Source organism: Alligator mississippiensis, chromosome 9 (genome assembly GCF_030867095.1).
Source record: "Alligator mississippiensis isolate rAllMis1 chromosome 9, rAllMis1, whole genome shotgun sequence".
In the NCBI taxonomy this organism is placed as follows: Eukaryota; Metazoa; Chordata; order Crocodylia; family Alligatoridae; genus Alligator; species Alligator mississippiensis.
The window spans coordinates 10,014,504-10,158,682 of NC_081832.1; the positions used below are offsets into that span (position 1 = coordinate 10,014,504).

At 42.6% G+C, this 144,179-nt stretch overlaps 3 protein-coding genes and 1 long non-coding RNA gene across 5 annotated transcripts in view; 2 read left to right on the forward strand and 2 right to left on the reverse strand.

Annotated features, from left to right (window-relative positions):
- Positions 1-452, reverse strand: part of MC3R (melanocortin 3 receptor) — a 2,103-nt gene extending 1,651 nt beyond the window's left edge. Inside the window, exon 1 of the mRNA XM_019484422.2 lies at positions 1-452. This exon is cut by the window's left edge and continues 1,651 nt beyond it. Coding sequence (XP_019339967.1) covers positions 1-452 — 452 coding nt within the window.
- A 30,791-nt stretch (positions 453-31,243) lies between these two features.
- Positions 31,244-88,512, forward strand: LOC102563473 (formin-H). The gene is made up of 17 exons (XM_019484510.2): positions 31,244-31,593; positions 45,078-45,209; positions 49,788-49,874; positions 52,275-52,448; positions 55,060-55,208; positions 62,913-63,089; positions 64,348-64,747; positions 65,694-65,856; positions 70,782-70,893; positions 75,542-75,632; positions 76,140-76,226; positions 78,709-78,861; positions 80,643-80,772; positions 80,890-80,922; positions 82,317-82,420; positions 83,448-83,531; positions 87,760-88,512. Exons 1-17 carry the CDS (start codon positions 31,558-31,560, stop codon positions 87,862-87,864), a joined length of 2,217 nt encoding a protein of 738 aa, XP_019340055.2. The 5' UTR covers positions 31,244-31,557; the 3' UTR covers positions 87,865-88,512.
- Positions 86,573-94,369, reverse strand: LOC109282456 (uncharacterized). The gene is made up of 3 exons (XR_002089440.2): positions 94,257-94,369; positions 93,261-93,374; positions 86,573-87,222 (listed from the first exon to the last, which is right to left on the reverse strand). It is a non-coding gene; the product is annotated as an uncharacterized LOC109282456 (long non-coding RNA).
- Positions 94,370-112,639: 18,270 nt separating this feature from the next.
- CBLN4 (cerebellin 4 precursor) lies at positions 112,640-119,913 on the forward strand. 2 transcript variants are annotated; one of them, XM_006260229.4, is made up of 4 exons: positions 112,640-113,327; positions 115,302-115,418; positions 118,601-118,736; positions 118,828-119,913. In XM_006260229.4, exons 1-4 carry the CDS (start codon positions 112,986-112,988, stop codon positions 119,082-119,084), a joined length of 852 nt encoding a protein of 283 aa, XP_006260291.4. In that variant the 5' UTR covers positions 112,640-112,985; the 3' UTR covers positions 119,085-119,913. The 2 variants fall into 2 exon arrangements, with proteins under 2 accessions (XP_006260291.4, XP_059569229.1); XM_059713246.1 differs by having other exon boundaries at positions 118,601-119,913.
- The last annotated feature ends 24,266 nt before the right edge of the window (positions 119,914-144,179 follow it).

Genomic DNA, 144,179 nt, shown 5'->3' on the forward strand with positions numbered 1-144,179 from the left:
AGAGCATAGAAAATAGTAATGTACCTGTCAATAGCTATAACCAACAAGTTGCAAATGGAGGCTACCAAGGAGATACAGATCATTGAGTCAAACACGTTGTCCATATGCTGGATAAAGTGGTCATCAATAACCAAATAGCCATTGCTTAGGATTGCAATCATGATAGTTTCCAGGGCATTTGACATGCTCACTAGCATGTCTGCCACTGCCAAGCTGCAGAGGAAAAAGTACATGGGAGAATGTAGATTTCCATTCTTCAGCACTGCGAGGATGACAAGGATGTTTTCCAGCAGGCTGATGATCCCTAAAGTCAAGAAGACTTCTGCTTTAATGAAGACTTGCTCACAGAATCCATTGCTGCTTCGGTTGTTGAGGAGGATTGAGTCATTGAAGTCCTCAGTGATATTAAGCAGCACAGGCTGAAATGTAAGCGAACAGTGTGTAGTATTCATTATCAACAAGGGGCTTGATTTCACAGGCAGCTCTAGAACTGGTAGAGTTCAAGGTTTGGGTTTGTTGTTGGTTGTTTTTTTTTTGAAGTCCTTTAAAAATATATCTGTGCTTATTAGAATGAGACGAGACTTCGCCTTAGTTGCTTAAAAATATAAATATTTATAAGTCTTCATTAAAAATGACTTTTGGGTCAGACATGCAGCTTCTGCTTTTCTTTTTTCTTTCGAGTAAAAATGAGCTGCACATTTTTCAGTCATCCTTCTGCGCTTTACTGTTTCTAGTTCTCCTATAAATTAAAAGCAAATAGTTTTCTGATCTGTTACCGAGAGCTGGGACCATCGCAGGCTTCCTGGTCAGAAAGCATGTTGCAGCTCAGTGAAATCTCTCTTGCTAGTTCAACCGCATGAAGGGGGGGAAAAAAAGAATTGAGAGATTTATACATTCATGACAGCAAAACAACTCCTACTTATCTTTTGTGCAGTACAACGGCCATTAGAGAGCAAGCACCTTTTTGACTGACAGCTGCAAACATCAGGTACAGCAGCCCCTGGTTGAGTGCCTTTTTGTCTTGTACAAAACTGTCTGGTGCCCTCTGCAGATCAGAGAGAGAATCTGTTTGCACTGAAAATTAGAACTGGCCAGAAAACAGAGTTTCTGCCCTGTCGGGGGAAAGGGGGGAAAAAGATCACTATTTTAGGGAGGGAAGTTCTGGGGAAAAAACAGTTCGATTTTGATCACTTTGACTTATTCTAAATGCAAATATTGGAATATAATGTGTTCTGACTTCTTTCCTTCTGGAACGGGAACCTGACCCATGGTCATTTTGCACATTTCTATGCTATCAAAGGACTGGGCTGGGAGCTCTGCAATGAAGCACAGCATGCCTGTTCTCTGTTATTCCTTGAAAGCGTGCAAAGTAGCGACGCTTAGTGTGGTGTTAGGCGTGTGCCAAATGAACATGCCTGAGAGGGTCAGGTCACTGGGGCATTCCCAGCGCTGCTCTCAGGGTGTAGCATGTGTGCAAAGCAGGTGCACTCTGCTTTACTACAGCTCACTCTAGTGCGGTTTTTATTTGACTGTGTAGACATGCCTTTTGAGCTGAATTTTCCTCAAGTCAGTAAGTCAGAGTAGGGAATGAGAGGAAGGTTACAGCATCAGCAGCATGACTAAAGATACTCCTTTTGGGAAGGGGCAGCTCGGGCCAGAATGAAGGTGCCACTCTGTGATTGTGGAATACTTTGCAGCAGTGGCAGGGCGTCCAGATACCACCCCCTGAAGGGACTCCTGACAACTTTAGGGGGGTCAGGAGAATAGAGGGATTGAGATAATACTGCCAGTACCTAATGCTCCTGGAGGAAGGGCAGCACTTCCTCCAGATCTATCAGACTGCGGCTACTGCACCTACAGCACTCTGGTGGGAGAGCAGACTTTGTAAGGGAAAATAAGTCAAAGGTGAGATGGATGATATTTGGTAGTTGGTTGGTAGCGGTCTTCTGACAGCTCTCAGCCCATTGTTTTTCACCTTAATCTGCAGCTTCAAGCAAATGCGTGGACACAGTCACGGTGACAGGGGCAGACTACAAGCTGCAGCAGATCATGCTGCGACTTCACGTGGCTCAGCTGAAGCAGCGTGTAGTCCTGTAGTGATCCAAGGTGAGCAGGCATAGCACTACTCTGCACCCTGGTCAGCTATGGACTTTTTTATGTTTGAGTTGAATTGCACTGGGGAAACTCTGAATGAACTGCAAAAGCCAGAACAAGAGGAAATGCTAGTGTCAACCCCCCCCCCCCCCAATATTTGATTTTAGTACTGAGAGATTCTGAATTTTTTTACCCATCGAATTTTGTTAAATTGGCATGGAACCATGAAAGACTAATTGCCTTTCTAAAATGTTTTGTAAGGTGTTCAAAACATTTATATGTATGTATGCACCTGTGCATGTGTACATGTGCACACACAAAATCATATATAATCTTTTAAAGGCATGTGACAATGTGGTATGTAGTAAAAGCCTAAGAGTTTGGAGTAATATGCTTGCCTTAAAGGAGGGGAAAAAACCCTTTAAAAATGATGGGCAAGATTTAGAGAAACTGGCAAAGGGAGGCATAAATGCCACCTTTCTGCATCAACATAGCAGTCAGCTGCTGTGGGATGCCCCCCAGGGAGTCAGGGCTATGACTCAATAGATCTCCACTGTGTTGTGCTGAATTTTTGCTAGGGCCGGGGGCAGCTTTAATTTGCTGTTGCATCTGAGTTAGCATCCTTTTTGCAGAGGTGGCTGAAAGGATACGTTTAATGAGCAAATCCTGTGTCAGTATTGATTTCCCAGTGATCACTGCACATTGTAGTTCCCTCGGCAGAGAAAAGATTCTGGACATTTTCAATGCTTGAATATTGTCTCATGCCAAAAGCCTGTGCCTGAATTATCATTTAGGAGGGATAGCATTATTTTAAACAAAGTTTGCTGGGTAAAACCAAGAGAGGACTCCATACATCTAAAATGAAGCTGGGCCTTTATTAAGAAAGTTATTTACAGAGGTGCTTCACCTGCAGGTAGCATTAAAGACATTGCAAATAGATCTCACAATGCAATGCCTTCTCTAAACATTCCCTGCTGCAACCTGTTCTTTTTCCTTCAAGTTCTGTGCAGATTGTGCAGCTGGCTGCAGCGTGGAGCTGGGGTGGGCAGCATGTGGGTGTGAAGAAGGGTGGGGAGTGAGGGGATCGCCTTAGGACCCCCATGGTTTGCAGCCCCTGCAGGCTGTGGCGCTCAGGCTGCTCATAGCTGGCACAGGCTCCTGGTGGGGTGCAGCTCCAGCCAGCACTGCACATTGTGGCAAGGGCCGCAGCCTCTGCCAAGCAGTCTGTATTGGCACTCCCTGCTACATACGTGCAGCCCCTGCACTGGCCGGGCACGGGAGGGAGGCCCTGCATGCTGGAGCTGGCTGCTTGCCTAGCTGGGGCTGCATGGCACAGGAGGGAAGCCCTAGGTGTTTTTCTCTGGTGGGGGGGAAGCAGCTGGCTCCAGCACTGGGGGCTTCCCTCCCATGCCTGGCGAGTGGCTGCATGTGAGTGGCAGGGAGCACCAGTGATACAGGCTGCACCCCTTGTTGTGATATGCTGGTTGGAGGTGTGCCCCGTTGGGTGCCTGTGCCCTGAGTGCCCAGCCTGCTGCTGCTGCACCATGGGAAGAGTACAGGAAGTCCCTAGACCCGCCCCCCCATCCTCTCACACCCCACAAACCCCCCACACCCACACTCTGCCTCCACAACCCTCCATATATACACAACCCTCCAACATACCCTATGCCCCCAATCCAAACCCTGCCATACACACATACACCCTCTCATTTAAAAAAATTATTTATCTTTGATTCTATCTCCTACTTCCTTGCATCTGCTTACAAAGACTTTGTAGTTTTATTGAGTTTTAAAGTTTCTCCAGTCATGTTCCTATTCACTGGTGATCTCATATGGACATAAGCAATTAGGAAGGCTGTCCTTTCACATCATTCTCACTAACTGTGTCCTAATGACTGATTTTGTGGACAGTATTCTAAAATCCCTGAGCACATAATTGTGTATTGTTTTGTAGTTGGTGGTCTTACATATAGGTTTTTACATAATTGTGGGACATCTGCTTAGCGTTCCATTTACAAAAACTATTAATCCAAAATGATAGAATTCCTATTCAATTGGATGACCAGTTTCACCCAGGACAACAAGTATTTACTGCCATAGGTCTGTAATTTTAGAAAACCAAGACAGTAAGTCCTGAATTTAACTTCCAGAAGGGGGGATTCTTCAGGGCCCAAGTCTGGTGGCTAGCAACTCTTAATCAGCCAATTAAGTTCTGGACTTTCAGCAGCTCTCTAATTAATATATTAGAGATTTTAAACCAGCTTCTCTCAGTCACTTCTCTAAACCAATACTGATTTATTTCAAAGTAGCTGGATTGCAAAACCAAACCAAACCAAACCTGTTTTATTTCCTTTCTGTAAACTCACAGTGGGTGTATCCCCATTTGTGCTTTAATGCACCTTAGCTTATTTTAATGTGAATTAAAGTGTCACAAAGAAGTGTTCTTTAGCTAAAGCGCGTTAAAATAGGCTAACGCACCTTTTTCTAGCACCTCACAGTGGAGATACTAAATTTAATGCACATTACCTGAAGTGCATTAATGAACATGTAGGCACACCCAGTGCACTATAAGAATGGGATTTTGGCCCTTTTTGGGAGGGACCACAGTTCTTGGCTGTGTGCCCAGAAACAAACAATCATTTTTCTTTTATGTACTTTTTGTTTTCCATATTTTGTCTTAGCTCATTTCTGAGTTGCCATGAAGGGAAGATCCCTGATGGATAATTAACAGTAAAGTTCATATGAAGGCAAATTAGAACTGGAGATGACTTTCTTAACAGAGCTTCTTTTTTTTTTGAAATGCTGATGAGAACTGAAATGTTCATCAGGATGTGCTGATTCTATCAAGTTTTGAGGGCAGCCAGGGAGCCAAGCTTTCCTGTGAGTCCAGGTTCTCTTCCTCTCCAGGCAGCTGGCTGCTGGACTTCAAGGGGGCACATGTCCCTGGACTTCCCCCATCCAGTGGTGAAATTGGTATGGGATTTTAAGAGCCACCTAACAGCCTTGGTATAAGTCTTGCTGGGACTTGTGCTCAGGTGTCCAAGGCAGGTTTGACAGTCTTACCGTCATATTTCATAATATTTCATAACTTCTTCATGGTGAGCAGATTTGGTGCTGCAAATTTGATTAATGCACATCCAGTATCCAGCTCGGTATCCAGTACACTGGGCAGTATCCAGCTCAGCTGACAATGATTTATGCCACTCTGAATTTACCTTCTGCTGAGATAAGTAATTTATTTCCTCATTTTGTGCTGTAAATTACTGAACTCACAAATGCTGAATCAGAAAGCCGAAGCAATCTGAGTACTAGGCCTGTGTGAGTAGGCAGCTATTTGATCCGGCTTTGGATCCGGCTGCTTTGGATGCCAGGGATCCAATCCAGAGCTCCAGACCGGGTTCCCACTTTGATCCAGCCAAAGCGGCTCTGAAGCTTCAGAGCTGCCTCGGAGATCCGGCCATCGGGTATAATGGGGAATCAATGAAATATCTATAACTTTGTTGTTTTTTGTCTCATTTGGATGAAAGTTGCAGGGGTGGTAGTTTCAAGAAGACTGGTACAGGGGTTTGGGTGGAACTGTACCCCAAATTCTTGAAAACAAAACTCCTGTCACGTGTATATGTTATACCACAGTTGGGTGAAAACTGCAGGGGTGGTAGCCTCTGGTGAGGCCACAAAGCCTGCCAAGTTTCAAGAAGATCGGTGCAGAGGTTTGGGGGGAACTGCACCTCAAGCTGGTGACAGGCAAAATTCATGACATAGATGACCCTGTGTGTGTTAAGGTGCAGCGGGCTGAAAACTGCAGGGGTGGTGGCCCCTGCTGAGGCCAGAAAGCCTGCCAAGTTTCAAGGAGATAAGTGCAGGGGTTTTGGGGAAACTGCACCTCTAGCTGCGGACAAGCAAAACTCATGACATGGGTGACAGCGTGTGTGTTAAGGTGCAGAGAGGGTGAAAGCTGCAGCGATGGTGGCCCTTGCTGTGGCCTCTAAGCCTGTAGGCTGTCAAGGAGATCGGTGCAGGGGGGCTCTGGGTTCTGGGGCCCTGCACCTCTAGTTGCTGACGGGCAAAACTCATGCCATGGGTGCTTGTGGGACTGACTGTGTCTGTCTTGGGGCAGTTGATTGTCTGTATTGATTATTTCCTCTCCTTGGTGGTTTTGTAGGTGTTAATCCGTGCTCGTTAATTCGTTATGTAGTGGCTAGGTACTGTGTATTGAGCTGGTCCCTGAGTGAATAATGATGGATTGGTAACTAGTAACACAGTAGTTTAGCAGTCAGGCCTGCAGTAGTGTATCTCCCACATGCCGCCTTGCCCCAAGGCAGATACAGTTGCACAAGCACCCATGTCATGAGTTTTGCCTGTTAGTAGCCAGAGGTGCAGGGTCCCAGAGCCCCCCTGCACTGATCTCCTTGGCAGCTGGCAGGCATTGTGGCCACAGCAGGGGCCATCATCCCTGCAGCTGTCACCCTGCTGCGCCTTAACACACACACTGTCACCCAGGTCACGAGTTTTGCTTGTCCGCAGCTTGAGGTGCATTTTTCCCCAAACCCCTGCACTTATCTCCTTGAAACTTGGCAGGCTTTCTGGCCTCAGCAAGGGCCACCGCCCCTGCAGTTTTCAGCCTGCTGCGCCTTAACACACACAGGGTCATCTATGTCATGAGTTTTGCCTGTCAGCAGCTTGAGGTGCAGTTCCCCTCAAACCCCTGCGCCAATCTTCTTGAAACTTAGCAGACTTCATGCTCTCAGCAGAGGCTACCACCTCTGCAAATTTCATCCAAATCAGACACCAAACAAACAGTTATAGATATTTCATTGATTCCCCATTATACCCTATGCTGGATCTCCTAAGTGGCTCTGAAGCTTTTCCGAAGCACTTCGGAAGCTCTGAACCACTTCAGAAAGCCTAATGAAGCCAACGCTTTGAGCTGGACATGCCGCTTTGGACGCCGAATCGTCTGAAGCTTCTCCGGATCTGAAACACGGTCCGAAGCCTCACACAGCCCTTCCGAGCACAGGTTCCAAAGCTGAGCTTCCAAAACTGAGCAGGAAAACTGACTCCCAGCTTCCTCCTCTGTTTTCTGATGCCACACTATTTCAATCAACAAAAGCTGCAGATTTGACTAGCTGTGACCTCAGTTTGAGAACATGGTGCCATTAAGTTAGTTCACATTAAGTTAGTAGCTGAGTTAACTTCCTAATGTGTCAGACAGTAATAATCAAGCTGCCATTTTCAATGAGGGCAGTAAGTGCAAATTGAATTTGTTATACTCCGAAGTGGATTAATGGTGCTATTAACCATGCAATTTAAGCGCTAAAAAGGGTACCCAGCTTCTCTGATGTCTCTAATACTTGCAAGCCCTGTCTGAAGCAAAGGTGAATAGAAAAATTGATTTGGGGGGAAAAAAAGCTGTCTCCATATAAAAGGCACTTAGGCTTCATTTTCTAAAGGTATTTAGGTGTTGTGTCACCCAGCGGGGCAAGGCATGAGTGAGTGAGATAGCTAAATTCCATTCTTAATAGTGACAGAGGTATCTAGCAACTCAATGAAAGTGAATGGGACTTGTCTTCTAATGATTTCTGGAAATAGGACTTAGGTCTGTTAAGGGCTGCCTACATAGGGAGTGATTCCTGATTTAGCTGTTACTGGCATGAATGCCTTGTTTTGAACTAGCTAATCCACCGGGATGAAACCGAGGCATTCTTACTTTGGAGTAACAACATCTGTGCACAGAGCTGATCAGGAAGAGCTATTCCATATTAAATCCATGCCCAGGCTTGATGCAAATTATCTTTCCTGTTTAGCCTAGTCAGGTAGGTCTTGAAAGGCTAAGTGGCACAGCACCTTAAAATCTTGACTTTAGGACTTTTCTCTGCTTCCTGTGGGCTCATCAGGACTGAGCTCAGGCCTTTGAGTTCATTCTAATATTGGTGCGTCTTGTTTCTCTCTATACATGTTAAAAGTGGTCAGGGTTCAGGGTGAGTCTCGCATTGCAGCATTTCCAAATATTCTTGGAATGGAGTTGCATTGCTGAAAGGAGAAATGCTTTCTGTTACTATATGGACAATGCCAGGAGCAGGGAAAATGTGCAAGACAGCATAGTGGGGACTTAATGCAGTGTGACTATTTCTACCTAAAGGCATTAAAAGATGTTAGGTCTGTCGCACTGTGTGTAGGACCACCTTCAGACTTGAGAACAGCCTTGATACTCTAGATCTCACTGTGTTGACAAGAGCTAGTAAAGTGCCACAAAACACGAGTTCTGCATTTGTGGATCCCAAAGAGCTCCCTTGTCATTTCCATGTTTCTGAATGGGAGTTGGAAACTGGCTTCATGATAGAAGGCTTTTGAAGGCAGTTCACATATGGGGAACAATGGAGAAACTCCCATGCTGGAACATATACCACTTGCTTTTGAAATAACATGTCTTTTTGGAGAACAGTCCATGGTAGTGGTTAAAAAATCTAGGGCTAAAGAGACCTCCATCTGTACTGCACTTGTTCAGAGGGCTCTGGAGCCTTACCCTCCTAGACAGTACAACTGTTGCATGGTGACTGAAGTTGCTATAACCCTTGACACTCAAAGTAGGAAAATGATTTGCATTGGTGTAGGGACTGTCTTTTCCATCTCCCTTCTCTAAACCCTGCTGTGGAGGACACTATATGGCCTCAGTGAGAGGCTAAAGAAACAGGCCGCCCATGCAGAATCTCTGAATCTTACCTTCTGTGTAGGAGTTGGTGGTGCCCGGCGTGATACTTTCTTTGCCTTGTCATCGATAGTCACTTTAAATAATTTTTGCCTTTAAATGAGTGAGTAAAATCTTCCTTCTCTTGTCCCTGTCACTATGTCTCCCTCATGATTAACTTCAAGTCATAGTCTCCACACTCATCCTTAGAAGGAGCATGTGTGTTTGACATTCAAAGAGTAATGACAGCTCTCTTCTCCATTCTGGATGCCACCTGAGCTTACACACCAGAGCCAACCGTCTAGTTTAGCAGGGTTGTTTTTTAATCCCCTGGTGCGTTGAATTGGGGCTGTTTTAGCATTGGCCCTTTTAGTTGCTATGCAACTACCTTTATTTCTTTTTGGATTCCCGTACTAATTTTAACTGAGAGAGCAGTAGGATGCAGATTCTGCAGTGTGGTCTGCTGGGATAGGAGCAAAGTATTGCAATGTAAATGAAGCAGTTCATGAACCTTGCATGAAGCACATTAAAGCAGATCTTTTGTTTGAACGTTTCCCACAGCTGTGCACCCTGCCTTGTAAATGGGAGTGAATTGCCTCCTTCCCCCGCATGGTATTTGCATAAGCTCCACATCTCAAAAGACTGAGTTTAACTGATTTGTCTCAAGTTTGTTTCAGGTTCATTGCAAAAGTTTCTTGGGTTTATACACAGAATGAGTTGCCTGGATCCTTGGTTGGTTAAGCCTGTTCCAACCAACCAGGGACAGCCAGTTGTGACTGAATATTGGGAATTCTTTGATTCCAGTTTTTTTTTAAAAGCACGCTCCTGCACACAGGCCTTTCCCAGTAGGATGTTTTTTACAGGAAGTCTTCACACTTGGAGACACCATGGTGCACACAGGCAAGGAGGCAGAGAGCATAATTTAGATTTGTTTTCCTTTGTATGTCATCTCTGAGACTTTAACCCTCTTTCCAAAAGGCAGCTCGAAGGAACAGGTGCATGGGGGTAGCTTTCAATGGGGCTTACCTTTCTTTGGTCTTCCGTCTTAGGTTCTGGACTCTCAGAACTGCTTAACTTTCCTTACTGACCAGGTGCCATCTACATATTCATTAATATGCCATAGTTACTGTGCATTTAGTTTAGTACTTCCTTAATGAAGTACTAATTGAATGTGCAGTGACTACATTTACTGTGCAGTAGCACTGGCATGTTTTTTTTTGTGATGGTTACTGCACAGTAGCCTAATAACATGGTGCAGTAACTTATTAGCACGGTTTTTGTGCAGTGTTATTAGGCTACTTAGTAGTATGCGTCTGGTGTAGATGAACCCACTGTGTAGTGTGCCTAGGCACCTAATCCTGTTTCTTCAAATAAGCCTTCTGGGTATGTCCAGACAAGTCATCATGTGCCTCTTACTATGTCTCAAAGCAGCTTGAGATGGGGCAAGAGGCACACTGGGAACAAAAAAAGGCTTCCTGTGCTGCATATTTGCAGGTTGGGCTCAAAATTTGATACCTGGATATCTAGGTATCAATCCTCCCTCCTACCCCCCAGATAAAGTGGGTCAGTGTTCAACCAGAGGCTTGAGTCCTCCGAAGAGATTTTCTGGTAGCCGACCAGAGTATCTCTATGCCTGCCCCTTGCCCTGATGCTGCAGCACGCTGCCTGCCCATGCAGGGCAAAAAGCGATGCAGGCTGCAGCAACCTGGACCTGGGCTCTGTTCCAGGTAAGTAGGGGGTGGGCAGGAGTGGGGGAGGGCTGTGAGGGTGCAGAGGAGCATGAGGGGGGGCAGCTCATATGGCCCACATGCCCCCCTGGACATCCCACACCTCACCCGCAGCAGCAGCTGCTATCAGGGTGCTCAGGGCCTTCCTGACACAGCCCCCCCCATGCAGAGGGGGCAGCGGGGCTCTGCCCTGGTGACCTGGCACATGGCACTGCCTGTGCCAAATTGCACAGGTCCAGCTTGGCTTGGCATGGGGCTGTGTGCCTTTAGGCAGGTCTGGGCTGTTCAGGCTGTCACCCAGAGCTCCGTGGTCCATGTGCAGGGACAGCATGTTGCATTGCGCTGGGTCCTGCATGCATGGGCCCTGTGCGTGGTTGGGCCAGGCCAGGTACATGCATGCAAGACCTGGCCTGGCACAACAGGCGGACCCCACGAGCAGTGTGGGGCCCCGGGTGACAGCCCAAGTGGCCCAGAGCTGCCCGCAGGCACATGGCCCTGCGCCGAGCCAGGCCGGGCTGGTGTGATGTGGCACGGGCAGTGCCGAGTGCCAGTCGGCCAGGGCTGAGCTGCTCTGCCCTGCGCTGTGTTAGGGGGCTGTACCAGGAGGGCCCCAAGTGCCACAATGGTGGCTCCTGCCGCGGGTGAGCTGTAGGCCCTGTGGGGTGGGTAGGGCATGTGGGCTGTGTGGGGGGAGGGCATGAGGACCCTGCAGGAGAGAGCTGTGGGCCTGTGGGGGGGCAGTCCATGTGCTGTGGGGGGGGCTGCATGTTGTGGGGGGGCAGGGGACACACCCCTCCTGACCAGTCCCCCCACACCTACCCAAACACCCCATGCTGCCCCCGCAACCCTCCATACCCACCCACACACATCCCCCCACACCCATTCCCACCCCCTCCTGCAAACCCCACATCTCCCCATCACGCACCCAGCTTGCCCAGCTGCCAGACAGGATTTCATAGACATTAGGGCTGGAAGGGACCTCGGAAGATCAAGTCCAGCCCCCTGTCCCAGGGGCAGGAAGTCAGCTGGGGGCATAGGATCCCAGCAAGATAAACATCCAAATTTCTCTTGAAGGTGTTCAAAGTAGGTGCTTGAACCACCTCCAGTGGCAGTCTATTCCAGACCTTGGGGGTTCGGACAGTAAAGAAGTTCTTCCTCATGTCCAGCCTGAAAATGGTCCTGAAGGAGTTTTTGACCGTTCGACCTTATCATCCCTTGGGGCGCTCTGGTGAACAAATGTTCCCCCAGATCCTGGTGAGCACCCCTGATAAATTTATAGGCAGCCACCAGATCACCCCTGAGCCTATGCTTTTCCAGACTGAAGAGTCCCATAGCTCTCAGCCTCTCATCATACGGTCTGTTTTCCTGACCTCTGATCATGCGCGTGGCTCTCCTCTGGACTCTCTCAAGCTTCTCCACATCCTTTTTGAATTGTAGAGCCCAAAACTGGACACAGTGCACCAGCTGCAGCCTCAACAAGGCTGAGTACAATGGGAGAATATCATCTTGGGATTTGCTTGAGAAGCATCCATGGATGGAAGCCAGCATTTTGGTCGCTTTACTAGCCACTGCATCACATTGAAAGGTCATGTTCATCTTGTGAATCCTGACCCCCAAGTCCTTTTTGTTCGTAGTGCTAGCCAGCGTAGCACTGCCAAACCTATAAGCATGCTGTGGGTATTTCTTCCCAAGGTGGAGAACCTTGCATTTTTTGCTGTTAAACACCATCAGGTTCTCATCTGCCCATTTCCTGAGCCTGTCCAGGTCAGCCTGGATCACCCTCCTGTCCTCAGGTGTGGACGCTTTACACCAAAGTTTGGTGTCGTCAGTGAACTTGGACAGTCCGCTTCTGATACCAATGTCTACATCATTAATGAAGATGTTGAATAGTGTTGGGCCAAGGACAGAGCCTTGAGGGATCTCACTGGTCACAGGGCACCACGACGATTGACTTCCGTCAACCACCACCCTCTGGGTCTGACTACGGAGCCTATTCCCCAGCCAGTGGATCGTGGTGAAGCCAAGGCCATAGTTGGCCAGTTTTGCTAAGAGGTGATCATGGGATACCAGAGCGCAGGCTTTTTTAAAGTCAAGATATATGACATCAATCTCTTCTCCCTTGTCCAGGTGATAGGTCACCTGGTCGTAAAAGGAAATAAGATTGGTCAAGCAAGACCTACCCACAACAAACCCATGCTGGCTTTCCCTCAGGATGTTGCCATCGGCCAGTCTGTTAAGAATGGCCTCTTTGATAATCTTTTCTAAGACCTTCCCCGGGATAGAGGTCAGGTTGATGGGCCTGTAGTTAGCTGGATCCACTTTCCTCCCTTTCCTGAAGATCGGCACCACATTGGCCTCCTTCCAGTCTTCAGGCACTTCACCAGAGCGCCAGGATCTCTCGAAGATCCGTGCCAGGGGCTGGGCTATAAGGATGAGACCTGCTGACAGGAGCTGTGACTGCAGGGGCAGCTGTCCCCATAGCTTGAGTAGTGAAGAGGTCAGGGGGAACTCTAACTGTTCTATGATAAGAAAACCAAAAGCAAACATCAAAACATATAGATATTTAGAATTAATTTTATTATTATGATAGAGACACTGGTAGGCTTCCAAATTACTTTGAAGTTGTAAATATATCAATAAAACATTGCCCAACTGATCTCTCACTCTATATCTATATCTAGTGGTCTTTTGTTTTACTTGTGGAAGAAAATGGATTTTGGGATATTTTAAAGAGTGAATTTGGGCTTTTGTATCAGAGATTTTGCAGTTTTTAAATAGGGAACACCAAAATTCCTGCTAGTGAGGTAAGTGGCAGGACCCAGGAAGAGGAGCTTGCTCAGGGCTGGCACCCAGGATCCAGCTGGAGGTGGCTGACCAGGAGGGGCCAGAAGGATATGCTTTGATAATTCAAAGCAGGCCACCACACTGCAAACGTCTTCCAGGTGATAGCTGCACAAAGGGCAGGGCAGTGGCACACATGGCAGTAGTGCCACACAAAGGCCAGCTGTGCAGCCACAGCCCACTGGCAGCTGGCCCAGAGGTGCAGTCCCCATCTGGGTCTAGCAGGTGCGCAGCCTTGGGGCCACATGCTGTCACAGGTGGCAGCAGGCCATAGCCAGGCATCAGCCCCCACTGCCAGACTGCTGCAGTGGGTAACGAGTGCACTCAGTTAGGGATGCATCAGCAGTCCAGCTGGCACAAGGGGTAATGTCCCCAGATACCAATTGGCCAGGCCCTGGAAGTTCCTGAGAGCGACTAGCCCTGAGCTGCTTCCCAGGGCAGGCTTTTATACTGCTGGGGCCAGCATAGATGCTGGCCCCAGCCTCTAGCTGCCCCTGGCTGCAGATCTGGGAGGAGCTGGGCAGGGTTATTTTGCCCCAAGTGGCACAATTTGCCCCACACCGAAGTGCATATCCAGGCATGTGTGCTGAGGCAAAAATCTCTGGTTTAAATTTGTGCCACTCCTATTTGAGCTGCAGCAAGCACATGTGCCTGCACCTGTGGACATGACCTCTGATGCTAAACACCTAAGTTTTGAGTGCAATAAGCACCCAAAGGACCTCAAACTCTCTGCCTTTCAGGTTTAAAATAAATTGTGAACAAAATAAATATTGCTTCCAAACTCCCCTTGACTTCAGCGAGAACCAGATTTCATCTTATATACTTACCATGTAGCCACCTGTCTCTTACAAGCTAAAAGACAGAGTTTTCTGCTTAGCTGTTTGTTGGCTTTATGAGGAAGAGCTTTATTTTATCACTGGTGCATCTACATTATTATTGCAGCTACAGAGTACTTGGAATCAAATTGTTTTCCTGGGCAATAACCTCAACCCATTTTTAAAAAGCACTTCCCTATTTTTAAGGTTTCTATTTTGTATTTTATTGTTGTTATTTTGTTTAGTTCTCTAGGAAAAAAAAGAGGAAAAGGTCTCATTTAATGCTAAGTGGATGTTACGGCATATTCTGAACATGTTTCCCCTGTGAGTATACTGAATGGAAAAACCTTTTATTAAACATTTGCCATGAGTTTTGCACCATCTATTAATGACTAATACATGCTTTTATTTTCTTTCTTTTTCTTACTAATATTTCAGCAATAAGGTTGTTTATAGAAGACAGAATTGGAGAATTGAAAGGAGTTTAGGGGATATTAAAGAGATAATTACTTTTATGTAGCCTTGCTTCCTCACAAACAGTTAAAAAGATAGAGGAACCCTCAACTGACCTTTCCTTACCTCATGCTCCATAAAAAAGGTCATATCTTATAAGAATAAATTTACTGCTAGCAAAGCAAAGAAAAATTATGTTAGACAGGCTTTACATTCTTGTGATGACTACTGCAGCCATTGCTCTGAGCAAGGACCCTAAGCACATGTTTGGCTTCAACTCTCACTGACTTCATGATGACAATTTTGCTAAATTTGCAGATGCATAGGTTTGTCTTGAACATTGTCTAGCCCCCCAGAGCAGGTAACAGAATATTTCAATGGTACTGCAAAATTCAGGCTGTGTTCATCAAAGGATTCATTCTGGTTCATGAACCTCAGATGTGTCAAGTTTGAAGCAAAAATCATTTAGTGTTTTGCATTGAAATCCTACCAATGTCATGGTTTGGATATGAAACTATGGAAATTTGATTTGTGCCAAATTTTGCTTTGAGAGTTTAAGGCAAACTCATCAAAACTGGGAGCAGAAGTCCCAGAAGGGTCAAAACCAATGACAATGTTCGGATGCAATCCTGTGAAGTACCATGAAAAACAGACTCCTGACCCACTCAGTCAATTGTCATTCTAGCAGAAATAGAAAGCTGGTTTTGCATGGCTCTAATAGAAATGGAGATTCCCTTACTTGAACAGTTTTAGAGTATTCTTCTCATTTACTGACATCTACCAGCATTACTGTATCCATGGAATGCAGAAATACTTACAATACTGGACATCAAATACTCATTATAAATATTGGAATGATTTTCCTTGTGCTTTTCCAGATAAACCTGGTTTATAACTTGTATAATCCACACCTAGAGCTACTAAAGTATTCCATATTTGGTAATAAATTCAATCAAAGGCAAAAGTGGGTTCAACTTCCCTTGAAGTCAATGTGAGTTTGCATTTCATAGTTTCATAGTTGGTAGGGTCGGAAGGGACCTGAGTCCCTGCCATGGCAGGAAAGACCATCAAATGACCCCCTCAAGGTGTTCATCCAGCCTCCTCTTAAAGACCCCCAGGGTAGGAGCCAGTACTACTTCTCTTGGAAGTTGGTTCCAGATCCCAGCCACCCTGACAGTGAAGTAGCGCCTCCTGACGTCTAGTCTGAATCTACCCTCTGCCAGCTTGTGCCCGTTATTTCTAGTCACTCCTGGTAGTGCTCGGGGGAACAGGGACTCCCCCCAATGCCTGCTGGTCCCCTCTGACTAGTCTGCACCAAGAATGTTTGGAAACTAGTTATACAATCTGGGTGCATCTACATGTGCAATTATTGTGACTGAATATATTCTGGCTCAATTTGAGCCAGAGTAAACTAATCCTGATGTCATTGTCTATACATGCATTTAAGCATAGCCATTTCCTATGCTGCTGGATACCACTTGTATCTGACAGGACTATCTGGAAGTACAGTAAATTACTCTACTGTGCCTTAACTGCCACACACATGTAGTAGTGACACTTTACTGCACAGCAAATTAGTCTGCTGTGCAGTAAAGTGTCTTGTGTAGATGCACCCTCTGACTACTAGTTTTTCACCTAATACAGGGGTCGGCAACCCCTGGCATGCATGCTGAGCATGGCACGCGAGGCCACTTTGCTCAGCACGCCATGGCCAGCCCTAGCTCTGGGTAGCTGCAGCCAGTGATGGAGCCCGGGCTGCTCCCAGCAGGCTTGCAGTATCCCAGCTGCCTGCTGTGAGCAGCCTGGGCTCCTGGCTGGCAGCAGCTACCCAGAGATGGGGGTAGCTGGTGGCAGCCACGGAGCTTGGACTGGGGGGCAGGGGAATTGGGTGGGGTACAAGGGGCAGCAGGGCTGGTGGGCAGGGGCTTCGGATGGGGGGCAAGGGGCACAAGCAGGGCATCCTGCCATGTACCCTCTGCCCTCATTTTGTTTTTCTGGCATGCCGGCACTCTGGCACCTTCCTAGGTAGGCACTGTGGTGTTTTTCGGCAGTCCATCCAAAAAACGTTACCTACCCCGACCTAATATAATCACTGACAGTCCTTTGAAGTAGGGCTATGCCAGTATATACTTGCTCTGGATTTGGTCTATTAGCTTTAGATTAAAAGAGGTAGTATCGGAAGTAGGAGAACTAGCTACATCTATAAATGCCCAGTACCTGCATAGTAGTTGTTAACAGGCCATGTTTTCCTATGAATGGTCCTGTGATTTTGACTGATGAATATGTAAAAAAAAAATACCCAACCTTTAGACATCCAAACGCAATTTCCCTCTCATCCACTTTCAAAAGGAGACAAAGCAGACATGATTGAAAAATACTTTTCCCAGCACCTGCAGGCTGTGTCACATTTAGTGAATTTTAATACCTGCAGAGTAATAAATATAGATGAATACCAGTCAAGTCTCTTTTGGAGTGGGAGACAAAGCAGATATGATTGATGTAGCTGTATTCTCATGTTTGGTTTCACTGGTGACAAGAACCACCAGCAGACTCGATCTCCACCTCTCAGTGAAAGATCTATGCAGCGGTATTCTCCTTGATCATTCCTGTCAGCCTATGGAACTGAGGCTTTATAGCGGTACCTTCTGAATTAAAAATACAATGGGCCAGATCCTGAGGGTTGTTTGACGTTCCCTGGCATTCGGTGGTTTTTCTGTGTGGTCAGCTATGTGACATAGGGAGCATGGAAACTCCAAAGGCTTTTACCAGATGACACAGTCCTTGGTTGACTCAGCTGGCCTTGTTGTTTGAACTAATTTACTTTTCCTCTCTTAGTGACTTTTGTAAACAGTTTTATACAACTTTGACCTTGGACAGCTTTGAGATGAGTTGCCTATGACCATTAGAACATGCTTCTTTCATGGCCAATGTTGCCACTAACTCTGGTTCGGCGTTGATGTTGGCTACAAAGGACCAACTCATGGGATCATAATAAATTCTAGTTTATTGGACGGGATGTGAAGTTACCAATAAAATCATAAATGCAAACTTTGAGTTATGGGTGGTACTGGTCACCTTAGCACATACACACACTCATTCAAACCCATGTAGTATAGCGTATACCTACCTATCCGAGGCCCTGGAGTCTGCTGTTGATGGTCAGCTTCCTTCAAGGTGATGTCTTCTCCAGAAGGGGGTCGCCTGTTTGTCCTTCTGCCTTGGTAGGTCAGGTGCTGGGTGAGAGGGTGCCACTGAGGGTCATGCTTCATTGCCTTTTATCCCTTTCTGGCAGACTTGTGTAATCCCCCAGCATCATCTTGGCTACCCGATCTGGAGGTCGCTGTCCCACGTGGGTCTTGAGCAGTACCTGACAGCTGTTAGTCACAAGGGTCTCTGCCTGCTGGTACCTGAAGTTTTAGGAGTCCACCCTTGACTTATTGATTTAATGGCTGTATTGTCCTGGGTTACAGGAGTAGTCCATAGGGTAAGTACTCAGTTCCAGGAATCAGTTTTTTAGCTTGATTAGTTTAAAATGGAGTTCCTTTGTCTAGGCTATTGTCTACTGATGACCATCATTCACTCGCATTCACTCAACCGATTTTATCACTTTACAATTACAGTTTCAATTCACTTTTAACAATGGTCCAGGGTTTAACTTCATTCTACAGGGAGTGCATTTCTTAAGAGTTTAAAAGTATAAAATCTAAAATACAAAATACCATGGTAAAGATGAGACAGATGAAACATGAAAATGCACTGTGAGAAATATATAGAAGTGCAATGTGAGGGAGTGAGGATCAAAGGCTACTGGGGACAGTGAGTGAGTTAGGTTAGCACGGGATATATTTACAGACTTTGCAGTGGATATTTTAGCTCTTTTGCTTTCTTTAGAGACACTGAGCTTGATTGATATGTAGATGTAGTTTCTAGGTTTCTTTTACAGAAAGCCACTTCAGCTTTCTGGCTTGTTCTGACTTGCCACACCCATGCAATGAGTGTGCTAGGTCTCTGCCAATACTGAGAAGGAAAAGAAATGCATAAAATCAGGGGGGTAGGGGGTTTCAGGTAAGAAGGGGCTTCTGTTATATCCATGTCCAGAAGGGAAAGGTACAAAGGGGGCTTTCTGCTACGTTGCTATCAAGACACAATACCCTTTCCTCACTCATGTTTCACTTTTCTGCATTCCTAATTTATGCCATTCATTTCTAGCAATATTAATTTGTCAGACTGTAAGTCTTGTATTTACCTTAGAAATGCATATTTGCTTGTATGAATAGCAGAGGAGGACAAAAAAGATAGCAATCTGTCTGAGTAGGAGGGCAAGATACATCCAAGTAAGTAAATGCTATCATGGAACCTTGCACCTGGTATCTGTGAATAGAAAACAGAAACAACAAGTACCAGGTTATCTTTACAATTAAACCATTTCTCATTTATTTACAGATTTCTCTTTTCAGTACAAGTACATGAAGTCAGTGGTACAACTCTCTTCATGTATTCTACCTCTATAATTCACAGCTTCAGTGGGCTACATTTTTTTTCTGTTCCATACTTGGAAAATAGGCTGACCTTTAGATTTCTGTTCAGAATGAATATTGTTTTGACAGGAGAAACCGTTGTCATGCAGAGCTTACATCATTCAATTTGCATGGCGTTTGATGGCAAGGACCATTAGATTTCTTTTGAATTCACCAAGGTTGCTTCTATTGACAACCTTCGGTCTGAAGCTTTGAATATGTTATATAACCTTGGTATTTTAAACCAGGTTCTGGTACAGAGTGATGCAACTTCCTTGAAGTCAATCAAGCTGTACTGTTTTACATACTTTGAAATCCTGGCTTTTCATTTGTTTTCATCCATTTTAGTTATGTTGTTGAATATTTAATATAAATAATACAACTGTGCCTTAGAGGTTGTATCCCTACATCTTTCTCCAGGTTTTACTCTAAATATGGTGGGGTGAGTCTGAGCTTTACACCAGAACGTTAGTTTTTGGCTGCTTCTAGGGATAATGTGCAGGATGAAATCCTGCAGCATCAAAGTTGATGGATGTATTCCCACCTCTTTTTTTTCTTCCCAGTATACCCAGCAGCCACAGTCACCCAGAGAACTTATAAGACAGTAGTTTTAATGGGACAGGGTGGAAGACCCTATAAGGCTTTCTCTCCATATCTGACTTCTGTCTCTGTAGATGGATACATCTTTTCTCTTTTAGCCTGCACTGATGATTCTGATAGTGTCCACTTGTAACATTGCCAGGCACGTGTGTGCATGTGTATGAGAGAGAGAGAGATATCAAGGCCAAATTCTGCATCCACTTCTCCATACTAAATTGGATTAGGTAAACCTTGTGGACGATCATATGGCAGGGCAGTAGCAGAACTGCTCAACTCCCACTACTGTGATCTACAGCATGCCCCTATAATCTGTAACAACTGCTGTTAATATATTCGTGTAGAGTCAGAGACAGTCTGTGCCCTGAAGAGCTTTTACAGTGCAAGTACATAAGACAAAAGGATGAGAGAAAAAAATGATTGCCTGCTCCATTTTACATAAAAGGCATGATGAAATTAAGCACTGTGATCAAAATAACGAAGAATGAGTCTGGAGGGACTTAAAATTTAAGCAAAGATCTAGTAATTCTTGGTTTACTGCCTTAATCACAAGATCTTCTGAAATGATCCTAGCCTTTACGGTCAATCTTTAAGTCTGAGCTTCACATCTTCGTTAGTGCATGAATCCATGCGAAGTTGGTGCGAGATGCTTATTCCTTCACAAATACTACATGGCTTTCTCAGATTGAGAGAGAGGTGTGACTGATTCTGAATTTGGATGGCTTTCCCACCCTGTCCTTTTTTCCCCCCAGTGAAATGATATAATGGACCAATGATAAGTAATTCCAGTGACATTTAAGGCTGGATTAAAAAAAAAAAGCTTTTAGTGAAAACCAGCCATTGGACAAACAGTTGGTGGTTACAATTTTAAAGAAAACGCATGACTGAAAATACATGTGAGAGTGCAGCTAAGTGCTTTCTTCATTGTAAAATATAGGATAATGATAAATGGTTCCTGGAGGGCAAATCAGCTACAATACAACAGGGTGGTTGGTCTCATTCCAACTTTTGTTCTTAGAGACTGTCCTCCCATTTTAGTGTAGATCTGTTCTCAGTCATCTACAGCCGGTAAAAGGCTTGTTTCATGTAAGTCTCAGCAGAGTAATCCATCAAACAGTGACATTGGTATAGTTGATTTAAAAAAGTCAGGGCAAAGTGCATTTGCCATTTTGTGCTTCCTTTCCATGCATGCTTACTTTGGTTGCATGCATGAATAAGGTAAAACGGTAGAGTTGACCAGTCAAATCTAGAGAGCCCAATCTTTGGAAAAGTGATACTATTCTATACTTGCAAACTATATTTCCAAAAAAATGCATATAACTGTGTGCTGAAGATGTAGTGGGATCCAGCTAGGTGCACCTTTGGTCTTTTGCTGACACACCTACTTGTGCGTAGTCAACAGAAGCAATAATTTCATGTAAAACTGAGATACACAATTGTATGTCTAAACTTTTGAAAATTAAGTCAGAAGTGTCTGACTGAAGCTTACAAAAGACACAGGAATCATCATGTTGAATTCCAGTGCTTGATGACCAACTTTTAAACAAAAACTGTGACAGAACTAAAGCCTTCTGAAAAATTGATTTTTTTTAATGGTTCACTGTGTTAATTAAAAAATAATAATTTTGCATCAATACGATAGATAGGCATACTGGAATATTTGGCAAAACAAAGCACTTTGTTTTGCTTCCAGGCTTTTATTGATAAAAGCTCATTCTTTTTTCATAAAAAAGTCACAGAATAGGATAGGCAGGGCAGTGGTGGTGGTGCCTCTTCTTCCCTACACTTCCATTAGAGCTTGTAGCTCAGCAATGAGAATGCTGACCTAGAGCATGGTAGACTCCTGCTCAAAACCTGTTTCTAACTGATTCAGAGGGCAGATTTTTTAATCTAGATTTCCCAACCCTTAGGGCTAGGTACAGAGAGTCAAAAAGCCTGAGACTGAATCGATTCAGTCTTTGCAGGTTAGTCTAAACTGCACAGATTAAACTGAAACAGAAGTGAACAGACATTTACCTTTGAGTGAGGAAATGCAACCACATGCCTGCAGTGGTTCAGGCCAGAAGCCAGAGGACACTAGAGCATGGCTCTGGCTGTGTGTGCACTTCCTCTTCCTGCTACCCCCAGGTCTCTGGGATTTACAGTCCAGAATTACAGCAGCAGGACTCTGCAGGGTTGCTCAGCACTTCCTCTTCTTGATTCCAGGTGCCTGTGGGATTTGTAGTCCACAGATGCAGCCAGCAGTAAGTTTGAGTGGGGGAAGGGGTGTTTAACTCCCCTCCCTGGCCCCCGACAGGGTTTGCTTGGCAGTCCTCCCCCTGCAGACTGGGTGGCATCCCCAGCCAGGCTGGCCCCCACCCCCTTGTTTCTTCACTACTCCAGCTAGGGAGTAGAGGGGCGGGGCCAACCATGCTCTCTGGAGCAGACAGCACAGCCCAGTCCAGGGCTGGAAAGCATGCTGGGATGCTGGAGGACTGTTGAACCAGGAAGGGGTCTGGGACAGAAGTTTCATAAACCAGTTTGACCCAAGTCAGTTAAGTTTGATACTACATTCAACCAAGTTTATCTTAAAGCAGTTCCAACCATTTTGACACTGGTTTATGTGCACTGGACTTCTGTTTTGTTACAGGTTTAAACCAGTTTGTGATCACTTGAACTGGTTTACGTGTAACTTCTGTCCCTATCCTAGGAGTTTGCCCTAAGCAGCAGTCTGTATTCTGGGGTGGGTTTCAGTTTCTTCTGCTGAATCTGTTTCTGTTTGTACAAAAGACTTACAAATTCATCTGCTCAGGAACTAGAGTGGATATCCCAGAAGAGTGCTACCGTAGGTATCAGGACTTAGAGACGGTGTCATGATCTGAACATGATTGAAATCTGGAGGGCCTAAAAACTCCAGTTTGCATTGGGGCTGCCGGAGGCTTCCAGGTTCCAGGCAAGGAGGATGTGGTTAAGATCATATATTTATGTGGTGTATTCTTTTTATATATTAGTTTACCCTATTTTGCTAGTTGGATGTTTTAAGGGCTTTAATTAAGGTAAAGTAGTCTCTGGTGCCACCTTGTGACGTGGGTGTGTATTTCCAGAGAAATCCCTAATGGATTTTTTTTTCTAGCATCTGTGTCCATCAGCAATAAAAGATTTTGTTTCAGGTGCCTGACTCTGGCATTGATTTTGGTTCTCAGCATTCAGCTTGGCCAGACCATCAATGACACATTTTCAAGGCACAAAAGTGCAGGTTTATGAATAAAACATGCATTAGGCAACGGAAAAAAATAGTCTAGATCAGATTTTTCAACTAATCTCATTCAATGTAGCTTAATTACTTTTAAAGATTAACGTACAGTAAAACTGCACAGATTTATGCCAGCTGAAGATGTGGTATGGGTTTGTGTTTCTCTAGGTGATGCTGGCCCCTGTGTGCTGGGCTTTAGGCTCCAACAGATGAATTCTAGAGGTTAATTTCTAGTAGCAAAGTCTTTTTGTTTTTAAGAACTTTGTGGAAAAAATGTTTGTCTTTTTGGATCATTTCATAGGTCTTCAAACTTTATTTTGTAGTGAATGACTCTTTCCTCAGATTAGCACAGCAAATTCATTTGTGGTTGAAAATGAGCCTGTCTGCTCAAAGACCTGATTTTTTTTCATACTTCAATTTTCATATCAGCTATGAAATATAAAAGGCTCTATTTTAGAGGTGATAATTGAGTATGGAGACCTTAAAAACTGAAACTTATTTGCATGATTTTTGACATGTTTAACTACCCTAAAATACACATGCATGCACACGTACACATACATGCACCATATGCACACTGTATAGCTAAAGCTATATCTCGGAATAAAACCTGGGGATGAGTGTGAGGGGAGCTGCCTTCTATTCCTGACTTGGTCACTAGATTGATAGATGGCGGGATGGGCCCTACATGCCTCATACACTGACCTCAGGCTTGCAGAAGGAGTGAGTTTGGACTCACGTTTTGTGCATGTCCTGTAGGTGTTCAAAAATGTGTAAGTCTGTATTGCTTTCTCCAATTTTCGCTCTAGCCCACCTCAGCCCCCACACTGGGAAGAGGCTGGCACCACCATGGTGCCCTTCTACCTTTAGAAGGGGTTGGATCAGCTGTGATTCAGCTGTGCAGGATTGAGACTTTCATCAACACTGTAAAATAGTGAGCTGCTTGAATGGCAATTACTTGAGATGCCCAGATGATTATTATTATTATTAAAACCGCGTAGGTGGATTTCTTTCTCTACTTGGCTGAGACAATGAGCCATCAGCAAAAGCAGAAGACTGGGAAACATTTTTTGTTTCTTAAATGTCAATGGCTAAATAGGCATTACCATTTCAAACAAAGGATAACTGATACCTATAGAGCTAATTACTAATTTGCTTTATTTATGCCAAACTGTCACTACATTTAACAGAATGTAGAAATGTGCAGAAGAAATGGCAAGATGGATAAGGATATTTGACATTTACTTAAAAACCCCTCCATACCAAAACTTCAATACGGTACAGGGACTTGGTGGGAGAGCTTGTATGCCAGGAGCACCATCATGGATTGACACTGGCCTGGTTCCCTGCTCGTTGCCTGGCAAGATGCTAGTGACCCTGGCTTCCAGCAAAATGCAAGTTTCTCAGGTATCTTTTTTTTTTCCAGGTGGACATCCCCAGGGTTGGGGATCTCAGGATTTCCAGGCTTTCTGCTGCATAGCCAGCATCCCTGGCTGGATCTTGGTCCCAGTTTTGCAGCAGGGAATCTAGAGGCCCTAAAAACTCCAGCTCGTTTTGGAGGCTTCCAGGTTCCCCATAACAGAGCCAGGAGGCTGGGACCCTCCGAGTCTGCCAAGGGTCTGTCAAGACTTCTAGGCTTTTCGATTTTCTTCAGTGATTTAATTTTCAGGACAAACATGTTATTTCAAGGCAGATTTTTTTTTTTAATTTGAAAAAAATTCAAAATGTTTAATTTTTTTTCTGTTCTGAAATGGGATGAGAGAAATTTGAGTTTGGGGTTTTTCTGTGGAATGAGAATTGCAAATATCAGTCAGCTCTAGCTAGCAGCCAGTGAGGTCCGCTTCCCTTATTCGTAGCCTGTACCTAGCGATGGGCTAGCCAGCTTGCATTAAAAGCATCACAATGCTTTAAGGTTTTTGTTTTGTGGAAGGGAGTGGAGTTGGGAGCAACATTCAAGTTATAGCATAGGAAGAAAAGCTTATAAAGTGCATTATTAGTGAAATACTCTGCCATATAATCATATAACTGTAACCATCACACTTACCCTCTTTTTCCTTCTGGCATATCTAAAATCCTAGCTGCCATTAAAAAAAGTCCTCATTGCCTGCATTTAAAGCCTAGTAATGGAAGAGCCTGCATGGCTAAAGGGAGGAAACTGGTACCACAAGTGAGGGGAAGTTTGAAGGTTTGCTTAGACTCCAGGAGATTTTGAATTGATCTTTAAAGGAATTCTAATTGGACTAGGGGGGCATAAAACAATTATGGGTTTTTATTATTTAACTATAACATTTACTGTTTAAAAACACAGGCATAAGTACCAAATGCTCTGTTTAGTTATTTCTTTCTGTTACTTTGCTGTATATACTCCTAGGGGTTTTACTGTGGCATACACATTTTTATATGGAAAAGTACTGTTCTGAATATAAATGTCCACTAGATGCCACTGTTGACCTGCCATGGCTCCTGGTGGAAACAGTAGCATGGAGTTTGCCTTTTAAATGATTGATCTCACCTGCTTTTTTTCTCTTCCTTTTTTTTTTGCATGCGATGCACAAGGGATTCCTCAGTTTCGCAGAGTGTAATCCATTGAGCATAAATATTGTTCTTGGCTTAAAACTAGGATCAGAATCAGGTCGTCTGAAATAACTGTATCTTTTTAGAGACATGACTTCCTGTGCCAGATTTGCTCGGAAACAAAAAAGAAACAGGTGTCAAGTTAAACGGGTTTCTATCTTGCAAATCTGATTTCATTTCCGTATCTCAAATGCTAATTGACACTGTACCAATATGCAGGTGGAAGAGAGCAGAAATATGTATATTTGTGAAATAAAAGGGCAAAATGCCTCTCCAAATGCATTCCTGCAAAGGTAAAGGATTTCTAATTGTGTTTATGATTGTCAGAGTTGTAACATAATAAAGAACTTGATTTAATTGTGTTCTCCCTTTTGAATGCAGGGCATTTCAGTATTGATAGCCTTTGACTTTGTGCTGAGCCAAAAGTTTTGATCCCAACTGAAGTCTTTGGACGAATTCAGAATCCCACCTCGCTTTGTTCACTCGTGACTTAAATGTCTTGACTGCGTGCAGAGGTGCTTGAAGATAAGTAACAAAAATAACCTCCCACTCTCATAGAGACAGAGGTGACAGAGGACAGGCTGGAATTACCTTGTTTATAACATTCCCGTTTATTCGAGCCTGTCCTTTGCAAATGCAGTGTTTGAATTCACCTTTCGAAGTGGACCAGATGCTGCTCCCAGGTCACGTTCTAGTCCACTGAATGCTTTATTGGCTCAGAGATACATTTCATAGGCTGGTGAATACCTCTGGGCAAGCACTGCGTACCTCCGCTCCCAGTTCGGTGAGATCTTGGAAACAGGAGAGTCGCTAGCCTGGCTAAAATGAGAAGTTGCCATAAGTGAGGTCCAGGTGTGAGTCAATGTATTTCGGTGACTACAGGTTGGAGTGGGAGGGAGAAGCCCATGTGTTACCAGCTGGTTGTATTAAGGCAAGTGAAATCCAACATGGGTGCAGTGCTCTAAGTTTCACATTTTTTCCCTTTTAACTGTCCTCCTCCTTTTTTTCCAATAAATGTTTCCCTACCTGCATTCCCATCTCACCCTGGAGACCGATAACTGCACTAAACGTATTATTTTTCTCTTTGTGCATTGCAGTTCAGTGACAGATCTATACTTTGGTACCTATCGGTCCTTCATTGTCGCACTGCTCTCTCTAACCCATAATATGGTGCTTCTTATCTGCTCTCAGTTAGTTCCTTGATGTACCTATTAGCTAAGGCTGAGGCTTAGTATTTTCAATAGCAATTTATTTCTTTTGTAATGTATCCGCTACCTCTTCCCAGCCTTTCGATCTTCTGCCTACTTTTTCTCATTGCCTCAGAAATGTGACCTCTCCACCCTCTTATTATCCGTCTGTTGCTTTCCAGCTCTTCTTTCTTGGTTTACCATCATATTATCTCCCAAAGTCTTTTTCTGCTCATGATGTTTTTGGTACAGTTGCCATCTTACTAGGTTAAAAAAATGCCCAATAGGAGTTAGGAGTTCCTATATTTTCCAATATTGTTAGGAGTTTTGGCTTCTGTTGTCTTCAGGTGCTGCTCTAAAGAGAAAGGCTCCTTGTTGTAAATAATAATGTGACAAATATTTTCAGGAAAAGGGTTTTTTTTTTTTTTTTTTTTTTTTTCCAAAGCAGGTTTGGCCAAAATGCTCATATTTGGAAAAAGTTTTTTTTTTTTTAAAGTTTCAATTTTTTTCAGTATGAAACATTATTTCAACTTTTTCAGAACATTTTTTTTCCATGTGAAATGACTTGTCTTTCAAAGTTCCCTTCAATTTTATTATCTAAAAAATCTTGATGATCCAGTATTACAGTGAAGCTTTTTTGTTTGCCAAGAATTTCACAATGAAATGATTTCAGGTGGACCGGAAGCAAGTTTTGTTTTTCCAAATTTTGGGGACTTCCAGTGGAGGGTTGGGGAAAAATCAGTTATTTTCTGGTGACTTCTGTTGGTGAAGAACTGGGGCAGCATGCAGTTATTAAAGAGCTGATGGGGACTGAAATTTAAAATAAACAGCTATTAAGAAAGCTGTGATTATTGGATGACTTTTTAAAAAATTTGGACAAGTACCTAACACGACAAGGCCTCTAGGTGCTATTATAATACAAATAATAAGACAATGCAAAAGAAATATTTGATAAATATCCTGCATACCTTGTCAGACTTTCCAAGTCCTCCAGGAGAAGCTGCTCATTCTTTTGATTGAAGCTCTGCTAAATAGTAGGTGGCTTTATTAAAACTCTTTGCTACACAATGCTGAGTGCTCCCAGCTTGGCTTGTATTTGAAGATTTTACCCTTCCTGTCCTCTCTATCTAGCGTATGATCTCAGGACCTCATCCTGCACAATTGAAGTTAATGGGAGCTTTGTCGTGGTTCTCAAAGGCACAGGATTGAGCCCTTAGCACCCTGTGCTAACCTGAAAAACAAAACATTCAAGTAGCTCAAAGCTGATGCAGTGCCAACAGCTGGGACTGAAGTGGGGCTGCCCGAGCAAAAAGCCATGGGTATTTACAGACCGAATTGAATCAACAGACTCTTCAGCCTAGAGCTCAAACAGATCCATGTCCTCCATGGATCAAACCCAGAGCACAACAGGTGCTGACATGCTGACATGTGGGTCACGCAAGCAAGCAGCACTCCATACAGGATGAAACCAGACCAGGTTGACTCCACAGCCAGTGGGTTGTGCTGTTTTCATCCAAGGAAACCTGAGTTTGATAGCAAATACAGAATGGGAAAAGAAAGTGAAGATTCACAGTCAATAACTGCTCCTGTCACATAACCCCACGATAACTGGGGATGGATACAAACCCCTAAAGTGTTAGGAGAATTTTTCTCCACAGAATACCCATCCCTCCAGTGCCTTTGTTTTCCTTTTTCAATAAAAGCTGCTATGTTGTGGTCTATAAAGCACTACTGGCACTTAGCTGTTGTATGTATTAACTGAAGCCCTGTGAATAAGGTGCTTTTAAAACCTGTTAGGAGGTCAGTCCTGACTTTGCAGACCTTGCATCTAAATGCATATAGAGAAAGGGAACAATAGGCCATTTATATGTAAGCTTGGGTTATTATGAGCAAAATGTCAGAGGTTGGTTTTGAAAGGGGCTTATTTAGGGACTTGCAGCTAAGGTGGGCATAGGGGACTTTTCCTCAGTTATTAAAGAACCATCTACAAATTTGGGGGGGAGTGGAAAATGAAGTGGTGTATTTTGGGTGAAAGGCACCCCTGTGCAAACTGAGAGTCTAAGTTGTAACCATGATTTCAGTCCAAATTGAACTGCCTGCATGGTGTTTAAATAGAACCAAAAAAGGTACCTAACCTTTGGGTTGGCTCTCTAAAGATCATTCCTGGTGAACTCTGGAGAAGTATGGCCAGCTTTACAACTGGTTGATACTGTCCAACTCCATTCCTTTGGTCAGCCGATTCATTCCCAATTCCAATAATGCTTTCACCCTCCTGGGTAGGTTCAACTTTCACTCTGTGTGATTCTTTTGCACTTGGAAGGGCAGAGTATAGGGATGCTGCGTGTCCCCATGTGTTTGCTATATAACCCTGGATTCTGGTATGTGTTTGCATCAGTCAATACAGGGGCCAGGAAAAGGTATCACACAAGCAGTTATTAAAGGAAATTGTAATTAGCAACTTCACAATAGTTGAAAATGTTTGCTCTAAAAGTAGTAATTGAGCTCTGTTCTGATTAACTGCTTTCTCACATATTTTGCCACCTTACAAAGTGTGTTGTTCTGCAGAAAGTAGAGGAAGAACATCTAATATGTCTTCAAAACCTTCATAAAATAGACCTGTCATTTCTCTATTCTGAAACGTTCTGCAATGCTATAATCATGTTAGAGAAAAAGATCCATAGGATTCTTTCATTTAAAGAGAAAACCCTAGAAATTCTTCAGGGCCTGGGGAATCCAAAGACATATTGCCCAGTTTGGGGATTTAATTAATGGATAAATTAGACTTTTTTTTTTTAATGAAATATTTTTTTCATAACAATTTAAGGGATCCCATAAAAATGGTTAAAAGTATGTCATCCCTGTTTATCACTTTTCAGTATAATGGGCAGCTTCCACACTATCACCCTGGGCATAAAAGAAGCAGGAGTGAAAAATGTTTGCAGAAGTAAATAAACTTTTAATAAATATTTTCTTTGAAAGATATGTCTGCTAAGCTATCAGATCCTATTCTATGGAGCAGGCCTATGAAGGGAAGGTCCTATTTATTTATAGGTTCTAATAATTAGAATATTGTTTTAGGAGCATGTATTAGCACTTTTGTAATACCTTTAATTCTGGTATCTCAAAGCACAGGCTTTAAGTCATGGAGAGCTGAGCTAAGTGGTATTATATATGTTTTACGGTTGGGAAGAAGGATGCTTTAGGAGTTGGGACATCTAGATTAAACTCCTCATCCTCCTACAGAGTTCCCATGTGTTTCCAAGTCATTTAAGGCCAGATCCTAATCAACATTTAAGATGCTTCCATTTGGGCTTTATAGCCCAAAATTTAAGCATCTCATTAAGGAGAGTGATCCAAACCTACAAGTTAGGTGTTGAGGGATCCTATATAGCAAGTAGGGACACCTCAGTGCCTCCCGGGTTTGATCCAAATCAATCAGACTCAGAAGAAAGGCGCATACAGGAATGCCAGGACCAGCAGTGTGTCTGAACTCCCACCTCCTCTCAGGTTGCAAGGGAAGCACTTCCATCATGCTGGACTCCAGATCTCTCAGAAGGGAGATGCACACCTGAACTGGAACAGCTAAGTGGCAGCAGCAGAGATGAGCCCAGTATCAAGTGCAGCGCCCCCACCTCCCATTTATTCTGAACACAGGGGCTGAGATAGTGGTACCCAACTTTTGTCTAATAGCCTAGTGGTCAGACCATTTGCCCGGGAGTCAGAAGACCTGCATTTTACACCAGCCTCACCCTGAGCAGTCTCTCCCCCCTCTCACTTCCCAAGTGGTATCTTGTTCACCACTTGGCCTCATGCCTCTGAAGTTGGCCCATGGGGCAGCCAAGGATACACCATTCTCCAGGCTAGAAGGGCAGTGACCAAGAGGGAGTGTGGTTCTGTAGCCCAGTGGTTAGAGCTCTTCCTAGGAGGTTGGGGGAGACCTGGGTTCTGGACCCTGCTGCTGAGCTATTTCAGCTTCTTACACCATGACAGCCCAATCTAACATGAACAAATAATCCAGTAAGCAACAGAGAGGGCAGGGCTCTGCTTTGGGAAGGTGAGCCCTGGGCTCCACCCCTGTTGCTAGTACTGTATGCATCTTACATTAGACAAACCTTGATGTGAGATAGGGAAACTGAGGCAGGGAGATAAATGTCCATGCTTGAATTAGAGAGTAGACATCCTTGACTCTTAACCCATTTTTTCTTTTACAAACACTAGACTGCTCTTCTCCTAGACAAAGAGCCAAGGTCTATTTTAAAACCTGCTGGCCTATTCAGAGATTTCCTTCAGTGCTATCCTCAGGGGACATGAAGGTGCATTTACACCTGTCTCCTATCAACTTGCTCACAGCAGAGTTTGAACACACACGTTAGAGGTATGGAAGTGTGCACAGAAACTTATAGCCATGAAAGTCTAGTCTGGGTGGGAAGAATCTTTGTAACTTCTCTGAGAGACTGTGTAATGCTTGCTGGTGCATATTATTTTAGCAGCTGGACTGGTTCGTGTTCAGATAGAATCAGTTTTAGTAATAGATCATAATTTAGCATTCATGACTCACAGGTTTCAGGAAGTAACTGAAAGATACATAGGTCAAGAGAAAGCAAACAAAAAACTTCTACTTCTTCTTTTTCCACAGAGCTGGTCTGCCAAAAAGCAGCACAGCATCGTTGTTTCTTTGAGTTCTCAGCATACAAGGAAATAACACTTAATAAAAGCCAAAGCGAGTGGCTGTGAGATTTCAAGAGAAGGAGAATAGTGCACAGGTGTGATTTGTGAATAAACTATTGGGTGTAACCTTATGGGTTACTGAGGAAACAAACAGAAGTTTCACAGCCATGGACAAGAAGAAGACACAAGACACTTTTCCCCAGGTAAAGACAGAAATGGTTATTGGTGCTGTTAAAGCTGCATGTGTTTTGCCTAAGTGAAGAGACAGCATTTCAGAAACTGAAAACAGCTTTGTGTTTTCCTAGTAGGGAATTGGCAGTAGGAGTGATTAGCCATGTTTGTTGTTATGTGATACCAGCCCTCACTGCTTAATATGTGATACGTGATAAAGTTAGGTCTGAAACAGGCTAAAGGGACTCTGCTTCTTTAACCGTAAGAGCCACAATATGTGACTCTACTGATATAAAAATAGTTTTTGTATAGGGTAATAATGAACATTGGTATGAAGCTTGAAAATCTTGTCTCCGGAGGCTTCTTTGTATTACCATGTGACACCGAAGAGCTTTATTAATACAGAGACTCTTTGTTATTTGCACAAAAGCAGATGGGTCCTTTCACTAAAGGGAACAGGATTATGCTAGGTTACACCGGATCAGAATAAGTCCCACAGCCTCTGCTAGGTATATATTCCTTTTAGCATTATACCTGTGTCAGAAGGTGATTTATAGTTATGAACACTTGCATGCTTGGGTGGATCTAGAGCTGGGCCCAGTGAGTGCTGCCAGTCTTCATTGGTGGAGGTGCCCAGAGCCATTCTTCCTTGAATATGAAGGGGGAAAGAGCAGCTGTGCAGGAGAAAGGGTGGGGTGGGTGACATTTGAAAGATGTTAGATACTGTGGTAATTACTAATGCTTGAACTCGACTTAAATTGCATGTTACATCTGGCACTATTCAGCACAAGCTGGCACTCCAGGCTTCCTTTGGAAAAGCTTTTGATGATAACGGTAGTGAGAAGGCAGAAGTCAAATTTAAAGAAAGTTTCCATTTCTGCTGCTTGCATGGGGTCTCTCCATACCGTCTTGGAGGCCAGCCGCAGTGTTTGAATCATTGCTACTACTTCTTGCAGCATGTAATGGAGGAGCCTCAGGGGTATGCAACTACCCTGATGTTTTATACAAGGCAGAGCTTGCATATGCACACAGTTCAGCATGTGAACAAAACCCAATTTGTGCATGCTCTGGGGATTTCCACACCTGGGACAAGCTTGAAAAAAGCCTGCATGCCTTTTTGTATGTACTTGGTTGAAAATCTGGCCCTCAGCCTTCCTGAGACCTGTCTTCTAAATATTTGCTCCTCCTGATTCCAGCGGGAGCTGATAGCATTACAGTAGTGCACAGAATCGCTGTGGGCCTCTCTGCCTTTCCACTCTACTTTGCATTAATCAACCACTTTAAAGTACTATATCCCCAAGGCTTCCCTGTACAATTTTTGTTAGACTTTTAGTTAAAGGCCACCTCTTTTAAATGATTGATCTTTTTATTTTTTGCTGGTCTTTTCTAAGGTTGCTTAAGGAAGGTTTTCATTATGTATTTATCAAGGGATCACTTCCTTTTAAATAAGGCCAAATGAATCCATATATTCTGATGTGCACATTCATGTGCTTCTGGTATAGTCCTTGCCACCAGAAAGAGGCATGTTTTTCATGTTGATGTCCTCTTGTCCTCTTGAGATCTCTAATGATCCACTCTGTGGTCAGAGAGGGGGAGTGCAAAACATCTAACCCCTTTTTGTTCATGGTTACTAATTGTCATGCAGAACAGAGGGGTTCAGGGTTAACAGATTATCTGCTCCCACTGGTGCTGTAAATGTTTTTAGGGTGCTTTGAAGCTGTTGGATGAAAGCTGCTGTGCAAGTGTGAAGTACTTTGGGTTCAGGCAGGATAACAAATCTACATGGGAATGGGAAGCACTGTGGCTATCCCTGACCTTCCCTGTTTCTTGTCCAACAAACGGAGAATGTCAACTTTCTTGTGCAGCACCGAATCAAACATAGGAGGGCCGACTTTGTTGCATTTCCATGCCCCTGCTACGTGAACTGAAGCAGCTCATCAGGTACTGAAGAAAGCCACAGGGTGTTCAGAGGGTCAACAGCAGACTTCTTCAGTGAAGCCTCCTAGAATTGAGCCAATTGGAGACTTTTCAAGAGATTCATAGCATTGATGAGCTGTGTTTTGTCCACAGATTAGGACAATGTCTTGAAATTAGGAACCCGGCAAATACAGCCAAGCTTCTCAAAGGGAAAGGCAACACTGACTGAGTTAGTCTAGGCTTCATCCAATCACCTGAACATATGTTAAAGCCCACATTGCCTTATCTACACTCCATTTTTGGCATGTGTTAGTCAGTACATGTCACTTAATGTGTTCTGATAACTCATCTTGAAATCCCAGTTAGACCAACTCATGGAGCTGACCAGCGTCTAAGAGGTCTGGTCCTTGGCAACCGCGTTCTCTCCCATTCTGCATCTTTCCTTTTAACAAGATCTGATGGAGCAAGTTGAGATTTGTAAACAAACCTCTGAACGGAAATCCTCATAAATTTCTCCAAAATAATGAGATGTCACTTTTTAATAGCTTGGTAATCACTGTTTCATCACAGGACTAATTGGACTATCATGTTAATAAGCAAATATGATAATCCTCTACAGTTCTTACCACTGTGGATTATTTTAATTACTGTAATTAAAAGGCACAGGGCATTATTACTTTAGTAATGAACTGATGCAGCAATGTATCAACCAGTTTCCCTATTATTTTATTTTCAGTCCATTAAGTAGTAAAAATGTAAAGTTACACCTGGGAGCTTCTCAGCTACACACAGATAATAAACAGTAGGTTTGTTCATACTTCTTAGGCACTGCCTTGAAACCATACAGCAGCCACTAAAGTACACAGGACACTTCTTGTTTCTGCTGTGGTAATTCTTAAGGACTGCAAATGGATACTAGAGGCCCACTGAACAAGGCAACACAGAGATAGAAATGAAGGGTACGTATCATTTCCTTTCAAAAGTGTTTGGCCTTGATTTTAACTCTGTTCCCATCAATTTCAATGGGAGTTTTGTCTTTGAATTCAGTGTGAGTCGAGTAGGCTTAACTACTGAGCACTTCTGAAAAATCTCACATCAGTATCTGATTTAAAGGCAAACTGAATCCACTTGTTAATCCAGACTGGACTCAATTAGTCCACTTTTATAAACTCAGCCATATGGAAGAAAAATATTCACTGAACTATGTATATTCTTTCAAGACTTCGTGTTTCTGAGTCTACAGAGGAGGCCATCACAAGAAGAGAAAAATGAATCGGGAGGATGCATGCAGTATGCAAAACTGTAAATTGGTTTCTAATCTGCTTTAATAATAGCTCAAATGTAACTGCAAAGCAAAAGTGAAAACTGAGTGAGCTCAGATTTTTCTGCTGATTGGTCAAGGCATTCATCATAGAAAATGTTGGTAAAGCTGGTTGGGAAGTGGTTTACTCTGAGACGTTACCCTGACATCCATGCCCTCCATTTTAGCAAAAGGTTGATTTCCAGCACCCAGCTCAGCAAATGCCACTTGTCCACGTGCGAGTGCCCTTCTGTCATCCCCCAGACTATCAGCCTGAGTTAGGGGCTTGGAGGTATTTTTTAAATCACCAAGATTTGGTGGCTGAGCCTTTTACAAGGTATTGTCATTGGTGTTTGGGTACACCAATTTGTTTCTCTCTCCTAGGGTCTTTTCCTTAACATGGGGTGACTGCTTGAGGCTTAGGATGATGGAAATGGCTGAAGAGAGGAGTTATGACAATGCCCTTCAAAGAAGAGAGTACATTTTCATTTGAGGAAATAAAAGCACAAACATTTCTCCTCGGTGCTCTGCTGATATGCTTGTTAACCTAAACTTTCCACATCCAGTCACCTCACTAGATAACTGCCACTAAATAGATGCGGTCGTCAAACTAGAATGACCATTAATGTGTTGATAGTATTTACTCTCTAGGGGATAGTTCCCTCAACCTCTTCCCTATCCTTTCTCTTCGTCATCCTCCCTGCTCTCTAAGGTGGGAAGATTTTAAAAGGGTGTTGATTTAATTGCAGAGGGCCGAGCTGCATGCTTTTGGGGCTCTGTGCATCAAGATATGATTTTTCAAAAGCTTTGGGAGCATCCTCCCCCTTGCCTCATATTGTCCATGCCATTTTTCATGCCTTCTTCAGATGGGATCTGGAGCACTTGGTGTCTAGGTCAGGAAAATCCTCATCAGATGTCTTATGATGAGCACCTTTTACTATGGAGGGTTTCTTCATGGGTCTTGCACTTTGGTACTTTGTCATAACAGTAATGCTGAGGCTTCACGATAACCAGCCCAGCACGGTGATGAAATAGCAGGTGCTGCCTTGGAGCTGGGAATTTTCAAAGAACATCTCTCTTTTCTGGCACCAAAATATTCTTCACTCTGGGCTCTGTTTGTTTAATATCTGGCTATATTATTAGTATTTGTTTAGTATCTGCCAGTCATTTTCTCTTAAAATCTGTTCTTGCAAAAAATAGTAATGAAGCCATCCATGCATTACATTCAGATCTTGGACTTCGTTAAAATGCAAAACAAATACGGAAAGACTCTAATGAGACAAAGAGAAGCCCCCTTTGCCCCCCAGTGCAAATAACAGTGCAAGCAAATATAAAACTAAATACAAGCACAGATCTACATTAGTAGAGATCTACATATTATAACAACACTGTCGAGCTTCCACAGGGGTTTTGCAGCACAGGTCTGAGGCAGTGTTTATATAGCCAACAACTGAGTCACTGATGTCAAAAAGAATAAAAGTGTTTCATGTCCTGGACCCTGAGGATTCACCCCTTCAGCATGTTTCTGCAATGGGAGGCAGACATGGGCTTGCCCTGCCTGTGTAGGTAGCTAAATCATAATCCACTCCAGCTGATATCAGGGTAAAGGTGTTTTCCTAGTGCAGGGACCAGTAAAGGGCTGATCTAACAAATGCCTGAGCAATAACTTTGCACATGCAGACTGCCAGTTTCTCAGAGCAGATGGGCCACATTTGCATGTAGATATTTAAAAAAAAATGCCTGCGCTGGTTTGGTGCTGACTATCATGGGACTTAGAGGGTCTAACTGTGTTAGGTAGCTATAAATCCCACTAAGCATCTTTAGGTACCTAAATACCTTTGCAAATCTTGCCCTGTCTCTTTTGTGAATGTGTTAAGGGCACTGCACCTTTCTATCTCTAATGGAATGAATTACAATAACATATCCTTGGGCCAGTTCTAGCTTCTATTGAAGCCAATGGCAAAGCTTCAGGGATTTCAATGGAAACAGAATATATTTTGATGACTATCAGCCTTCTATGAATAAATGTTGACAGATATTATTCAACCAGTTTTAGAGCTGGACAAATAATGCAAAATATTATTACAGACAAATAATTTATTTGATGAATAGCAGCATTATTTGACAAATAATATTTGACCATGTCTATAAACGGCTACAGAAGACGGTATTGCCAGCTAGGAATATCACATCAGTCATCGGTACTGATATTTCATGTAAATTAATGTAGCTCAGAAATGAATGTATTTCAAATATCCCTTAGCCATGAAAGTAAAAAATTAATCTCTGGGAGCATCTGCTGCAAAGGGATAGGTACGTCAGGCCAGGTTTAGACATAACATAAAAGAGTGCAACTTAGCTGATAACAGTGGATTTGAACCCCTGTACAGCAGCTTCTGAATTTAGTGCTATAAATGGAGAGGTTGTTTCAAAGCAAAGCAAAACAAAGAAACAGCCCCCCAGTTCTCTTGTTCAAGGCATGGCTTGAAACATACAGGTAACGATGTGCATTTCATCACCAATCACTAACTGCATTGCATCCTGGCATTTATTTTAAGTTTGCCCTATGTACTTGTTTTGTAGATGGCCCTGTGACCTGTTGTTGGAAGGCATTAAGTCAAAAGATGACCCCCCCCAAGGCTTTACCTCAAAGCCACTTGGGCCTTCTTTGCCAGAAAAAAACAGACCCTTTTATTGTTCCTTTAAGATTCATTTTAAACACAAAAAAAAAAAAATCGCATTTTGAAGTGAATGAAATTGTGACAAGCTGTTGGATATAAAGAATCAGGCTGATATGCTGCAGTGAGTACTTCTTGCCCATATTTCTCTTGTAAGGTTGGGAAACTTGTGTATAAACATCCCATTTCACTTGTAATGGCGAGATGTGATAATCCAGGATACGCTGTAGCTCTGAGGTTGGGTTTTCAGTTGTCATTAGTAGATCTAGAATTGTTATGCATTTTGCCCTTCTGTTTCCCTTTCCCTTTGGCAGAATGATGGCATCATCCCCTGCAGCGAAGGAAGTCAGGCATCGGTATTAATGCTGCCTCAGGCAGTACTAATACCTGCTCAGACTTCCCATGTATGTAGGATGGTATAGAAAACAGCTGTTACGTGCTTCTTTCCTATTTCATTCTGGCCAATGCCTCTCTTCCCTTGAAACACTGATTCCAAAAACATCAGGAAGAAGACCATTCTGCTAGATGCTAGGAATAAAAAGCAATCTGAAAATAAGCACTTCCCTCTTCTAGAGTCCTACAGCATATAGAAACCTTTGTCCTTTTTTTAGTGTCTCTTCTGGGCATGTGTAGACGAAACGGAGGCCCTAAATTGAAATGAAGGGGAGGGTGAGCTGCTGGTGGGCAAAGTGGTCCCTGGGTTGCAGGGGGGGCTGGTGTTTCCCTCCGCAGCAGTGGTGGCCTTGCCTCCCCAGGTGGCACCCACCCACAGACACCCGGCATGGGCAGTCCCGGGGAGCAGTGCAGCCACGGAGGGAAACACCGGGCCCCCATGCAGCTCATGCATGCAGGCAGGCTCCAGGGGGAAAAAAAAAAAAGATCAGGCTTGCTGCTTTTCTTGGGCAGAGCTGCTTTCCCGGGCTGTCGCCAGACTGCCTGCAAGGCTTCCTGCAGAGCCCCTGAGCTGCACGGAGCCCGGTGGTTCGCTCCACAGCAGTAGAGCAGCAAACTAACACTCCTCAAAGGAGTGTTAGTTTGCTGCGCCCCAAGTCATGTAAGGCGCATTACATGAATTTCCTACAATGGCTGGAATTAATGCGCAACATGCTGCCGCTGTGTGCAAACACTGAGACTATTAAAGCAGTGCAAAAGCATTTAGTCCACTTTAAAGTGTCATGCACACATACCCCTTGTCTACACATCACTTACTTTGTTTGTGTGACGGGGAGAATGCTCCTCTCAGTCAATGATTGGACAAAATTTCCCATTGATAAAAATTAACATGCTTGGGATTTAAAATAGGCTGTTTGCATGTGCAGTAGGATTTCTGCAAGATTGGTTCGCTGTCACTGAAATTCTCACTCAGGACACTGAAGGATAATGTTTTCAGCTATGTAAACCTGACAAAATTCTTCACTGGGTATCTTCCTTTTTGTAGTACCTGGTGCCAAACCCCACTGCCATAGACTCATAGAAAATTAGGGTTAGAAGGGACCTCAGGAAGTCATCTAGTCCAACCCCCTGCTCAAGTTAGGACCATCTCCAACTAGATCATCCCAGCCAAAGCTTTGTCTAGCTGGGTCTTAAAAACCTCCAAATTCCTCCACCACCTTTCTGTGTAACCTGTTCCAGTGTTTTACTACCCTCCTAGTGAGAAAATTCTTCCTAACATCTAACCTAAACTTCCCTTGCTGCATCTTGAGACCGTTGTTTCTTGTTCTTTCATCTGCCACCACTGAGAACAGTTCAGCTCCATCTTTCGAAACCCCCTTCAGGTAGTTGAAGGCTGCAATTAAATTCCCCCAGTATCTTCTTCTCTAAACTAAATAAGCCCAGTTCCCTCATTCTTTCTTCATAAGTCATGTCCCTCAGCCCCCTCACCATTTTTGTTGCCCTCTACTGGACTCTCTCCAATTTGTCCACATCCTTTCTGTAGTGGGGGGCCCAAAACTGAACATAGCACTACAGATGTGGCCCCACCAGTGCTGAATAGAAGAGAATAATCAGTTCCCTTGATCTGCTAGCAACACACCTACCAATGCAGCCCCATATGCCGATAGCCTTCTTGGCAACAAGGGCACACTGCAGGCTCATATTCAGCTTATTGTCCACTGTAAGCCCCAGGCCCTTTTCTGCAGAGCTGCTGCCCAGCCAGCCAGCCCCCAGCCTGTACCGGTGCATGGGGTTGTTCTGTCCTAAGTGCAGGACTTTGCATTTGTCCTTGTTGAACCTCAAGAGACTTCTTTTGGCCCAATCCTCCAATTTGTCTAGGTCACTCTAAATCCTAGCCTTACCCTTGAGCACATTTACTACTCCCCCCAGCTTGGTGTCAGCTGCAAACTTGCCATCTTCCAGGTTATTGATGAAGACATTGAACAAAACCAGCCCCAGGACCACCCCCTGGGGCACCCCACTTGATACTGGCTACCAACTAGGCAGTGAGTCATTGATTACTACCCTCTGAGCCTGATGCTCCAGCCAATTTTTTTATCCACCTTACAGTCCATTCATTTAACCTTTATTTCTTTAGCTTGCCTGTGAGAATGTTGTGGGAGACCATATCAAAAGCCTTGCTAAAATCAAGGTACACCACATCCACTGGTCTCCCCACATCCACAGAGCCGGTCACCTCATCGTAGAAAGCAATCAGGTTGGTCAGGCATGACTTGCCCTTGGTGAATCCATGCTGACTGTTCCTAATCACCTTCTTCTCTCCCAAGTGCTTCAAGATGGATTTCTTGAGGATCTGCTCCAGGGAATGAGGTGAGGCTGACTGGTCTGTAGTTCCCTGGTTCATCCTTTATCCCTTTCTTAAATATGGGCACTATATTTTCCAGTTATCCAGGACCTCTCCTGATCATCATGAGTTTTTAATGATGATGGCCAGTGGCTCTGACGTCTCATCAGCCAACTCCCTTAGTGCCCTTGGGTGCATCCCATCCATCCCCATGGACTTGCACATGTCCAGCTTTTCTAAATAGTCCCCAACCTATTCTTTTGCCACCGTTGGCTGCTCACCTCTTCCCCAAACTGTGCTGCCTGGTGCAGTAGTCTGGGAGCTGACCTTGCCTGTGAAGACTGAGGCAAAAAAGGCATTGAGTACTTCAGCTTTTTCTGCATCCTCTGTCACAAGGTTGCCTCCCCCATTCAGTAAGGGAGCCACACTTTCCCTGATCCTCCTTTTGCTACCAACATACTTGTAGAAACCCTTCTTGTTACCACTCATGTCCCTTGCTAGCTGCAACTCCAATTGTATTTTGGCTTTCCTGACTTCATCCCTGCAAGTCCGAGCAATGCTGCTATACTCCTTCCAATTTATTTGTCCAAATTTCCACGTCTTACAAGCTTCCTTTTTGTGAGTTAGTTTATTGAAGAACTCGCTGCTAAACCAAGCTGGTCTTCTACCATACTTGCTAGTCTTCCTGCACGTTGGGATGGTTTGTTCCTTCACTCTCAGTAAGGCTTCCTTAATGAATAGCCAGCTGTCCTTGACTCTTCTCTCCCTCTGCCCATGAGATCTGAGCTATAGACCATCATAGTGTAGTCTGTTTCTGCTGTGTCAAACTACCTGCAATTTTGGATGCTTTTTGAATTGCTGTCCCAATTTTGTTATGATCCAAATATTGGGCAGAGAAGAGAGGATTGTACATACAATGCATAGACAGGTCTTGCACATCCACTTGTTTTCATTGCTTTCCTCAATTGAGAGAATAGGGGTTTATTTTCAAATCAGATTTGTACCCATCTAAATCCAAAGCTTTAGTGGATGACATGAATTTCATGTTTATAGCAAATAAGCAGCTTTAACCTGGTAGCAAATGGCATATGTTATTAATGGAATTGTTACACATTTCCATAATGTGTATCTTCTACTATAGAGACACTTTAATTTTTCTTTTCAAAGCAGTTTTGAACCTCATATTAGAATGTTACGTCTGATTGCACTGGTCACATCCCGTTAGAGAATGTATCATGGCCTGACAGTGACATTTCAGCAGATAATTTGACAAAGCTGTTTTGCTTTTAGGAAAACCAAAGCCAAACAAACAAAAACTGAGCATTACAGTCACCGTGATGTGCTGAGAAAAAAGCCCCACAGATACAGAACTATAAAGGTCAGGATATGCTACTCGAATCCTGTTTGCAAGTGAAATACCATGCTAATGTGACTGTCAAAAACAGCAACAAGCCAGACAGACTGGTGACAAATAATTTTAATACATCTCATCAGCTGAAAACCTCTTTTTTTTCCTCCTATGTGTGTTTAAAGCATTTTATATATGTGTAATGAGAAGCAAAGCAGTGGCATTCAAAGCACAATCATGCTATTAAAAATAACAGGATCAAGCATTGGGGTTTTGTGCTCTCTCTGGGGAATGCATTAAGTGGAAGCAGCTTAATTTAGTAACTAATCTCCTGAAATTTATGTCTTGCTAAATTGCTCGCTTCTCCATTGCAAACATTTGTCTTCATACATTATTAAGAAAATTAAGAGATGTTTCATGTTGTTCTAATGTCTTTGGCAAAGTCGGCACCCGGTTTTAACAGAGACTTCTACCAGTCCATAATGGAGCAGGTGAGAAAAAATATGGAGAAGGGGTTTTGGCTGCACAAAAGATCATGCACTTTTCTGCCCATGTAACTGAAGTGAGACAATATTAGAACTTTAAAAAATGTTTCCAATTCTCACATGAAGGAGTTTTTTTTTGACCAAGTCCTCCCCAAAATTCCCAAACTGCAAAATACTCCAAACTTTCCCCAATACTACATCTCTCCCCAGATTTCATGCAAATGTAACTGGTTTTAATGAAAATCCTTTCGGGAATTTTTTTTAGTCCAGGACAGATTAGTTAGGACCCTTTAGCTAGGTACAGGCATTCGAAAAGCCCGAGGCAGAATCAATCCACAGTATGCGGTTTTCTGTAAGCGGCATAGTTTAGATTGGTAGTGAACAGAAGACACATTTGCCCCTTGGTTCGGGGTGCAAATCTTAGACTGGGTTCTGCCATTTTTAAACCAGCTTATGCATGCCAGACTTCTGTTTTCTTATGGGTATAGACTGGTGTTGTGTGCCAAACTTCTGTTCTGTTATGGGTATAGACCGATTTCCAGTCATGTATACTGGTAAAGTGTAGTGTCTGTACCTGGCCATCCTGATTCAGGAATCTGCCCACTTCACAGCCAGAACTTGAACCCAAGTGTTTCACATCATGGGAAACAAATTTAAAAGTGTCTGTTTTTCCACCCCCCAAATGAAATTATTGTGTTCTTTTCAACTCTAGAAAATGCTACAGTTTGGGTAGAAACTGGGATTTATGTACATCTATTGTACAGGCACGTAATGTAGTAATATGCACAAAACCAGGCATCTGTAAATATATCCAGATACTTGTGTGCTTGTGTTAGGATTTGACCAATTGAGGTGAAATCTTTTTCCTACTGTGCTGAATGAGCATAGTGCCACTGGGGCCAGGATTTTACCTTTGGACTATATACCCATGCAAAATTTTTTGCCTCAACAGTTTTGATAACATTAACCAACTCCCTACAGGGAAAGGCTTTCCTGTGCCAATGTGATATCACATTTAAGTGACAGAATTTAGCCTTAAGGAAACTATGCATATTTATTTATTTATTTATTTATTTATATACATATATATATTTAATGTACACATACCTAAAGTCCTGTTTGTTTACATGCAAGCTGCTCAGTGGGGAATTATCTTGTTAAGATATAATTATATACAGTATCTGTGTGTGATAAATATATCACCATTTAAAATTCAAATCTAGGATGTGGAGCTCATGGTAAGAAACTTATGTGCCTCAGCAAATGTGAATGCATTATCCGACTGCTTTTATTCTTTCCTCAGAGCTCTCTTTATAATTTGGAGGTGGGAGTTGTACCATAAGTTGCTTTGTATTAGCATGGAAAGTCCCAATTCTTAGAAGCAAAATACTTGTTTATTTGTTTATTATTTCTGTGTTTTTGCTGGAGATAAGAAATGCAGTGTTTATGCGGATACAGTAGCTGATGTACAAGGTCTGATATAGTCATGTTAAGTGTGGTTAATATAGTGCAGCTCACTAGTCAGTAGATGCTGACCTCTGCATTGACATATTATAACCCAGGCCCGTCGCAGCAGACTGGCGCTAGGAAATAAAAATTAAAATGCATCGTACCTAGAAACCAGAGGGAGGGATTCTTATTGTCTGCTACATGCTGCTGAAGGGGTTTACAGGAAAAATCGGTGGATGTTGACCTGGTTCTCACAAGCCCAAGAGCGTAACTGCCATTGTGGCTTTTGCTGTAGGCTATAGGTAGCCCTGGAGAAATGCACATGGGCTCGAATAGCCCCTGACTGGATGCTGCTCTGGTTCCTGGAGCAATGCCAATTTGGGAGGGTGGAAACGTGCTGCCCCCAGTGGCCCTGGCTTTTGTGCAGGACTTGCTCATATAACAAATGTCAAGGGCTAGGTACAGACATTCAGAAAGCCCAAGGTGGAATCGATCTGAGTTGTATGGTTTTCTGTGAGCTTTTCTGTGAGTTTAGATGGGTAGTGAACAGACTCACTGCTCTGTAGGCCTTTGCACAGCCCTACAGAGCAGGCAAGGAGCACAGGGCAGACAGCAGAGCAGCAGATCAGGTAAAGGACAAAGATTGGATTGGCACGTAGGGAGGGTGTGGGACTACGTGCCTGCCAAACAAGGTTGGTCCCCACTGCCTCAGCCCTTTCAAAAAGTGCATAAGGGTTCAGGGGTTCCTTTCAAAAGGAGCCCATAATATAAGCAGAACAAGAGGACTTAAGCACTGAGCACTATGAAGAATGAGGACCCTCTGGACAGGCCCACCCAATGCATTGTGGACACCTTCTTCCTCCGCATTTGGGACTGGGCACTGTTTAGGATATTGGACTCTATTAACCACTGGTCTGCTCTGAAATGACAATTGTTTATTCCTTCTACAAACAGAAGTAAACGCCTATGAAAATGTTTCAATAACAATGTAAGCCATTGCAGTTCCAGGCAATTTCCTTTTTTGCCTTTTGAGTCTTATCTGACGTTAAAACCCCCACAAGATGCATTGAAAAGGAAGGAATTATTTATGTGGAAGCAAACAGAGTGTCCTTTTGTTTGTGCAAAACTGAAATCAGTGTATAAGTGCTGTATTGTTAATGTATTTCAACATATTGCTGGGACAGTCATATCTGGATTGTACTTCTTTTTCCATTCACCCTGCATATTGCTGATTTGCTTTTGCATTGTTTGTATGTGATACTTCATGCCATAGGTAAGACACAGTCAGGCATAAAAATTGATATTCTCACTTCTTGCTGAATTTTCCAAGTTAAAAAAAAAAAAGATTTCCTCCCAGCAATTTTAGTTCCAAGTACTACCACCCTGTATTCTGAAATTGTACAAATGCCAGTATATTTGATATCTTGTAGGTTCTCACTGGGCTTCAAAGGAAGATTATATTTGCTGGGCAGGTTGTCGATAAAACATAAAATATGAATGAAATTGTAATTTTATGGCAGCTGTTGTAACTGTAACTGTTCCATGCTCAATAGCTCGGTGAGAAAACACTCCTTAAAAATTCTTTGTTGATTTGTACTGTAGCTAAGCCAGGAAAAAATCCTGAAAATTATGAACATGGTGAAAAATAAAGAACTGAGCATTGAAGGAGCTTTGGATTTGGCACAGAAAGAGATGTGTACAGAAATGGAAGGTGCCAAATCAACACTTCAAATGGTAAGATGTCTCCTTTTATTTGTTGTGCAATAATTTCAGATTGAATTACTCTGTCCTGTAAAGTTTCTGTGATTGGCAGGAGGGTGTGTCTACACTGTAGTCAAGGGTGTGATTGCTACTCATATAGACATTTACAACTTAGCTTTAACTATTTGCTCTGGGCATCAATAGCAGTATGACCATAGCTCTCAGCCTGAATATCTAACCCATTCCCAGATGGGTTTTACAACCCAGAATGAACCCCATGCTGCTGCAGCTCTCTTGCTGTTGGTACTGGAGTTGGCTAGTCTAAAGCTAACTCATGTGTTTGCAGGAGCTGCAGGTTATCCTAGGTCCCTGGTGCGATGGCATAACAGGAGACGGCATGGTGGCCACCCATGGCCTGTGTACTCTCAGCATTGAAAGAATCCTCAGAAATGAGATGCATCGATTTCTGCAGTAGTTTTGTGATGCCAGTGAGGCACAAAGCAACCAAGGATCTCTCCTTGCATGGATAGCAGTGTTAGCGAGTGTGGGTACACTGTAGTTGAGCTGTAAGAGGCATATCTGGGAGAAAAGTTACCAGGGCTTTCCCCTGGAAGTGGCCCCAAGGAATTGAGGATAGTCTGGTATAAACTGGAGCTGTTCTACACTCCCTTTGGGTCTGATTCGATTCCTAGTCAGCCAAGGATAATCTGAATCGCAAAGTGATTCCCAAAACACAGGATCTTGTATTGAGCCTGAGGCTCTAGCCTTGTGTTGAATTTTTTTTTGCTTAGATCAGATGGGTAGGCCCCACCCCTGGCATGTTCCTTGTGAAGCACAAAGTTTATCTGCCATGAAAGCCTTTGTGGTTCACTGTAAAGAAATAAACTTATCAACAGTTTCCTCTTTTGCTCATGTGCAAGTGAAAGAAGCTGATACCATGTGGCTCAGATAGGGGTGGGAGCTGATGAAGGTGGGTCAGAATGAACCTAAAGCAAAAGCTGCATGCTACCTTCCTGAAAGGACCGATCTTTGAAACAGACTCCTTATCCTTCAGTTGCCTCTGGCTTCTTCCCAGTTCTCATGTTCTTTCAGTGAGCAGGTCCTTACTTCTCCTCTCATCAGTCTGGCCTTTTCCCTTTCCAGTTCTTTCATTTCTTCCTGGTATCTTCTGTCAACCCTGCCTAATCTCAAGTCCTTACCTGCCACAATTGGTCACCTTCACTGAATTGAGCAGTTTCCAATATTATTTCCCTATCTGCTAGCCTTCTAGGATGGGAGTTTTAAAACCAGCGTCCTGTGCAAACATCTATGGGAACTATTAAAATCTCTTCCATTGTTAATGACACAATCAGAAAATGTTTCATGCCAGAGAAGCTGCTAGTGACTTTAAAATATGGGTGTCATGTCCTGAGAACTCTTCTAAATGCCTTTTGGGTTTGCTTTTTAATAAGTTTCTACAGCACTTCTTAAGTTCTCTGTTTGCATAGGACTCATCTAGAAGAATTAAAAAAATCTGCAGAGAGAGAGTTGAGCTCTGCTTGGCAGAACAGCTCGAAGCAGCTGGGGGTTAGGCTGGGTCACGTGGGACAATATGGATACGATTTTATCAAAGTAAGGAAAAAAAGGAGCTACATTTTCTTTATCAAGTAATGAAACAGAATGGAGTTAGAATGAGCAGTTGGGAGCCTAGCTTTTGATGATCCTTACTTTTTTATTTTATTTTACTATGTTCTTATTCAGGCAAAAGAAATAATTGTCTTTAAACTGGGTGCTTGTAGCTATGACATTTATCAATTTATTTCCTACTTACTGCAGCTTAACATTTCCAGACTATTTTCTGCAAAGGCATCTGCCATTTTGTAAGTCCTTTTGCATAACTCTAAAAAGTAATTTATATTACAACTATATGATTGTGTATACCTGGAAAAAGTGTATGGAAAAAACACTGAGGGCAGGAGTTTACAGAAGAGATGTAAAGATGATTGAATCAAAGGTTACAGGCTAAATGAATGACTCTCTTTAATTTTATGACTCTAAAGAGGCTCTGTCAATATGAATTAAAACAAAAGCTAAGTCTGTGTTGCAAAGAAAGTCCCCTAAAGTGAATTATTGTTAATGGGACACACACAGATTATCTGTTCTAGAAATAGTGCTTTATCAACGGTTCCTCCTCTGCAACCCACTCTATTGTAGATTATAATTATGAGAACTAAATCAAATTTTGACCTATGTGCGTGTGAAAACGCAGCAGCCAGTTTCACAGGCGAGATATTAAATCGTGCTTTGGTATATCAACATCAACTTCAATATCATCCTTTCTCTGTAGTTCTACTGCATCTTGTACCATGGCTCGATGAAAATGTTTTTCTTCCAAGACTGATGCCCTCTTTGTTTGCTACTTAGTCTGGTTAGCAGACTGCCTACACATTTGTATTGTTTTAAATGCTGTTAGTACAGTTCCATGGTCTTGGTTCTACCTTATTGCATGCTCTTTGAATTCTGTCTCTTTCTACTTCTATCTTCCACTTACTCGTCTCCTCTCTCATAACATTATTGTCAGCTCCTGTTATTCCAATAGGATTTACAGAGAGGTGGTTAGCCATGTTAGTCTGAAGTTAGGCAGAAGGTAGGACAGCTGGCACCTAAGAAACTATGTGGTTCAGAGGGGCATGAGTTTTGTAGACAGAAACCTACCTTGTCAGATGTAGTGAATGGATTGACAGAAAGACGGGCTTTATATAGAGGGGAAAGGGACACGGACAACAAAATGCCTCTGGTAATCACTTACAGTCTGAAGACCTTAGACACCTCAATACTGACCTCCAAAACTTTCTGGAAGAATGACAGCTGTCTCCAGGGAGACAGCCCCCCAATGGCTTACAGACAGCCCCCCAATGTCAAATGATGTCTCTAGCAATAGACTACTTAACTCCAGTTCTCATCAAGTTTCCAGGCCATGCTCCAACACACCAAGTTGCTAGCTAGGCCCCCACATCACTGGCCATATCATCATTGGCCCAACAACATAAAATCATGGAAAAGGGATGGAAGGGACCTCAGGAAGTCATCTAGTCCAAGCCCCTGCTCAAAGCAGGACCATCCCCAACTAGATCATTCCAGCCAGGGCTTTTGTCAAGTCAGGCCTTAAAAACCTCCAAGGATGGAGATTGCGCCACCACCTCTCTAGGTAACTTGTTCCAATGCTTCATCACCCTCTTAGTAAGAAAGTTGTCACCTAATATCAACCTAAAATTCCCTTGCTACAGCGTGAGGATGCATGAATTATAACATCCAAGGTCCATTCGCATGTTTCTCGACCAACATCATATATGCCATCACCTGCTTACAGTGCCCTTCTGCTGCCTATGTTGGCCAGCAATCCCTATGTAAAAGAATAAATAGGCACCTATTCAACATCAATTCCAGAAGCACAGAAAAGCCCATGGCAGAATATTTTAACCTTTCTAGATGTTCCATCACTGACCTCAGAGTAGCTGTCCTTAAATAAAAAAACCTTTAGGGCTCAGACAGAAGTGCAGCTCCCAGCTATAATTCAGAACGATTCCTGCAGTGCTCTGAGTTACAGCGTTACCCCGGACCAAACAGAAGTTCCCTGTTGGTTCCAGGAGGGAGGGGAATCTAGCTGTGGGCTGGGAGCCTGCAGCCAGGTTCCCATAGCAATGGCCAGTGCTTGCTATTTTCAGAATGGGAGGGGGAAAGGCAGCACAGGGAGCTAGTTCTTGGGGCTCCCCAGCTGGTGCTGAAGGGTAGGGGGGGTGAAATGGAGCCCCTGCCCACCTCGGGGGTGGGGGGCTGCAATACATCCATCCCACTCTCTGGGGGGCTGAAAATCCCCCAGACTGAACTCCCTCTGCTCCCTTTCCCCCCTCCCATTCTGAAAACAGTGACAGGCTGGGAGCTCTGTAGACACAAGTTACAAAAGATACTACACTTTGTAACACCTTGATCTGATACCACATACAATGAATGGCCAAGTTTTCACCTAGTCAGCCATTTTTTAAGCTGTTTGCAGTGGTGCACTTGTGTTAGGTCACAGCTATAAACTGCTTTCTGTGGCCAGATCAGGCGAAAATTGTCACTTCTGATTGCACCCTTAAAAGCCAGTTTGAACACAAGATTGGGGAATAACAAATCATTCACAGGCTGGAGGGTATTAACTGTGGTTTTAACAGGAACTGTGGATTATTAACCCATTTCCAGACCAGCTGTTAACTCCAGTATCCCCAAGGTGTTAACTGCCATGCTCATCTCCTTTGATCGAATCACTGCTGTTACTTTCCCTTGTATACGTCCCTTTTATCTGTCAGTCTATTTGTAGCAAGGTGAGGAAGTAGGTTGTTTCCTATGAAAGCTCATGCCTGTCTGAATCTAAGATGCAACCATGCTCTGCCTTTTTGCTTTCAATAAGATTTGTAGATTTTAGTGCTTCTGAACATGGGGCCATTGGGGTACTGTGCAAATCCTCAATTATTCCTTGAACACTCTTTGTCAAGGGACTTCACCTATGTATCAAACTAACTTTCACATGAACAGGAATGAATGTAAGGAAGAGAATGAAAGGATTTGGCTGATATCAGTTATGTTTTCCAGGATTTGCAGGATTCGGTGCCTGGTCTGCAGTTCAACTTTAGTATCTACAAATATAGAAGATACAGGTGGCAGAAACGAATTCTGCAGGTAACTTTTTGAATATAAACTCTTGCCTTTGCAGGGTTATACAAAAATACTGAATGTACAGTAAAAGCATGGGGGGGGGGCTGTAACGCATTCTGCAGTCCAATATACTGTCTGAATTAAAATTCACTGGAGAGAGTTGGTATTATATTTTATTTCTCTGTCTTTTAGACAAAAAGGACTACAGGATTAAAATTTTAGATACCCTCTATTGAGGAATTATAACCTTACAACTATGTAGAATGAACTTGAAGATATGAGAAGCCTATCTCATCTCTAAACACATGTGATTCATGACAAAAATATTTGATTTCAGTAGATACTGTTAGGGAACTGTTCTTAGTTTTTAAGTGCTAGCTAAGATTCATACACCATAACTATAATGATGTATTGTCAAAGGAAATTCTGAAAAAGTCATCATCTTATAATTGCCAGTTTGTAAAGTAAGGGAGAGGTTTTCAAAATGCCATTTAAGGTCAGTAGAACTAGTAGCTCCTAAATCCCTTATGCTTTGTTAAAAATCATTTCAAATTTATGACTTGCAAAGCATGAGGTAAAGAGTTAGGAACTCGATTTCTAAAATATGTAATTATTTTCAAATTATAAATTAGATTTTTTGCTCTCAAAGTCTTTGAGGATTTATGAACCGTGTACTATAATAACATATCATGCCACTCTTTTACATTTCTTCCAAGAACATTGTTGGGTTTTTTTCCTAATTATTGTTCACTTTCTAGGTCATTCTGGTTTAAACTGACATAGATCCATTGATTCTCATGCAGTTTGTTCAATTAACATCAGCTGAGAATCTGGCACATTTTGTCTAAAGGTTTAATTTGAAGCAGAGAACGGACTGGCTGTTCTCAAATCATCCTGCCGTGATTCCACTCAGACTTAGTGGCTTATTACAGTCGAAGAGAGAAATACCTCTCCAAAGAGGAGGAGGTCAGGCAGGGCCTTGGCCTCTGCTGGCAGATGCATAGTTCTCCTGGGTCCTTGGAGGGGGGTGCCTGCTGGGACCAGTAGGACCAGCACCATGGCGAGCAAGAGTGTGGGGCGCTGGTCATTGCTGGCAGAGGCTGGGCAGGAGTAGCAGGGTGCTAGGCATTGCTAGCAGGGGCAGGGGCTGGAGCAGCCCTGGTTCAGGGAGGTGGAGTGGGAAAGGAGGGAGCTGGCACTGGGCATGCAGCTTCTGGGCAGGGAAGGGGCTGACCAGGGATCAGAGTTTCCAAGGTGGCTGCCAGGTGCTGGCAGGTGGCTCTGGCTTCAACATGGCTGCCAATTGCTGCTGTGGCCACAGGGACACATGATAGGGCTGAAGGGACTTGGAACTAACTTCAGTGCTAAGTGCACTAACTTTAGTCCCATGTCCCTGCATGGGTAAACACCTGGCAAAATTTGATTAATGCGCATTACATTTAGTTGCGCTTATTTGCTTGTGTAGATGCTGCATGTGTAGATGCGTCTGGTGTAACAAAACTTCCTTGGTTATTTCTTTTTGTTTTGTACAATGAAAGCCAAAATTAAAACCAGGGAAGGTTTGGGCCTGAGACTCATTTGGCCATGTCTCTTCTCTAGTTCAAATTCACCAAGTCCTGAGCAGTCAAATGCTGTTCCCACATCATCGTGCCACAAAGTACTATGTGCTCAGAAGGGATTCACCTGTGGCATAGAGAATGGGATGAATTTCTCCTTTAAAGGAATGAGAATAAGCTGATACTAGTATAAGTACCTTTAAATTCTTGGAAGTATGGGTCTTTGCCAGAATATCTATATTTGTTTTAAAAATATCACATTCTTAACTGAAGCAATTGCTTACCAACTCCACCCCCACATACCTTGCATTTGTATCTAAAATAGCAAACAATATGTTTCTCAAGCAGAAATTGATAATTTCTTTCAAAATAATATAATTTTAGAATATTTTTTCTAACAGAAATTATTGGCATGGAAGTTACCAGCCTCTCCTTATTTTAATATTAGAACATGGTTGATCTAACCAGTAATTAAAGCTTTAGTAACATGGTCATGCCATTAGCCTGTACACCTGCTGCTAGTAAAGAAAGTTCTTGCTCTGGTGACAGCATGTAGATGGCATGTGGAAAATTTCAAAGGAAATAATGCTTCAAAATGATAAATTGATGCATATTTATCAAAAAGAGATAAGGAAATAGCAGATACAATGAATATATATTTGTTTGGTAACTAAAATAAATACAACGCAGTGGCTAGATGGTGGAAATGCTGTTCTTCTTGATTCTAATCATCAGCAAAATAGATACATTTTCTCAATTGTTTCTTTATCCAAGAACCAAATGGTCTTGCATGTTAATAGTGGGAAGGAGTGTCTACTCCTCCAAAGGGAAAAGATGGTATCAAGTGATGAAAATCTCTCTCTTCCAGATTGATTTTAACACAAATACCATTTTTAACATTGAGAAAGGAACACTCAAGAAAAAATTCCCATTTTCACAAGTGAAATCATATGAAGATGGTGAGGGGAAACACTTCAACATTGCATTTCATGGGCGTCCGGATTATATACTGGAAACAGTGTCTTTTGAAGATAAAAGAAAAGTAAGTTGTTATATGTTATAACCATTAATATTTATTATCATCTATTCAGTATTAAGGTAGTGCCAAAAATCCCTCTGCAACCTGGGAATTTGTTATACTCCTATGTTCTGCAAGTAGAGAAGTAGACATATATTACCACATATCCCAAATATTACTGTAAACTTGTGCCGTGGTTTAAACCTTGACTGCTTAGCGCGTGGCAGTGCAAGTGAAAGGCAGAATTTTGCTTCAGTTTAGCTATACAGATGTAACCCTTCCCCTGGGCACCAGTTGGCAGCAAGGAGGGCTGGGTTCACATTTCGGGGTACCCCATTAATTATACCAGTGGTTCAAGGCCCCACCCAAGAATCTGGGAGCACTAAATTTGCTGGGGCATCCCATATGAACAAAAACCTCTGCTCACAAGCAGTGTAAACACAAAAACCCAAATTTATAACAGACTAAAACAAAAAAAAACTCTAAAGAAAATGGTTAATATAATTTTTAAAATGCCATTAACTATAAAGCAAAGTCTATAGGTGGTACTTTCCATATCCAGGAAGTCTGGGACTTGGGGCTCCCCAGCGGGTAGTTCCAGGGGCCTTCATCCCTATATCTGCCCTTCAGCAATGGGCTGGAGCAGGGGTTCCCACCAGAGTCCTCTGAGCTGCTCCTTTGGTTTGCTGCACTGGAGGGAGCTGCTTAAGAGTGTGGGTCCTTCTGCATTGCAAGGCACTCTGTTGCTCCTGGAGAAGTGGTAGAGTGCCGACCCCCACCTTTCCGCATGGTGGTTTTGAGGGGTTAACTGCGGCTTTCATCAACATGCTGCACCCCAAAATCCCTAGTCCCAATCCCAGCTCTGCTGGGCAGAAAACTGTGAAAAAACTTGAAGGAAAGATCAGGCCTATTTTGACTTGGGCCTGAACTACAGCTAGTGCCTGGCCACATTGCTCGGTTGGGACATAAACTGCAAAAGGGAGAAGAGGCGGCTCAGGCCTATCACGCTGGGCCTGAACTGGGCAGCAAAATCCAGCTAGGCCTATGGCAGCAGCCTGGACATGCACCACTCTCAGCTGTACCGCTATGATGAAAAACTATATGCAACAGCCAAAAGCACATACTTTACTGTTACACAGATATCTAAGGAGGCTCATTTAAAAGAGAAATGCTTCAACTCTGGTGAGATTCCCAGATTTCCATGAATAAATTAGTGAATAAACCATTCCCCTTAATTCCACCTGTGTTTCTAATCACACCTCTTCAGTCTCCTTTGACTTTGTGGGGTTGTTGTAACTCGTATCAAACATGTGTTTGCTGTTTGTTGCATCTTTTAATCTGTGAAGGAGCCAGCCTTCTACAGGAGCAGCTATTTTGGTTACAAAGAAGTCGCATTGTGTTCTTTCAGGGAGATGTCCCTTTTACTGAAATCTTTTACTTGATTTAAAACTAAAATTAAGTAACAAAGTAAACTAAGTACATCAGTTTTCAACGTTTTAAGACAGAATCATAGAAATCATAGAATCATAGAAAATTAAGGTTGGAAGAGACCTTGGGAGGTCATCTAGTCCAACCCCTTGCTCAAAACAGGACCATCCTCAACTAGATCATTCCAGCCAGGGTTTTGTCAAGTCAGGCCTTGGAAACCTCCAAAGATGGAGATTCTACCACCTGTCTAGGTCACCTGTTCCAATGCTTCATAGATTCATAGATGTTTCATTTCAAACTCTCTTGAAGTTTTGAGAGGTTTTTGGATAAAAGATTTTGACTTAAGCCCTTAGCGCAGTGGTTCCCAATCTCTTTTTTTGCTGTGACCCTAAATTGGCCACTAACAGGACCCTCACTAGGAGTAGTAGAGGGTCTTGTTGCTGTTTATTTCACAGTGAATTAAGCTAGATGGGAAAAGCACCCTTGTTCTAGAATAAGAGCACCTACGTATATTCCTAATAACAGCTACTGCACTTTAACTTCATACTTTGCTCCAATCTGCATTTACTTTCAAGGATACATAAGCCCTTAGTTTTCTCATATTTCTATTCAGGTGTATTTGATTGCATTCAGCTGAATAGGCGAGAAGCGTGGTGTTTGGAATGAAGCCAAAGCTAATGGCATTTTACCTGGTTTGTAAATGGAGTTCTAGAAGATTTACAGAAAGCCTGACTATTACTTTCTACAATAGTTTTCATAGCTAATGTACAAAAAAAATCTATGTTTTATAATATGCCTTTTAGGAAGAGATTATCCTGTGCTTATGTCTACATGTTTAGGATGGGAGGTGTCAAACATATAGCCCATGGGCCAGATCTGGCCCGTGGAGCCTTATGATCTGTCCTGTGGACCATTTGTGTATGCCAGACTCAGTACCTAAGGCTGGTCCAGTGGGGCACGGCAGCAGGATGCTCATCTGGCCCATGGAGCTGGATGAGTTTGACACCCTTGGTTCAGGGATACAGGCATAAAAGCAAATCTCAATTGAGTGATATCCATACTTATTTTCAGCAGTTGATTTATCTTGTGTATGATGTTGTCTCATTTTATATATGGGCGAGTAGAAACACCCTCTCAGCCACCTGGCCTTTTTTGGAACTGACCTGATGTATAAAAAACACATGATCTACGGTCACTTACTTTACAGATATTGCACCTTATGGGCAAAATTGTTCAGAGCGGTTCATGTGGGAGACCTGCAGAGTCCTACTTTGGCAGACCCACGGTATTTGATGTGATACATGAAGGACTTCTGGATTTGCAGGAAGACGGTTTGGCATCTGTGAAATGGGTGACGTACGGCATAGCATTTTTCTTCATAGTAGTACCTTGTCTCTCTCAGTTGTGGACTTTTTGTGGGTTCTGATATTTACTTAAAGCAAAGTTTTAACTTGTAGATCAAATAATGTTTTGGTTCACATTTGCATTCAATTTGAGGGGATCAGTTTATCCTTAATGGGAGAGCAGATAAAATAAGTTTTGTTATCAGCATCAGAATAACCCCTGATATAATGGGGCCCTGGCACATGGCTAGAACTCCTGGGTACTCCTACAATAGAAATTAATAATAATAATAGTTAGAGCCAAAGTGATTTTTAATGGGCGAGACTGGAGAGTTTCCTCCTCCTTCATCCTATACCATTTTTCTTCTCTCTACCTTCTCAATCACCTTATTTTTCAACCACTAATGCAATGAGATAAGACTGCTGTCAGAGTTGCTGGAGAAGGCAAGGGCACGTCATAAGTTCTGTTAGAGAGCACTGTTTTCTCAAAGAGGGAAAAAAATGGCTGTGCTGCAGCCCTTAATTATTCTCTCTCATTCTAAGATGCTGCTCAGATGACCGGCCAGGATCTGAATTGGTCTATTACTTTAGAATTAGGAATAATTACACTCTAGGACCTAGATTGGCATGACCACATTATTTCCTACAAGCTAATAAACAGCTTGTTGCATGTGATAATGGTGGTTGTTCCCCAAGTTGTTTTTGAACTAGGGACCTAGCAGTAGAGGGTTTTTTTAGTTTGTCACCAGTTCTCTTATCTGCCTGGTGTGTTGTGGAGCTGTGCATTGCTCATATTGTCAAATGATCAGGAGAGGAAAAAACCCCACATAGCAAAAGCTAATGAAAATATTTAACATTATAAATAGCTGCACATGGTAGTTAGCTCAAAAGAGCACACAAACCACAGGAAATTATTGTAATTGTTTTTAAAAGGCTACTATTCTATGTTTTGTAAATGGTATCCTTGGGAGTGTCTCTGGATTTGTTATCTTTCTGCATTTAACACGTTTGCTAACAAACAAAAATTGATTTTTATTTATCTTGCAAAGCAAAGTCCTGGTTGCTTTCCACTTGATATTAATCCTCTTTTTTTGGCAAAGTAAATAATGGCAGAGACACCCTGAGATCCGATTAAGCCATAAGTTCCCAGTTTAAAGGAAGGAGAGATCAATATAATTGCCAGCTCCATTAAACAATTCTTATCACTTTGACTGTGCATGTGGGCATAAAGGTAATTTATATTTTATGTTTAATTCTTCCAGAGCAGCTAAGCTTGTTTAAATTCCTCATATAACATTTTAATCAACCAGCCACACCTTGAAGACAGAGGAGAGGAAAAAAAAGCTCTGATGAAACTGAAGTGTTGAAGTGGGGGGAGGATGGGATAAAGATCAATAACCCTGAAGAGAAAGGAAAGCACAGCTAGCTATAAAGACAAAACACCCTTGTCATGGCGGGGTCCTGCAGGAGGGCCGTGATCTCCTTAAGGCCCCCCTCTCCATGTCAAGTTGGCCCAAGGGGCACCATCCATTTCTCGCCCACCACGTCTTTTACGGTCTAAATTGGTTGGGAGGCTGCCTTACGCCCTCTCGGACACGTCTCTATGTTTATTCGGACCCCTCGTGGGTCTTGTCCTGTAAATGTGTGCTTCAGGGCGCCCTAGCCTTATGGGCTATGCGTGGCTCCAACCACCCCAGATACCACGCCCCAAGCCTCGCGGATGGAATTGACGTTGGTCTGTCTCTCTGTCTATATTCACGCCCGTCTCTTGGGCCTTCTCTGTTGTGCTGCCCGCTCCTGGGGCTCTCCGAGCCCACTCGGGGCCTTCTCTAAGTGCTGCCCCCTTCTCTGGAGCCTTCTCTAAGTGCTGCCCCCTTCTCTGGGGCTCGTCACGCCCGCACTGGGGCTTCTCAGTATAACAGCCCCCTCTTGGGGCTGTCCAGTAAGCTGTCCCCTTCTCTGGGGCTTTATGTGCCCATACTAGGGCTTCTCAAAAGTGCCCCTCTCTAGGGCTTGCTATGCCTGCACTGGGGCTTCTCAAATGCCCCCTCTCTGGGGTTGGGGTCTAAGCACCTCGTAAGCTGCGCCCTCCTGGGCGCCAGGGTCCTCACACTCTGCTGTGAGGCCCCTTTGAGAATACTGCGCCCTCACTGGCGCTGGGGTCACCATGCCACTGGGGGTTCCCCCTGAGAATACTGCACCCTCACTGGTGCTAGGGCCCCACACCACTGTGGGTCCCTATGAGGCCTCCTCCAACCCCTAATAGCCTCACCCAAACCACTGGTGTAATATCAAAACCAAACAGAAACTTGAGCCTCTTGGCTATAACCTAAATGTAAGCCACCTGGCTATAACAACATTGCTTGGACCTCTTAGCACTGCCACCCTTTACTCTGCTAGAGCGGTACCTGTAGTCAGGCTTCCCCTTCCCCTTCCCCTTCCCCTTCCCCTTCCCCTTCCCCTTCCCCTTCCCCTTCCCCTTCCCCTTCCATCATTGCTCCAGGAGCTCCTGCCTCTCTGGCTGCTGGCAGGGAACTGCCAGCCTGGCCTCAGCCCTGGGCTTTATAGGAGCCAGGCCCTATCTCCTACAGGCAGCTGACCGCTGGCAGGTGTGGGTCATTTGCTTCTTTCAGTTGCCCTGGCAACCCACAGGTGGACTCCTATTCCCTGCTAGGGCTCTTTTCCCCAGCAGTTTCCGCCCTTTAGGAGCAGGGCACCTCAGTGCTCTGCGACAACCCTGATACATGTACATGCATAGCGAACCCACAAGATTGTTACTAAGTATAGGACCCTCATTTTGTACAGAGTAGCAATATTCTTGAAGACCCAATCAGGTGTGAGGGCCAGGGACAGAAGTTACACATAAACAGGTTTAAGTGATCAGAAACTAGTTCAAATCTGTAACACAACAGAACTTCAGTGCACTTAAACTGCTTTCAACATGGCCCAAACTGGTTTAAGATATACCTGGTTGGATGTTGTATCAGACTGAACTGATTTGGGTCAAATTAGTTTATGGAACTTCTGTCCTAGATCCATTTCCAATTCAAGTTAACTCTCAGTCCCCCAGCATCCCAGGATGCTTTGCCAGCCCTGGGTTGTGTTGTCTGCTCCAGTGGAACAGGGTTGGCCTTGCCCCTATGCTCCCTAGGCAGAGCCCTATTGCTGCTCCAGCTGGCTGAGAAGGAAGGTGGGGAACCTGGCTCTGGACCTCAGCTGGGGTCTGCCTGGCAGGGGCGGAGAAACCCCTGATAGGCTTTTCTCTGCTCTCCACTTGAGTGGGGGGAGTGGCCAGACCCTGGCCCAGGCTGGCACACTAAAACGGAGAGGAGGGATGGGGGTTTAAGCCTCTCCCCCACCATGCTTGATCAGGGAGCAGGAGAAAGCTCCTTGGGCCTGCACTGTTCAATTTCTTTCTTAGAGACTTGGAAGAGGGGGTGAAAAGCAGCCTGTTTAAATTCACAGACGACACCAAGATTTGCGGTGAGGTGGGCATGCTAGAAAGGAGGGACAGGATACAGCTGGACCTGGACAGGTTGCAGGGGTGGGCGAATGAGAATAGGATGGGATTCAATACTGACAAGTGCAAGGTGCTGCACTTGGGCAGTAAGAACCAGCAGCATACCTATAGGCTGGGGAACTCCCTTCTTGAAAGCACAGTGTCAGAAAGAGATCTTGGAGTCATTATTGATTCCAAAACGAACATGGGCCACCAATGCGTGGACACGGTCAGTAGGGCTAACCGCACCTTGTCGTACATCCATAGATGCATCACAAGCAGGGCCAAGGAGGTGATCCTCCTCCTCTATGCGACACTGGTCAGGCCACAGTTGGTGTACTGCATCCAGTTCTGGGTGCTGCACCTCAGGAGGGATGTGGACAGCATTGAGAGGGTCCAAAGAAGGGTCACTTGCATGATCCGGGGACAGCAGGGCAGACCCTATGAGGAGAGGATACGGGACCTTAACCTGTTCAGCCTTCATAAGAGAAGGCTGAGAGGGGACCTGGTGGCCATCTATAAACTTACTAGGGGGGACCAGCAGGGAATGAGGGAGACCTTGTTTCCCTGAGCGCCTCCCAGAGTAACAAGGAATAACGGCCATAAGTTGTTAGAGAGTAGGTTCATCTGCTGGGAGACGCAGACAGCAAGGTCCCATCGCTCATGCAGGTTTCTAACTTGTGTACAGGACCTCCACCTGACACAGGAGGTGTATGGTCCCACTAGGGGGAATGCCATACTGGATCTGGTATTGGCAACGGGAGATGACATGATAGGGGACCTCCAGATCGGTAGCTATCTGGGAGACAGTGATCACCTTATGATAGAATTCAACATAAGACGGCGAGTGGGTAAGGTAACTAGTAGGGTGAAAGTGCTAGACTTTAGGAAAGCTGATCTCATTGCACTCAGGCGATTAGTCAAGGAAGCACTGCAGAGTAGGAGTTTTGATGGGATGGGTGCCCAAGAAGGGTGGCTGTGCCTAAAGGAAACGATCCTTTGGGCACAAAGCAAGATGATCTCCGAGCGAGGCAAAAGAGGGAAAGGGGCCAGGAGGCTTCCATGGCTGACCAGAGAAATCCAGGGCAGCCTAAGGGCCAAAAGGGGAGCACATAAAAAGTGGAAACAGGGTGAGATCACTAAAGATGAATATACCTCCTCTGCTCGTGCTTGTAGGGAGGCAGTTAGGCGGGCCAAAGCTACCATGGAGCTGAGGATGGCAACCCAAGTAAAGGACAACAAGAAATTGTTTTTTAGATACATAGGGAGTAAAAGGAAGGCCCAGGGAGGAATAGGACCGCTGCTAAATGGGCAGAAGCAATTGGTGACAGATAGGGGGGACAAGGCTGAACTCCTCAACGAGTTCTTTGCCTCAGTGTTCCTAAGTGAGGGGCACGACAAGTCTCTCACTGGGGTTGTAGAGAGGCAGCAGCAAGGCGCCAGACTTCCATGCGTAGATCCTGAGGTGGTGCAGAGTCACTTGGAAGAACTGGATGCCTTTAAGTCGGCAGGCCCGGATGGGCTCCATCCGAGGGTGCTGAAGGCACTGGCCGACATCATTGCAGAGCCACTGGCGGGAATATTCGAATGCTCGTGGCGCACAGGCCAAGTCCCGGAGGACTGGAAAAGGGCTAACGTGGTCCCCATTTTCAAAAAGGGGAGGAAGGAGGACCCGGGCAACTATAGGCCGGTCAGTCTCACCTCCATCCTTGGTAAAGTATTTGAAAAAATTATCAAGGCTCACATTTGTGAGAGCCCGGCAGGACAAATTATGCTGAGGGGAAACCAGCATGGGTTTGTGGCAGGCAGATCGTGCCTGACCAACCTAGTCTCTTTCTATGACCAGGTTACGAAACGCCTGGACACAGGAGGAGGGGTGGATGTCGTATACCTGGACTTCAGGAAGGCCTTCGATACGGTATCCCACCCCTTACTGGTGAACAAATTAAGAGGCTGTGATGTGGATGACTGCACAGTCCGGTGGGTGGTGAATTGGCTAGAGGGTCGCACCCAAAGAGTCGTGGTAGATGGGTCGGTCTCGACCTGGAAGGGTGTGGGCAGTGGGGTCCCGCAGGGTTCGGTCCTTGGACCGATACTCTTTAATGTCTTCATCAGCAACTTGGACGTGGGAGTGAAATGTACTCTGTCCAAGTTTGCAGATGACACAAAGCTATGGGGAGAAGTGGACACGCCGGAGGGCAGGGAACAGCTGCAGGCAGACCTGGATAGGCTGGACAAGTGGGCAGAAAACAACAGGATGCAGTTCAACAAGGAGAAATGCAAAGTGCTGCACCTAGGGAGGAAAAATGTCCAGCACACCTACAGCCTAGGGAATGACCTGCTGGGTGGCACAGAGGTGGAAAGGGATCTTGGAGTCCTAGTGGACTCCAAGTTGAACATGAGCCGGCAGTGTGACGAAGCCATCAGAAAAGCCAATGGCACTTTATCGTGCATCAGCAGATGCATGACAAATAGGTCCAGGGAGGTGATACTTCCCCTCTATAGGGCATTGGTCAGACCGCAGTTGGAGTACTGCGTGCAATTCTGGGCGCCACACTTCAAGAAGGATGCGGATAACCTGGAGAGGGTACAGCGAAGGGCAACTCGTATGGTCAAGGGCCTGCAGACCAAGCCCTACGAGGAGAGACTAGAGAAACTGGACCTTTTCAGCCTCCGCAAGAGAAGGTTGAGAGGCGACCTTGTGGCTGCCTATAAGTTCATCACGGGGGCACAGAAGGGAATTGGTGAGGATTTATTCACCAAGGCGCCCCCGGGGGTTACAAGAAATAATGGCCACAAGCTAGCAGAGAGCAGATTTAGACTGGACATTAGGAAGAACTTCTTCACAGTTCGAGTGGCCAAGGTCTGGAACGGGCTCCCAAGGGAGGTGGTGCTCTCCCCTACCCTGGGGGTCTTCAAGAGGATGTTAGATGAGTATCTAGCCGGGGTCATTTAGACCCAGCACTCTTTCCTGCTTATGCAGGGGGTCGGACTTGATGATCTATTGAGGTCCCTTCCGACCCTAACATCTAACATCTATGAATCTATGAATAACGGCCATAAGTTGTTAGAGAGTAGGTTCAGACTAGACATTAGAAGGCACTACTTCACAGTCAGGGCAGCTAGGATCTGGAACCAACTTCCAAGGGAAATGGTGCTGGCTCGTACCCTGGGGGTCTTTAAGAGGAGGCTTGATTATTACCTAGCTGGGGTCATTTGAGCCCAGTTTTCTCTCCTGCCCAGGGCAGGGGGTTGGGCTAGATGGTTTGCAAAGTCCCTTCCGACCCTACATCTATGAATCTATAAAGCCTGGCAGAGGCCGCTCCGCCCATTCCAGGCAGGGGTCCTGTGTAGGTAGGAGAGAGGGTTTAAACCATTGCCTAAAGAAGCTTGCAATGGTAAGAGAAAGGGTAGGAGACACGGAAGGGCGAAGACACTTCCACAGAGCCACAATACAGGTGTGTTCAGCTGAGTTCTGATTTACAATTCATGTCACCTGATTCCCTTTCCACAAGATATACTGCTTTTAGTTTTAATGACCTGTCTGTCCTCCTCCTGCGTAATAACTACTTGCCTTCATTCACTCCTGTAGTTTCTCTTCTCTACACCAATGAGGAGATGGTTCCAAGCTTGAGAAAGGGGAAGTGAGGTATGCAATCTAAATTTAGAGCAGGGGAATTTGAATCTCCTATTGCAGTAAAGTCTATATGTCAAGCGTGGAGCCTCATTGTGTCAGGTACTTTGTTCACACGCAGTAACTGACAGTCCCTGCCACAAAGAGCTTCCAATTTAAGACATAAAATATACCAGGTAGACAGGAAAAATAAGGAAGTTAAAATAGTAATGGGGAAAACATGGGGAGTGGTGGGAGTAACACAGGCAGGTGGATGAATACAATTCTTAGCTACTCGGGCGGATCACCTGGGACTGAATTCTGGTTCTGTTAGTGTCTCGCTGTAACAGGAGGCATGGCAGTCCCTTTCTGTGCCTCAGTTTGCTTATGCACCAGATGGAAATGAAAGCTGTCCCTACTACTTCAATGTTAAACTTAATTCTTGAAAGCTGGTAAGGTATTTGGTGGTCCCTGGACAAAAGGTATCAAAGGGGTGTGAAGACTCATTAGTAAGTGAGAATTTCTTTGGCTGCTGAAGGCAAAAGACTACTCCTAATAACTAGGAGGTGAAGAATGCACTTATCTCTCCGTTCCTTGTCCTTTAGATACCTGGTACGGCTACGTGAAGGAGAATTGAGTTTATACTGCATTGGCCACAGTGGAGAAGACAAGAATGTGGCCACTGTAGCAAAAACGATTCATTTGTCAGGTGGCAATGTCAGCGTCTATAAAGAGAATGAATGCAGTACCTTTACAGTCCAGACCAAAGAACACAATTATTTGTAAGTATAGGTAACAAATAATAATTTCTGAAAGCAGAGCAATTAAAGTTAAGGTCAAACACTGATGTGTCTAGTTGTCCCAGGAGAAGCAGAAAACCCAGGAGATTTTAAACCATTTAGATTACACCAGAACTGGCGTGAAACGATTGGATACATGAACCATATAAACAACTTTCAGAGTTTTGTGAAATAAATCCAATGCCTACATTTAAATACTGCTAGGAAACACTGGCAATCGTCACTTCAGGGGCTTGGAAAGATGAATCATTCACCGGCTAAGTTAGACATTACGAGGAGTTTCTGACTAGCTCGTGCACTGAACATGAAGGTAATACTTCAGGGACCATTCACTTCCCTCAGGAGGAAAGGAGGAACCATGATAAAATTGCAGCTCAGAGTCAATATATGGCAAAGCTTCAACTGTTTAGACACCTAAACAATTAACTGTCTGAAAAGGTCAGATGCAGCAGAGCTAGTTTCCTTTGACAAAACTGTCCAACATCATTCTTCTTAACAAAGAGATAGTTGTTACATTAGTTGGCAAGTTATTTACACCAGTGGTTCCCAACCTTTTTTATACTGCGGACTGGCAAACTCACTCAAAGAATTTTGGTGGACCAGGTATAGAAACACTTTAATTTGCATATTTAAATTTAATTAGCATATCTCCATTTAATTTTTATGTGGGGTGGGGTTGCAAGGATTGGATTGGGTTGCAGGCACAGCCGTGGGCACCGGAGGATCCTGTAGGGGACGAGGCTGCACAGGAGGTGGCCTGGGGACACCCAGCTGGGGCTGCCCAGGAAGAAGGGGCTCTGCTGCCTTCCCTAGGAGCAAGCAGCAGAGCAGCCTCCCCGTCCTCCACTCCAGATTTTTTCCAGCCCACATCCACCCAATCCCAGCCATGGGTAGGCCTGGGGGGGTCCTGTCTGGCTTGGCGCAGGCCGCAGTACCTACTGCATGGGCAGTGCCTCGCTGGGTGCGGCCATAGCGGTGGGAGCGGGATGGGGCACATGGAGCTGGCTGCCTCACCACCCAGGTTTAACCCCACACGTAACTGCCTGCGATGGAAGCTACTTGACAGATGGGAGTCCAAGATGGGGCAGGGAGGCAGGAGCCTGCAGCCGAGGGTGGGCAGGGAGCTCGACAGCCACGACCCAGCAGCCAACCCTTCACGGCCTGGTGCTGGGCTGTGGCCCAGTGGTTGGGAACCTCTCATTTACACTACCTTGTGTTTATATATGTTCTTAAATTTTAGGTTTCGAATACCATTCACTGTCCAGAATAGCATGGCAGAGGATGTTAGCAAACTCCAGAATGAATGGGTATCACTCATTGGAAAGTATTGCCAGTTGTGGAAGAATTGTTCACGAGCTGAGAAGGGCTTTGACAAAGGTGGCTCAGAAGATGAATATCAGGAACTTGTGTTTCTGAATGAGCAGGCAGAAGCCCTCAGTCTCACTGTGGGTTCTGTGCAAGCTGTGGAGAATAAAACTTCAGCTCCTCAATCAACTCCCTCAACATCATCATCATCTAGTCAACCTCCCACAGTGAAGGCAGGGATCCCACCCCCACCTGCCTTCCCTCCGCCCTTCAGCCGCTCCCCAGCACTGAAAAGAACAAAAGCTTTTCATTGGGATGTTGTTCCTCAGGGCAAGGTGAGGAACAACTACTAGTTGGGTCAGGAGGGACAGACTTAAAACGTGTAATGGGGTGTAGCTAGGCAACTACATTGCAAGCATAGTTACCAGAGTAGAACATGAAAATGAAGTGAGTAGGCACAAAAGGAACAGTGACTCCTCAAGCTATGGAAGGGGTTGGACTAGGTGGCACTTGAGGCCTTTTTGAACCTTATAGTTATGAGAAAAGGGCCTGATTGTCCATCTGCTCCCACCCAGTTCAAGGCACCCAGTTTGCAAGCAGATTTGTAGCAAATATTCACGTGTATTTGTTGTGCAGTCGTATGCACAAGTTGTTGGATGCCAAGTTTGGTGGCATGTCTGGCAATAAACATACTTGAACAGGGGTAAACCTGAGAATTGTTATAGGAGAGGATTTGAGGGAATAAGTAGGGGTCACGGTGCACGCCAGGAACCTAATAGCATCTTGCGGTCCACCTGCTCTGCTGTCTCTGTCACACCCGACAGAGAACACGATTTTTCTTCCCACTGTCACAAATGGTGGCTGCCCTTGTTTCCCTAAATATAGCAGAGACATTTTTTGCTGTAGCTCCCAAAGTACTCCAGAGGAAATTCTGCTGTAATAGTTTGCTTTTTGGGCACATCCAGGATATAAAAGTTTTATACAGAAATTAAAGACCAAGAAAAAGACCTGTTAAGCTACCTATTTCAGAAATGGAGTGGAGAGTCATAGTGGGAATCTAGTTTCATAACAGGAGAAGAACACTTTAACATTAGGCTGCTAGAGGTTGAAAACAGCAGCGCTATACTCTTCGCTCCCGTAGATGTAGTACTAAGGCAGTCTCTGACAATGAACTAATGTAAGAAAACTCTTTTACCTTGCTAGTTTTTTCCCTCTATTTGAGAAAAACTAAGCATATCTATATATACACACACACACACACACATATTTTTTTTTTTTTAGATTCAGAGATCGATCTGGGAATCATGTGATCACCACAAGAGAAAATTAGATGTGTCTCGACTCTATGACCAGTTTCAGATGCAGGATGTGCTGATATCATCAGGCAACGAACCTTCAGTGAATCGGGGCATTATGTTAAATAAAAAAATTGCGCACAACTTCAGTAAGTGTAATAACAACAGCTGCGTATTCGTATTCTGAAAACAAGAGATGACAACTCTGTGCATGTATTCAAACAATCTCATTGCTAAATAAGAACATTTTGTTTGGAAGTGTCTATATAGCAAATTTAATATTCTTCTGGTTCATTTGTAAAAGTGGACCTCAAGGTCAAGTTTCTCTATATTTGGGCTGAATAAATAACAATTCAAAGAACTTCTTACCTTTCTGAGGTATAGTTAGAAGAAATGGGGTAAAATGAAAAAAGGAGGAATGTGGGCTGAATATCAGGAAAATCTTCCTGACTGTTTGATCCACTAGGGTGTGAAATAGTTTCCCCAGAAAAGTGGCTTTAAGCCCAATGTTGTAGATGCTTGAAAATAAACTAGACAAAATGGGTGAACACAAGCTGCAAAGGACAACTGTACACTGAGAAAGGGGTTGAGTGGATAACCCCTTTTTCATCTTTGCTTTCCACAGTCTAGTGTCATGCTTGCTGATATGCTGTTCTGCTTTAAGAAGCATTTTCTGTGGCTCAGAAATTAGCTTTAAAAGTCCCAAGAATGAACTTGTTTGCTGTTGCTTAGCATTTACTTCCAGAATCTAGCTGTCTGCAAAAGGTGATGGTATATTTATTTATGGCAGATTTTCACCCTCTTTTGTGCAATCAGCAGTTATATGTCAACTAGTAGAGTCCCTTACTATCTTACAAGAGGGACATATGGGGTCAGACTTAGAGTCCAAGGCTCTCATTGACTTTAAATAGAACAATTTAATAAGACAATTTATAGTGTTCATAGTGTTTTGAAAAGGGAAGATTACAACCTATGGCCAATATTACTCACATGCCAGTCTCCAAACATAGCTACAATGTACTTGTACTGTCCCAAAGTGCCAGTGCATGATACATACTGTTTCCTTCTAATGCTGAGTTTAAAATATCTTCACAGGGAGAGCTGGGCTGATATAATTTAATGGCCATTGGGTTATTGATAAATCTCTGCCAGCTTCTGCGGCGCTGTCACCTTTTTTCTATGTAGGCACAGATATGTTAAACCTACTGATGTGAATTATTACCCTGAATGACTGGTCATCAGCTGGTGCTGTCTGCTTTGCATCTGGGGTACCATTTATTGGTTCTGCAGGAGGATTAACATGGAATCAGTTCACAGATCTAATGAAACAGTTCAGTGGATAATCTTGACCTAACTCATAAAATGATGAGAAACTCTTTCAATTAGTCTAACGAGGAGTGATAGTATAAGAGTATCAAGAGTAATTGTTCTTCAAAGACTATTTTGATTTTCTAATAAGCTGAGATGGTTTGCCAAAAAAAATTATACAACCTAGCACTGTTTAAAGAAATGTTACCTGCATAAAGGATCTGGGGCAATTGCATTTTTGAAGATGTAATGATTTCACCTTTATGAATATTGATAAGAAAGAGTACATTGTGAAAGGCTCATAAAGTTTTAATTGGGACATGTGGATTGAAATAACCTGTTGGAATTATGGCATCTACTGACTAATAGTTGGAAGTATTTAAATGAGTGATCGGAAAGTGCTGTTATGAATAAAATACATCATCTAACAGCATCTAACAGTTTTTTTAATCTTCTAAATTATTCCAGTTTCTCTTAGGAAATCACCCACTTCTAGTGTGCAGAGAGAGCCATTTTCCTCTTGCACTTGCTTTTTGTTGTAACTATTTTCATTGATCCAATGTCCTTTTCTTAAGGACTGTGTTATAGCAAATATGTTTTATAAGGGACTTTACATAGATTGAAAGTTAAATTGATACTAAAAGGGAAGTTTGATTGATCCTATATGTGCTAGAAACCATGGCTCTTAAATAATCTAGTTATTCAGTAAGTTAAAAAAAGCTGAATTAAAAAAATAAGTAGTTTTCAACAACAACAAAAAAGGTAAAGATGGAAGATAGGAATGACTTGGAAGAAAAATAACTAAAATCAAACCCAAAGCAAGGCCAGTATAACCAAAAATTAATAAAATAAAACCGTTAGCTACTTCACTTTTCTTGCAGAAGAAACACATTACCCTGCCTACATGTCTCAGTAATATAGTGACAGGAGAAGTAATTTTAAGACAGCCAAAGAAATGTCTGGGAGCCAATGAAAATCTGTGGTAGTGAAAGAATGTGTGATCTAAAAGGTAAGTGATTGGCTTAGGAGTCAGAGAAACAGACTCTGCGACATGGCCTTTGGTATGTCTTGCACAATACGGTTTCCCACGGCATTATCATCATTATCACAAGCTGAGGAAATGCATAGCGATACTGTAAGGAATTATACTGTAAGGTAGATCTATAAGTGGTTGGATCATCGTGCTTAATGAGTAGTCATCCCTGTCTATTTGGAGGAGGTATCAAGAGGGATTCCCAGGTTCCTGTCCTGAGTCTGGTATTGTTTAATATTATCATTAAGGCTAGGGACAGAAGCCTGAGCCTGAATTCATTCAATCTTTGCAGGTTAGTCTAACCTGGCTAGGCTAAACTGGTTTGTAAGTGTATAGACATCCCCTGCGGATGAGGAAATCAGGCACTTGCCTGCAGTGGCTCTCCCTTTTCTTCCACAGTGTTGAGCAGAGCAGGGCATGGCCAGGCATCGGCAGGATGCTCTGCTCTAAGTGGACTCTGTTCTGTCTGCCTTTGTCCAGTCTACCTTACACAGACCCCTCTCAGCATTAGGTTGGATACCACATGCAGGCTACAGTCTGTGCTGTGAGAGAGAGGGAGGGGGATCCCTGTTTGAGCAGTGAGCAGTGGGGATGGAGGGGCACGGGAAAGCCAGGTAGATGCTACTGTGCCTGCAAGTCTCTGCTGGAGCTCCAGCATGGAGCAGAGAGGAGGGACCAGCTCAGTTTTCTGGAGCAGAGAGCCTATCCCAGAGAGCATGTTGGGATGCTGGGGGACTCTGATTTCACTTAAACCAGGAAGGGGTCTGGGACAGACATTACATAAACTGGTTTGACCCACATCAGTTAAGTCTGATACTACATTCAACCAGGTTCATCTCAGACCAGTTTCAGCCATTTTCAAACTTGTTTATGTGCACTAAATGTCTTGTTCTGTTACAGGTTTAAACCAGTTTCTGATCACTTCAACCGGTTTATGTGTAATGTCTGTCCCTAGCCTAATTTTTTGGATAATGGGATTAGGTGCTTAGTAAAATTTGTGTAAGATGCAAAATTTGGTAGAGCTGCAGACACTCTGGAGAGCTAGGATCCAGAATGACCTGGATAGACTGGAAAAAAATGGTCTGCAACTAATCAGAGGAGGTTCAACAGACATAAATGCAAAGTCCCGCTCTTGGGACAGAATAATTGCATGCACAAATACAGACTGGGGAATGCCTGGCTAGGCTGCAGTACTGTGGGACCTGGTGGTTATAGTAGACTGTAAGCTGAATATGAGCCAACAAGGTGCTCTTGTTGGAAAAAGGCCAACAGGATACTTGGTTGTATTAACAGGAATGTCATTTGCAAATCAAAGGAAGTGATTCTTCTGCTGTATTCAGCACTCCTCACCTGGAGTACTATGGCCACTTTTTGGGCCCCACACTTCAAAAAGGATGTGAACAAATTAGAAAGAGTCCAGTGGAGAGCAACAAAAATTATTAGAGGTCTGGGAAGTATGACTTATAAAGAAAGACTGAAAGATCTAGGGTTATTTAGTCTGGAAAAGAGAAGGCTGAAAGGGGATTTGATAACAGTCTTCAAGTACCTGAAAGGTAATTAAAAAGAAGATGGAGATGGGCTTTTCTCTATGGCCACAGGGGACAGGACAAGGAACAATGGCCTCAAACTGTGCCAGAGGAAATTTAGGTCAGAGGTTAGGAGGAACTTTCTGCCTATGAGTCAAGGACTGGAACAAGCTGCCTAGAGAAATGGTAGGGGTTGGACAGACACTCGGCTGGGTTGGTTTATTCAGGGATAATCCTTCCTTGAGCAAGGGACTGGATTAGATGACCTTTTGAGATCCCTTCCATCCTTACTTTCTTTTGATCCTATGTCAGTTCACCTTGTCAACTTCAGTTTTCTCATAAATGAAATAGGGATTATTTTTCCTCTGTTTAGATTCTGGGATCATTTCTGTTCATTTCAACATTTAGAAATCTCCTTCATCTTCCTCCCTTTTCCTTCTATTTCTATATCTTTTTTCCCCCCTTGGCTCTGTGGCAGTTGTGACTGCCCAATCTGGTAGTTATTTTGGAGGCAACTAGCTCAAAATGATAGAACTTGACCTGTGCTGGGAAGCAAATTGATAATTTGTGTTCTTCTTTTGTAGTTTCATATGAGGTTCATCTGTGCATGTAATTTTTCTTCATATTGCTGAAAGTATAGCAAGTAGTGTCATCCTAAATTGAATTTCAAGAAATCTTTGCACATTAGGGGCAGTCCTTCCAGGAGCATTATATAGCATAGTGTAGGGAAAGTTATATTGCTTGCATTCCATCTTGCCCTTACACATAAACTTTAGTTTCTGGGAATGTCATCCAGCACTTGTTGCAAGCTCAAAAAAATACCAACCAACCAACCAAAGTTTAGTATCTTTGATCTTCAAAGCATTGTAAGAAATTAAAGATAAATATGTAAGTACATGCCACTTTTATTCCAAACTACTAGTCTGAGTTCAACAAGAATATTGAATAGTAAGCTTTTGACTGTCTTTAGATAACAGTATCTTGATGTTCTGTCTCATGCATTAAGTTCATTTTAACAAAACAAAATATATTTTTGATGTGTTACAACTATTTGTACTTAGAGAACAAAAGGCTGGGTTTCACTTGAGCTTTTAGTGTCCATTAAGTGGAAACTAATTTTATCTAGGAAGTAAATATGAAATGTTCTGGTGTTTCCCTTTCCCTTGTGTATTTCTCTGTGAGTAATTGAAGAATAATTTTTCCATAGACATTTTTCTTAAAAGTTTCCATATAAAACCAAGCCAGCTGAAAGAAAAACTATACATCCTACATGAAGAGAATGGTGGACTTACAGATGAGCAGATTGCAGCGCTAAGAAGGTAATCTTTTTTTTAAATTTAATTGTTTGTTTGATATATATTAACTTTGGAAATAGCATCATTTTCTGCAAATTAAATAAAATTCAGATAAAGTGTTTATGGAAGCGCCTGAAGCATCATGGTTCTTACATTGAAAATTAGGTTGCACATAGAAACTTCACTCTCTGCTATCCCCTGTAGATGTGCTCTGATGTGTTGTAATTACAGTGCATTGGAGAAGACTCAATTAATCAAGTCTGCTGGAGCATGGTAACCGCCGTGCTCCAGCCAGCCTTAGTGTCTCATGTATCAGTGTCCCTGTGCTTCAAAATGGTGGTGGGAGCACTTAAAAGAGGGTTTGTGGACACCTGAATCTTAAATCCAACAATCTCTATTGCTACTAAGTATTAACACAGAATATTTAATGTCTTAAAATGTCACTTATATTTAGAGGGAGCACAAGCAAGGTATAGGTCTGTAGCATGTAGATATTAAATTGTGTCATTTTAAGTAGCCTGCAAGCATGGTGTGGGGCTACCAACTTTTTGAAAATCTTTTTCATAAAACATACACACCAATGTGTGTCTAATATTAGCACTCAGCTCATTCTGTCTTAAACTTAATATGCATTTATGTTAACTAATGATGGGCAGCTTATATAAGGGGGGGCATGAGAAAAATGTAGTTGGAGGTAAGCACTGAAGCATTTTAACTCTACTCTTCAGGGTTAGAGAATGGGTTTAAATCTGGCCTTTGTAGTCCAGATCCTAACATCCCATAGGATACTTGTCTGCATTAAACACTAGTGATAACATTTATGGAATGATGTTCAGAACTGGGTGCGTAAAAGTGTTGCATGGGTGGAATAAGAACATTGTGCAGGTGAAGCTTGAATGAAAGCTGGCCTACAGTATGAATGGAGTTAGACAATCAACAATTCTCCCTTATCATTGGCACCTTTTCCAAGGTGTTTTATATTCTGGTGCAAACTTCCAATGACTTTCTTATGCAGTCTATGAGCCCATTGTTTGCACCGTTGAAGTTAATGGAAGGATACTAATTGCACAATTTGGTTTTAAAGGCCTTATTCAAAAAGAATAGAAGGTATTATTCATCCATTGTTCATTATAGTGAGTATGGTATTCACTGGCCACATATTTGTTCTAATGAAATACTTTCTGCCTGTTGTGGCATTTTCTCACTATGCAATTGGTGATCTATAAGGTCCCCAGCACATATTATATTTAAGGTGAGATTAAGATGTTAATCATGCCATAAATAGTAATAGTACTACATGTTCAAATATGTGGAACATCTTTGTGGCTGTCTTATATATCACCATATATTGAATGTGTAGCACTCCTCCCAATGCTGACAAAAAGCTGGTTGCAGAGATGGAATGGGAGAGAGAAGCTTTCTGATGCCAGGGTCCTGGTGCCCCAGGTCCTTTAGTGTGCAGCTGGGTAGTTCTTGTGCCAGGGTTGAGAGCACTGGGTCTCAAACCAGCCCCATGACTCATCTTGATTGTCAGCCCTGGCCCCCAAGTCTTGAACCAGCTTGTGGCTGGGGTCAGTCCTGGGTCTACAACAGAGCCACCCCATTTCTGATCCTCATAATTGGGCTGGGACAGCTCCATAGTGGTACAAAGGAGATTGGAGAAATATTATGCCTCATCCCATACATTGCACCTCCTGCCACTCATGTCTGGCATGGTAGGAACCACAAAGTTTGGGAAGTTTGTCCCTGATCTTAATCATGTCATTTATTTAACACCAGCTAGGGGCCTAAGAGTACAAATGATAAGCTGGCAAGATTGAACCAATGTTACTGACTTGCATAGTCTGAAAAAGTACTCGGGGAAACTTCAAACCTGGTTGCAGGTGTTATCTACTGTTAACCTTCCTCTTGGAAAGATATTCACTCCTCCTGGAATCAATAAGAAGGAACTGAAGGAGTATTTCTTGGCAGAAGTGACTGACATTAAACCATCTTTTATATCCTTGGCTATTAAACAATACCTTCACCCTAAAATGATGCTGAATGTGTGCAGACACCTGCTTCTCTGCAGATACTCAGAAGTCAAGCCCACTGCAGAATTACACCAATATCTTCTGCTGGCTTAAATTGGTGCAACACCTTAAGGTCCATTATTTATGCCAGCTGGGCTTTATCTCATTAAGTAGTAATACTAATAATAATGAAGTGCAATAGGAACTTTTTTAGCTTTCAAAATCTTGCTTTTGTGGTGGTGAGAGTGAAGAGAATTATTCTAAGAGCCACAGCCGAGCGAGGTGTTGGATGCTATACGAGGTCAGGGATTCTGTTCCGTGCTTATGTATTGTCAGAGCCTAGGAATATGCTTACAAAATTCTTGAGGAAAAGAAAGCATTTGAGTGCTTATTTTCCCCCATATGAAATAGTGTTGAAAATGTTATTGAACTAGATAACATGCATTTCAAAATTCAAGGGCCAGATTTCCCTCACAGCTCCGCATCCTACATCTCCCATTCAGACACCTAAATTAAGTGGGCAGATTTTTGAAAGTGTTCAGCACTCAGCAGTTTCTTTTCAGAACAATGGATCATGAACAATGGGAGCTGCAGGACAGTGAGCACTTTTGAAAATCTGCCCACTTCATTTTAGGTGCCTAAATGGGAAATGCACTCTTTTGAAAACATGGCTCTGAATATTTGGGAAATATGGTGTGTATCACAGGACCCTAGCTAGCAATGACTCAGAAATTTTTCTCTGAAGAATTCTCTGCTGTGGAAAGAAAACCTGTTACAGTGTGTAAGCCTCAATGCGAAATCCAAATGCAAGAAAATGTCAAGTGGCATATTATTTATTTTAATTGCACTAGTAAAGCCAGGTGAATATTATCTGAAAAATATAGGTCTTCTTTTTGATCCAGAGACAGTTTCTGATTTATCTCCGTGAATTCTTCATCCAGAATTCTGGAAGTCACTAGCAAAACATCAGGGTTTTGTCCCCTCCCTAAATTATATATGTATTCAATTGGAAGAGCTTTGTGACTTTACCCCTGAAAAGTTAAATCTTTACTTTCTTACTTACAGCTTCCATTGTTTGACATTTTAAACTTGGAAATTTTTAGATATGCGGATGTGTATCGGGCATGGGCAAAAAAGATTTGACAAAATACTTGGTTTTTGACTAAATAAAAATATTTGCAGTGTGTTTTATTTTATATGTAAAAATATAAAAATTATATACATTATATACATATATACTTTTATATTTCTTATATAGAAACTAAATTTTATATATATAGATATCTATATCTATTTATCACAAAACATATTCTTTTTCACTAAAACCTGAAAATACTCCAGTTGTGGCTGAACATTTTAAATTTTCATAATGAAAATTCAAAATCTTTGAGAGGAAGATATTTTATGACTAGCCCTAATATTTGTTTTGTAATCGAAACCCAGCAGTTATTCAACTGAAATATCATGCTAAATAGTTTGACAACTGTGATTTTTTTTTCTTTTTCTCTGTTTGTCTTGAATTCAAACTGCTAAAGAATCTGCTTTCCCTTTTTAGTAAAATTAGCTTTGAGTTATATTTTGCGCTGTTTTATTACCTTTCAAGCAAGCGACATGTATCTAATAAAAAGTATACCAATCTCCATGAATGTTTAATCACACTGGCTCCAACTTGAATGAGCTGTTTGCAGAGAAAAAAGAAAATATATTTGATGCTAGTTTAGGATTCTTAACATTTCTTCCCACACATGCTAGGTAAAACATGGGTATTATTTTTTCCTCTATGAGAGAGGCTATTAATTCAGACTGTTGTCAGGAACAACAAAAGACTTAAGATATCACCCAAGTAGTTTGGTACTGTGAATGTATTTATTTTTTGGATGTAGATGTGGCTAAACTTATTAAACTTGAAGGATATGCTTGGTCTGAGATAGTCTTGGTTTTTAATCTCTGGTGATACTAGTATTTTAATGTTTCATGCTCAGCCTTAACTCATACAGCTTAATGACTTTTTTGCATCTCTCAGGGTAAGTCACCCTTGTTTCAGTGCCATGGGGTATCATTGAATATCACGTGAGTATCATAAGCCACTCATTTAGGAACCTGAAAACTTGAACTCAGTCCCCCGTTTTGTTATCAACGTTGTTTTACCTTGGGCAGGTCACTTATGTCTATACTAATTTTGAGTGCTCAATCTTGAGATAGCCAAAGTCTAATTTTCATAGGTGCTGATTTCAAAGCTTTCTATAAGTTCTTGGCAACTATGAAAGTAAGGTCATGGCTTCAAACTGGGCCCACAATGGAGATACTCAAGATTAATAGATGCCTTTGAAAATGGTGCCCTTAGTCTCACTGTACCTCAGCTTTATTATTTGTAAAATGGAGATAATAGCATGAACCCATCTTTGTAAATAGATTAAAAGCTTTGGATGAAAACATGTTATTAATCTCTTGGTGGTCATTTTCCAGGCTACACGAACGAGTTCTCTGATATCCAGACTCTCCGGATATATATGTGACCATAGAGTCTTTTAAGTTTCTCATTCCACTGTTAGAACTCTCTATGTAGAATAAAATACTTAATACCAAGGTCACATTGTGTAGAATGGACAAACAATCTAATGAAAGAGGACTTCTACTAGTTTCCAGTCTTTGTTTTGCAGATATCTGCCTACTTCAAAAGACATGGAGATGTATCAGTCCTTCAAAGGATCTCCTTCAGAGCTCCATGTGGTTGATCAGTTTATGTTAGAGGTAAAGAAAAGTGATGTTTCTGGAATTCTCTCTTTCAGGATGGGGTAAAATGCTAGAACTACTCTTCTTTTATAGTAATTTAACACTGAATTTCAGCCTGACTCTGGGTACGAGAAGGCACTTGGGAGGGAGAAGAGACGGGGTAAATAGAAATAGAGCAAATATTATGAAACTCTATCATGACTTTCACACTCCCTCCACCTCCACTCTCCAAAAATAGGATTTACTTGCTGTGGCTCTTTTATTTTCTAAAAAAGCAGTTTCATTGGCTTTAATTTTATTGTTGCCAAACATGTGATTCTTTTCCTAATTTGTGCAGATTGTACATTCATCTGGCACATGCATTTTATACATGCAATAACATACCTTAAATTTTAAGGCCTTACGTTAATTGAGAACAGCATTTTTAAAGTCTATGTCTCTAGGTAGATTGGCGTTACATTTGAATACGATCTATGCTGGCCTGTTATCTCACCATTGATTCCGTTTCCATTCTACCCTATACAGATGTGTCGAATTCCATATTTAGGCCAAAGGTTGGACCTCTTGCTTACAATCCGAGAACTTCCAGTGTGTATGGCCGATCTGGACCCTGTAAGTGAACCTTACTTTCTTGTCTGTGACTAAAAATCACCATTTAGATGTTAAAATATGGAGCATCGAGTGTCCTCAATGCGAATATGAAGTCTGTGTTTAGGAGGTGAGATTGTTTTCCATGAGAGAACAGATCTCCAGCTGTAATGTTGACAGTTCATATTGCAATAATGCCGGGAGCCTGATGTAGAAGATGTAATTTGGCTGCATTATTCAAAAAGGTTTTTGATCTCTATGACTGATGGCTTTTAGAGCCAAGGGAGTTGTAACTGGTATGAAACTGAATTAGAGATGGGGTAGATTTGATGTGCAATATGAACCACCTGCTAGTATGTACAACATACTCTTGGGTAAGCCTAAATTTGTCGTGATTTATTAACACCAAATGCTACCTGCAGAGAGCAGGACCTCAGGATCACATGAGACAAAGCTCAAACCAAGCATCCTATCTGATATTTGGTTTGCATTGTCTGGCATACAGCAGTGGCATCCAACCTTTTGGTCCTGTGGGATGGATAAGTGGTGTGGGGCCAGTTCGTAGGCTGGATCCCATACAGGGTCAGGCCCCACATGTCAAGATCTAGCTGTGTGTGCAGGGCTATGTTATCCAGCCTATGGGGCTCCCCTCAGGTCTGGAAATTTCACAGTAGGAAAGGGGTCATTGATGCTGCCACTGCTCCCCTCTTACCAAGTGTTTGTGCCCCGCAGGCCAGATCTGGCCCACAAGCCAGGGGTTGAGCACCCCTGTTCTGCAGCAATGGTCCAAAATAGAACAGCTCATAAGAGTAACTTTGCAGTGTTTTGGGGGATATTATAATGAACTTGGATAGCATGTTTTAAAATTGCCCTCTTTGTCTTACCAGTAGGGAGGGAAGGGCATTCAGATGGACATGCCAGAAGGGAGGGAGAAGGGGAATTCAGATTCTGAGGCTGGAGTCTTCCTTTGTCTCAGGGTCTTTTCCTCCCATTGCCCAGCTGGAGCAAAAGTAGTCAAGCTGAGTGGCCTTCTGCCTACACACCTCCCTATTATCTTTTGTTTGTGCATTTTGAGTGCCTTAGCTTCAGGAATAATCTTGCATCTAGAACTGATTGGAACACTTTTATGTAGACCAAAACATTTCATTTAGATGTATTGATTTCAGCACAAGGGCAGAGAGTCTCTACTTTTAGGGTTAGGACTCTGGCCTGGGTGGAGGGAGACCAAAACTCTGAATGACCTGGAATGAAAAGCTTTGCTCTTAGTCAGGCTGAGTAGAGGTTTGAGTGTAGATGTTGCAAATTCATAGCCAGTGACCCAAGCACCAGGCTGCTCTCGTGTTTTGATCCCAAAGCAGATATTTTTTTATATAATCCTGCTGTTGTGAGAATGATCAAAAGGTTGCATTTTCATTCTGGCTGGAAGAAAAAACACATTTTGAGAGTTGCAGTGACCCATTGTCATTGTTTCCTGGTCAGCTCTAATTGAAGCCATCTGAACAGTGAACAGAGGGCAAAAGAGGAACAGACAGAGGGCAGTGAACACATTTCTGACTCTGTATATCTCACTGTTAACATGCTTTCTATTCCACACTGACACCACATAATTGTGCCTATGCGAGGACAAAGAAATAATGATTGCTTTGCTTTACAATAAAATCAAGGGTCTTTGTTATTCATTGTGTAGAACATTATCTCCCAAGATATCTTAGTACTTGGGCCAAATAACATCTATGCATATTGTTTAGAATTATTTTACCTGATGTACAAGTGTATCATTCATTTATTTTCTTCCAGGAGCCTGTGGACCTCTCTGATGTGCTGCCAGTAATTTTTAAAGGGCTTTCCTGTTTCCCACGTTTCACTTTCCCTATGTTAAACCCTTTCCCTATGTTAAGCTATGCTGGTGGCATGTGCAAGAAAGGCCCTGAGCTAGATTATTTGCTTGCTTGTTTTCCTGATTTAAGCAGACTTCACTTGTAACTTGAATCCTACAAGGGAGGTAGTTTCACTAGACTCACACTGACTGTCAAGTCAACTGTTTGAAAATATTACTTTTCTGTTTTTTTCCTGGGAAGAAAACATGTAGCTCAGTTGGTATAGTTAAAAAGGGGCCAGAGGGGATGAAGGATATAGACCTTTGCTGGGCCCAGGCTGTCTACTGTCTCTAATGACTGTGCAGTCTGTTAATTCCAACTGCAAATTATTTGTTCTTCAAAAACATTTGAGAGTCAAGATGCAAGTCCCTTTGGCAGGGATGACTTGGAAGCATGAGGCCAATGCTCCCTCTGTCTTGGTGGAGAAATTTTAATGGGGTCTTGATGAAAAGCTCAGACCTGTCCTCTAAGAGAGATTTAATGTAAAGTTGGTTTACAACAAGTAAAGCAATACCCGTTTTCTGCAGTATGGTTAGAACTGACAAGGAGGGTAAAACAGTTGGAGCTCTAAAAGGAGGGTAAAGACTTCAATGTAACCATTCCAGCTGAGCAAGGCTTCTGTATTTCAGCTAATAAGCCAGAAGATCCGAGCATGCAAACAGCTGCAAGTCAGCCAGAGCTTTGTCGCTGTGTTAGAGTACATCTTAGCCATTGGGAACTACTTAAATGAAAATGCTGGAAGAGAGAAGGCCAAGGGATTTCGATTGTCATCTTTGACCAAAGTGAGTTGATCCTTTTTCCTTGCATTGAAAACATTGTGTTGCAATGCACACTAGCTGATATCATGGGATGCAGGGTGTTGCCCATTGCCTGGACAATAAGTCATTTTTAAAAATGTCTTAGCTAGTGGCTATGACCATCTGCCCTTGGTTGTAGCAGTGGCAGAATTATATTTATTATCATGTTAGTTAATGTGTTTTAACCTGAGGCTTTCCCCAGAGTACATGACAGTGCTTAAGCAGCGTGCTAGAGGCATGGAAGATGCCATCCTTTAGAGGAGATGTAGAACTGAAGTACAGACCCCCGTGATAGAAAAGAGTCTATGGCTAGGAGGAGGGGACTGTCAGCATTCATCTCATAGCTAGATTGCAGCTTGTTTAAGCTGCCTTCTGCAGTTTCAGTCCCATAAAGTACCGCAGAGCTTGTCCTGTGCCATGGGCTGAGCCCTGTGAAACAGCTGCAGTATTCCAATGGCTGCATTTCAGCGGTAGGTGAAGCAGCTTCTCTGTACAGTTTTAATATTCTTCAAGCAATTTTAAGGTCCTTTGGAAGCAAATGGCGCTATATAATTTTAAGGCACTGTTTTACAAGTAATAGATCAAAGATAAAAGGAATAGTGAGCCTTGGCAACTGCACCAAACGTGTTAAGTCCTTCCAGTTGGTTAAAGCTGTGCTGGGTGGGTGATGCGCTTTGTGAGCAATGGTGCCTGGTAGTCTCAGAAGCGCACTTACTAGGGGTACCTACTGCAGAATAAGCAATCTGCTCCCCGGCTTGGCTCCTCAGGAGACCCAAGGTGATGGGTAACAGGATTATGCCGTGCTGATTCATCCAGAAAGGGCCATTCAAACCTGCCGACCATTCTGGAGTGCAACCAGTTCCCGCAGCCATATTTATGCTATAAGGAAAAGGCATCTTTCCTCTCCCTGTCTTATGCTTGCTCTGGAACAGAATTAGCCCTTGGCTCTTAAAGAGTTGTACTTAACATTTACATGGCAACCAGAATGAATTTTCCATCATTTGCAAAGCAACATCCTTCTCTGTCTCCTCAAGATTTGCCATCAGAATATGTTGGCACTAAGCACAATTTTTCCCCTCCTCCACTCAGCAGAACAGAGCATGATATCCTGATCCCAGAATTAAGAAATGAATACAGATTATCTACGCTGCCTTGAACCTCTAAGAATATTATCAAATTATGGCTGGTCTGTAAATAGAAGAGGTGTTTGGGGTTTTTCTTATATTTTTAAAGATTTCTTTTTCCCCTGGAGACTTTAATATATGAGTGAGTGATTTATAATGCTAGTGACAATTCTGAGACACAGTTTGAATTTTTTTTATAGCTGCTGTAATACCACATCTATCATAATGAAAAATGTCTACAAAATCATTTTCTGCCACAGAGCATCTTCCCAGATTCGATTAAGGGACCGTACTATCTACGTGAACACCACATAGTCCTTTTTAAATGGCACTGGAAGCAACAGCATATTTGGAGGTGCAAAATCAATTGCAATCAATTAAGATGCTTTAAGTTTTTTAAAAAAGAAATGCCTGCAAAGGAGATGCTACAAAGGATCAGGGAAGGTTTGGGGATACTAGAAAATGAAAAGTTCAGTTTAACAGGAATTGTATGTGGAATGGCAGATTGAGAAGACGTTTAATTCTATTGTGTTTTCTATTCTTGTCAAGTTTAGCTAGGAGCTTTCAACATCCCTGCTGTTTCAATTTTTTAAAAAGGTATAATAGCCTCGGCTGTCAATTATTGCTGTATTCTATTTGTAGTTATCTCTGTTGCGGGGGAAGGAGAGGACAATCACCTTGCTTCATGCCCTTGTGGAACAGATCTTCTTACATGAGCCTGATTTGGCTAAATTTCCTCAGGAGTTGACAGAATTTGAAGCTGTGCCTGGTGGTAAGAAGATTAAAAAAAAAACAACCCAACCCTTTTGCTGAAACTCCCACCCTCACATAGTGTGAATGATATTTCTTAATGTCTTTCTCTCCCCATTCCTGATTCTCTTCCTTCCAGCTTCCATCAAAGGTCTCAGTGCTGAAGTTGATGGTATGTAAATATGGTTTCTAAATTCACAGAAGACTTTCATGCGTTGTGCAGTCATTTGGAACAGGTTTTCATTGCGCTCATTTTGTAGTTTGTAAAGAGAGGGAAAGGTTCAAAAATATTGAGGTAAGGTGTTGCTATGGTGATATTTAACCTGTCACATCACTCTGAGGAATTTTAAAAAAGAAATATATAAGGGTGTCCTGGTGGTTTAGAAATAAACTATCAAAAAATACTGGCCGTGATAAATAGAGAAATCCATTAAGTTTGCTTTAAACTGAAGATGTTAAGTGATACAGGTGTGTTATCAACATTACTACCATAACTGAGTCAAGGAGGCATTCAATGAGGCAAGGGAAAACCTAGTATGGTTAAGTAATGAAGTTGAAGAAGTTGTTTGAGTTACGCTGGCATCCTTCAGTAAATGGGAATGTATCCCTACTGAAACCATGGTAAGGAGCAAACCGCGGTAGGCCAAATGCAGTATAGAATTGGGGAGGGTCTAGAGCAGCGCTCTCAGCCAGAGCGTCATGAGATGCTTTTATGGGTGCCACTCAGGGTTAGCACTGTTAGGTGTGCAAACACCTGCGTAATAAGTATGACTGACAAGACAAACCCAAGGATTTCAGATAGGAATCCATAACATCCAAACCATTTTGACTTCTTGTGATCTTTCTGAGTTCTTTGCAACAGAAGAATTGCTCTATTATTTTTCCAGACTCAAAAAGTACATGAAAGCTAAGAAAGAACTGGCATTTTTTTCAGGGGTGCCTTGAGTCTAGCAAGGGGTGCCTTGAAACTAATGAAGTTAAGAACCACTGGGCTAGAGGGAAGATAAGACCTGAGAAAGGGTGGGAGAAAGAGGGCTGGACTGGCCAGCCCCTCAATGCAATACTCCATTACATTTCTGGGATAATAGCTTTCTCCTGCTGCCAGCTAATGGAGTTGGGCTTGTAACTCGAGTGGTACCCATTGGTACTGTTGGTACTGCAGGCTCAAGCTTGTGTGGTGAGGGAGGAGGCTGTAACTGGTGCACATAATAGAATTTGGTTTTGCCTTTTTCTTTTAAAATAACATAGCTGAAGAGAACATTATTTAGGTTGCAAAGCAAGATACACAAATGCTAGGAAACACCAGATGGATGGTTGCCCATGCAATCTTCCTTCTGCTCCTTTTGCTATGATGTGGTCACTACCTATTTGCAGACTTTTTTTTTTTTAATGTAGGAGCTGTGCCTATTTCAGGACACAGGATGGGCCCATGATTTTAATTAAAAGTATAGTGATGCAGCATGTATATAAACCCGATACAGACCTGTGAATACCTAATTTTTCCATGAGGCATGGCTGTCTTTTAAACTTAAGAAATGTCTCATTTCTTTTCTATTTTGTGGTTAGTTTTAAAAAAGGAGTTGGAAAATGTTATTCAGTGCAGAAGGCTTATCAAACCTAAGACAATCAAGGCAACAACCCGTGACTCTCAGTTCTGCAAAGAACTAAAGGTAATGCATTATCAAAAACTCACCTTGGACTGCAAATAAATGAGGAGTAAGACATGTAAGACGTTTTTGGTCTGGGCTGAGTCAGAGCCTGGTGGGAAGCCCAAGGGCATCTGGAGGTTCAAAGTGAGTTTAACTTTTCTCTGATGACTACTCCATGTTGTAAGTAGCTATAAGTAGCTGCATGTCTCTTCTTTCCCCTCCTGTGTAGGCAGACTGGGAGGGATGGGGAGCGGGCAAACCCTCTCAACTCCACAAGTCACATGCTGGTTCTGCTAAAGCAGTACGTTAAAGAAGCTGGTATAAATCTGACATCACTTTCTCTGCCCCCAAACAGCAGGAAGGTTGGTAGAGAGGCTGCTGACTGTCCAAGTCACTAATTTCCACCTGCCTTCCCCAGGGGCAACCCAAAAGAGTGCTCTCCCTTAGACAGGGCAGATGTAGTCTCCTGATGAAGCCCCTTCTTTCCTTGATCAATATTAAATGATTCTAATCATGTTTCATCATTCTAATAAAACTGATTAGAAGAGAACAGCTGTTGGGAAACTTCCCCCCACTTCAACATGTAGCTTTTTTAAGACTTATTTGCAAACTCTGCCTCCCCGTTGGTGACTTGTCCATTTATGATGCACGAACATCTGCATTTATATGTGTTAGAGTGTGTCACCTCTGTACGAGTGGGTGATTAAGCACAAGATGACAAATCCTCTAAAATCATGGTTCTATCATTTTTTTTTTCCTTTTCTAATTCTGTAAATTTTTAATGGACTTACATAACATTATTGAGCCAAATCCAGAGGCCTCCAGTTATGAGATTCTCTCATTCAGCATTAGGTCATTGAGCTCAAATACAGGAGTTTGACAGGATGCCTATATTTTGTACATCTCGTATTCCTTATGGCATTTAGGAAATTTGACCTGTTTTCTTTTCTTTTTATCAATGAATTACCTCACTGCTGTTGAGTATTTCTTCAAGTTTATATTCCTGTGTCAGCTCAAGATTGTGGATTTGTGTTTTTTTTTACTGCAGGATCTAATTCAGAAGTATGAAGGAAACCTTTTCCAGCTGTCAAAAAGATGTGATGAAATGAAGAAGCTTTATAGTGACACATTGGTACATACTAAGTTAAAACATAATTGAATGAAATCTACATTAAAAAAAAATAGCTTCTTTTAAAAAATACAGTCTTCTGTAAATTCAACCCACACATCTTATATATGAGTTTTCTCCTTGTATATAGAGGAATTTATGTGCAACTCTGATAAGAAATTCCACATCTGACATTTGCATAGATCAGTAGCAGAATGGCTTGAATTAATATTTGGCTAGTTTCTCTGACGGTTTAGAGTCTGATTTTTCAAAGGTTCTGTGTGCCTCTAGCTCCCGTTGATGTCAAATAGAAATAAAAGCGCTCGGTACTTTTAAAAGTACAGTACAGCCTCATTATAACAAATCCCCATGGGACTGGAAGAAAAGTTCATTAAAAGAGGAACTTGCTATAATAGGGTCAGTCAATTTTGCTGCTTCAGAGAAATGAAAAAAATCAGTTGCTGCTATTGGGATTGTTAAAGCTGGAAGTTGTTGTAAACAACTAAGGTTGTGTTATCTGCTATAACAGTTGGGTTTAAAAGTTCATAATGAGTAAATATTTAGCATGAATAAAGAATTTTTTCATCCTCAGAGTTTTCCAAAAATTAGTGAAGATTCATAGGACCTATACGAAGTATACCAAGTTATTATCTCAGCAGTACAGGGATGAGTGTAGTGGGGGTGAGGGGAGCAGAAATAAAGGAGAAAGTTTAAGGCTGTGCTCATAATGGCATTAAAAAAATCTGCTATTGTGCTGTCTCCAGTTCAGCTCCATTTTTATAGTTACATTCCCAGCATTTGGTGCAGCAAGCATGTCTGTTGATCCATAGCCAAGCCTTGTTGAAGCTGCCCAGTGTGACAGCCACCTTCCAGTTAGGCTAAAGGAGAGGGCAATTAAATGACCTTTCTTTAGTGATAGCTGAAAAAACAGAAGCTGTCATCCAAGGTCTGAGATCATATCCAAGGCCAGGGCAGAGGCTGGGCCATGTGGACTGAACACAGGGTGGAGGATTGATTTGTTTATAGCTGTTTGTCTCAGACCCAGAAAAACTAGGAGACAAGCTGGTAGGTTGCCCCTGAAAAATGAGCGAGGGAAGAGCAATTTGGGCATAAAAATAATCAGAAAGCAGACTTGAATGTCTCAGCAAGGACAACGTGTCGTGTTGTTTCCTCCTGTGTTCAGGGAAACAGAACATATGAAATTATTTTTTGTAAACAATGAGGAGTGAATAACAATGAATGACTCTGCCTTCAGTTCCTCCTCCTAGCAGAAACAACCCCGCTGGGTCCCAAATACTGGGAAGACACTGGGATTAAGAGCAACACCAAGAAGACTGGTGTCACACACTGACATTTTTACCACCGAGATTACTGGCTCGTTCCAAATTCAGTTAGAGGATAATAACAGTGGTAAAAAGACCAGTGGCTGTCCTACAGCAGCACTTCAACCATTCATTAAGACATGTGGAATAGTCTAATCAACACCAGGAGATTTTAAGAAAAGAGCTAGGTTTGGTGAATCACCTGTGGCCAAAGGCATGTTTTGCATTATTTTGGGATTTACACATCCCGGCTTCTCCTGGTCCCATGCTCAGGGCGCTTGGTCACACCCCTAAATCTTTTTGGGTTTTAAACTAGGTGCGTAGAAATGCTTAACACTGAGAGTCCGTATCATCCTGCAGTACAGCAAAATGTTGCAGAACATTATGAAGCTTGGGAGAGACCTCCAGGGACCTGATCTGAGTAGGAATAGAAGATTAAAGTGATGTTTGACCAGGGACATATTAATTAAAATGTTTTACTAATGCAACATTATAACAATGTACAAAGGTCTCCCAGTGTCTCTTGTAGCCTTTTAGAAACAGGAGAGCATGCTCAGCATTGTGTAGCAAGGCAAATCTGAATTATTGTGCATACCCAAGGAGTCAGTCCGGCATCTGCAGCAAAATAGAAAAAGTAGGGACGAATCTTCACCCTCAACATATAATTTAGGCTCGAGTTGCTCCTGAATAGACCTGGTCAGAATCTCTTTACAAAATGTCTGGAGATACCAGAATCTCAAGATTCAGGTCTCTCCTGTGTCTGGTTCAGAGTGATTTGGGACTAAAGCCTCTTTGAATCGAGCAGGGGAGGGGGTTTGAACCTGCCTCTCCCATGTGCCCCAGCCAGAATCAGAAATCTTAGGCTACAGCCCCAAAAGAGATCTGTCAAGTAATTCCATTTTTCTGAACAGTTTAAGATAACGTTTCATTCCATTGGCTGTGCTGGAGGGGGACCAAACCTTAAGCCTCAGAAGTTGCCACAAACCTGTATTGTCATCCTTTGGCAAGCTGTAGTGTAGAAGCAGTGACAGGTTCAAGGACTGCTGTCTGTAACCTGCTTCTCCTACCCCCAGTCTGGATGTGACCTGCATACACTCCAGTGAGCCACCTCTTTGTCCCCCTCCATCCCCCATGTAAGAGACCCACAGACTTAAAGCTGGCTCAGGCCCTTCCATGGGGACTGAAAGTGGCTCCAGGTTGACTTGTTGGTTTGAGGTTTTATCATTTTTTTGTTTTAAAAAATGTGCGTTTGTTCTTTTCCTTCTGTTTGGGAAAGTAAAACTTTCTTTCTAGAGCATCTTAATCCAGGATGTACATTTATAGGACAGTGACGAGAACACAGAGAAGTAAATGCGCAATAGTATATGCACAAATGCCAGACTATCAAGTGAACAGCAGTAGTAAGCAATACGCCTGCCTAATTTACAGGGAATACATGACTTGAAAGTACCTTATAGGTACCAATAGACACTATTATCCATAAAATAAAAATCTATAGGCTTATTTTTATTATGTTCTGCTTATGAAATCAATAATGTCCTCAACATGTGGCATTTCTGTTGGATAAATGAGAAACTAGGGGTCACTCCCTGTAGCATAGCCCTTCCCAGAGCAGGTCTTAAGCTCTAGAAATTTCCTCATTCATTGAGTGAGTAACCATTGACCCTAGGTAAGTTGTGAGATAGTCCAAAGACCGGGCTGTTAGCACCTAGGGAGGTACAAGTAGGAACGCAGTGTCAGAACTTTTGATTAGCTACTAAGGGATAATATTACATTTATTTGTATATGGATTATATTTGAGTGGCTGGTTTTCCATTTCTGTAGGTGCTAGGCATGGTGGTATGTAGGAAGTGGTGCAGGTGATTATGATTTGAGGGAGATGATAAAATAGAGCGAGAAAGAGAGAGAAGAAATTGTTAATCACTTGTACAAGTAATTCAAATAATCCATTCTGTCTGTCTGTAATACAGTAGTATTCAGCCCTGGGAAAGCTGTAGCCCTCAATTACTTTGTAGCTTTCAATTACAGACAAGATAAGGACGTGTAAGATCACAAAATGCCTTTTTAAACTTCTTATTAAAGCTTTTTAAGTACGTTGTCTGGATTTTTCCTGGTCAATTAGAGAGCTGATTCTAACACCATATATCCTTTAGCTTATTGGTCACATTAAGGTGCTGCCCTTGAAAATGATGAAAAACCTCTTTAATTAAATCCCAGTAACTGATTTAGAAACTTCTTATGCCTTGAGGCTTGAGGACTTGTATGAAAGTGGCTGTAGAAGATCTGAGCCTGGAATCCCTTTCCGAGCACTGGACTTTATAATCTCTCTCTGCTTTAGTAGTTGTTGTTTAGTAGTTGTAGTAGAGTGAACCTGATGTGGATTATCTTTAGGCCTGGTAGAAAAAAAAGAAGAGAGATTTCCATCAACACGGCTTTTGAATGAAAACATTGGTTTTTGTATACAGGAAGTCTCCTCCAAGCATCTGCTTTCCATAGACAATTTTGAAACTTGATTGAAAACCTGAATACCTGAAAGCTGAAATATTGGGGTCAATAACTGGAAGATTCTCATTTGGATACACTGCTGAAGTACCTTAGGGGATGTGGCTCATTTGCCTCATCCACTCGTTGTTTTGTACGGGTTGGCCTTCCTGATCAGACTGTCTCCCCATTGTGGCTTATGCAGAGAGAGAGATAGAGAGGGAGAGAGACTGGTGCCTACTAGCCTACAGAAGATGGCTGCAATTGCACTGGAGCCATTTTCCTATTGTTGGTGTAGTGTAAGTGGTAATACTGAATGCATATTTAATTTCTCTCTCTCTCACTCCTTCTCTACCTCCACCCTCTTCTCCTCCCTCCCACACCCTTTGTGGGTTATCTTACTTTTTGATATTGCTAACAATTTAGTGTATTTTCTTTCAAATTTGCAGGTAAAATTTGCCGAGCCACAAGAACAAGACTGTCAAGAACTATTTGGCTGGATATCTTTCTTTATTGGTGAATTTAAGAAGGCCTCTGCACACCATATGTCATAAAGTCGGCACAACAATTTTAAGGAAAAAAACCAAACACTTTTTCTTAAATTTTGCGCCATGGAAACTTATTGCCTTATGGACCTTAGTGATGCTTAAATACCACCCAGGCATACGCTGGCCTTCTGCACTGGGACAACATTTTCCTGTGTGGATTTGGTTAAAGCTGATTCTATGCATTTTCACTTCTAATGTTTTAAAATTTGACCCTTAAGATCCTGTATCCCCTATGTGCATATTCCAGATTGTTTCTACATTTCATATCAATATATGTTTTTGTAGAAATACATGTTTTTGTATACTAAGGTGCTTGGGAGAGCATCTCAACATTTCTGTAAATTCTCTTTTGACTACATTTCTTTGCTATCCAGTGTTCTGAATGAATTTTAAGCATCCCTCCCAAGGAATACATTTCTATGTGATGGTTTAATTTGTTGCTCTTTTTTTACTGTAATTTTACTAAATAATGCATGATCTGGTTTGTAATGAAGTGTGGACTATTTACTCACTGAGAAAAATGCTTAGCAACAATTTGTGCTCATCTGCATTTATTAAAGTGTTGCAACTAATAATGATTAATGGAAAAAGAATAAGGCTGCCTAGTTTTTTTAATAATTTTTCTCTATAGTAGTACAATAAAGAGTGCTTTTTTCCATGGCTAATGTTGTAGATTCAGGTAATGTGCTATTGAAGTCCATCACGATCTGAGATTTGAATTGCACTGACAAGAAAGACATAGCATTACAAAAGTACAGTGAAAACTTGTCAGGAAGTGTCTAAGTGATGGCTTCTTAAGATGACCGCCCATGATTTCAAAAGGAAAGATACTTTGGGTGCATTTGTGGCTTTCCTATGGGTTTTATTTTGAATAATTAGAAGAAGCTCAACAAAATAAAGGGAGTGAAAGCCTGTGGGGTAAAAAAACCCTTGTCTTTCATACTCTAACCTTGAAAACAGAAAATGGTACTACAAGGCCAGAATAGATTAACTGTTTTCTCTGTTGGTGTTGAACGTGATGTTGAGTGAGAAGGATTGTGCTACCTATCTTATTTTAGGTTGAAGAGTCCAATCCTGTAGGTGCCACACACCCTCAGTGAAATGTTTAGTGCTTCCCTCACCTTCAGCATCTAAGGCACTGAGGGCTAGATCTGCAAAAGGGCACAGATGCATAAATGTAGCCAAACTGTTATTGGAGTTGCCTGTGTCAAACTCAGCTCCCCAGAACCTGTGCTCAGCCACGTTTTAAAGTCCATAGGCATTTATTTCTATACCAGCGGTGGCTAAATGTTTGTCCCCGAACTTATGGAAAAGTTCCCAAGTTTTGACAATGCTGAGCAGCTAAGCACTTAACCTGTGCCTAAATCCTGTTGAGATCCTTAGGATCATCCACCTTAACCAGCTATAGCCAGGTCCAGCATCCGTTCTCAGAGCACCTCTACTGAATCAGCCCCCACAGAGAACCCACCACAAGGAAGAGGTAGGGCTGCCCCCTTTCCCCCATAGCCTCATGGTTGGCACACCCATCTGAGATCTGGATCCAAGCCCTCTTCTGCCCAAAGGGGATTTGAACCTGCATTTTCTACCCTTTGGGTTTTCAGACCCCAAAGTTTAGAGGCATGGAATATTTGGGCCCTTCCTGTTGAAACTCTACTATTGTGCTTAGAATAAAAGACTCTTCATCAGGCAAGAAGGGAAGTCAGTGAGTGCAACTTTGTTGCCTAGTTATGATGTTGCTCACTCGGGAGAGATAAATTTGTGAGTTCTAGTCCAAAATACATTTAGGGGCACGTAATAAGGCCCAGATCTCTGCCCGAATCACTCAGCCATAAAAATCGTTCTCTATCCCAATGAATATTTAATTACCTTGTGTAGAGTGGCACAGCTTGATAGGAGGGTTGAATACTGAGCTATTGGACAAAAGGGAGGTACAGTGGCTCCCATGTTTGATGAGAAATGGCTGGCTTGGATCTCTGACTCTAGCAGGGGATTCATAGTTGTGAATCCCAAGTGGACTTAAGTGCCTAGTAGGGCTGTGCAAAGCTTTGGTTGCTGATTCGATTCAGTGAAGATTTGGCCCGATTTGGTGGCCAAATCTCTAAATCTGAATCGAATCAGAGGACCCTTTAATCTCTTTGGATCGAATTGGAAAGATTTGGCAATTCAGGCATAGACACAGCTTTAAATGTTTTTTCTACATGCCTCTAGGTACCAGGCGGCCCGTGAATGCTGTGATGCTGGGTGGATGGAGCATCCCACAGAAGCATGGGGGACTCCCCAGCGTGGTCGGTAGCAAACCGGGCAGTGGACCAGAAGCACTTCCGGTCCACTTCTGGGTCCATTGGAGAGCCCACTGGGCCCTCCTGGATCAGCAACTGGTGCCTCCTGGGTCTGGGAGGGCACCTAGTATCCCCCCACGGCCAATTGCTGAGCCAGAGGGGAATGGGGGGGCCCCCTGGCACGCTCCCTGGTGGACCCAGAAGTGGACTGGAAGTACTCCTGGTCTGCTTCCGGGTTCACTGCTGAGCATGGGGGGTGGTCTGCCTGCACTCTTGTGGGATGCTCCATCCACCCCAGCATCGCAGAGTTCACAAGCCGCGCTGGTACCTTGAGGTATGTAGAAAGAACATTTAAAGCTGTGTCTATGGCTGAATTGCTGATTCTGTGAATCGGCATCGAATCTTCAGATTCAGATTCGGCCAAATCAAATTGGGGATAGTGATCCAAATCAACAAATCGAATAGCTGTCCCCAATTTGGGCTGAATCCGAATCCAAATTGAATAGGGCCCACTTTGCACACCCCTAGTGCCTAGCTCTCCAAGAGGCAGTGCTTTAAATTTAAGCAGTACCTCTCTCCTTGGCATTGCTAATGATCTAGCTCAGGGCAATCATTCTGAGGATCACGTCACCCGCTGCTTTGTAGAGGTAGCAGAGGTGCCCGAATCCAGACCGTGAATTCCACTAAGGGCAGAGAACCCAGAAGTTAGGGGCTGCAGTGCTGAGCAATGGCACCAAAAGCCCTTTTGTGGATCTAGGACTTACAACTTGCAAGTACTTAGACACCTGCTTAGCTTTGGGCACATCACTTTTTCTCTTTGACATCCCATTGCTTGGGACTACTCATACTTAAAGTTAAGAACACACGTTAGTGTTTGCAGGACTGGGGGCCTGAGAGAGGGAAGGGGAAAAATAAAATAACAAAATCCTAAAATGAAATTTAAAATCAAGTAACAAGAAACGGAAGAGGGAAAATAGCCCCAGGGGGAAAATCTACCAGAAACCTTTGGTCTTCATTTTCCTAGGGAAATTGTTTATGTTGAAGTGGGTAGGAACTAAGCATGTGTTTAAGTGTTTTGGTCAACTGGGGCTAAGTCACTGTTTTCTAGACGTAAGAAAAAAGCCTTTAATTTTTCTACATCTCCATTGCCTACCTACATCATAAATAGCAATATGCAGTTTTTAAACAGGCGTATGATTTGCTGTGGATCATTACATTCCCCAAATCTGAATCACCTTCATTTATATGTGAATCATGCAAAATAGTCTTGAATACAACTGCTATTTCCAAGGCATCAAGATCCCTGTGTCCCTGAACAGCATCCGTGATGGTCATGATAATCTTCATGTTTTTCTACCTTTACGTTCATTCCAGAGCCCTGGGAGGTCTCTTTTAACTAAGTAGTTTTCTTTTTGGGGCTTTTTTTCCTCTCTAGCCTTTTTCTTTATTATTTCGAACAGATTTTACTAGTTTTGTGCCTCAGTTGGCATAGTCTCCTCCAATTAAAAATATTCACACATTGTAGTCAATATCTGTGTCTGTGTGAATATCCTAGAGCATTAATTAAAAAATATTAATATCTGAGTACCTCCTTGGCAAGGCAGTCTAACCCCTTTAGAGGGAATGAAGCTTTCCTGTTGAGTGGAGCTTACCATGAAAAGCATGTTTCAATTTTCTCGAACAAGCCATTTCATCAGAACCCACGAGTTTCAGAGACATCCCTTTTTTAAGCTCAGAAACCCCTTTTTTCTCTCCACTTTTCTCAGTTGACCTTGTATCTGAGAAGGGTTTTTTAAAAGCCTTTTAGAGTCAAGGTAATGCAATGCTTTAATACGATTAATTTGCAAAGAAAAATAATGACTACTTCCAAACCTTTGTAATCCTTTCTGATGTCTGGTGTCATATTATTCATGGACCAATATTCCTGGCCATTTTGGACTGGAATTTAGTATTGCAGTAGTCTTTCAGAAGAGTCAAAGAGACTGATTTTGCAAACCCCTGTTCATGAAAGTAAAGACTCCAGGTGAATGTACCATTGGTGGGGACTTATCTAATCAGTAGATATGTAAGTACCAATCTATATGTCACTTTTGGTATCTTCTATGTTTGGGCTATGTGTTGACTTATAAGAAATGGAGGTTAAACTTGACAGATTTTGAAATATGAAAACTTGAAAGTGCTGCTCACGGTCTCAGTGGGCTACTGCTGTCAGCGCAAAATTCTCATAGACTTCCGTGGTTCAGGATTAAGGCTTCTATGTTGGCTTCTGTCCCTCGTAACCTCATTCAAAAGGTGTTTTCTGCAGCGCAAACATTAAACCTTTTGCCAACAATGTGAGTGCCACTGTTATTAAGTGAAATACTTTAATCGGAACAGGAGAGCCTAACTTTTACGTCAGTTCTGGTTGATCGTCCAGAAGCCTCAGCAAAATAGACTGGCAGAGAGACACTTTCCCCGCTCCCTTCCCCACACTCCCTATAAATAGTGAGCCAATGCACAAACCCTAACTCTACATCATCTGCCAGTGTAGTTGTAGAAGCCCTGAAAAATATTTAAAGAAATGCAGTGCATGCAGCTATAGGTCATTGAGTTGACTTAAAGTCCCCAAGGGACCTACATTGTATGTATACCAGCACTCAGCAAGGGCTTCCCAGCAATTTATAGTTTGACATACAACTATTTTTCCCCCTAGGAGGCAGAAAAGGGCTAACAGGAAACTTTTCAGAGTTCCCCCCCCAACTAAAAGTAGATGCAGAAAGCAGAGTATGTGTAACCTCAGAGGACAACTTAAAACTTTTCAGTGGCTGAACACCTCATCCTTAGGACAGAAGAGGAGCATTTACTATTTACCTCCCTGCTTTCATGCTTCTTATGCAAACCTATTAACAACAGGAAGTGCAGGCTGCTTTTTTGCTAATAAACTAGAATTTTGCACCTTGCTAATATAGAGCAAATAAAAATATGTTCTGTGCATACAATCTTAAGTCACAAATGTGCACTAGCTTTTAGTCTGATTTACTACTTTTCAAATGTAAATGCAAACTGTAGCAAAAGAGAAATGGTATTAGGCAAAGAGAATTAAAAAAAAAAAAAAAAAAAAAGGATATGTTAACGATAACTTACCAGGCATTTGCAGTAGAGCAACAAAAGCTAGAGCAGTTCTAGAAAATGCTCACGCCTGTAGTCAAGAAGTCACTGCTCATGATGCCTCTGCAACACCACAAGCAAATTAAACACCTAAGAGAAGAATACATACTGTGACAAGGAGCCTCCTCAGGGCTAATCTCCATGGCCCACCCCCTGTCTTGTGGGCAATCGCCCGCCTATCTCGCCCGCCATGCCTTTGATGATAATGGATTCAATCAGATGATGTCAATTAAGCGGGAGGCTACCCATTGTAATGCTCTGATGCCAGGGGGGTGCGCTCTGCGGCTCCGACCTCCCCTAATACCGCAGCCCAAGCCTTGCAGATGGCATCTAGGTGTTCATCTCTTCCAGCCCCCATGCTGGGCCCCAGAATCTTCCAAACAGGACCCCCCTATGATCCCTCCTGATCAGGCAGCCTCTCCGCCTTCATCCAGGCTACTAGCCCCCCCGAAGCCATTTTCCCCTCTCGGGTGTGGTCCCCCCGGGACCTTCGGCTAACTGGCCCTGGCCCACCTCCAGGCCAGTCGGGACCCCAGGCCCCTGGCTCTTGGGTGTCCCTCGCAGTGGGCCCCTGGCCCTTTTGACCATCCTGGTCCTGGCCCCAGCATGGGCCAGTCAAGGGTACTATCTCATTCGGGCCGGGTCTCTAGCCCCTCTCTCTCAGGGTCCACCCTCTGGGCCTCTCACAACATCTCATGGGGTTACCCACCCGGTGGTGGGGGCTAGGGGTTAAGGCACCCCAACCCGCCTTCCACCAGGGTGGTAACTGGCCTGGCATTTCCTGGGGGCTCCCGCACCACTGAGAGCCCCACCAGACCACCCACTCCCGGCAGAGTGCAGTGTCAGGACCAGGACCAGGACCAGGACCAGGACCAGGACCAGGACCAGGACCAGGACCAGGACCAGGACCAGGACCAGGACCAGGACCAGGACCAGGACCCTCCTTGCCAACCCCTTGCAGCTCCCCCTTACCTCCGGGTCCTTCATAGCAGCCCTACAGCCAGACAATGTTGCTGCCTGGCCTCCTGCAGCCAAACTGCCCTGCTTATAAAGGCAGCCCTTCTCTCTAAAATGGCTGCCCTAATCAGGCACCTGGAGGCTGCCAGCTCCAGGCCCTTAAAGTGGCAGGCACACACAGTGCACTGCCACACATACAATAGATTCATACCATACCTGATCACATGGGGGCTGGGCTGGGCTGGGCTTGCTGGGCGTTTGGCTCCTTCCCCAACCACTCAGGGGCCAGGCCGGGCTCATCAGGAATTTGGTGCCTGATCCGTGAGCCGCTGCCATGGGTGCACAGGCAGCACAGCCAGGGCTCCCTGACTCCACCTGCAGTGGCTACTTGTTGTGCGTGTGCACTCGTGTATGTGTGACACCCCCTGCTCCAGATTTCCTTACCCCCATCTTGGATTTTTTTTTTTTTTTACGTCCCCTTTCTATAAATTTCAAAGATCATCAATGGAAATATTTTTCTTTCAGTCTGTGACTGTCAGGTGAAATCAATGTTTATTGAATCCTGCCAAACCAGGTTATAAATCACATTATTTACATGGCTTTATACAGTTGGAAGGGAATATAGGACCCCACATACGGTAGCTTCATGGGCACATAGTTGGTAAAAGAGAATGCCATTTAGTATATGCTGTTAGATATGCAGCCTATGTTAGCCCAGGCCATAGCAGGGTTAAAAAGTTCCACTGTTGTGGTATGATAGGAACAGAGGTAAGACCCCGTCCCATGCATGGTAACCACAGAGCTATAAAGTCACAAGATGTTCTGAGATAATGGTTTTAGCTTGATTAGTGTAGGGAATAGTCAAAGGTATCAAAAGTCTTTGTCAGTTAAAAGCATGGGGAGGTGGATTAGTCCACCCCCTCAATTTTGCTACTGACTAGTGGTCTTGGGCAGCCATCTTTATATTGGCAGTGGCCCGTGGTCTGCTTGATGTAGGTATCTCTTGACCATCAGATGGTATTAATTAGAATCTAGCCACAATAATATAAAACTGAACCACCCATTTTGTTCCAGAAGCCTCTAGCCAACAACAGGGAACTTCCTCCTGGAAAGCCCTTCACGATTTCATGGAATTAGCTTTCACTTACCTGCATAATGGACTGCTTGTGGGAGTAAGATTTTGTAGCACTAAACCCAAGTGTTGTAGTTTAAAAGCAACAGTATTAGTGCATCTGGCACAAGTAAATATGCTTTTGTAACCTCAGTGTAATTCTTTTTGATGCAAAATACAATTTAAAAAAAGAATGAAATGTTTGGAATGACATTGCAAATAGTTATATTCTGTCCTCAGATACTTCCACTGCTGTTTGCTGTTAGTACTCTACCATTGCAGGATGAACCTATTTCTGCAGAGAGCTTAAATGATGAGTCAGCTTTGGGCTGGCTCGCTGCCTGCCAGAAGGTAAATTTCACCCATAAAGTATATTTCAGTCAAGGACAATCAGCAACAATTAAGCTTCAGGAAACTCCTGTGAGGTAGGGAAATGTTGCCTTATGTTCTTATTACAAATGGGCCAGTTGAAATCCTGAGATTAATGTGCATAATTCTAAGTCTATACTAGGGGTGTGTGAAGCGGGCCCTATTTGATTTGGATTCAGATTTGGTTCGAATCAGCAGCAGTTATTCAATTCATTGATTCAGATTATTACTGGCCTGATTCAATGTGGCCGAATCCTAATCAGAAGATTTGATACTGATTCAGAGAATCAGCGATTTGGACATAGACACATCTTTAAATGTTTTTTTCTACATACCTTGAGGTAACAGCACGGCTTGTGATCGCTGCAATGCTGGGGCGCATGGAGCATCCCAGAGGAGTGTTGGGGGGGCCCTCCATGTGCTCGGCAGTGAACCCAGAAGTACTTCTGGTCCACTTCTGGGTCCACCAGGGAGTGCGCTGGGAGGCCTCCCCATGCCCTCTCTGGCTCAGCGATTAGCCACGGGGGGGACCCTGGGTGCCCCTCCAGATCCAGGAAGCACTAGTCACCGAGCAGGGGAGGCACAGGGGGGGCCCAACACACTCCCCGGTGGACCCAGAAGTGGACTGGAAGCACTTTTGGTCCTCCTCCAGGTCTGCTGCTGAGCTCACTGGGGACCCCCGGGCTCCTGTGGGACGCTCCATGCGCCCCAGCATCACAGCATTCACGAGCCACCTGCTACCTAGAGGTATGTAGAAAAAGCATTTAAAGCTGTGTCTATGTCCAAATGGCCAAATCTTTCCAAATCTCTCTGAGTTGATTTGGAGGGTTCTGATTCAATTCAGAGAGATTAAAGTGTCCTCTGATTCAATTCAGATTTGGAGATTCAGCCACTGAAATGGGCTGAATCGCCACCAAATCTAATCAGGGACTGAAGCTTCGCACAGCCCTAGTCTGTACGTGCCTCTTGGGAATGGTGCCTGTGTGCAGTTCCATAAGGATATGGGACAAAGTGACTCGCACTGGGATACATATCTAGCAGGTAGCCATGCCAGGACTAGAAGCCAGTAGTCTAGATTTCCAGACCTGATTACATAATGTCCCCTTGATGCTTGTTTTTGCTGATCATGTTTGCAGTAATGGTGTCGCATGCCGGGAGCATTCACTAAATATAAAATGAAACCAAACAAAACTTTAACACCGAATATTGTAGTACTAATTCTGGCAAAACTTTCTCTGTAGCCAATAGAAAGAGATTCAGACCGCGGTTCAGAGAAAACAAAGAAGGAATAAATGATTTAAAATAGAAATATCTTTTGATTATTTCAAAATAAGACCTTCTCTCATCCAGTAAATAATTCCCAGATAACGTCCCGAGTCTCTGTCATAAGTGTTTAAACTGAACTTTTTAATTTGGAGCCCTGCCATGCAAAACAATCTGATGTCTCACTTTATTGTAAGGCATTAAGCTGATTAAGAAAATTAAAAGCACACAAAATCCTTTTGATTATAAATTTACTGAACTTGTCCAACCAAAGGACAAAAAGGACTGTGATGACGGTGTCTTCAATGGTGGAGTACAGCTTTTATTGTCTTTGATGAAACAGCCACATGGAGTCTTCAGCGTGCCAAGCTAATTGACACTTTTTTTCTGGCACCTCAAAACATTGCAAAAGGGACCTAATTGAGGCCTACATGGTACACGTGTGGAGAGAGAATTGGACCCCTTTAAAAGGGAGTTGTGATGTGTCTGAGCAATCTCTGCCTCTCTGGCTGGGAAGCATGGGATTTTCCAGTACAAGGATTGGGGACTTATGCCCCAAGGGCGCATTCTGGTTCAAATAGTTTTGGATCTACCTACAGAGCAATGGCTTCAGTGGCATTTAGCAGCTTTGCATGGGATACACTGTAATTGGGCACCAGGGGCTTTGGTGGAGTGGGTCTCTGGGCTACATGCAACCGGACAGCCGGAAGAAGCATTGGGGGCAACTTTCCTTAGTCCTCAGCTGGGTCATTCTGGTCCTCTGTTTGGGAAATGTTGCTAACCCCTGCTAGTGGTTAGGAAATATGTGGGAGGGAAGATATACAGGTTCTGGTCTCTGTTTTCTTATTTTATTATCAAATATTCATTGGATGAAATATGGGGAAAGTCCTTGGAGCACAGAGCAGCACCCAGGCCTCTTCCCCCACTGCTCGAGTACCTGAACCATTAGGTTGCAGGGCCAAGCTCCTTCTTGTACACTCTCTTGAGGGCCCAATAATTGTTTTTGTTTTTTAATGCATAGTGATACAGCTTCAAGAGAAAGGAGTGACTCCCCTTCCCCACCCCCAGGAACACATATATCCCATTGATTAGGCCACTCACTTGGAATATGGAAGGATGTGGGTTTGCATCCCATCAGGTGAAAGGCATAATGAGAAAAGGGTCCCCCTCATCCTGGGTGAGTGCTCTGATCATTAGGATATTATATAAGGCAGTGATTCTCAACCAGGGTGTTGCAGCACTCTGGGGTGCCTTGAGTTTCTTTTTAGGGTACTGTGGGGTGCCAGGCAATACTATTATCCAGGATTCAAGATACCCTTGTTCCTGCTCTCTCCCTATTAACTAGCTGTAGGCAGCTGTCTGCTGAGCACCCTGGCTTCTAACACCCATTCAATGAAGTCCTTGACCAGTTGAAGTCAAAGGGAGTTTTCCATTTACTTTGATAGACTTAGGGTGTGAGTCTGAGATCTCTGTGGGATTGGGAAGCATACCTATGGAAAGGTTAGCTTCCTGTACACGCCATGTCTGGGGGGAAGGCCACTGCAGAAGCATGAGTTGAGTTAAGCAGAGGCAGTTAGAGCTACAGGACTGAATAAAGAACTCTCTCAAGTACCTTGGGCCCACTTATTTATTGCAACAATATCACAATATCCTTAGAAACGCTCACAATTTCGAACTGCTCCTTCAATTCGTGTCTGTTTTGAGTGGTCTTTACTTACTTAGCCCTCTAGCAGTAACTACAGTATCAGCTGTGTTTCAATCAATCTTGGGGCAGGCATTTTAAGAAAAGAAAAATGACAAGGGAATGTCTGTAGACAAAGATGTCTGTCCTCTGAGAGGCAGAAATGAGTGGTTTTGATGGGCAGTATTGCAATGAATGGAAACGTACTCCTTAATTGCCAGATGAATTTATTGGGTTTTTTTCTCTTTGTACTTTTTCGTAGCATTTATTATCACAAAGATACATAACAGATATTTATTATACTTGACAGCTTTTCTTTCACTGAACTAGAAAGGTCTGCATGAAAATTACTGAATGGTAAATTTGATAAAATTATCCAAACTTAATGGAAAATTGTTGTCAAAGAGCTTCTCTCTTTCATCTCAGAGGTGATGAAAGTTCCCCTCTTTAGTTCGGGAACAGGGGAAGTGTCCTACACTATGTGCAGTCAACTATATAGACCTTTCGGGACCTGTGGTATGCATCTGTCTATGAAAATTCCTCCTTCAAATCTACTTCTAAATTTTGCAGCAGTGATTTTTGTTGCAGCACTGCATGCATCTCCATTATAAAAGTGGATCATCCTCTGTTGTATTGGCTTGGTCTGAATTAGACTGTAAATTCAAGGACATTTTCTGCTGGCATGTTTGTAAAGTGTCAGGTATGCTTACAAAGCTCTATAAATAATAATGAAAAATCAGTAATAATGAAAAATGATTGGGGTTTATTTATTGAGTTTATAGACAAGGATGGCAAGACATTTTAGGAACATGTTTTATCTTATGGGCTGCTGATGCCCTATTCATATTTAAAAGATAGAAAAATAAAGTTTATAGTTCTTCTTTATAAAGGCAATGGTGCATGCAGTGTAGAGGGAAAGTGGCACAGGTGTGTTGGCTTTCCTTATTTAGTGTCCTAAAGTAGCATGAAGCTGGTAAATAATATGGGCTTATGTAGCTTGATCTTCTTAATATTTAATTCAAAACCTCAGAATTTTTTTTCAATCTAAATCCACACCATACACTTCAGCAAGGATAAATAAAAGGTCTCTTTTGTATTATCTTTATACTGCTTGCTCTCTGTAGAAAAAAATGAAGAAGATCCCCACTGCTGTTCTTCCAAAGTATTGATATCACTAGAGGAGTTTTGAAAGTCTATGGAGGGAACATATGGATAAAATACTTAAGTATGCATATTACTTGTTTCAGCACTAAATACCTCAACTAAGAAAAGTTATGACTTTCTATTTGTATTCTGTCCTAGAGTATGCAGGGCTGTTGGTGTTTAGGTCTGCCAGAGGCTAGTAAACCTTGGGGAAAAAAAATCTCTTGCTGCTTTGCTTTGATAAAAAAGTCATCACAACATTTGGCCGGATGAATCGCTTTTGCCTTATATTTTATGTTAGTCTCCAAAACTGTTGCTAATATATTAGCTGAGAATTATTGCTGCAGATATTAAGATGTAAAAAGGAGAAGGATCAAGCATGAATATTAAAGATGTGTGACGTGTAATGTACCAATAGCTAAAGCAAATTCATATTATTTTTATAAAATTGTCATCATATAGAGTCCATTCCTGTTCTCATTACTGCTACATGACTGCAAGTATTATAGTAGTATCCAAAGACCCTAGTGATAACAAGGACCCTACTATATAACTGTGTATAAATAGAGGAGGATACACAGTCCCTTGGTCAAAAGATGAGTGGCTACCACGTCTCAGACCAGCTTACTTCTGTTGCTCTTTGCTCCATTAAACTTTCCTCAGATTCCTGAACTTAAATTTGATTCATTCACGTGCATGACCTGTTTAGATTTACTTCCCCTATTGCTGCAGTTGACAGAACAAATATCTCAGAAAGTAAATTTTTGCCTTGGCTACTCAAATATTTCCCAGTGTGAATTTTGACTTGTACGCCATTTCATGCAGCTGCGAAATTCGCCATTTGTGCCGTGTTGAATACAGTCACATACTATAATTTTCTTTCCCCTGACGGAAAGACTTACTTAACCAACACAGCGCCAACTGTGAATTGCAAATATTGCAGTGCGCATATACAAATATACAATTCACATGTTCTATTGCATAAATTTAAGTTACTTGAGTTATGTAAATAGCATAAGTTAGCTTCATAATTTGTAGTGGAAAATGGGTATTCAGGAGTAATATTTGCCATCCAAATCACCTACAGACCAATAATTATTCAGTGAAGAAATAATTTAAACTCTGCACTCATTTGAGAATGCAAGTTAGTTGAGGACTTCAGACAAACACAACAGGAACAAGGGATGGGAGTCTATGCTATGCCTGTAGGAGAGAGAGCACCAAACTTACATTCCCAAGGATGGAGGCTAAGGTGACTCAAATCACTATTACATCCTCTGAATTGTGACCTGTTCCTGAGAAATGCTTCCTGGCAAAGTTGGGCAAATCTTTTTGGTCTCTGGTTGATTTGCCCAGAACTGCAGTAAGAGACATTAACTGCAGTCAGAGGAAAAGCGTTAATTTTTTGCACCAAAGAAAACCAAATCTGAAGAATTTTGTTTTGCCATTTTAAAAAAAAACAACCCGAAACATTTTGATTTTGAGAACTGTTTTGGTGGAAAAAAGAAATCTGTCCAGATCAGGAAAATGGACACAATGAAAACCAGGAAGTTAATATAAAAGCAAATGAATTAGAAGTCATATATTACATTTCTTTTTTGAGTTGCTCTATTGGTATATCTCAATAGGGAACATTGAAAACGTAATGGAAACTCATCCTCTTTTGAGTATGATCAGAAAGAGAGGCCAAAGTTTCCTACTAAAGTGGAAGATTTGCCCAGTGTCTTTCCTCTTAGATTATCAGTCAAATAGGATCAATATATCCTCTGCTAATTCAATATCCTCACTTCTTTTAGCACAGGGTGAGGATGACACTTATAGTGATGTTACCATAGCAATAGTACCTTTACATTTTATTAGGTCTGAAAAGGTCTATGCAAAACTTGAATTCCAGCAGTATCTTGGCCAGATCCTCCCCTGATGCAGTCTGTATACCTTCAACTGATGTCAGAAGCACAGTGCTGAATGACACCAGATCGGGTTTTGGCCTTCCTATAGGAAGAGTTTTCCTTTCGACCAAATGAGTGTATAGAAACCTCCAGGGTGTTCAAGAACTGACACTAAATTGGCTGCCAGCTGAATGCTGAGTAGAGGAGCTGCTCGGATTATATTGCATGCACATTGTTCAACAAACTGTAGCCTCTAAAATGTCCTTAAGCACTCAGCAAGTGGCAATCTGAACCCCTTGCTCCTGCTTACGCTGTCCTGGAGGAAAAGAAAGTTTTCCTACTTGGCTGTTCTTGTGTTTGCCCTTGTTTTTGTTTTTCTTTTTTGGGTTATCGAATCATAGCTGCCCTGTTAGTTCCAGTTGGGTGAATCTTCCACAGTTTGCTTCATTAAAACATAATTAAAAACTTGTTGTAGCCATTGCTCTATTTATTCTGGCAAACTGGATGGGACTTTACAAAAATTAATTATTTTATAAAGCTTTGTGAATTTGTTTGGGTAAACACAAAGGAAATAGGGCTTGAATAAAAGTTAACTGTGAACTAAAGTGACAAAAGGAATTATCTTCCACTCGGTAAGAAGATTAATTACAATGTATACCATCATTTAATGTGTACGTTGAATCTCCATTGTTAGCCCACTAAGGCCCTGATTCCCTGAATAATTAAACTTGTACGTTTTGTGAGTAATTTAGTTGATATATTTTGAATCGTGACTAGTTGCAAACTCTGTATACACACTGCACAAGCAGAAAAATGCTAAAACCCAGTGACCATGTTTATTTGTGGAAAGCTATTCACTTTGGTCTTAAGACCCATGAAGAAGTACAATGAACCTGGAGGATTACATTTTCCTCTTCGTTATATGGATGTAACTCTTGGTGATAGGGTTTCAACAGAAGTCAGTGCACTTCCTCAAGGGACAAAAAACAAGGTAGAGTAGAGAAGAATATAGAAATGTGTTGGGGAAAAATGCCAATAAAAACATAGTAATAAAGCAAGAATAAGCGCATAAGAAATAGAATACATTTTTGAATAGGTCTAAGTCTATATTAATTGAAGATAGTGGCAAAACTCCCACTGATTTCAGGGATGCAGGATCAGGCCACAAGTGTATGTATTGTTCTGTGTCTGCTTGTGGGATAGAGTTACTTTTAACTCAAACTAAATGTACTGAAATTTACTTTACAGAATATTAATGAAATCTAATGAGCCATTAAGCTCATTAGCCAAATGAATTAGTTTTGGATCTTGCCAACAAACTATTTAACTAGCTAAGAGCCACAGGCCAGCTGTCTAAAAGATAAGTTAGTTTGTCCAAGAGCCAACTGACAGATTGGGAGGGAGCAAAGTTAGCAACTGTATTACTTAGCTTGATAGACTGTCAAGAAATGGCAAAGACACCTAACCAAAAGCCATCATGATCAGCATTGAGCACACTATCATTTGGAGTTACATCATCTGCTTTTTTGACCTCTCATTTCTCTCTCTCTCTCACTTGCTTTCTCTCATTTTTCTTTCTTTCTTTTCCATCATCTCATCTTTCATGGTTCCTCATTATCTGGATATCAACAAAGAATGAAAGAGAACTGGTTCAGAAAGCCAGGCCTTTCTGCCTATGAATCAGCAGAGGAAACAGTCAACCAGCTCCATAACAAAAAAAAAAAAGAAAAAGAATTCAGTAACTCCAGAAAGCTGCAACATGATAGATGAGAAATGTGATAAAGAAAATGTAGTTAAAAGAAGGCAAAAGGAAATAGGGCTCTAGTTTTCCAGAGGTAAGCAGGATTCATAAGGCCTCTGGGAACAAATTAGGAACTCAGAATAATGAGAAGAAATTTGGGGTGAATTCCTTTTCCCAAAGAGAGCTGTTATTTGAAGCACTGCTCATTTCCCAAGCACTGTGGAGTGTACGGTGTGTTATTGACACAAAATCATGTTTAACACCAGGTTAGCAGCCAATCTGAGAGAGAATTTACAGGTAAGTGTGGCATTTTATGCTTTACACTTTCCTTTGTGTCTGTGTATTGAAGAACATCCTATCTAGCATACAAAAAAAAACACAGTGAAAGGCCACTTATGCAAAAAGATACAATTAAAAATAGTTGCTGGCTTGTAATAAATTTATGTATATAAAATTTATATAGAGATGGCTTGGTCTGACTGACTGATTTCTTCCTCTCATTACTTTGTTACTATTCATTCCCTTACTTATCACTGACAGATAAAATAAGAATGACCACTCGCCCCCCTGTTTGGGAACCAAGTGTAAAACTGTCTTCCTCATTTTAACTTTGCCATGGTACCCCAACCAGAAATATTACAATTTTTACAACTCTTTGAAAATCAACCAAACTAACCTACTGCAATTACCAATAACCTTCAAGCTGGCTCCCTGCTGGCAATGGCAGAAGAAAGAGATACCTTTGTTGTTTGCTTCTTGTAGGAGTGATTCAGGCACCATGTTGATGAGAGCTCATCTAAGCACTTAGATTGATAGGTGTAGGAGGATGAATTATGTAAATTGGTTATTTACTCTGTAGCTCACTGTGGGAATGTATTCACTGTGCATCGAATCACAGGGGCCTTATTCCAGCCACCAGCGCTGCACAAACAGATCCCTTCTGTCCCATTGCAGTCACTCGAACTCAGTTGGCAGGAGTCTGCCTGCATGCAACTGCTTCTAACATAGATTACCAGGGTCCAAAAGGGCGAAGACCGAGTTTTTAAACATGTGAATCTATGGAGTCTGTCCACTTCCATTCTAAACCAAATATCTACTTTGATTACCACAATTGAACACCCAATTTGTGGGTTCTGGTATATATTACACCAATTACTAAACCAGAAGAGTTGTGTTGGGGGCAGTATTTCAACTTCTAGCCTGCCATGTGTGCTAAAAGAAGATGGGTACATTTCCTTTACTGGACTAGAATTTTTTTTTTTTTTTGCCCAAGATGCATCAAATGAAAGAAAAATGAAATATTACAAATGATCATGGTGTTTTTTGATTTTTACTTTGCATGTGTAACAGGGGCCAGTCTCTGTGTGGCCTGCCCACCTGTTCCTGGGCTAACTGCCCGCCTTCTCACCCACCACACCTTGATGTTAATTGATTCATAGATGTCAATTGAGCGGGAGGCTGCCCATTTACTTCCCCGATGCCAGAAGGTGCTATCTGTGGCTCCTTTCCTCCCCTACACCGCAGCCCAAGCTGCACAGATGGCATCTAGGTTCTCGTAATCACCAGCTCCCCACACTGGGCCCCAGAATCCTCTTAGTCGGACGCCACCTGAATTCCTCCCATCAGGTGGTCTCCTCCACCTGCATACAAGGCAACATAGTTCCCTGTACTGCTTCCCCTTCTGGGTGTGCTCCCCCCAACGGGACCTACGGTTCCTCTAGCCCTGGCCTGCCTCCAGGCCAGTCGGGACCCCAGGCGTGCAGCTCTTGGGTGTCCTTCGTGGTGGGCCCCTCCCGGCCCTTCGACCTTTCTGGTCCTGGCCCCAGCATGGGCCAGTCAGGGGAAGTCTGGACCTTTCTGAATCTATGGCCCTTTTCTCTCTTAGAGTCTACCCTCTAGGCCCTCCAAACAATGGGGTTTACCCACACGGTGGTGGGGGCTAGGGGTTAAGGTGCCCCAACCTGCCTTTCACTGGGGTGGTAACTGGCCTGGCATTTCCTGGGGGCTCCCGCGCCACTGGGAGTCCCACCAGGCCACCCACTCCTGGCAGGTTGCAGTTTTAGGTCATACCCAGGACCAGGAGCCTCCTATCCTTCCCCTACAGCTCCTCCCTTACCACCAGATGATATCAGCAGCCCTCCAGCCAGACAGTGTTGTTGCCTGGCCTCCAGCATCAGAACTGCCCTGTTTATAAGGGCGGCCCTAGATCCAAAATTGCCATCCTCATCAGGCACCTGGCGGCTGCCAGCTCCAGGCACTTAAAGGGGCAGGCACACACAGTGCCCCACCACACGTGTCTGAAATAGACTTTCTTGGAGGACCTCTTCTTTGCTTTTTCTTTTCCCAGGGTAAGGGATATTTCTTAGGCATCCCATTTCTTCTTCCATTTTTGAACTTTGCTGTTAAATGGTACCGGCCATGTAGGAATCTTTCTTATTCTCTATTCCACTCTTTTTCTTCCAGCCTTCTAGTAGGATATTAATTAAAAGGATTTTCATTCTGCTGTCTAAGTTTGATTTCAACTTATTTAATAAAGTTACATGGGACATCAATATCTGTTTCCTTTTCTTAGTGAAGCCTTATTGGCATGTGTAGCAGGCTGCATGCTTCAGGGGCTGCCAGCTGGAAACAGGCAGATAGTGAGTGTAGGCTTGCCTTGACAGAGTGGGCCAGCTGAGAATGATAAATGGCTGGCTCGTGCAACTTAAAAAGCTCCCAGGAAGAGAGAGACAAATAAGGAAAGAAGAGAGAAGGCTATGAAGCTAAAAGCAGCAGTGAGCCAGAGAACCTTCTTGGTGTCTGGGAGAAGACGCCAACAGAGCTGAGACAGATAGGGAGAGAGAAAGGAAACTCTGAGATGAGAGGCTGCAGTTCGGAGCCAGATTGGCCCTCTTGAGGAGTGTCCCAACAAATGTGCACATATAGGGGTGTGTGTTTTCCATGGTACAAATAGCAGCAGCAAATTTGTGCTGATGCTATTTGTTCCTGGGTGTCCTCCTGCATGCGCACTCTGGCATGCAGCAAAGTGACCTGGGCAGGGTAGGGGCTACCTGTGCTGGCCCCAGCAGCCTTACCTGTGGTCCTGGGGGTCTCCTGGGGCAGCAAGAGTGCCAAGTCAGACACTTGGAGCCTGGCCAGCAGCCAAAACATGGCTCTGGCCAGTCAGGGTCCCTTTCTGGTGATGTACGCTCCTACTGTATGCACTATGCTGCTTCCTTCAGTGGTGGGTTTTTTTTGACATGGGGATTTTCCAGTGTCAAAAAAACCTGCCGTGCTTCAAATTAGCAATGCAGCGAATGGGTGCATGTGTGATTTGTGGCATCTCAAAATGCATGTACATGCTTGCCAGGATGCACCCTCAGAGTCTTGTGAAAAGATCCTAGGTGAGTTAGGGAACTTATTATGCAGAAGGAGAAGACTGTGGGGCTGAGGAAGCAGCACGAAACCAGATTCACCTTCTCGGAGTCAGGGAAAAGGCACCAGGATTGTGAATTAATCCTTAATAGACTGTGTTTACATTTGCTTGCTGAGTGTTTATGTTAATCCTGGGCGGAGGGAGTTTGTACCCAGGGAAAGAAAGACTATGATTGAGCAATCCCCATCTAGCAACAGAGACTTTATGGCATATTTGTGTCTTTTGAGGCAAGTTTGTTAAGGGCCAATAAAAATTGTTTGAGAAACCTGATATCCCACTACAGTATGTTCCTAGTCTTAATGGGAAGGAAAATATTACAGGATTGGAGACTGATTGAACACCTAAGTGTTGGAGAAAGGAATGGTGGTGGTTGGAGGGTGGCACTTTTCTGTCGATTATATCAATTGGAAAAAAATACTTCTCATAATAATGCTAATCTATTGTAGAATGTGGCCCACAGCTCATTAAAGCTAGTTACGTAGGGCTCCTATACACGTGCAGGGAGTCTGCTCTGCCATGCTGTAAATCCAGAGCATTGGAGCAGACTCAATTAATCGAGTCTTTTAGAGTGTGAAAATTAATGTGCTCCAGCAGCCTCCAGCATCATGTGTATCAGTGTCCCTATGCTGAAATATAGCAGCAGGGCACTTTGAACTAGAGCTCATCAATTAAGCTTTAGTTTAAAAATACCATGCTGCCACTTTTTCAGCATGGGGACGCTGATACACATGACGCTCGGGCTATTTTAATTAGTGTGGCTTGCTAATTAAAGTCCTCCCCTGCCTCCTGGAGCATGTCTATAAACAGTCATATAACAATGTATTTTGTACATAGAACTCAAAACACCTCACAAAAGAAGGGTAGGTATCATCAGTATTATTTTGCAGATGAGGAAACTTCTTTTAAGGCCAGGGTTGGTCAACAGGTACGAGAGCCGAGACTAGAATTCCAGCTCTCCTGTATTTCAGTCTATCAATCTTCATACAAGGTCAACCCAATTCCACTGCTTGCAACTACCTTGATGATGCTAGAGGCTCCTTCGTTTTGGTGAAATAGAAACCTGAGGTTATAGAAACCTGAGCTTAGATAGGTTGATCTATTGCTCTTCTTTGTACAATTGCTAAGGTTTTAATGGTAAATGTTAGCATGCTTCTTAATAGGGATGCACCACAGATTTTGGGGGTCGATACCAATAGCCAATTTTTAAGGAGGAATATCTGCCGATACCGATCCAATTTCCAATATGCAGCCCTGCAGCTTGAAGAGCAGTGTCCAGCTGGTAAGTCTGCTGTAGTGGAAGGTGGGGGGGAAGGGGCATGAGAGGGCAGTTCAAGGCCCCCCCGCAGTGAAGGAGGAGTGGGGGCGGGGGCTGGGGCTGGGTCAGGCACTGCCCAGCTGAGGCGGGGCAGGGCATGAGACAGAGCTGTGACTTATCCTCAGGGCATGGGGGGGGGGTGGCTCCCGCTGCTGCGTGCATCCCGGGTGGGCACGGGGAGGGGAGCGTGCACCCCCAGATCTGTGCAGGGTGCAGGCAGGGTGGGATGCAGCTGCAGGCTAGGGCCAGGATGGTGCTGGGCTCTTCCCAGCAGGGGCTGGGCCGGGCTGTGCTTCAGGTGGGCGGCGGTGGTGCTGGGAGCAGAGCTATGGGGGGGCTGCAGCCACCCTAAAATTCAGTGTAGCTCACCATAGCCCTTCCTCCCAGTGCTGCTGCTGCCCCCCACCCTGAGTGCAGCCCTGGCCCAACCCTCCCACCCCCCACATGCTGGGAAGAGCCCAGTGCTGCCACAGGCCCAGCTCATAGCTGCAGCCCTTGCCCCACACAGATCTAGGGGCACATGCCCCCCCATGCCCTCCTGGGGTTCATGCAGGGCAGGAGCCACCCCCACCTCCCCATGCCCCCTGGACGAGCTGCAGCTCTGTCCCACATTCACCCTGCCCCAGCTGGGCAGTGTCTGCCCCAGCCCCTGCTCCACTTCTTTGCTGGGGTCCTTTATCTGTCCCCTCACGTCCCTTCCCTCTCCCCTTCCACCACAACAGACTTATCAGCTGCTCACAACTCTCCAAGCTGCCTGGCTGTGCTTCTTGCTGCTTATGTGCTGTGCTGCAGCTACGTGCATGCACGGGCCATTTATTGGCCAAATTATCAGCCACATCAGGTTGATTTCTGATACATTTAATTTTATTTATATCGGTGCCAATTTGATATCGGGCCAATATATCGGTGCCCCTCTAGTTCTTAATTTGGATTAACTATACACATTATGAAACAGTTTGTCTAATTTCATTATGTTTTTTCTGATTAGCCTTCCAGTATAGATTATCTGAGAGGAACACTCATAATTTCACATGCAAAAATTGTGTGCAATTGTGTTCCTAGCATGCATTCATATTTGCTATAATTTAGTATCGGAGTTAAATAATTGCACGCACACATGGACAAAATTAATCACCTGTATGATCAGCTACTGATTTGCATGTGTAGTCAAGGTAACCTGTATGCACAAAATGCATGCATAACCTTTGAAAAAAATTCAGAACACTAACACCCGCTTTTCAACAGAGACTTAATCCAGTCTACCTTTTTGTACCTAATCTATACAAATTATTTAAATATTCAAGTGAGATAATCTAAATCTAAAAATTGTTAATGAAAAATTAACAATTTGGCAGTGTAGAAAGGGAAAATAAAGCTCACTTTTAAAATCTAGTGCATATTATTAGCTTTTCAATAACCTTCCAACAGCAAGCTGTGTATATATATATATATATATAATGTATAACTGAGGTTCAGCCACATGATATGTGTATTTATGTTGACCTCTTCTATGTGCTCAATTAATTTCTGTCTTCTTTTCCTCCTGTTACTTACCTTTTCATTGAAGCAGGTAAAAACTGAAATTCGGATTTTCATTTTTTTCCACTGGCAAACACCGTTGACAGAAAAAGAAATGAACAAGCTTAGAAAAAAATCGTTACTTGAAAAAAATATTGGTTTTCAAGTATTTCAGAAATTTGAAATTTCAGTTTAAAACTATAAACTTGTATACTTTTTTTTCCTCTTTTAGACCAACTCTGGAAGTCACTGAACTACAGCTTATCATCAGCATGAGGTAGATAACTTTTTTTGTTTTGCAAGGGGGAAGATACTGAAATGGCCCAGAATGAAATTCTAACTTTTCTCTGTGGGATACATTTTCCTGTTTTTCTCACAGCCCTGGGTTTTCCGCAAAAGAGTCCTTTGAATAGGTGTCCCAAATGTGTGTTACTGTTTTTTTTGCAGACTCTCTTTCTACAAAAGGATCCATGTCTTGTGAATATTTTCGTCCTCTCACTTCCTTTCTCCTCCCTTACAACTAATGGATCTTCTCAACCTGACTTCCCTATTCATGCGTGTCAGTGTCGCTATAATGAAAGGCTCTATGCGCACTCTGAAAACACTAGTGCTTCTTATGTCTGAGTCTAATCTGAGTCTCACTTTCTGTATTTTACAGAGAAAAGTACTTGTCCCTAGGTGGTTATTAAGATTCAGGTCTTTAGAATCAATAGTATTTCAAATGCTCATGGTTTCACAAAACTACAAAAGTCATTGACTTAATGGCAATTGACCAGGATTTCACCCAATCTGTTCCTCAAAAACTCTGTCTCAACTTATATTTGCCCTGAGAAATCCTTAAGTTTCAGCAGTTTTCGTACTTGTTTGCTTTCCCAGCAAAAAAAAGGAAAAGATTCTTATTAGTGGTGGCCTTAGGGTTGTTGGGGCCCTGGGCAAGAGAGTCATTTGGGGTCCCTTAGAGATACTCAGGTAAATATTAACCCACCACAGTTGTATCGTGGATCTTTTCAGTATTCTTTGGAGGAATTAGATAAATAGCCTTGTGTTAAAATGCAAATGAGCCACTTCCTTGCAAAAACTTCACCCCCCCCCAAAAAATTTTGCAATAATTTTTTTTGGGGGGGGGGTGAAGTTTTTGCAAGGAAGTGGCGTGCAAAAATTTGTTGCAAAATGTTGGGGGCCCCTAAAGTGTGGGGCCCCAGGCAGTCACCCCATTTGTTCTCCCCTAAGGCCGCTACTATTCTTATAAACAGACAAGAGCTCTGATTTTTGAACACTTGGGCTGTTCTTTTGGTCCCAAAACTTGTAACCAGCACCTGCCCCACATAATGTATCCACCAAGGGGATTCAAAGTCTAACATGTGGTTGTGGTATTTAAGAGGAAGAAAAGATGGAGCCAGACACCATATTATAATTGGACAAGAAGGGAATGAACATTTTGATGTGTCGTTATAGCCCGAGGATCCCTGTGCTGCAGTAGTCTTAAGTGCCTAAAAATCCACTGTGCTTAGATTCATCTCTTAACAACATTCAGTGCTTCCATAAACGACGTCTACCCTTTGCCTTTGTTGTGGGAGACGATCTCTTTGAACACGATGAAGGTCTGGAGAGCTTTTTACCAGTGCCCTGGAGGCATGGTGGCATTAGAATAGCTAAACGGCTCGCTGATGCTCTTGGCTGCAGGACCCTGGAAGGAAAGATCTGCTTTCGAGGGCATCAAACAGAGCAAAAAAAACCCCAGGCAGGTTTGACATGCCCCGGGAGTCCTAGACCACAGGCACTTGCGTGCTCGCCCCGTGCTCCTCAGTACAGCAGACCTAGCCAAGAAATAGTCTGCCTGGAAGCTGGGGCACAGTCTCGCCCACCGTTACCACAAGGAGCCACTTGGCAGCGCCAACAAGTAGAGTCCGGTGCCATGCATCGTCAGGGAATGGGAGCCGGGAGCGATGTCTGAGCGCTGCCGCCCGCCCTGCCCTGCCCTGCGTCTCGGCGGCTTCCTCCCCAGGGGGCACGAGCCCTGCAGTCCCGGGCGTGTGCGGGGAGTGTGTGTGTGTGTGTGTGTGGGGGGGGGGGGGGGGGTAGCACCGACCTCAGTTCGCTACCGCTCCTGAGAGCGTTGCGCCCCGGCAACAGCAGCGCCTTGCCCCGCTAGATGTCCCCGGCGTCGGACGGTGCAGTGTAAAAAGACTGGAGTTTCCCCACTGAAAAACAATTGCGGAAGCAGAAGGGGAAAGGGGGGGGGGGTGTTCTCCCCTTGGGTTGAGAGGGGATTGAAAAAAGTTGTCTGGGAAGGTGTGGAAAGGGCAGTGGAAGGGGTCTGTGTGGAGGTGGGGGGCAGTGGAAAGGGTGGCTGGGGGTGGGGGTAGTGGAAGGGGTGGCTGGAGGTGGAGGGTTAGTGGAAGGGGTCTGTCTGGGAGTGGGGGTAGTTGAAAGGGTGGCTGGGGGGTGGAGGGTAGTGGAAGGGGCGGCTGGGGGTGGAGGGGTAATAGAAAGGGTCTGCCTGGGGGTGGAGGGGTAGTGGAAGGGGGGCTGTCTGGGGGTGGGGGTAGTGGAAGGGGTGGCTGGGTGTGGAGGGGTAGTGGAAAGGGTGTGTTTGGGAGTGGGGGGTAGTGGAAAGGGTGGCTGGGGGGGTGGAGGGTAGTGGAAGGGGTCTGTCTGGGAGTGGGGGGTAGTGGAAAGGGTCTGTGTGGGGGTGGAGGGGTAGTGGAAAGGGTGGCTGGGGGGGTGGAGGGTAGTGGAAGGGGTCTGTCTGGGAGTGGGGGGTAGTGGAAAGGGTCTGTGTGGGGGTGGAGGGGTAGTGGAAAGGGTGGCTGGGGGGTGGAGGGTAGTGGAAGGGGCGGCTGGGGGTGGAGGGTGGTGGAAGGGTCTGTCTGGGGGGTGGAGGGGTAGTGGAAGTGGTCTGTTTGGGGGTGGGGGTGTGGAAAGGGTGGTGTGTGTGTGTGCGCGCGCGCGCGCGTGTGCGCATCCAGGATGCCGGCAGCCCGGCGCTCCCCCTGCCCAGCCAGGTGCTCGCTGGGCGGCTTCCTTCTGACATAACTCTTCGGGGAGTTGAGGGCGGGCGGGAGGCAGCGGCAGACACCACATCTGGGCAGGCTCGGGCTGAGCCGCGTCCTCCGCCGCATCCCGCAGGACCGGGGGTTGCGGAGCCGGGCGGGCGGGCGCAGCGGAGCGGAGCGGAGCATGGCAACGTGAAGGGGCCGGGGTCCTTCCTCCGCCTCCCCTCCCGCCCCTCGCCTGTGCGCGGCGCTGCGCGAGCTGCGGGGCGGCCGCACGTCGGGGCTGGGCTGCCCGCGCCCTGGATGCGGCGGCGGGCGGGCGGCGCGGGTCGCGGGGCGCGGGCCGGCGGGATGGGCGCGGGCGCGGGCGCGGGGCGCGGGGCGCTGGCCGTGCTGCCCGCCGTGCTGCTGGCGCTGGCGCTGCCCGGCCGGGCGCAGAACGACACGGAGCCCATCGTGCTGGAGGGGAAATGCCTGGTGGTTTGCGACTCCAACCCGGCCACGGACGGCAAGGGCTCGTCGTCCTCCCCGCTGGGCATCTCGGTGCGGGCGGCCAACTCCAAGGTGGCCTTCTCGGCCGTGCGCAGCACCAACCACGAGCCCTCGGAGATGAGCAACAAGACCAGGATCATCTACTTCGACCAGGTAAGGAGCCCCGGCCCCGGCACTTGCCCGTCGGGGCAGGCAGGCAGGCAGGACGGCGGCGGAGCAACAGGTGCGAGCCAGCGGCGGGTTGAGCCCCGGGGGCGGCCTGGGGCAGGGGGCGCTGGTCCCAGCCCCGTGGCTCGGCCCCCCTCCATCCAGGAGCCTGGAGCAGCTGCAGGGGTGAGCCTGCTCTTGCCACGCACAGCTGCTGTTTTTCATGCATTTGCAAGACCCCCTCTGCCCCTGCACATCCGCCTGCTGCAAGAGTCCGGCGCTGAACCTCAGTGTGTGAACAAGGAAAAAAGCCCGTCTTCCAAAAAAACAAACAACCCCCCCAAACTTGTTAACTTCTGAGGATTTTTTTTTTTTAAACTGAAGGGCTTTCTCCTGTGATCCTGCTCCTCTGTGCCCTTTAGGCAGGTCGACATCAGAAATGAGGTCCCCTGTGCAGGGGGGGCTATGCTATTCAAATGAATGTCTTGGGCACTGGACTAATGTGGAGACCGCGCCAAGCAGGAATTTTCCCTTCTTTCTGTTCTAGCACGAGAGAGACTTTTTTTGCTTTGGCCTCGTCTATTATGCAAAATAGCTAAGAAGAGCCAAGTCTTTGGGATGATCCCACTAGTTGGGGAATTGATTCAAATAAATTACTGAGGTTCAGAGAATGGTCTACTCAGCCCAGAGATAGGTAATCACTGGAGGGGGCCTGTCTTTCACCACAAAATAAAGACAGCTGGTGCTTGGAAAATTTTACTTTTATTCACCATGTTGTCATTAACCTTTTTGGTAGATAGGGAAACATATGGAGTTGTGTAGGAGACAAGGGAATGTGCAAAATATAATGGAGTGTGAACCATTACTAAGTGTAAAGGAAGATACAGGGAAGAGAGGGAAATGCATGTCCTCTGGTTCATCTGGGATGTCTAGAATTTAAGTGTTGTGTGCACAGATAGCTTACATTAAATTTCAAATACTTTTTTTCACTTCTAGATCCCACAGCTTTGTAATATTGCTGTTTTTATCTTGGCCATTCATATTAAATATGCATACCCTGGCACTCATATTTCATATACAAGCTCTTGTAGTAGAACAGGTCCAAAGTAATTGAGATGGATAGTTTGCTTCCTATTTCACATAGGAATGGATTATAAATTGTCATGACAACCGGAGTACTTTACATCACTAGGGGTAATTTAGAATGTCAGAATTAAGGAAACTTCCTGATTTTACTTATTGTCCTTTTGAGAAACATATTTTCCTTACAAAACCCAGAAAATACAAATGAAAAACAAAGCATAAATAATTTTGCAAGAAAGAAGACTTTGGTCCTTAATGATGACATTTTGGCATAAAGAAGATGCACTTTTTTGATGTCTTCTCCCTTGTTACTTGTTGTCAACTATTGAATCAAGCCTGAATTGCTACTGAAGTGTTAAAAAAGTGATATAGCGAGTTCTTGTAAATCCATGGTCCTATAGGTCAGTCAGGTATTTTGCCAGCTCAGTCTACCTACAAACCATTATATTAATTATTTTATTCACAGATCTATTACTATGTAGCTTGATCCATGGATAACCATTATTAATTGGCCAATTTTAAGAGTCACTCATGGAATTTCTGGTGTTTTGATGAGGTGTTTTGGGACTACGAGACAATTTTGTTTGCCCCCCCCAGCAATATGTGATATACGCACAGGTAGATTTAGCATTTGGAGGCATCTATAGGGAGCAAGAAGAGACAGGTATTTGTATTCCAGCTAATTTTTTTCTGAAGTTATACAGGACATCGCAAATTGGAAATGAAATCTAGTAACTTTTCATGTAATATTTTAAGTGAGCATAGTAAACCATAAAAAACTGTACAGTTAGATGGGGAAAATGGTATAGGATGCCTTGCTTCTAGTGCTAATTCTTTATATGTTTATGTAGCATGCAGTTCTCGTATTAATTCCCATGCTGTATTCTTTATTTGTAGATCCTAGTAAATGTGGGCAATTTTTTCACGTTGGAGTCTGTCTTTGTAGCACCAAGAAAAGGAATTTACAGTTTCAGTTTTCATGTAATTAAAGTCTATCAAAGTCAAACAATCCAGGTATGTTGATTAAATATGAAAAAAAAAAGTGTTTTCTCAATGTAAATTATTTGCAGCCTAGAGCAAGCAAAAAGTGGTGTCTAAACCAAATGCTGTTTGACACCGTTCAGCTAAAACCAGCCGTGTTAGGGGACAGTGAGCACCACTGTGACTTTATGCTATGTTACATTCTGTAATTGAGCAATATAGTGAAGACATTTGAAATGAGCAGCTATAAAACATATAAGGCTAGACCCTCAAGCTGATCTGACTTTTCATTGCTTCATTATTATGTCAGTTCACACCAGCTGAAGAGCTGGGCAAAAATAATAGATTGAAGGGTCACTTACAAGAAAATGCACTTTTAAATTTAAATCAATTGTAAGGATATTGATAAATGTCTTGTACTATAGAAACAAAACTGAAAAAAATGCATTGTGACACCACAGATCTGTTGAAGAAATGGATTTGCTGAAGGTCATATCTATTTAAGGTAGCTTCACTGCTCTGTAAATGTAACACTGTGATAACTACACTGTAGTAATATAATTATATTATGATAAAATGAAGACAGTGATGGTTACCATGATGTTGGAAAATGCACAAAGCCATGCTGCTTTTTGTAATTTGACAGCAGCACTGAGCTCACAGTTCAGAGTTATATACATACCAGCTACCACCTCCAGGGTCTCCAGCATCCTCCCACTAGCTAACATGCACCTCAACGTCAGAATAGGAGGCTGCCGCACAGTCTCCTGTGCCACATGTGCTATTCTAGGGCTGGAATAGCAGCTGCAGCTTCTCCATGTTTCCACCCATGAAGACCGTTGGATCCATGGAAACATGATTTGTGGCTTTTCCCTTGATTTGTCTCTTTCCTAGTTTTGGTCTGTTCGAAACATGGCCTTTCAGACTGGCCTTCAAAGACCTTTCCCGCAGCATGCATCCTTCAGTGGCAGCTCAGTCTTTGGGCTGCAAGTACAGATCCCACAGAGAGTTGATATAATACAGGTGATTGGTTTGATAAAACATCCACATGAGGGGTACATTTTACCCTAAACATATGCAATGACAAGTAATTTGCCACAGTCAAGTCAATGCACTTTTATGGAGACAGAATTTCATCCCTACACTACTTAAAGGCTATATACTCTGATCAAACTCCTCCCCTCCCCTTTTTTTACATTTGATGAAGCATGAAATATCTACAGTCATTCTCAAGTCATTCATTGTCTAATTGTTAAACATACCCATTGCCAGAGAGAGTTAAAGTGTAAATTTTAGTATAGGATGAAGTAAGGCCAATTACATTATGGAAGCAATCTATTTCTCATATAATTGCAACTATAATTCCATGTGTTTCATGTACCGGGGCTCAAAACTCAAACCTGAGAGTTTCAGAATAGTAACAAAAATGCAACTAAATGATGTGATTAGGAGTAATTTCATAGGCCAGCATTTTCCAAAGTGACTAATGATTTTGGGTGAATAACTTAAGACTCCTGAAAAGGGCCTGGCTTTCAGAAATTGTGGAGCTTTCTGAGACACTTCACAAGGAATGATCCAGCTGATCTCACAACTGATAGTCAAAAGCTAAAGACTCTCCAAATGACTAGTCACTTTTGAAAAATCTCTTGTCTCATCACATTAAAACAGCATAATGATGGTTAGCCATAGGACCTTTCCACTCCCCCACAATCTGGTAAAGCAGAAATAAATGCATTAAAGATAGTTGATGTACACCATAGCAAAACCAGTATAAAACAGAAGAACAGGTCCAAAGATTATTTTGCAAAGATTAATTTGTGCAACAGATTCAGGTGGTGCTAGTAGATGGCCATTCATTTGGATTAAATAAAAAATGCAAGGCTGCATCCCGTGGAGCTGTTGAGCTGCAGCAAGCCCTTGCTTTACTGGATTCAAATATTTGAGAAGGGGACAGGAACTAAGCCTGTTATTTGTTCAGCACTGTATCAAGGCCAGCTCCCATATGCTCAGCAGAGCAGCCCAAAGTTGCAGCTGCTGCAGGAGGAGTCACGTAGTGGCAAGGGGACAGGCAAAGAGCAAACCTGTCGTGCACTTTTTGCATGTATCACAGCCAAGGAAGGACTGACAGAACTATCAGCCTGAGCCTCAGCAAATACAGACTTAAATGGCACTAAATTACCTGAGGGCTTCCCACATAAGTGATATTACCATGCCCCTGAAACATCTGTTAGTGCCATTAAGTATCATTAGACTGAAATTGGTTCCCTGGAGACATCCGATTAAATGGGTTTCCCAGATAAGCAGATCCCAAATTAGGGCCAGATTCAGCAGCTCTGACTCATGTTGAACAACAATTTACTTCAGCAGTACTCCCGTTAAAATTAATGACAGTACACGTGGGGTCAGAATACTTGGTATGAGTAAGCATTTCCTAATTTACCCCTCCGTGATTGCATTATAGAAAAAGAGATTACAACAAATCCTCCATCCCATCCCTGTTCATAATGTATCCCTTTGCATATCAGGGGGTTCAAAGTCTAGACATTTCTGTGCTACAGAGATACTTTACTAAAAAAATAAATTGACATTTTGGAATAGTGTATAAAGATGATGCTTTGTGCAAAACTGAAACAAACCTGTCATAAAAAATGGAAGGGGCCTACATCTTACCTGCAGTGAAAGTTAACTCTACTTTCAGTACTCACTGCTGAAAATCCCATTAGGCATTTCTTTGCATTTTGAGTACCTAAAGCCTTTGAAAGTCTGGCTGAAAGTGCCTCATATACAGACATGCAATCAGTAAGTTATACATTTCCATACTACATGCAAATGAAGCTTGAAAAAGTTTGGGCTAAATTGAAATGAGCTGGTTGGTTGCATTTTGCTAGGTCAGTTTACTCATGTTTAAAGCCCATATCCACTCATGAAAGGAAATTCAGTATCATTTGGAGAAACTAGCTAATCCCATTGAAGTTAATGAACAGTATCCCATGGATTGCAGTGATCTTTGGTTCAGGTTTATAAAACATTAATATGTCTGTCCATAAGGCAAACAAACAAATTTGCCTTAAGTATTAAGTTTGAAAGGGAATGGTATACAGATGCTGGATAACTGGCTTCTAACCAGGTCACATCACTCCCTAGATACTATTTGGTGATATATTCCAATGCTTCTCTGGTAACTAGAGCTTTCCAGTTTTTTTTTTCCTTTTTAGGTTAATTTGATGCTAAATGGAAAACCCGTCATTTCTGCTTTTGCTGGGGACAAAGATGTTACTCGTGAAGCTGCTACTAATGGAGTCCTGCTCTATCTAGACAAGGAGGATAAGGTTTACCTGAAACTAGAGAAAGGTAATCTGGTCGGTGGATGGCAGTATTCTACATTTTCTGGCTTTCTGGTCTTCCCCCTGTAAAATCAGTTTTCCCTGTGACACCCATCCAGGTGTGGACCAATCATTGCCTTTGTTACATGAAGATCATTTTGTCATCATTGGATTGATGTTTCTTTATTGGTTTCTCATGGGTGAATATGGATTCTATTTATGGATTTTGGCCCTATCTGAACTACTCCGAAGTTTCAAAGAATTTTGTGTGTTGAAATACAGTATATTTGGATTGAGACTTAAAGCAGACAATAAGTATCTATGCTTAATGTTACAGTCTAAAGCTGCCTGCAAGATTTATTCGGTTTTCATTTAATGGACTTACTGGATTCATGGGAGAAGTGGATTTTCCTTTGTTTTAAAAAGACTGGCAACCAGGTCTATAATTTAGGAGATTTTGAGTTCAGACTTCAATCAAGAGTTAGTGTGTTGCTGCCAAAGAACTGTATATTGATATATTGGTTATACATGTTTTTGTTCATTTGGACTTAATTGACATAATTTATTCCATTGTCTTGAGAAAGGTAATCATTATTGATAAGTGAGTGACTTTATTTCTCCTCTGTGTGTAGTGTGCTTGATGGTTCACCCATATAGTTACTCTCTGTCAATGATCACGATGGAGACTATCCAACTGAAAGCTAAAGGGTCATGGTTATGTTTTAATTGGACCTGTAAGGCATTCATATTTTCCATATGGTATTTTCTAATAACAAGAGCATTATAACACTAAAAAAAAAATTTATCAGGGTTAAAAGTGATCAGTCTGGCACAACTCTGCAAAACAGCTTTGCCCTGCAGGAAATCTCACACTTGTTCTTCAACTTTAATTAACATGATTGATAATAACCACTTTATTAAAAACCTGTGGGATTCCTTCTGTAGACATAACCACTTTATTAGCTGGAGATGAGTCCCCATGTTTGTAATTATGTCTATTTTTCAAACCTTCTGTTGTGTTAAAGGTATCATCTGGTTTTGCCTTAACTTCACAAATGTATAGATCATCTGTTTAGCGAATAGTACGTCCAAATAGCTGGTACCTAACTTGGTGCAATATCTTTTTTGGCTTTTTGTACAGGTCATATGAATTCATACATTTATTTAACATGTCACTGTTACATAATAAATGTTACTATATATTAGCTGAATTTTTTTTGACCTCTGGATTTTGGAAATACATCTCATGATATTTTTTTATTGGATAAAATTATTATATGCAAAGTTTCTGTTTTTTAAATTCATAGAAACTGTGCCAGGAGGCAGGCAACTTCTGTCATAGTCTACTTGGGCAGAACCCTAAAGCAGTTGTGATTAGCTAGAAATGACGTATGCCTCTTACTTCTGAAACACTTAGTGAAATCCTCATCTGATTAAAGTTAATGGCAAAATTCCCAGTGACTTCACTATAGGGTTTACTTCAAAGCCCATTGAAGCCAAGCCATGACTGCTGGAATGGTTTCCACTGACTTCAATGGTTTTTGGGCTAGACCTTTGTAGTGGGATTTAACCATTCAGAATTAAAAGCCAATGCAGTCAAACTGAGTATCAAATGGTTTATGGTTATCTTAATGGGCGTGCTAGCAAAGTTATCTTGTGCATCCAAAAAGAAGCATTTGCACTAATGGAAATTTAGGGGTTGCATGGACTGCTGAGTCTGACTACAGTTTAGAGATAACATTGATACTCTGTGAAAATGAGAGTAGTTGGGGCTACCTGGCATACTGGTCTTTTAGATAATGTCTGTGGAAATCAAGGAAAGGGTCCTATTGACTTGAACAGTTTTGATAATTACCCTTGTGGTAATCTTTTGCCACCTTCTCTTTTCAGTTTTGTGTAGTAGGTCATATTTTTCCTACTCCTGATAACTGGCATTTCAGAAAGTCAATCAGTTAGTGGCCTGAACCAAGTTCACTGATGCTCTTAAATACAAGTGGCATTGAATTCAGTGGCATAAAATTGGGTGTACATGCAAATGTTTTTTAACGAATGGAACTTAATATTTAGGTAATTATAGATCTTGGAGGTGGTGGGGGGGGGGCAGGGCGGGGAGTGGAGAAGTCTGCAGGGGCCATGGGGAGGAAGAGGTGTAAGAAGGTCATGTTGGTGGCAATGTTCCCAAATCGAACTTTTCAGGCTGTAGTTTGGTAGGTAATTGGAGGACATGGCCAGGTGGCAGATGATTTACATCTTGTAAAATATGAACATCTTTGTCATCACAATTAATCAAAATATATCACCAAGTGAAAACAAGTATATATATTAATTAAAAAGTAGTACTATGGTGCATAATTTGCATGAAATATGGGAATGATAATTGGTTTCTTTGCTCAAGGAGTTGATTTCCAGAAAGGTATACACAAAAGATCTACAGAACCTCATCATTATATAAAAAATATGATGGACTACGCTACAAGCAGATTTGTGGAAGAAATAGGGGATAAAAAGTAGCAGTATATATTTAATATATTGTAAAGTGAGTTTGGTATTTAGGTTCTATCTCATCTGTGAACAGCCTGGTAAATGTAAGTGCTATAACTTGTGAACATATAATTTCTTCGAGAGTATCTTTAGCATTCAGCCATGACACCAGAACATATTAACGTACTGTTGATTCCCTTTGGCAAAACATTTCTGACTGCTTCAGTGTCATTAAAATTTAGCAAGGCAGCCTGGAAGTTGATAAAAATATGGAGATACAAGTTGATGCAACTTCCCTGAACTTTCCTTTTCAATACTGAATATCTAAATTATGTTGCTTGAATTGACCAAAAAGTGCACACAAAAAAACCAGGAAAACTACTTTAACTGCTAACTTCCTATTTTCTATTTGTCCACTGAAGATTCCTATATCTTTATATGATCTGTAATCTCAACAACTGACTTACCTCAAAACAATGTCTGTAATGGTGGGCTATGTGGGCATCCAGGCATATTTCATCTTTAAAACACAGCAATGAAATCCCTAGCAGCAACAGTTCAAAGTGACAGTGAATATGGCCAGCTCTGAGAGGCCTTTTGGGTACAGTACCCAATACATCTTCATCAGTTGGAAAGACCAAAGTTCTTTGAACTAAAATCTGTGACATGATCAAGTTTTGCAGCTCAGTGTTATCAAATATTGTTCTTGATAACCTTACTGAGCTCTTTCCAGTAAGGTCTATAATATAATAATAAAATTAATATTAATGAGTAAAAGACTTACAAATCTACAAACTACTCTATGACAACTAGAAACCTTAGAATCTTTTATTGTGCTGTTCCCTCCACCCCATGGCAATGCTACAATGTGTCTTTTTGTTTTGATACAACATAGAGAAAGACACTAAAATGTTAATACTGAAGGTTAGTGAGTGTTTTTAAAAACCTTTGAAAATATTGCATCTCATTAAAGATATAATTTGACTTTGAAAGACAGCCCTGATGCACTGCCAGGTAAAGTTTAGGGGTGAAATTTGGACTCTGCTAAAAATGGACTCAGTAAGGCTGATATTTCACCTTTCATATATCTCCAAGCTGCAAAATGTGTATGTGTACGTACACACACACACACACACACACACACACTTCCCTATTTGTCTCCCTACAAAATTTATGAATGACTTAAGAGACGAGGTAAGCGTTGCAGGGTACAAACCTGTTTTACATTTAAATCGACCTAACCACACTCAGGTCAGTATAAATGCCCAATTGTGCAGGTGTTCAGAGGGTTTAATTTGGCCAAAAAATGGCACACCTGATGTAAATTAGTGCACCTCAGGAGGTGTGTTAATTTAGATTGAGAAAAGGTTAACTGATCGAGGAAGTGATTACCCAAAGACCTGCATTCAAAGCACAGTCCTGGGGCTGGGCTCACCCCAGTCCCAGTCTCCACTCTCCTGATCCCAGCTATTTTTAGCCCCCTGACCTTCCCCCTGGCGGACCTGCCAGACCCTCCTCCCACCCCAAGTTGCTTGCATCAGGCTTCCCACACTGCTTCTGGCAGCACCGAATGGCTTTGCACACCCATCCCAGTCAGGGTTTAGGTGGCTTGAAGTAAACCGCCTAAACCTAGACTGGGTATGATGAATGCTGGTTCACACCTGCAGTGTCCAAGCAATCTTTTGGGAATAAAGACTGAGTTACTAATTATGTGTGAGGTCTCAGAATAATAATACCTAGCTCCTATGTGTTACTTTTCATTACTGGGTGTCAGAGTGCTTTACAAAGGATGAGTATCACTATCCCCATTTCACAGATTGGAAACTTGAGGCACTGATTAGGAGCATGTGTAGTTCAGGTCATCCAGGTGAATGTTGCTGGGGTCTCCTCACTATGGTTTTCCACCAGGCTTTTCCTTGAAGAATCTCATGGAATCTACCAGGAAGATCCAGGGTCACGTTTTTATACATGCCTAAGTTATTTAGAAGCCTAAAAATAAAAGTTTCAACAGTGTCCAAGTGACTTGAAGTCTTGGACCGTGAAGTCACTTAAGAGTATCTGAAAAGACTATGGACAAAATTGTCACATAGACACCATCTGGGCTGTCAAGTATAAAAATGAAAATGAAAACCTGCTGAAATGTAATTCTTTATCTATTACTATTAAGAAAAATATATTTTTTGTATTACATTCTAGCACTTTTCATCTTCAGAGCATTTTACAAGTGCTAAGTAATTTTTACCAGATCACTAAGAGGTAGATAGGTAAGTATTACTACCTCCATTTTATAACTGGGGAAACAGAGGCAGAAAGATTTGCTGATCTGCCCAAGAGTCAGTTGGAAACAGAACACAGTAGCTGCTGTCACGTAGTCCTGTACTCAGTTTTCAGGACCACACCTCTCTCTGTATTAATTTAATGAAATGAAAGGCTAATCTGAGATTGCACCTCACACTGGTGTATTTCCTCTTTACATTATTTAGTCTATCATTTTTTAGAAAGCTGCATAAGCTGCAGCAGAACAATTGCAAGTACACAACAAAGCTAGCAAGCAGCTATCAACTCTCTTTTTTTGCAAGTACAATAAAAACTACACATATGCAGTGCATATAGGACTTGTTATGTCCAGAATTTAGGATAGGAGAGATGAATGCAAGAGGCAGGATGGCATGGAAGCTCGAGCCATTAACATGAAATACAGTTTGGAGGAAGGAAACAAGATACTATTTATCCTTACTATGTTTATAAGTGTCTCTGAGTTAGTAACGTTTACCTTGGCAGTTCGTTATAGTTGACCTCCGTATGGTTGAACCTCTTCATAATATTCAAATGCTTTGTCTTTAAAAGACCAGTTTGAATGGAAAGTGAAGTATAAATAAATGAACATCCCCAGTGACAGAATTTATGGTTTGTCACAGGGCACAGTATCATATTTTTTGTGCTGTTGTGCAGATGAAAAGCGTTCCATTGAGAAAACACATTGTCTTAGACACTGAGCTGAGAAGTTATTTATCTGTTGCTGGTTAGCTGAGAAGTTATTTATCTGTTGTTGGTTAGCAGTGAGAAGAAAAAAATCCTTCCTACCCTAAAGCACTAAGGGAAACGCATACAAAGAAGGATGATAAAATCAGTCGCTGTTATATAAGTGATGATGAGAATAATGGAAATCTGGTCTGAATAGTCTGTTTAGTGAAAGCTGTGATCTAAGGCATTTCATAGTTTCGGGGAGGGAAAAAGCTGGTTGCATCTTTTTCTTTTCTTTTTTTGCAAGTATGTTTTTTTTTTCTCTTTTGCCTTGTGGTTCAGCTTAGCAGTAAAAGCTTGTGTTCAAAATGAGCTAAATCTTCAGAAAACATTCAGTTCTGGACGAAAATGGAGTGAATCTTTTTACTTGTATTTGATATGGGAAAGAAGCAGGGAGTTGGGGGGTGGGTGGGGGGAGGGAAGAACCAGCAAAAAAATCAAAAGTTTATACCCTGCAACTTGAGTTAACCTAAACACATTCTTGACCTATCCTCAAATTTGGTAGGTTGCCTAGATCTACATAAATATGTATGCTGAATATTTTTCTACAGTGAATGATGTAATGATGTATCCCTTTAAGTCCACTGTATTGTAATGTGAGAACTCCAGAATTACTTGAAGGAAGTACCTGTAAAAGAGTGGAGTAAAAGAAGTGCTGGAGATCTGCAAATAAAAGAGCTTTAACCCTGTACCTGTTTGTGTGTGTGCCTGGATTTAATCGCACAAGACATTGCAAGCAACAGGTTGGTTGGGGCACTTTGGCATAGAGGACAAGTGAGTATCAGAATGTTTTAGTATATGGGCCGTTGTATTGGAACAGGTGTATGATGCGCTGCAGTGTAATTTGGTTTCAAAGGACAGTTAAATGTAATATAAGGCCCCGATTCAGAAATATGGCATCAGTGAGAGTAGGTTTGGGCCTGTTCAGGACTTGACTTAAATGGACTGATTTCAAAATGAGGGTTTATATATATTTCCCCAAATGATCTACTTTTAAAATCTCTTTCTATGTTTTAAATTAGCTTTGTGACTGTCATAAGTGCTATTAATGTTGCTTGGATGTAGACATTTGCATGCTGATATTTCAGCTCTATCTGTCTGTCTGTCTGTCTGTCTGTGTGTATAGATAGATCTATCTATCCATCTAGAGATATATCTCTAGATAGATCTATCTATCTAGAGATATATTTCTAGATATATATCTATATATACACACATATAGATATATCTCTAGATAGATAGATAGATAGATATTTATTTATTTAAAAGTAACGATTATGACTTCATTTTAGACCATTCTTTGCTAATGGCCATCTATTCCTAATGGACACATGGGATGTTAAAAGTAATCTTTTTAGGTAACAATACCTTAAATTTATGTAGAAAACTTGACTTGGTAAATGGCAAGGCTAAATGTCTTTAAATTTAAAGGCATTCAATTAAACAGCAAAGCTAATTAAAATAAAAATGGATCTGTGCTTTACAATATAACTAAACATAAAGGAGTAAAATTGATTCTGGCTTTCTCCCATATTCTTGTGAGCCTCAGTAGAAAAATATAACTGCAGCTCCTTGTTAGAGAATGTTAGTGGCTCTTATGGCATAATAGTAGTTACAACATTGGTCATTCTCTCCTTGAAGTAAAGGCAGTGTTTATTCTAATGAAGTGCGGCTTAATGAAAGAAAGAATGATGGCTGTATTAAAAGCATTCTTCTGGCATAATAATTCTTCTGCAGCTCTTACAGAGCTTCTCAGTATCCCTGCAGACCTGATCAGTTGGGTAGTTAAGCTATGAAATATATTCCTTCTTTCGGGGTTCAGCAAGTTTTTCTCACAGTATTCCCCTTGAGAGCAGGTCAGGAAATTATCACAGAAGTAATTTTCTTTTGGAGAGTGTCATTGTAACCAAACTCTTCCCTTTTTCTTTTCTTTTTTTTTGCAAAGTTGTATATATTCTGATCAGATTGTGTTGGCCTGCTGGGGAAAAATGTTGTTGCAGAATGTTTTATTTTGACCTTTTCTGGAAAGCTAACTTTCATTTTTAATTTCAAAATTACTTTTCATTTTAGAATTGCTATTTATATAGAATAAAAATAGGAAACGGACTTATAATGAAATAAAATCATTTGAATTTTTCAAAAACATAGATCGATCTAAAATTTTTTCTAGAGTTTCATTTTGCACAAAAATCACAACAGTTCACTTCTCCAATTTTGATTTTGGATTTTTTTTCTTTACATTTCAACATCTTTCACAGGGAAGAAGATCTATTTTACTCCCTTACTCCTGTCATGCAAAGGAAAGAGGACAAAAATTAATATAGATTACAATGGACATAAATTCAAAGCTCACGTTCATTTTCCCCATCTCATCAGCTGACACAGTTGCCAACACAGTGTATTTAAATTCAGGCATGGAAATTCCTGTTTCATATCAGATGATCACTGAATTGCTATAGAAGATGCCAATGAGCTTTGGAATTGCATAGAAAGCTCTTCTGCTGCAAATATGGTCCTTCCAAAACATGACATCTTCAGGGACAGAGGACTGTAGATAGGAAGTATTCGTCAAAATCAGAGAGGCGAGCTTAGTTGCTTTACTAAAGAATATGAGATCAGTACATTACTGCTTACTGTAGGGCAAGGGAGCAAATATTCTAGAAAGTGTCTTCACTGGATGAATCGGAAAATCTGCATTTTGACGCTCATTCTGTGTCATTAACAGCAATGGGAATTTTGTCTTAAAAGAGCATAAGAACAAACACTTTTAAGTTTTAAGTCTAAAAACTTTTCACCGTGGAAAGCACACTTTTTGGATGGTTTCATTATTAGTTCAATATTACATTCAAGTTGAATGGAAAATTTCCTAAAGCTTTGTGATACTTGTCATTCCCTTTGACATAAGAATGGTTCCATATTTAGCACGTGGTATCAACAGTTATTTCCCTTCCTATCCTCATCTTGGCTCCATATCGCCATACAGAGTTCACCCAATCCTGAACCACCAATTCAACATAGTTTAGAGTCATCAAGCCAAACTCACTTAAACACTTGTACACTCCAGTGTATCTGCCCCTTCATTCTAACAGGTGCCAATCACTTTCAGCACTGGATATTTATAGTTGAACCATGTCTTCGGCAGTGTGACAAACTGTGACTGACCCTCGGGATAATGTATCAAAAATGGCTTAATTTCTAGTGAACCTTGCCTGATCTATGGTTCTGCATTAAAATCAAGCACAATTCAGCAGTTTCAAATGTTTCACTCTGAGGGTACGGAGTCATGTAGATGCAACCAAAGAAAATGGCAACAGGAACTTTTGTAAATGAAACTTTTAAATTTAACCTGGTTCTTGGAGCAAATATAATCTAGAATTTTAGAAAAGTGATACATACAGAAATGCAGTAGAAAAATACAGTCTAGTAGATTCCAGACAAACACATTTCTAGTAGAGAATTCATTCTGTGCTCACATACGTGATCATGTTAAATGAGGTTCTTATATACTTTAAGTAAGACAAAGTGTGTCTGGTCACCTGATTGGGTACATACAATTTTTTTTGGATACAATCAAGCATACTTGTGTGCATGTAATCTCTCTCAGCTTCTCCATGGATCCACATCTATCTATACATTCGTCCCCTCATGTTATTATATATAATCTATACTATTATCAATAATCTATATTTGTCTGCATGTTCTCTTTTTCAACTTCTCCATGAATCCACATTCATCCCCTCATACTATTATATATTATAGATATATTGCTATTTTATATATCAGTATGAGGGGATGAATGTATAGATAGATGTGGATTCATGGAGAAGTTGAGAGAGAGAACATGCACACAAATATTGCTTCTCAGTGGGATTTTGGAATTAAAATGGAATCCAAAGAACAAACATTTAATGGCCTTTTTTGTTTGCCTACAAATTAAGAAAATTATGATATATAACTTATTTTGTTCCCAAAACATTTAGCTACATATCACTAGGAATATAGTAAAAATATTTACATATTGCTTCGTAATTCAGACCTGGTATATTTATTACACATTTATGATTCAATACTTTGCCTTGATTTATTTGGCATTTTTCCTACAATGTTGACCTTAGTGTCTAAACACAACCTAACTTTGTAGCATAAAGGAATAGGAATTACTGGAATTAGAGAATTAGAAAGAGAGTAGAGTAGCACTTTTAGCACAATACCCATTCCTCTCTTTTGGGACTTGAATTTGATTCTTATGTTGTTGATGGATTCAGTTTAATTTGCCCACATTTTATAACACTTGCCTCTCTGAGTTTCTTGGTCACAGAACTACAAAAGCACTTGGCAGATGGTCACAATATTCACTCTCTGTTTATGGAGCAAAGTACAAAGACATGCATGATTGTGTCTGGTTAGGTAAAAAGCCCAGTTTCTCTTTCGTTTCATTTGTAATTTATTGCCTAATATTGTGTTGTTAAATAAGGAGTTTGCTTTATGTATTTGCCCAGGCCCCCACAATAGATTCAGACTGTATCAAATGTAAGCTTTCAGTTAGGAAATAATTGCCCATCTCTTCCAGTTATAAACATAAATCACCATAGTTGTTGGGATTGCAATGCATGGGAACATTAGGGTCGTGTCCTGCAAGCCCTTACTCTCACAAATGTCCCATATACATATGATTAGTTCTATGTTAGAAAGGACTAGGTAGGAGCATGAGGTTGCTGGATCTGAGTTCCTTATTTCTTTTGGTGTCCCACAGCCTCTCCAGAATACCTGTTGGTTGAATATATGAATTGATGCAGTGGAAAAGTCTTGTTCTTCCACTTAGATTTATATGGGCTTTACATCCAATACATTTATTTACTTGCATTTAAGGTTTTTTATAGCAAAATACACCTGTTGTTAAAATAGCATACAGGATATATGGAAAATGAAATGTAGGGTAAACTAAATATATTGTAATATGCAATGATTAGGGGTGTGCGAGGTGAGCCCTATTTGATTTGGATTCGGATTTAGCCTGAATCAGAGACAGTGATTTGATTAGTTGATTCAGATCACTGTCTCTGATTTGATTTGGCTGAATCTGAAGCTGCTGATTCAGACATAGACACAGCTTTTAATGTTTTTTCTACATACCTCGAGGTACCGGTGTGGCTCGGCGATAGGCCACGGGGCCCCACCCACACCCAGGAGGCACCAATTGCCGAGCTGGGGTGGGGTGGGGGGGGCATGGGCAATTCCGGTCCACTGAGGAGTGCACTGGGGAGCCCCCCATGCTCCTGTGGGATGCTCCATGCGCCCCAGCATCGCAGCATTCATGAGCCGCCTGCTACCTTGAGGTATGTAGAGAAAGCATTTAAAGCTGTGTCTACGTCCAAATCGCTGAATCTTCCCGGACCTCTCCGAATCGATTCAGAAGGTTCTTATTTAATTTGGAGGGATTAAAAGGTCCTCTGATTTGATTCGGATGTGGCAATTTGGCTACCGAATCAAGCCGAATCTCCACCGAATCGAATTGGGGACCGAAGTTTCATGCAGCCCTAGCAGTGATGGAAATGACTTCACCCCTCTGTACCTGTTTAATCTCCCACCCTTCACCCCTTAAACATTCAGCAGCACTTCAGGGAGGGAAGACCTGGGTTCCAGGGGAACCAATGAGGGAGTGCCCCTGAATAGCCTGGTGGGTGGGGGACTCTTCTGGAAGATGAGAAATGTAATTAAAAAAGGGCATACTTATTTTCTCTGGAGCGATGGCAATGGAGGAAAGTGCCTCCTGGTAGCATGGAATAAGGTGTTTTAGCTCTGAAGAGGGACAAGAGTTAAGACACCCCATGTCGATGTTTCCTTATTGGCTAACTTATGCTGCTCCCAGCAAAGTTTGCTAATTTTTTGCATCCCATTCTGAAACACCTTAATCTCCTCAACCATTGCCTATGAAGCATCGATGCCTAACTCAGGACTATGGATTCCCCTATGAGTGTCAGGGGCTTTGTGGAGCCAAGCCTCTTTGTGGAGATTTTTGTAGGAGATTTTCCTTCTTTTACACTCGCTGCTGTCCTATAGATTATTTTCTGGTCTAATAAGAATCATGGTCTTAAAGTATTATAATATGCCTACTTGTGGATCAACAAATTAGGTGGTGGAAGGAAGGCAGGTCCCTTACCTTTTCATTGTATATGTTACGTTAGTGCCTGCTCCTATAGCCAGTCAAAACCTTGTGCCAATTTCTGAAAACCCTTAACTCTCATTACTTCAGCATTTTCTCAGATATCTGGGAAGGAGGTAGGCAAGGGATTGAAGCTGGGACAAAATACTGACAAACAAGTTGAGTTTAGTGCAGGAATTGCTGCCATGTACTTTCCTTTTATTAGATGGACAGTTTGATTAACCAAAACATTGTGTGATTTAGGTTATTCCACAAATGTTGGTTTTCAAGATTGTAAATCAGCCAGAATCTCTATGGATGCTGAATATTTTGTAAGTAAATGGACTTTGAATGCATTCAGCACCATGCAGATTAGATCCTTGCAGGGCAAGAGATGAAATTTAGCAATACAGAGTGGGTATTCTCGTCATTGTTGTGCAGCTGGAAGGGTTGTGAGCTATTGAATGTGACAGAGATTTATAGTCAATGAGGCAAAGGAATAACACCTTTGAAACCTGATTCCACAGTTTCAAGAACACCCTATAATAAGTAGTATATTTCTTTGGGGGAAAGAAGCTTTAGTTCATTTCTAGAAAGCAAAACTGTGACCAAAATAACTAAAAGACTTGAAGAATGATTACTTAAAGCACAGGAAGAGCAGGACAGCCGCTGTTGTATAAGAAAAGTGAACTCTATAATGGTATCATGCTTTTTGTTTTTGTGGACTGACTGTTTAAATGGATTTTTACAAAAAATAATAAAGGCTTCTGAAGAAGATAACTCCAAGATCATCTATCTTAGTTGTCTCAAATCCAATACAGCTTAAGCAAGATAGTCTTGGCTTAGTTTGTTGTAAGCAGTGATTCATTGGGCATGATTCAGTTGTCATGTATCTTTTGTACTAGAAATTATTTAACAGAATGAGTGTGGAAGATGTTTTTCTTTAAGTCACTGGGAGATAGTTGAAGCCGTAAAACTTTGATCACGTGACAATGCTGGAAATAGAGAATGCATTCACATTTTAAGAAGTCTGACTTTGAGGCTAGCTACAATCTAGCCCTTGATTTTCCTGGCTAATGCCAAACACCACACATTAACACCACACATCACATTGCATGTAGCCTTACTAAAGGAACCCCCTTCATAAGCCACGTGCATTTTGTAATGATGTCACTGCCTGTGTCGACCGTATGAAATGGTGCATTTGCTGACACTCAGGTTAGCAACCAGAACCTTTTCAAGGGTCAGAGGGGATGGCAAAAATAGTTTGATAGAAGAATTTTGATCGTATACATATGACGTGCAGAGCCTGCTTGGTAGAGCTTTCCAGAAAATAATACATTTTTTTGTGAAGGAAAAAAGGAATCTGACAATTTTGCTTTCATTCAGAAATGCAATGAAGAATGAGGGCTTTGAAGAAAGGTTTGTGGATAAAGCACCAATGTGAGAGAGAGAAACAGGCAGGTGGTCAGGGCATTCACCTAAGACGTGAGAACCTCTGCCTTTAGCTTTGGTCTCCCATTTCCCACATGCGCGTCCTAGCCACTGAGGCTGATGAAAAACTTCAGAAAGTTGCGCCCATTTAGATCAGCAAAGTTTGGGTCTATATGTTTTGAAAAGAAAATTGCAGGCTTTGGTGCTCCTGAAGGACACTGAAGTAGTACATTTTAATTGGAGGTTTTCAGTGGAACAAGAAAAGCTGGCTGCTTCCCAGTGTTGTGGGTGATTGTCAGTAGAAAAGCCCTTAACTAATACATTGTTAGTGGCAATGAAAACATGATGCTTAAAAAGAAAAAATCACTAACCATTTAGGCATTGGTTATGTAAGTTCTGGGTCAGACTTGTATAAGCTCTGTCTTTTTCTCCGTACAGTAAATCTGGGTTTAAGATGTTCAACTGTCATTGTTGTATTTTTCCCCCGGTTTTCCTTTGGAAAGCTCAGCTAAGGAATTTGCTTTTCATGATGCCCCTCAGGGCCCACACAAAGTAATAAGTCAGCATCATTTTCTAGCTGCAGTTGATAACATTTATTGCTAATTCTTTAAACCCTTCTTAAAAAGAAAACAAGTCTGCAACCTGCACAGCACCCCCAGGAATAATCTTTCTTTTCCTCAGTTTGGTAATTCAATTGTGACTTGTAAACTTGTGCAGTTGTAGCAAAAAAAGTATACAGTCAACTCTAATCTGTCTTGAGGAAAGTAAAAAGTGCTTACCACTACTGCTGTAGTAAATCCAGGCTGCTTTATTAAATAAATGTAGTATTTTACTCAGAGGTCTTAAGGAAGAGGAGTTTTAGAATATCTGAACAATTTAGCACATTTTAAAGCTGAATAAAGATTGATTCAATTTAGGAGTGAGATTTAAACTGATGGTATATGAAATCCAACTTAAATTAACTTGAAAAGAAAAAACATTATTTATGTCTTTTGGGTTCTGAAAGGCAAACAAGTCTACTGGAGGAATTCCTATGTGGATCGTAATCTCTTTAGTATTGGCGGAAGGAAATAAAGAATTTTTCTTAAACAAGTCATAACTAGTTAAAGGTATCAATCAAGTCTTGCAGGATCTTATCTGAGCAATCTTAGCACACGTGAGTAGGTCCAGACTTAGCGACAGACTTTGTATAACTTAAAGCATGGCAGTAATTCCCTTGATTGTACTAGGGCTACTTCTATGCTTAAAGTTATGCATGTTTTTAACTCTTGCTGGCTTGGGACTGACTGTTATTGACACTTTGTAGGACCTGGCTATAACTTCCGAAATGAATTTGACATTTTAATTCCCACCCAATTTGTATCGCCCTCAGTGCCAAACTCCAGGCATTCCTCAAAAATGGCATGATCCTTATAGTGTTCAGGAGCTTCTGTCATTCAGGGAGACTCCTGGCTGTCTCTCTGTGCTTGCATACAGAAGAGAACTAGAAGAAGAAATGCAAAAAGATCTGTACATGTTGAATGACTTCCCCTTCAGTCAGATACGTAGAGGTTTCTGTCCAAATGACCTATGTGTGGCCACTATTAAATGAGCCGTGGTATTGCTGAGAGTGCAGCTATACCATTCTCCTGATCTTCAGCTTTTTAGCTAATTCGATCTCTTCCCTAAATCAACGACATGAGTGAGCAGCTGTAAGCAACCGGCACACTTTATACTTCCTCTCTGCCAAAGAGCCACCCTAATTGGATACGTGTGATTATTCCTGTGATCTCCACATCTCTGTGCTATAGGATAGCGGTTCCCAAACTCTGACAGATTACGCACCACCGATGTAAAACGATACAACCACCAGCAAGTTTTTGCCATATAAAGTAGTTATAATAAATCTGTTAATGTCAGGGTGTCTGTGTACCATTGGTGGTACCCATACCACAGACTGGGAACCGCTGGGCTATAGATGGAAAGTAGGTGTTCAACCATACCTTCCTCATGGGTTGCGGAGCTATGTTAAGATGGTTTTAACCAAATTTATATGCACATTAATGTTGCTTTAGCTGCATAAAGTTGCATCTGTTTTCTTTGGTAAAATTGACTCCCATTGGAAAACAGAACTTGTGCCTCTTGGCATACTCCTCTACTGTATCCTGTACAACAGAAGCCCACAACATACGCTCCTGGGAACTGTCGCTTGGGAGTATTTCACTTTGACCACTCTTTTCCTCGCCCCTGTTCAAACCCCTCCAGTGGGAGGTGCAGAAGGGGGAGTTGTTAGAGGACTCGGAGACTTGCGAGAGGTGTTTGGTTCTGTTTGCATCATCCGAGTGGCACAAAGAAAGGAATGGGGTGAAAATCTTAATCCACGGCACTGTGGAGAGAAGAGGTTTTTTAACTTGTGCTCAACTTTCCTCTCTTGTTCTCAAGACAGTTATTCCTGCTTCATCTATGAAGATGAAACTTGCTGACTTTCAGTGGGTGATTTTTTAATCACTCAGAAACTTCTGAAAAACCTCACTCCAACACTACCCAGGACCTGGCCCTTAGGACACGCTCACCAGGTTTCATTTTTTTTTTCACTCTTCGTAGTGTGTTGAGCTCCTCTGTAGCCCCCTGCATTCTCCTCTTTACACAAATAAGGTCTGTACCTATGGTTAGCTCTTCCAGATTGCAAATGCAAAGCACCTACATCTTGCTACAACAATGGGAGTCTGGCCTTGGCTGAACTAAGTAAAGCACTATCTTGCCATAGGATAACAGTGCTGACGTGGCTTTTGTGTCCCTTAGAGGGGTGGTAATGGTGAGATTTGTATCAATTTTCTGGCATGTAGACTGCAGGAGTTAATTATCCCTGAACAATTGAGGTTGTTGTGAACACAGGAAGGTTGGCAGGGAGCGGGTTACAAAGCACATTGTAGTTGAATAAGCTATGGATGTTTTCTTAAAATTCATGCCATCTTTGGGAAAATACAGCGTCCCTTCAGTATTCCATCTGATGTTGGCTATACGAAGTGAGGTTAGTGGCTGGTATTTATCTTTTGAAATAGGAACTGCTTTATTTTTGCATCCTGGTCAGTAGTTGCTTATTCTTTCCCAACAGATAAGGAGCACCAGGTAGCCTTCTAACTGTAACTCTAGATGAAATTATAGAATTGCAGATTGCAATGATACTGCTAAGAATGGATTTAAAAAAAGGATATTTTATGTGGTAATGGTACTAGAGCATTAGCTTGAACTATGTCAGCCTGGCTAAAATGTACCTAAAATAGTCCATTAAAGCCAGGTACGGGCACTCCACTTGTATTGGGGTAAGCGATTGGAAACCAGTCTATTCCTGTAACAGAACAGCAGTTCGGCTTACGTAGACTGGCTTAAAAATGGCAGAACCCAGTCGAAGATTTGCCCCTACACCAATGGCTGAATGCGGGCTCTGTTCACAACCGATCTAAACTATGCTGTTTATAGAAAACTGCGTAACTTTGATCAATCCCACCGCGGGCTGTTTGAACATCTGTACCTAGGCCATGAGACAACTGATCATTGGTTTTTCACGTAGGTGTGGTTAGACTACTACAGTTAAAGAAACAAATCTTAACACACATTACTGCCCTGAATGTGTGCTGTGTATGGCCAGTAAAAGGGCCAGATTCTCCTTATGCTATTATACATCAAGGATAATTCCAATAAAGTCAATAGCCTTGAACAAAAGTCATGCTCATTATCCACTGCACATGAGGGAGGAGCTATATCAGAGCCCTTGGTGGTATGGTATGAGAGATTGGGTCATTTGCCTGACTTTAGATTTTCTAAACATTAGTATCTTCCAATTATTTTATTATGTGAAACATTGGGGACCACAGTGACACACCTCGAATGATTTTATTTTATGGCTTTAAACCAGAATGTGAATGAATTCAAATCTTTACTAATTTAACAGCAGTAGTACTAACAATAATAATAATAATCATTCTTATAGTGCTTCATATATGTTAAAAGCAATATAAATTAAGCTTCAAATTGGCACTGTTGAAGCCTTTTTTATTTTGGCTTTTAAGAGTTGGAGAAATTGAGGAAAAGAAGCTAATCCAAGTCAGAACGAATTGGTAACAGTGCCAGGAACAGGAGCAGGAAATCTTGGCTTCAATTCATGTTCTCGATTCACTATTTTGTGAAAATAGCCGCAATGCAGCTTATCGTATTTTTTTTTAGTCTTACTATCATTGCTGTGGTTCTATTAGCTACAAAAATGCCCATAAATAAAATAAGCACAGTTAGTTAAATATATTTTAAATGCACTATGTGTAAGATGTGGTCCTGAGATCTTACATTTTAGAACCAGGAAGCAAGCTAGTACAATGTTGAACAACTGAGTTTCACAGCACAGCTCAGATTGAAGACTCAGCCATCGCTTAGTTGGGGTTCTCGGTATCACCTGGTTACTTCGTTTGCAAAGCTCATGTTTTTGCCTAAGGAAGGAGCAGAGCTGACTGCTAAAGCTGAGTTATGGGACTGGGCGATGAAATCAAGACAGCTAAAAAAAAGCCTGAATAAGGAGACGTGCTTTTGCTAATGTTTTTTTCCACAGTGTGACCTAGAGTGCAATAACAGGAAACCTCAAGCTTTATTATAATAGTCTAGCCAGAATTGATCCACTCAAAAGATGATCTATATGTCATGAGGAGTCTTATAATACAATATTCTTTCTTGAAATAGAAAAATATCCTCTAGAAAGTATTCTGTATTGCAGTGAGGAGATGGAGAAAGAGAGAGGTCCCAGCCACAATTTTGCATTTCAGATTTCAGGTGATAGGGGAGATGGATTCAGCTCACAGAATCCAAATTTATCCTTCTGATTTTAATACAAGCCATATCCAAAACCAGAATGGGATTGTTCAGAAACCGGGGAAGCAATCGTGAATATTTCATGATTACTGGGGCTTCAATTTGATTCATTCTTCTTCAAACCCATTAATATTTTCAGTGTTTCAAAACCCCTGAGGATGGGCTGGATGATTTTTTTTTGTCAGATATGTGTATTTGTCTGCAAATATATATCTATGCCTATAGATATATAAGTAGATAGCTATATAGGTATTTGAGCCATTGAATGGAGGCCCAGTTTGTAGATTCTGGATCTTTCCCACACCACAGTGTGAGAATAGACTTGGGCTCTGTCTTCATGGCAACACCCAAGAAAGTTGAAGGCAAAGCAATGACATGTGTGAAGTCGACAGGTACATGTTTAAAGTGTGTATAATGTCCATGCAACCAATTTCAGTCAGGCATAATGTAAGGGAGAAAATAGCCTCAGATCACAATATCTTAATCTGAGAGGAAACTCAAAGGAGGATTAGACTATAACAATCTAAGGTCACTTTACATGTGAATAAAAGGATACATGGGTTTTTAACATGATTTAATTATATACATTAACTTTATACCTTTAGCTGATTCATCTTATCTTTCCCCAGTACCCCTTATAGGCAACCAACAAGGGACTCACTGAGACATCTTAGTGCATTTTGCAAAATCTAGCGTTCACTGAATTCTTGTATCAGACAAAGGAAAGAAAACCAGATAGTTTACATGACCAGTTTAAAAAAGGAGGGCATGTTGTGCTCCAAAGCCTATCTAACATCTGTCCAAAAACTTGCTTCCTGCAATTAAAAAACAAAAGGTGATCGTATTTTGCCGCTGCTTTTTATACCATATATGATTTGTTCATGATCACTGCCCAAGACTCTCAAAAAACAAATATATTTGCAAATGATTCATAAAATATTAACTTACTGATTTTTGTCCCAAGCCAAATCTCATAAGATCTGAGGCCATAATCTTCTACCAATTAGGCCTCCAATTTTACAAGGAAAGAATCTGCGAATGGAATCTGAACCCGAACCTGAACACATTTCTGACCCCCAGCATATACCTGATATGGATAGCTTTCCCTGGCATTTCAGCTGTTTGGACAAGGATTAGTTTCTCAAGTGACCCAACAGCAGAGTCTGTCATCCTGAATGCTTTTACCAGTGTCAATGAAGTCCTATAAAAAAGGAGAAAAAGTCTGGTTTAAGCAACCTAGTTTCTTGCCATATGGGAAAGATATTATGTCCACAGGTGATGATGACAAAGCCATAGTTGTTCTCACAGTCTTGTTCTCCCTATTCCTTTTCAGGAAAAGAGAGACGTTATGTATTCAGGAAATTTACGTTTCAGGAATGTGAAATGCATTGGAAATTCACATTTCAGGAAACTCCCATTAACAGTCCCCCATGTTCTAGTGATATCAAAATGGTACAAAAGAGAGTTGGACAAGCTCAACAGATTTGTCAGGTAGTGGTGAAAAAAGTCAAAATAAAAGAAGAAATGGAGTTGTTTAAGGTTGTGTATTCTTAGCACCTCAGAGTTTTTTCCTGTTATTTGTATTTATAAAGTTGTACTTGCTCTCCCCCCTCCCCCCAATACCCCAATCTGTCAATATGGTTGTGAGTACTGCATGAAAATATAGACAAGAACATAGGACTGGAAGGGACTATTTGTGCCAGTGTGTCCAAGCTTCTACAAATTGTAGATAACTATGTAATGGATGTTAAATCCACAAGAATGTGCATCCCATCCCTCCCTACATCAATGTGCTGTGAGTCACAGAGCACCTCCTAATATCTTATCATAAACCTAGGATCTTAATGTACAGAAATGACAACATGCCACAGAAAGACAGCTGGAGAGACCAATGCTTTGTGTCAACAAATTATTGTGAGAAATATGAAGCTCTAGTGTATGTGGAACACATACCAATGGTTCCCACATGCAGATTCCCAGGTTGAGGAATAGAAGTAGTGCAACCAGGCACTTGAGAAACCAAATCATTTGGGTTCCAAACAGGAAGAAGTGAGATAGTGATGTTATACTCCATGCATAAGTCAAGCTTGGTTCTCCATAGGCCCTGATTCAGCAAAGAATTTAGGGCCTTGTTACAGGTTGCACTTTGAGCTGCTCAAATGTTGATCAGTGTTAGTGCTAGCTCGAGTTTGGAGCAGTCAGACCTTAAGGCTAAAAACCTTCTCTGACTGTCTCCCACCTGCACAGCTGTGTCTTGGCACTCGAGGGCTGGTGAGCAGAGGCCTGACTAGGCGCTACAGCTGTGAGTTACCCCTAGGAGGCTGGTGATCATGGACAGGCTTCTACCCCTGCTCTAGGTGGCGGGGGTGGGGGGGTGGGGGGGTGAGAGATGGGCTTGGGGGCATGTGGTAGGAATATGAAACTGGGAGGTGGAGAGTTAAAGGGATAGGAGTGAATAAGGAAGTGGGAGGTAGAAAGGAAATGGGGGGCTGGGGGAAATGTAGTGAAATGAAGGAAGGCTAAAATAAAAAGAAGCAAAAAAAAAAGAAAAGAATTTAAAAAGAAGTAGAGAGGAAGGAAATTAAGGAAGGTCTCATGTTTTAATAAACTGGGATTTGGAACTGGGATGTGGGGGGTGCTGGTTGTGCTTCCTGGGCTGACTGGGAGGTGGCAGTGGTGACAAAAGGCACTTTTGGTGGAGTTACTGCCCCTGCACTGGGAAGGAAGCCTTAGCTTATAGGGACCAAATTTGGTCCCTACCTTGTCCCTGCCCCTGCCCCCCCCAACCCCAATCCAGGACCCATCCATGCCCCGTGAACTGGTGAGCTAGCATATGCTCTGCAGGCTGTTTGCATGGGGTTGCACCCATGGGGTAGGAAGGTCACATCTGTGGGATTGGGAGGGGGAGTTGGCTTTGTGCCAGAACCTCCCCTGGGCAGTAGAGTTCAGGGATGGAAGGATTGTCTGTACAGAGCAGGAGAGTAAGGAAGGGGACAATGCTTCCTGAGATGCTGGAGGACTGTGACTTGGACAGTTCACCCTGTGAGGAGTGGCCACACATTAATTGAATAAGAGCTAAGTAACATGAATTAGAGATAAACCTGCCCTGGAGTGGTATAACTTTAAGCCACCTAAAGTCTTAAAACTAGTTTCAGGTGTTAATATGTGGACAATCCAGGGGTTAAGGGCTCCAGGAGTCACCTAAAATTAATGTGTAACAAGGACCTAAGGGGCTTATTACACCTTACATTGTAAGCTGCACAAATGTTAATTGTCTTAGTGTTGTTTGACTTAGTGGAGCAATCACATAATAAGGCGAAGAACCTTCTCTGATTGCCTTCACCTGCACAGCTGTGACTTGCCATGAGAGGCTTGGTGAGCAGAGGCAGGACTAGGAGCTGTGCATGGCCTCAGGCTCAGGCAGTTTTCCCATAATGTTCCTTGTGTTTTTTCTGTGATTAAAAACCCATTGAGTCCCTCAAATCTGTGCCTCTTTCAATCAGGGAAGGGGTAAAATGTAGTTAAAACATCCCTGGCAACCTCAGGATGGATGCTAGGACCTGGTGTGTGCAGGGGCTGGGACAGGTGTGGCTGGAGGCAGGATGCTGACTGTGGGGTGCAGACCACATGGGAGGCACCACAGATGCTGGGTGCTCCAGGGCTGCAGTGCTGGCTCTGCCTGATGGGCCTGGGGCTTGCTTGCTACCTGGACTGGCTCACTGCTCCCACTGGGAGCCAGGGCCACAGCACTGGAGCATCTTGGGATACTGGAAGACTTCAACTTGGGCAGAATAGCTGTGGGGAGTGGCCAGACCTTAAAGGAATCAGAACAAGGTTATGTGGACTAGAGCTAATCCTGCCATGGAGTGGCATAACTCTGAGCTGATTAATGAGTGCTTTAAACCACACAGGTGTTAATGTGCAGCCAATCTAGGGGTTAAGAGTTCTAGAAGATTCCTAAAATTACCGCGTAACATGGCCCTAACAGTGCTCTCACATGATGCTATTTCACACTCTCTCTAAGCTCTCTAAGGAACGGCTCATTAACAGGTAAGGTCTCACATGACAATTTGACAAGACTTATTTTTGCTCTTTGAATTTTTTGTTGTGCACAGTGTTGTAAACCAGGCCTGCGCGAATAGACAGCTATTCGATCTGGCGTCAGATCCAGATGATTCAGATGCCAGCGATCTGATTCGGAGCTCTGGATCAGTTCTCTGCTTCGATTCGGCCAAATTGGCTCTGAAACTTAGGAGCTGATTTGGAGATCCGGCCATAGGGTATAATGGGGAATCAATGAAATATCTATAACTTTGTTGTTTTTTGTCTGATTTGGATTAAACTTATAGGGGTGGTAGCCCATGATAAGGCCACAAAGTTTGCCAAATTTCAAGAAGATAGGTACAGGGGTTTGGGGGGAACTGCACCCCAAATTCTTGAAGGAAAAACTCACGTCACGTGAATGTGTTAAACATGGGGGGGGGTCAAAACTGCAGGGTGGTGGCCCCTGCTGAGGCCATGAAGCCTGGCAAGTTTCCAGGAAATAGGTGCAGGGGGAGTTTGACTTCTGGGGCCCTGCGCCTCTGGCTGCTAACAGGCAAAACTCGTGACATGGGTGACACAGTGTGGGGTGAAAACTGAAGGCCTGATAGCCCCCACTGAGGCCACAAAGTCTGCCAGTTGTTAAGGAGATAAGTGCAGGGGTTCTGGTGCTCTGCACCCCTAGCTGCTGAGAGGCAAAACTCGTGCCATGGGTGCTTGTGCAACTGACTGTCTCTGTCTTGGGGCAGTTGATTGTCTGTATTGATTCTTTCCTCTCCTTAGTTTGTGGTTTTATAGTTGTTAATCCTTGCTAATTAACTTGTTACATTAGCTAGCTACTGTGTATTGAGCTGGTCTGAGTGAATCATGATTGACTGGTAACTGGTTGTTACCAGTCAAGGCAGCCAGGCCTGCAGTAGTCCTGTGTCTGCCCCCTGTGCCCCAAGACAGACACAGTTGCACAAGCACCCATGTCATGAGTTTTGCCTGTCAGTAGCTAGGGGTGCAGGGCCCCAGAACCCCCCTACATCTATCTCCTTGACAGCTGGCAGGCTGTGTGGCCTCCACAGGGGCTACCATCCCTGCAGCTTTCACTCTGCTGCACCTTAACACACACAGTGTCACCATGTCATGAGTTTTGCTTGTCCACAGCTTGAGGTGAATTTTCCCCCAAACCCCTGTACCTATCTCCTTGAACCTTGGCAGACTTTGTGGCTATCATCCCTGCAGTTTTGACCCCACTGTGTGACCCCACATAACACATACACGTGACATGAGTTTTGTTTTCAAGATTTTATGGTACAGTTTCTCCCAAACCCCTGCACCTATCTCCTTGAAGCTTGGCAGGCTTTGTGGCCTCTGCAGGGGCTACCATCCCTGCACACGTGTGACATGCATTTTGCTTTCATGAATTGAGGTGCAGTTTCATAGAAACCCGTACACCTATCACCTTAAAGCTTGGCACTAGTCATGCACTCAGCAGTGGCTATCATCCCTGCAAGTTTTATCCAAATCAGCCAAAAGACAACCAAGCTATAGATATTTCATTCATTCCCTATTATACTCTATGGCTGAATTGGCTCCAAATCTTTTCTGAAGCGATTCAGAAAGCCTAAAGTTTCCAGTGATTTGATTCAGATTTGTAGATTTGGTTTTTGAATCATCTCCAAATCTGAATCATGATCTGAAGCTTTGCACAGCACTATTGTAAACCAGGCTCAAACTAATGCTGGCTGTGCTGCTACCTATTTTCCTTTACTTGGTTAAGTCAGGAGTAAGGTACCTTGATTTGACTACCTAATGAAAGCAGGCTTCTCTGTTCTTTCTTTCCAAAGTGCAAAACACTGGCAATTTTTCTCTGTTTCTTTCTTTTTAAGTTTTGGCTAAACTGCTCTTCTGGCAAATACAACGGAAATATATTTGCAACACATTCTCCCTGAGCTGTACAGTAGTTTAATCATAATGTATCATGATTTGTTTTCAAGTCTTAGCTTGTGTCAAGTAACTTTACCCTATACCAGATTTAATGAAAAATTTAATTATGATATTAATGAAAATACCCCCTGTATTTAATTTTAACATAAACCACATGGGTGTCAAATGTAACAAGAACAAGGCCTGAATATTCTGCCTAGGCTCCCTGCCCCTCACTTGTTTTAAAGTACACAATTAATTCCTGTACATCCCAAAGAGTTTATTACTAAGTGGATAAACATTAAGAGTACACTCTACATCATGATTTCCAGAAGGAAAAAAAAGTATATTAAAATAAATAAAAGTAAACTGCCTTTGACAAGACAGTAAGATACTTAAAAAAAAAATCTAAGCTTTGTACTTTAAAAAAGGCAATCTCCAGAACCAAATCTACATGACAGAAACTATAGTGGGCGTATTTTTTTTTTAATGCTGGTCTAAGGGACAATTTACTTTAGGCTGTGCTTTTAAATATCCCATTGTACATTTACACTGGTGATCTGGATGCCAGTTTAATTATCTAATGTCAGGCTCCGTAAGACTGATAAAACTATTAAAACTGAAATTCAATGCCTGACTAGAATGAAGCTACTAAAATTGAAAAATAGCCCCTTGGTTTTGTCAGCCTTACTGGCACTACTAAATTTGTGTCCAGTGGAAAAGGTGTTATGTTGAAGTAGTGCTGGATGGAGGGCTGTGTTTTTGAGAATCCTTCTAAGGTGGCTATTTTAATGCATTGAGCATTTTGACAGTAATTTGATTGACTGCTGTATACATCCTTCAGAAGAAGAAAAAAAGAATCCATTAAAATGTTACAGTTAAATAAAAGCACCCCTCTCCTCCCAGCAAATTGCTTGCTGGGAAGATCTGTTTGCATGAAAAAGAAGCAAGGACGTAAGAAGCTCTTTCAAACCGGTGGCATCTGTTTTCTTGTGAAAATGCATAATTCTCTGCTACTCATTGTGCATTTTATTTCTCATGTTTAGCCATAAGAAACTCTCACTGATTTTTATCAGTTTGATTTAAAAACAATGCTTTTACAACCACCAGATTTAGTAATAGGTTCTGATGGAACAGCTTTTATTTTGTTTAATCAATGGTATTGATTTCCCTTTAAATATAAAGATTGCACAGTTCCAGTCTGGTTGCAACAACAGTATTTTAGAGGCAAAGATACTGCCTGTTTTGTTAAGGTCTTTTCTTTAATAAAGCATCCTTGCTTTAACAATAGTGTACTGTTTAGAAAGTATCGTCCTAAATTAGTGGCTTTTTTTTGCTTTTAGTAGTGAAAGGTCTATTACATGTTCAAAGAAGGAGTTAATCAGTTTTCAACCTTCTCTGTAATCCTCCTGGATTATTTTGCTATTGATCTTTCCTTTAAAGCATAATTCTCTATATATCTAATATTGTATGCAAATATTTACTGTCTGATTCTCTCACCATTGTGCTTCCTAGCCTGTGCAGGTATCATACTGAGTTCAGAAGTACTGTTTGATGTACATAAGGGTGGCAAAGTTGAGCTTGTTATTTAGTGTATAA

Coding starts and splice junctions, on each gene's coding strand:
- CBLN4 (XM_006260229.4), top strand. CDS start 112,986: ATGCGGCGGCGGGCGGGCGGCGCGGGTCGCGGGGCGCGGGCCGGCGGG. Junction 113,328..115,301: donor GGATCATCTACTTCGACCAG/GTAAGGAGCCCC, acceptor CTTTATTTGTAG/ATCCTAGTAAATGTGGGCAA. Junction 115,419..118,600: donor ATCAAAGTCAAACAATCCAG/GTATGTTGATTA, acceptor TTTCCTTTTTAG/GTTAATTTGATGCTAAATGG.
- LOC102563473 (XM_019484510.2), top strand. CDS start 31,558: ATGGACAAGAAGAAGACACAAGACACTTTTCCCCAG. Junction 78,862..80,642: donor GATTGTCATCTTTGACCAAA/GTGAGTTGATCC, acceptor TTCTATTTGTAG/TTATCTCTGTTGCGGGGGAA. Junction 82,421..83,447: donor AGTTCTGCAAAGAACTAAAG/GTAATGCATTAT, acceptor TTTTTACTGCAG/GATCTAATTCAGAAGTATGA.